The sequence below is a fragment of the Mirounga angustirostris genome, unplaced genomic scaffold (assembly GCF_029215605.1).
Source record: "Mirounga angustirostris isolate CCGP_5_RB_7025 unplaced genomic scaffold, mMirAng1.0.hap1 SCAF_3, whole genome shotgun sequence".
Lineage (NCBI taxonomy): Eukaryota > Metazoa > Chordata > Mammalia > Carnivora > Phocidae > Mirounga > Mirounga angustirostris.
Window position 1 is genome coordinate 94691285 of NW_026991711.1, and position 116265 is coordinate 94807549.

General features: G+C 45.5%; 2 protein-coding genes, 1 long non-coding RNA gene, 1 other non-coding gene and 1 pseudogene across 7 annotated transcripts; 1 reads left to right on the top strand and 4 right to left on the bottom strand.

Moving 5' to 3' along the window:
- Positions 1–1098: 1098 nt before the first annotated feature.
- Positions 1099–4026, bottom strand: TMEM177 (transmembrane protein 177). 3 transcript variants are annotated; one of them, XM_064586420.1, is made up of 2 exons: positions 3944–4026; positions 1099–2367 (listed from the first exon to the last, which is right to left on the bottom strand). In XM_064586420.1, the coding sequence occupies exon 2, from the start codon at positions 2343–2345 to the stop codon at positions 1410–1412; it is 936 nt and encodes a 311-aa protein (XP_064442490.1). In that variant the 5' UTR covers positions 2346–2367; positions 3944–4026; the 3' UTR covers positions 1099–1409. The 3 variants fall into 3 exon arrangements, with proteins under 3 accessions (XP_064442490.1, XP_064442489.1, XP_064442488.1); XM_064586419.1 differs by having other exon boundaries at positions 1099–2419; positions 3944–4020; XM_064586418.1 differs by having other exon boundaries at positions 1099–2443; positions 3944–4006.
- Positions 4027–4800: 774 nt separating this feature from the next.
- On the top strand, positions 4801–15920 carry LOC135363763 (uncharacterized). The gene is made up of 5 exons (XR_010409821.1): positions 4801–5242; positions 5754–5924; positions 7246–7404; positions 14792–14942; positions 15703–15920. It is a non-coding gene; the product is annotated as an uncharacterized LOC135363763 (long non-coding RNA).
- LOC123838562 (ran-specific GTPase-activating protein-like) lies at positions 9614–10385 on the bottom strand (annotated as a pseudogene). Its single transcript, XR_010409820.1, has one exon. The product of XR_010409820.1 is annotated as a ran-specific GTPase-activating protein-like (transcript).
- An 8398-nt stretch (positions 15921–24318) lies between the features above and the next one.
- CFAP221 (cilia and flagella associated protein 221) lies at positions 24319–110932 on the bottom strand. The gene is made up of 23 exons (XM_045868510.2): positions 110779–110932; positions 108035–108135; positions 100607–100693; positions 100386–100484; positions 98620–98720; positions 80205–80308; positions 65517–65676; positions 62223–62343; positions 62027–62138; positions 61474–61582; positions 58738–58825; positions 54350–54439; positions 53307–53405; positions 49713–49818; positions 47456–47589; positions 45002–45082; positions 44317–44424; positions 44096–44227; positions 36129–36287; positions 34729–34820; positions 28992–29084; positions 27541–27636; positions 24319–24427 (listed from the first exon to the last, which is right to left on the bottom strand). Exons 1-23 carry the CDS (start codon positions 110915–110917, stop codon positions 24319–24321), a joined length of 2520 nt encoding a protein of 839 aa, XP_045724466.2. The 5' UTR covers positions 110918–110932.
- Positions 40447–40552, bottom strand: LOC123839998 (U6 spliceosomal RNA). Its single transcript, XR_006789832.1, has one exon. It is a non-coding gene; the product is annotated as a U6 spliceosomal RNA (small nuclear RNA).
- Positions 110933–116265: the final 5333 nt, after the last annotated feature.

Sequence of the window (116265 nt, forward strand, 5' to 3'; positions counted from 1 at the left end):
GTAGCACTTGGGTGACAAGCCGAGGGGCCCCTTGAAGTGGCATTTCCCAGAGTGGAGACTTGTTTACCCACTCACTAACTCATCCATCCACCTCTGCCTTCAAGCATGTGCCCACTGCCATCCCGGGACCTGAGAGATGGGGTGTCTGCCCAGGCCTGACGCTGGGACCCATGGGCTGGTTGAATGGAGCCCGAACACTGATCTCCAGCCACGGCGACGGACCCAGCAGGAAGACCTGCCACCCCACCCCGCTCACTGTCCACTCAGTCTCCTGCAGGAACTGCCACTGCTGAGTGGGCTTCCTGGTCCTGCTCTGTGCCCTTCCCTGGGTGTGGCCCCGTCTCTTTGCCCTGAATTACACTGGCGCCAGGCCTGACTTCTTCCATTCTTCCAGGGAAAACATAATTGACAATAAAAATACATGAATGGCTGAGTGAGTCTGGCTCACTGGCCACAACTGCCCTCACCTTCCCTGGGAAGGGGTCTCCTGTCCAAGGATCAAAAGTGGGGTCTGCTCTACCTTCCACCAGAAGGCTCGAGGGAAACAAACAGGGCAAGGGTGCAGCATTCCCCTGGGCCCCGAGTGTGACACTAGGCCCAGTCCATCTCACCCACCTCCATCCTGCTTCCTCCCTGCCACCCCCAGTCCCTCTCCTCTCTAGGTTACGGACCATGCTCTGGACTACATCAGCAGGCGCCCTCCCTGCAGGGCCTCGGTTTTGCAATGGCTTGTTCCGTCTTCTTCCTTTGGCCAGAGCTCCTGCCAAGTCTCCCATGCCATAGGTCGCACCAGGTTCCAGCAACACCTTCTCTCCCCTTCAGACCCAGGGGCGCTGTCTGAGCATGTCATCTGTGCTGGATACACCACCCTTGAAACCCCACCTCAGGCTCCCACTTCCCAGCCTCTCAGGGCCACACCAGCTTCTCACCTGGGCCTCTAAAGCTCTTCTCTCTCCCGCAGTAGAAGGAAGTGAGATTAGACCACCAGCTGAACTACAGGGTGGTTCTTCACTCTGGGGAAGTGTTCACGTCCTGTAAGCACCTCTGGTGGGGAGAAGTGGCCTGACCCCCACAGCCTGCAGGAATTCAAAGACCAAGGAGGGACATCCCATTTATTTTCGGCCTGTCCTCTTGGCCAGGCCCTTTTATCCATAGCTCACACAACCCCCAATTCCTGCCAGGTAATTTACAACACCCCCATTTTACAGCTGAGGAACCCAAGGCTCAGATTCAAAAGGGACTTGCCCAAGGTCACTGGGATCATGGACCGGGGTAGAATCTAGGCCGTTCCATTCCAGAGTCTCTGATTTATCTGACACTGGGCTGTGGGTCCAGAGGCACCGAGAGCCCCCCGAGTCAACGGCAGGGTGGCGCCTGCGTGAGGTGCCTCTGTCCTTGCGAGGAGTCTCTCAGGAGCGGCTCGGGTTGAGTGTTGCCCTCCACATCTGCAGCACACGGTCCCGGCGGGCCGTGTAGGGTAGGTGTTTGATGCGGAACCAGTGTCTGGGGACGATGTTCCCGCTGGGCGTATACAGCTTCTCTCCACGACTGCCCAAGAGACTGCGCACGGCGACGTTGCCCGACAAAATCTTCTCATAGAACTCCACCCCGCCCCGGGCATAGGCTGCAGATAGGGCAGCTGCGCGGCGGTCCAGCCAGGCTTCCAGGGCATGAGTGAGCGAGTCCGCGGAGAAGGCGTAGGCCACAAAGCCCGCCACTGCCGCCAGCAGGTTGAAGGCAGCCCGCAAATTCATGGGGCCTCCGTAGAGCCCCAGGGCATGCTTGGCACCCACACCCAGGGCCCAGGTTCCCGCCAGGCAGGCTGGGGCCGGCAGGGCCTGGAGGGCAGCTGCACCGCTCTCCACGTACACCACTTCCTTGGCCAAGGCAAACTTCTGGGCGTCACGGGACAGCGTCAGGGCGTCTCTGAGCCGGGCGCCTGCTGGGCTCTGCCAGTTCACTCTGTGCCCGTGTACCACCACTGGGTGATCGGTGTTGATCAACGTGCCACCCAGGAAGGTGGCTGGGATGCCCACTACGGCCCCCGCGGGGAGTCGCGGGAAGCCAGCACTCACAGGCTGGAAGGTGAACGTGCTGAAAGCCTCACAGCGGTGGCCGGAGGGGACACCGATGTCCTGCAGCACCTCTTGGAAGAGCCCCCGCAGCTCTGGGGAGAGCGGGGCGGGCTGGCCCCGAGGCCAGTACTGGTACAGCCATCGCATCACGGGGTCCGGGACGAGGTGGTGGGAGATCTGGGCCCCGAACAGGACTGCACAGGAACCCACCAACAGGCCGGTCCTATGTCTGTGCGCAAGTGTGGCGGCCCGCCACAGCGGACCGGCCATGAGGGCTGCCGCCGCTGTCAGCCTGCGCCAGGAGAAAGTGAATCAGCCAACAGTCCCCTGGGTCGGCCTGCAGACTGAACACACCGCAGGGTCACGTCCTTTGAAACAGAGGCAATACAGCGAGGTGGTTAAGAGCATGAGCTCCAGAGCCAGAGTTCAGATCCAGCCCCCACCTCTGTGCATCACCCGCCCCATCTGCCAAACAGGCATCCGACAATGGCATCCCTAGGGTGGCTGTGATGAGTATATGAATGAACACACATAAGGCAATGAGTCCGGCAAGGTAGCAGACAGCCCCTGTGACACTGCCATGCCTATGACTTTTATTCCCGTGGCTAGGCTCAGCACGAAGTACCCAACTGCCTCACTCCACTCGTCATCCCACAGTAAGGCCCTATGATCACGAATTTATAGGTGACACCTATGTTCAACTTATCACTTCCTATATGCTAGACACAATTCTGAGACTTTATATTGTCCAACTACTGAATCCTCACAACTCCATGACCTAATTACTACTATTGCCCCTATTTTCGAACATTGGAAACTGAGGCAGAGATAGATTAATTGGTTGAAACCCCAAACTAGCAAAGTGGCAACGTTACAGGTTGTGTGTCCCCTCCAAATTCATATGCTGAAGTCTTAACCCCCAGCCTCTCAGAATGTAACTATTTACAGATGGGGTCTTTAAATGAGGTCATTAGGGTAGGTCCTAATCTAATCTCTTAGGTGTCCCTAAGAGAACAGATTAAGACACAGACACTTACAGAGGAAAGATTAGAGGGCACAAGCCTGAAGGTGACCATCTACAACCCACCCAGTGAGAGTGATCTCAGAAGAACCGTCATGCTGACACTGTAATCTTGGACTTTGAGCCTCCAGATCCTGAGAAAATAAATTTCTGCCACCCAGTACTTGTCCTAGCTAACACGGGCACAGTATTTGAACACAGGCTATCAGGGCCTCACAGCAAGCTTTTCATTTCAGAAAAAAATTTATTGCTAAATTACAAATATCTACAAAAGTAGACAAAATAGCACATTAGCCAATTTCAACCAACTCATGGCCAATCTTGTTTCCTCTCTTCTCCCACCCACATTCCTCCTCCAACTGGCTTATTTTGAAACACATCCCGGGCGTCCTCTTATTTCATCCGTAAATATTTCAGCAAGAGTTCATAATTGTTTTACTGTGGTTGAAGCTTACTGTCTTCCTGCCTGCCTGTGATAGCTGTTTAATTACCAAGTACGTTGCTGCAAACAAGAACGCGGGGTGCCGCCTGGCCTGTTTTAACGAAAATTCCTAAAGGGGCACATCACTTGGGCCTATATTCCCAACGAAGCAGCTAAGGCTAGAAAAGCAAGGGTCCTGGACAAAGTCCCAACGCCCCCGGGCCCACCAGCGCCAAGGCCGCGCTCCAGGCTGGGCGAGGAGGGCCTGCGGAACCCTTGCAGAGGGCTCCCCGCTGGGCGTCCATTCTGGGCGGGGGGGGCCTAATCTGTGCCCCACAGCTCCGCGGCTCGACCACTAGGGTGGAGGGGACCCTGGGGAGGGGGCCCGTCCCGGCTCCGCGAACCGCCCGCCCACCCGTGGCTCACCTCCTATGCCGCCGCCTGGGCTACCACGACACGTGCGCGGGGCGGGCCTGGCGCAGAGCACGCCGGCCGGCGCTCTGGGGGCGGGGACTACAGGGGGCGGGCCTGGCGCAGAGCACGCCGGCCGGCGCTCTGGGGGCGGGGACTACAGGGGGCGGGCCTGGCGCAGAGCACGCCGGCCGGCGCTCTGGGGGCGGGGACTACAGGGGGCGGGCCTGGCGCAGAGCACGCCGGCCGGCGCTCTGGGGGCGGGGACTACAGGGGGCGGGCCTGGCGCAGAGCACGCCGGCCGGGCTCTAGGGGCGGGGACTACAGGGGGCGGGCCTGGCGCAGAGCACACCGCCCGGGCTCTAGGGGCGGGGACTACAGGGGGCGGGCCGGGCGCAGAGCACACCGGCCGGGCTCTAGGGGCGGGGACTACAGGGGGCGGGCCGGGCGCAGAGCACGCCGGCCGGCGCTCTGGGGGCGGGGACTTACAGGGGGCGGGCCTGGCGCAGAGCACGCCGGCCGGCGCTCTGGGGGCGGGGACTACAGGGGGCGGGCCTGGCGCAGAGCACGCCGGCCGGCGCTCTGGGGGCGGGGACTACAGGGGGCGGGCCTGGCGCAGAGCACGCCGGCCGGGCTCTAGGGGCGGGGACTACAGGGGGCGGGCCTGGCGCAGAGCACACCGCCCGGGCTCTAGGGGCGGGGACTACAGGGGGCGGGCCGGGCGCAGAGCACACCGGCCGGGCTCTAGGGGCGGGGACTACAGGGGGCGGGCCGGGCGCAGAGCAGGCTCTGGGGGCGGGGACGGGGGGGAGGGGAGACTCCGCGGGGCGGGACTCCGGGGGGCGGGGCCGGGGCGCGGGTACTAACCTGCTGGCGGCTGGGGCCGGAGCGCCTTGGGGTGGGGGCAGCGACCTGCGACGTCCTCGCTTCCGGATGAGCGAAGCGAGCTGAGCAACCCGGGCTAGCGCTTCGTTCTCTGCACTCGGGAGGCAGCCTCGGTCGCCCGTTGAGCCGTCTGGGAAACAGCGGCCCTGCGTGGGTTAGGAGGTGGCCTACGGCTAAGCCCCCATCGGAGCCCATGCCCACCTGACTGCCGGGTCCGTGGCCTTTCCTGTCTGGAAGTGTTCGCCGCCCCTGAGCCGCTCTAGGCTTAATTTTATTACCATAGCAGCTGCCCCTCCAGTTCCTCTTAAATGATCCACGCGTTACAGCCCACAGAGCAGCGTCGCGCCTGTCACCTTATCTTCCCAGCAACGCTTAGGTCAAGGATCATCAGCCTGCGGATGGACCAAGTCCAGTTGGCCACCTGTTATTGTAAATAAAGTTTTATTGGAAGACAGCCATGCCCATTTCTTTAAAGTTGCCTATGGCTGCTTTCTCCCAGAAGGGCAGAGTTGAGTAGCCAGGACAGAGACAGTCTGATCCAGAAAGCCTAAAATTTTGACTATCTGGCCCTTACAGAAAAAGTCTGTGGGCACATAAAGTACATTATTCCTGCTTTACAGATGAAGAAATGGAGGCATTTAGCTTGAGCAGGGTACCCAGCTCATATGCACCTAGCATGCCCCTGAATGGCATAGGACCTCTGTCCCTGTACATTTCCCATTACATCTCCTGCCTCCATACGAATTTAACCTAGTGGGTCTTGCTAATTCTCCCAAGTGGGTCTGGCCTCTGTGTCTGACTCTCTTTTCCATCCAAGCCCTGGAGTAAAGAGGGAGGAGGACTTAGCTCCTGGGTGGAAAGGTGAGACTGTGAGGGAAGATGAGGATGAACTAAATAATAGTCTCCTTTCCATTGTTTTTTATGCCATTGATTTCTTTAGAGAAACCATATCATCTGCCCTGGAGACTGTTATAAAATAAGAGATGTGGAAGACTTAACAGTTAAATGCAATACGTGGCTTTTGTTGGGATCCTGAACCAATAGTGTACTGACTGTAAAAAAAGACACCTTTGAGACCACCAGGGAGATCTGAATATGGATTGAGTATCAGGTGATATTAATGAATTGCTTATTTTGCTAGGGGATGAAGCATGATATTTAGGTAGACCAAAAAGTCCTTATCAGTTAGAGATGCATATTGAAGTATTGATAGGTGCAACGAACATGATGTCCACTATTTAGTTCAAAATATTACAGCCAAAAAAACCCACCACCATAGCACCACAAAAACCAGGGGCATAGATGAAACAACATCAACAAAATGTTGGTAGTTTTTGAAGCTTCGTGATAAGTTTAGGGGAGAGCTCATTATACTGTGCTCTACTTTATGTATGTTTGGAAATTTCCATAATAAAATGTGGTTTTTTTAATGTGTATAAGGAGTTGGTGATTAAAAGGTGGGAGGCTGGAAATGGACGCTTCAGAGGTGGTGTCAATATTGGTGATGGCAAGGTCAAGAGTATGACTGTGGGAGTCAATGGCTGTGGTGGGGTGGAAGAGATTACTGAGAATGAGGCAGTGTATGAGTCACGTTTTTAAAATTTTCCTTATTTTATGATGTTTTACAATTTGGGGGCCTTGCTAATCCTAGAAAGGCTGCCCCTCCCGGGACTAGCTAATTCCTAGAGATAACAAATGACTCCCCCCACTTTCACCACAAGCATACCTTTCATATGACAAACCAACCAATCCAGAGCCCTTACCCCCTACCACCTCCTTCAGCTCTCACACACCAACCCAATATTTCCTCTGTTCTAAATGATCCCAGGGCCAGGTCCTGGACAACTAGAGCCCCTGTAAGCCCAGAGCCCACCAAAATTATTGAAACTATCCAGTCCTAAACTTCTTCAAACTTCCCACCCTGCCTCACCATTCCTTCCCATGGAAACCTCAGTAGAGGCTCTGGGCCATGCTTTCTACGTGCTCCTCTTGCTTCCTGACTGACCCTGGTACCTCCCATGTGGCCCCACATGGCATGGTGTGCTCCCTCCTCTCAGGAAATGTAAATAATAAGTACTTCTTTCAGTGGCATTGACCTTTTCATGTTGTCCCTCAGCCACCTCCAGAAATTATGTCTCAGGTACCATTAAAACCAGAGGCTCAGTTACAAGAGGCCAAGATGTTGGATGGATTGTCTCTGCCAATGTTGAAGTTGGCAAGAATGGTGAAAGGGAGAGTGGTAAAGAATGCGAGGGTCTGGGTGCTAAAGTAATTCAGAAAGGAGAGAGAGTGATTAAGGGGTGGGTGGATCATAGTAGCAAGGCTGGTGGTGTACTGGAATGGTCTGATGGCAGGCATTTCACAGGAACTGGGGTTTGTGAAGGAAATGGCCGTGGGGACAAAGAGGACACCAATTCTATCCTGATTTCCAGAGAGCATGGGGAAGAAGAAAGAAAAGAAGAAGAAAGAAAAGGAAGAAAAGAAAAGAAGAAAATGACTTCACTTGAAGGAGCTATGGTATCCTCACGGAAGAGAGCCAAGCTTTGGTGAAAGCGAGCAAGAGAAGCAAAAGTTCAGAGAAGGAAATGAAGGTATGTGGAATTTGCAGATGGTGGACCAAGCATCCTAAAGGTTGCAGTGAGGTTTGGGAGGCCTGCAAGGGGTGTGTGATTGGGACTCTATTAGGGTATAAACAGGAAATAAATATAGGGATAAGCACCCAGGGAATGACAGATTATGAGGCATCTGGTGGTTGGTTTTTTCCCATTGTGGTAAAACACATATTTATCATCCTATTTTTTTTTTAAAGATTTTATTTATTTATTTGAGAGAGAGAATGAGAGAGAGAGAGCACGAGACGGGGGAGGGTCAGAGGGAGAAGCAGGCTCCCTGCCGAGCAGGGAGCCCGATGCGGGACTTGATCCTGGGACTCCAGGATCATGACCTGAGCTGAAGGCAGTCGCTTAACCAACTGAGCCACCCAGGCACCCCATCCTGACTATTTTTAAGTGTACAGTTCAGTGGTCTTTGTACAATACATTCATAATGTTGTACGACCATCACTAGCAAGCATCTCTATAATTCTTTTCAAATTGTAAAACTGAGGCTCTATCCCTCACAACTCCCCATGTCCCCTGCCCTCTAGTCCCTGACAACCACCATTGTACTTTCTGTCTCTATAATTTTGACTAAGTATCTCATATAAGTGGAAACATACAGTATTTGTCTCTTTTTGAAGGGGTAATTTAACTTAGCATAAGGTCCTCAAGTTTTGTCCATGTTAAAGCATGTGACAGGATCTCCTTTCTTTTTAAGGCTAAAAAATATTCCATTGTATGTATGCACCACATTTTGTTTATCCATTCATTGGTTAATAGACATTGAGTTGCTTCTACCTTTTGGCTATTGTGAATAATGCTGTTATGAGTATGGGTGTACAAATATCTCTTCAAGATCCCACTTTCAAATCTTTTATATAGACCCAGAGGTGAATTGCTGAATGAAATGGCAATTCTATTTTTTTTTTTTTTTTTTTTTGAGGAACAGCCATACCGTTTCCCACAAAGCTATACCATTTACATTCCCATCAACAGTACACCAGGGCTCCAATTTCTCTACATCCTCACCAACACTTGCTGTTTTCAGAGAATTTTGATAGCATCCATCCTAATGGGTGTGAGATAGTATCTCATAGTTTTGATTTGTACTTTCCTAATGATTAGTGATATTGAGCATCTTTTCATGTGTTTATTGGTCATTCGTATATCTTCTTTGGAGAAATGTCTATTCAAGTGCTTTGCTCATGTTTTAATTGGGTTGCTGTTTTGTTATTGAGTTTTAGGAGTTCTCAGTAGACTCTGGGTATTGATCCCTTATCAGATACGTGATTTACAAATATTTTCTCTCATTCTGTTGGTTACCATTTTACTCTGTGGACATTGTCATTTGATGTTTTTTTGTGAAGTTTTAAAATTTTCACGAAGTCCAATTTGTCTACTTTCTCTTGTTGCCTCGCATTTGGTGTCATATCCAAAAAATCATTGCCAAATCCAGCATCATGAAGCCCTCTCACCATATGGCAACTATGTTTTCTTCTAAGAGTTTTATAGTTTTAGGTCTTACATTTAGGTCTTTGATCCATTTGAGTTAATTTTTTTTTTTTTTTTTTAAAGATTTTATTTATTTATTTGACAGAGAGAGACAGCGAGAGAGGGAACACAAGCAGGGGGAGTGGGAGAGGGAGAAGCAGGCTCCCCGCGGAGCAGGGAGCCCGATGCGGGGCTTGATCCCAGGACCCTGGGACCATGACCTGAGCCGAAGGCAGACACTTAACGACTGAGCCACCCAGGCGCCCCCATTTGAGTTAATTTTTTGTATATAGTGTTAGGTAAGAGTCCAACTTCATTCTTTGGCATGTGGATATCCAGTTTGCCCAGCACCATTTGTTGAAAAGACTGTCCTGTCCTCATTGAATGGTCTTGGCACACGTGTCCAAAATCATTTGACTGTATATATGAAGATTTACTTCTGGACTCTGTATTCTGTTCTATTCGTCTGTCATTATGCCAGTACCATACTGTTTTGAAAACTGTAGCTTTGCAGTAAGTTTTGAAATCAGGATGTCTGAGTCCTTCAACTTTGTTCTTTTCCACGATTGTTTTGGCCATTCAGGGTCTCTCGAGATTCCCTATGAATTTTAGGTTGGGTTTTTCTATTTCTGTAAAAAAATGTCATTGGGATTTTGATAGGGATTGCATTTAATCTGTAGATTGCTTTGGATAGTACTGACATCTTTTTTTTTTTTTTTTTTTTTGAATTCAGTTCTTTATATAAAGTCCCTTGTAAAAACAAAACAGAATAAAAACAAACTGAAAAGAAGGGGCAGGGCAAAATTTAAAAAAAGAAAAAGGAGGAAAAGAACGGAAGGAAGTCAAGGGGAGGTGGCTTATTGCTCCTCCTCCGCTCCAGCCTTGCTCTCGGTGTCTTCCAACTCCTTGCTCTCCTCCTTCACGGAGAGAGCTTCTAGCTTCTCAGTCACCTTCTCGGCATCGTCGTTTTTGCCCAACCCTTTCTTTTCTCTCTCCTCGATCTCTTTCCTGCATTCTTCAAACTTTGTTTTGAATTTCTGTGCATTTTCAGCATTTAGGAAGCGGATGGCCAGCAGCTCTGGCTTGGGGCACTCGTTGGCAAAGTCAGCATGGGTGTTCCAGACCCAGGCACGGTCACTGCCCGCGTTCGGCTTCAGTTCCATCATCGGCGTGATATAATAGTTGGCGCATATCTTCAGGGTCTTGTCCCTCCTCATGAGGAGGTGGATGGTCCCTTTCTCCTTATGCTTCAGAAGCTTGACGTCACCAGTGCCTCGTTCCTTCCATTCTGGGAGATCATTCTCTGAAGCGAATCAGAATAGCTTTGCCCGCATTTTAAAAAGTTCTTCTTCATCTTCTTCCAGCGTTTTAATTTCCTGCTCGGGAAGAGAAACTATAGGCTCAAACTGGGGATCGTGGTTGGACTCATCTGCATTCTCAGTGGAGGTGTCATGGTCCTCATGGGTGTCCTTAGCGGCCGCCATGGATAGTACTGACATCTTAACAATACGAAATCTTTCAATTCATGAACATGGGATGTGTTCCCATTTATTTATGTCTTCTTTAATTTCTTTCAGCAATATTTTGTAGTTTTCATTATATAAGTCTTTCACCTTTGTAGTTAATTCCTAAGTATTTTGTTCTTTTTGTTGCTATTGTAAATGGAAGTATTTTCATAATTTCCCTTTCAGATTGTTTATTGTTAGTGTATAGCAACTGAATTTTGTGTGTTGACTTTGTATTCTGCTACTTTGCTAAATTCATTTATTAACTCTGACAGTTTTTTTTTTGTGTGTGGAATCTTTAGGGTTTTCTACCTATAAGATCATATCATCTATGAGCAGAGATAATTTTACTTCTTCCTTTCCAGTTGGATGCCTTTTCTTTCTTTTCCTTTTGCCTGACTGAACTGCTCTGGCTAGAACTTCTAGTACGATGTTAAATAGAACCAGTGAAAGCAGGCATTCTTGTCTTTTTCCGGATCTTAGAGGAAAAGCTTTCAGTTTCTCACCATTGAGTATGATGTTTGCTATGGGTTTTTCATATGGCTTTTTATTATGTGGAGGCAGTTTACTTCTTTTTTTTTTTTTTTTTTAAGATTTTATTTATTTATTTGAGACAGAGAGAATGAGAGAGACAGAGAGCACATGAGAGGGGATAGGGTCAGAGGACGAAGCAGACTCCCTGCCGAGCAGGGAGCCTGATGCGGGACTCGATCCCGGGACTCCAGGATCATGACCTGAGCCAAAGGCAGTCGCTTAACCAACTGAGCCACCCAGGCGCCCAAGGCAGTTTACTTCTATTCCTAGTTTGTTTGAGTGTAGGAGTGCTGGCAACACTGACTCCATCTTTGGTCCTCCATCTTGGCACAGGTGACTTTAGATAACTGGTAGAGGGCCAGTCAGGCACACAGGTGGCACCACTTTAGATAACTACCCTGGGACCTCACCACCACGCCCCTTGCTTTATAAAAGCTGTGGGTTGCCGTCAGGGCCCGGCAGAGAATGGGTGCAGAATAAAAGCTTAGTACCACCTGGATTGGTCGCAGCGGCCAGCCCTCGGGATTGCCCCTGTTAGTAAGTTACTGGCAGAGTAGGTGGTATGGAGTGGCTTGCTTTGTGTTTCAGTATTAAAGTGCCTTCTCAGTCTGGAGGATACATTACTGACTCTCCTCCACCTTCTAAGAGTTGAGTGTTTTTTTCACGTAAGGGTGTTGAATCTTGCCAAATTTTGCATCGGTTGAGATGATCAATTGGCTTTTTTGCTTTATTTTGTTAATGTGGTGTATTTGTTGATCTATTTTCATATGTTGAGCCGTCCTTGCATTGCAGGAATTAATCCCACTCTGTCATGGTGTATAATCCTTTTAATGTGCTGCTGAGTTCAGTTTACTAGTATTTTGTTGAGGGCTTTTGCATCAGTGTTCATAAGGGAAATTTGCTGAATTTTCCTAGTATCTTTTTCTGGTTTTGGTAGTGGGGTAATGCTGACCCACAGAATGAGTTAAGAAGTGTTCCTCCTTTTCAATTTTTTGGCAGAATTTTGAGAAAGATTGGTATTATCTCTTTAAATATTTGGTAGAGGGGCGCCTGGGTGGCTCAGTCGTTAAGCGTCTGCCTTTGGCTCAGGTCATGATCCCAGGGTCCTGGGATCGAGCCCCACATCGGGCTCCCTGCTCCGAGGGAGGCCTGCTTCTCCCTCTCCCACTCCCCCTGCTTGTGTTCCCTCTCTTGCTGTCTCTCTCTCTGTCAAATAAATAAAATCTTTAAAAATAAATAAATAAGTAAGTAAGTAAATAAATAAATAAATATTTGGTAGAATTCACCAGTGAAACCATCAGCTCTGGAGCTTTTCTTTGTGGGGAGATTTTAAATTACTGATTCAGTCTCCTTACTTGGTACCGGTCTACTCAGCTTCTCTATTTCTTCATGAAAAAAATTTCTGAGGGGGCTTTTGGGCATGATAGGAATACTTAAAAGTGATTTGTGTTTTAATTATTATTTAGTTGATTAAAATAGTAAGCTTAGGGGCACCTAGGTGGCTCAGATGGTTAAGCGTCTGCCTTTGGCTCAGGTCATGATCCCAGAGTCCTGGGATTGAGCCCCGCATCGGGATTCCCTGCTCAGTGCAGAGCCTGCTTCTCCCTCTGCCCCTGCCATTTCCTCTGCTTGTGTTCTCTGGCTCTATCTCCCTGTCAAATGAATAAATAAAATCTTAAAAAAAAATAAAAAAAAAAATAAATAAAATAGTAAGCTTAAATATCCCATGTCTCCTAAGCCTAGAGCCTCAATTTTCAAATATTATCTTATTAATAAACCCAGTACTATTTTTTATATAAAATAAGAATTTTTTCTACTTGTTCTTTGATTAACTTTCAATTAACCATGGGCTTTACAGATTAAATCTTCCTTAATTATACCACACCACTCCTGTACTTAATTGATCAAATTCCCTTAGACATTTCAAATCACATTTTCAAATTTAATTTAGCTGATTCTTTCAAATGCACTACCCCCCAAATGTAGCTTTTATCTAATAAGCAAAATCTTTCTAAACCCTTAAGCAACTCTTGTAAATCTAATAAAAACAGTCACTAAATATAACAGATTCTCTGACGTGTTTTAAACCTCTTGAAGTACAAATGAAACTGTGGAATGAAACTTGTTATTACAGATAACCTAACCAGCACCAAAGTATCAATTCAGGTAGAATCTTTTATTCATCCCGACATGACAAATGCAGTCTTCCAAGCCAGGGGCACAGAACCATCCATCAAGGCACTCCATACTGCTGCGTTCTGGGTTGAACTTTTAGTGGTATATTCTTGCCAAGGTGGAGGTCCACCGTGATTTCCAGGAAGATTCATCATGAGTTTGTGTTTATTAGGTGGAGTCTCTGTGGGGATAATTGGACTTTCCAAACCTGTGTGCGTGTGTTTTCTTTTAAAGATTTATTTATTTAGAGGCGCCTGGGTGGCTTAGTAGATTAAGCATCTGCCTTCTGCTCAGGTCATGATCACAGGGTCCTGGGTCGAGTCTTGTGGCGTCAGGCTCCCTGTTCAGCGGGGAGTCTGCTTCTCCCTCTCCCTTTGCTCCTCCCCCCAACTCATGCTCTTTCTCTCTCTCTCAAATAAATAAATAAATAAATAAATAAAATCTTAAAAAAAGATTTTATTTATTTATTGAGAGCAAGAGAGAGGAGGGGCAGAGGCAGAGGGGGAGAGAGAATCTCAAGCAGACTCTGCACTGAGCTGGGAGACCAACATGGGGCCTGATCCCATGACCCTGAGATTATGACCTGAGCTGAAACCAAGAGTCAGACACCCAACTAATCAAGCTACCCAGGCTCCCCTGTGGTTTTTTTTTTTAATAGTAAATCTTCCATAATTTTTTATTTCTTGAGTAGAGTTGATGAGATTCTGCATCCCCTGCCAGGATTCCAATTACTCTTTTAGCTGTTTGATTTGCAATGATGAAATTTTGACATTGACCAAAACTTGAATATAATATACACATAGTTTGGCTCTGTCAATGTACTGTAAACATCATTAAAAAGTTGTACGTGCTTTTTTTTTTTCTTTTCCTTTTTTTTTTAGTATGCCTCATATGGTTGTGCAGAGAAGTTCTGCTTTCTATGGAGGACTTTATCTCGGGTCTCTGTCCAGACCTTACAGCCTTCCCTTTCCTACTCAGATCAGACGCCATTCTCCTCCACCCAGTAAATGGCATCATGGAGAGAGGTTCATTATGAAGGCAAGGAGAGCTACCTCTGAGCTGGGAGGTTGAATATAATTGGCACATTCAATTATGTGCCGTAATTGTCACAGTTTGCTCAGTGGGAGCCCTTTTAACCAGCTCCTTTATCCCTTAATTGCCCTGGATCATTTTGGAGGTAAACTTTCTGGCAACAAAGTGATGCTCCAGATCCATCTGAATTATCCTCGCTCCAAAATATAGAATCAGAAACTTTCCGAGGCTCCTCGGTTCTTGCTGGGGAATTGTATGAGACCAAAATCCAGGTGTTCTGGGCACATGTTGCCCTACTCTACTTGATATTGGGGGTGGGCTACAGCACCGCAGACTACTCTAGAAGCAGATCCAGAAAAAAATATCATGTATCATATAATTTTCAACTTAACTCCAACCTGAATACTTAAATATTTTTTTAAAAGATTTTTTATTTATTCATTAGAGTGAGAGAGAGCACATTAGAGTGAGAGAGGGGTAGGGGGAGAGGGAGAAGCAGGTTTCCCGCTGAGCAAGGAGCATGATGCAGGGCTCGATCCCAGGACCCTGAGATCATGACCTAAGCCGAAGGCAGACGCTTAACCAACTTGAGCCATGCAGGCACACCTTAAATATTGTTTTAATATAAAATATTTTCTTTTCAGAGGTACCAGCTTCCCCTATTGCCATACCACCACCACAAATTAAGCTAGATGAGCAGAGGGGCTAGCAGAAGGTGACAGGAACTTGGTGACTACCAGCATCAGCTGTTCACATCACCACCCACAAGTAGGAGGACCACCAATGAGTAGACATGTAAGCAAACATTTTTGTTTCTCTTTCCATCTTTCCTACTGAAAGAGTAAGCCCAAGGAAAAGAGCTTTGGGAGAGACGGCGGACCACCCTGCTCCAAGGCTCTAGCTTTGGGAGAGACAGTGGACCACCCCGCTCCAAGGCTCTAGCTTTTGCTGGTATCTAGTTGTGGAGATACTGGCAGTGGGACCGGGGGCAGGGTGTGTGCATGTGCTCATGTGCCTGTATGTAAGGGCTTGCACTATTGGTTACTGGGGGAGTAAGCATCATCTGACAGCCTTCTGTATACATCGCAAAGTCTTTGTTTTGCACTGCTTCCTCTAAAGTCTTCCCACGATGGCACTGACACACTTCCTGCCAACAGAGTATCTGAAATGCAACCTTTTTTTGAAGGCACTGCTGTTGGAAACCTCTGTGTCTGTGCCTTGGCCAAGTCTTGAGATCTGATTAGGCTCTTTGGTGTTAGGGAACAGGTTCTCTTCTTAAGTAAAAGAGGGGTTGTTATAAGGCGGGGACCCCACTACTAGGGCTGGCTGGGATTGGGGCAACTCAGGGAGAGGCATGCTTGGGTTCCATCCTGACTTGCCGCTTGTCTCTATTTTATTCTTATGTTTTCCAAACACTATAAACCTGTCTTCACTGCTTCCTAAGTTCAGTTGCTCAGGGCCTATCCCCCTGCTGCCCCATGCCCCATTCTCTGTTTCAAAACTATCCAGCTTCTCTCCCTGTTGCTAAGTTGTTCAATCTCTTTTTAACTTCCAGGTTCACATTCCTGAGAGAAGGGATCACATTAGCTCAATTAGCTCAGGACCCTGAGATCAAGACCTGAGCTGAGATCAAGAGTTGGACGCTTAACCGACTGAGTCATCCAGGTGCCCTAACTCAGCCTATCTTTTAATGACAGACTATTGGTCCCTGGTCTCCTGTTGACCTACAGCCTTTGGGTAAGGTGCTTGCTTGCTCTGATTGGATTCACTGTAAGGAGGAAGGAGAGGGAGGTGTGCTACAGGCTCTCCACCTTGGAAGTAAGCGGCTGCCCCCTGGATAAAGGGACCTTCTAGGGGCGCCTGGGTGGCTCAGTTGGTTAAGCGACTGCCTTCGGCTCAGGTCATGATCCTGGAGTCCCTGGATCGAGTCCCGCATTGGGCTCCCTGCTCAGCAGGGAGTCTGCTTCTCCCTCTGACCCTCCCCCCTCTCATGTGCTCTCTCTCTATCTCATTCTCTCTCAAATAAATAAATAAAATCTTAAAAAAAAAAATAAAGGGACCTTCTGGATGTCCTCTAGAAGAGGTAGCTCTCCTTGCCTTCATAATGAACCTCTCTCCATGATGCCATTTACTGGGTGGAGGAGAATGGTGTATGATCTGAGTAGGAAAGGGAAGGCTGTAAGGTCTGGACAGAGACCCGAGATAAAGTCCTCCATCTTTGGAAGGGACATGAGAGACCACTCCACCAATCAGTCCATTCCCCACTTTTAAGGAGGCCCACATTCCAACCATCTCCCACTTTAAACATTTACCCAAACCCATATTCCCAGACCCTGCTGGAAGAGAGAGACTTAGTGTTCTTTAGTGCAATGCTTCACCCCCCTCACCATCTAGAATGTTCTCTTCCACGTGCAGTTCTCAGCTTAGCTAGTGGAGCATGGGAGGTGGATGGTAGAGGGTGGCCAGAGGAATTGAGGAAGGTAGGGTGGCAGGTAAGGACTCAGCTTCACTCTCTCGACAAATACTGAGATGCTAACAATAGCTAATATTTATTGTGCACGGCACTGTCAGAATCATCTAACTCCACAACCACCCCATAAAGTTAATATTGTTATTTCCCCTGTTTAATAAAGGGCAAGGAGATTGCACGAACTTGCTATTTTGCAGAGATACACCCATATTTACCTGGGTGGGGCTACATGATGTTCCACATCCTTCCATCTCTGATGTTCTAGATTCGAAATTCATCTATTATCTTCAACTCCTATTTTTTTCTATAGGGAATGCACTCTATAAACACATGTCCCTGAGAATGTAAATGGATATTAGACCCATAGTTTTCATATTTCTTTCATTCAACAAACATTTATTGAGATCCTATGTTGTGCCAAACATCTTGTTGTGTGCTGGGGACACATAAATGTGGCCACTGCCCTTTGGGGTAAACATACTGTCTGATTTCTTTAGATCCAAACTGATTTTAGAGCTAGGAAATTTGCTAACTTGTGCTTTTTCCATATTATATATTTTAAAGAACAAATAATTAAGTAAAATATAAATATTTTAAAAAAGATTTTGTTTATATATTTGAGCAGGCAAGAGAGCACAAGCAGGGGAAGGGGCAGAGGGAGAGAGAGAAGCAGACTCCCCGCTGAGCGTGGAGCCCGATGCGGGGATCGATCCCAGGACCCCGGGATCATGACCTGAGCCAGAGGCAGACGATTCACTGGCTGCACCACCCAGGCGCCTCTAAATAACATTATGTGACACTTAGAAACCCCAAATCTGAACATTTAAATAAAAAGTAAAGAAATATAAAACTGTAAAATTTCTACTTCCATTGATTTTTTTTCATGTGGTAGCGAGAAGAGTGGATTTGGAATCAGGCAGCCCGGGTTCCGCCCAGACCTGGCTCTTCTGTTAATTGGGCAAGTCCATGAACCTCTCTGGGCCTCAGTTTCCCCATATATGTCACGATAATAACAGCCAGTCTGTGTGCCTCAGGACATTGAGGATCATTGAGAAAATGCTTCACAAACTTAAAGCCCTAAAAAAGGAAGCAATTATAATTACTTGTAAAATGGAGCAACGGTAGTGAATTATCCTCCGGTTCTATGGTTTTCTATTTCTCTGCTTTAGAGAGAGAGCTGAGATAATCTGAGTAAACACAAGAGAGAAGAAGCTGGCAGGTCTTGAGAGACCACTGTTTAACCCTGAGCTCCTCACTCATGCAGCCAACCTTCGACTATATCCACAATCCCTGGAGAACCGGGCTAACTAATCCCATAAGGAAGCCCCCAAACTTCATGGGGTCAGGGATTCCACTGAAGAAAATTTTCCTGTGGGATTGATCATGGAAGACAATGCATAGAAGGTTTCCTTGCCTTTTCCCATCTAAAGGTGGTCTGAAAAAAAGGAAGAAAAGCACAGACAGTATTCGACCTTTGAAGCTGGTTTGTTTCCTGGTGGAAATCGTCGGCCACAGTGTATTTGGGAAGCAGATGAGGCCTTTCTTGCGGCATCCACCAGGTGGCGCCACATCCCCAACACAGTCGCACAATACTCCCCAGGGCTGTAAAATGACCCTTGGAAGGCAGGGAGAGAAAACAAAAGAAATTGGCCCTCTTTTTAGGTGGGGAACCGGAGATGGATGTAAATACATGCACTGACAGGAGCCCAGCTTCAAAGCCGTGTAACAAGCCCTGAGCAGCAGTGCTGGGCACCCAGGAAGGAAGGGGGAAGGCGTAGGTGGGGTTAGCCAGGGGCTCACTAATGGCAGGCTGGACGTGCAGAACGAAGCAGTCGACAAAGTGGTGTTGAATCTGGGTGTTGAGGGCAGGGAGTGCCTGGAGCACCAAGGCTGGGCCCCTCCCTCCTCTGTAGTGGCAGAGACTAGGTGCCTAGATGAAAGACTTAACCCCTACCTTAGAGGGGGGTGCAGTGCCAGAGAACCGGCGGCCAACGGGGGCCAGGGAAAGTCTGAACTGGGATGGGAAGGCCAGAAGGTGTTGGAACAGCACCTTAGGAACAGCAAGGGCCAAGGCTCAGGGTGTGCCCGAGCGGGCTGTGTTTGGGGAACTTCTGAGAGGCGAGAGTGTGGAGGAGGAATGCAGAGAGGAGAGTGGGGTTCTCAGTTCCAGAGAGATGTACGAAAATTACCAATTCGGAGGATAAACCAGAAACTGAAGAGCCTGGTTACCTACAGGGTGGGGATGAACGGGGTGGTAAGATGAGGAGGGACAGACCCTTCCCCGAGCATCTTTTTGTGTGGCTCTGGCTCTCAGAACCATGGTAATGTTCCGCAAACCCTGCGCATACCCTAAATATAAACAGATAATTAAACCCAACTAGGATGTGGGGGAACCACGGATGGAATATAAACAGGAACAGACGAGCCTAACTCTATCCCAAATGCATGGCGTAACCACATGAACAAGAGTGGAGGAAAAAAAATAAAAGCCTTACCTTCGGAAAACTGTATTTTAATTGAACTCTAATGCTAAAGACAAGAAGAAGGCAAATACTGTAATCTAGTTAAAACACGTGTTTCTCACAGGGAGATAGGTGAGCAATTCGGACATTCCTTCACGGATGTGCTAAAAGTGAACAAATAAACACACTGTAGATAATGAGAGTGGGGTTAATCACTGTGGGAGGAAAAAAAAGTTACAAAGGAGTTAAAAGGAAAGCTGAAACAAACTGGTGATTAGAATCAGAAGGGGCGCCTGGGTGGCTCAGTCGGTTAAGCGGCTGCCTTCGGCTCAGGTCATGATCCCAGGGTCCTGGGATCGAGCCCCACATCAGCCTCCTTGCTCAGTGGGGAGCCCACTTCTCCCTCTCCCTCTGCTACTCCCCTTGCTTGGCTCACTCTGTGTCAAATAAATAAATAAAGTCTTTTAAAAAAATCAGAAGTATCAGTATCAATTTTATGTTCTTGATGTATACAGGGGGAGAGAGAGAGAGAGACAGAGATATGGATGTGTGTATATGTGTGGGTTGGTAAAAATACATCGATTTCCCAGCTCTGTCCACTGAGAGAGCCCAGAAGCAGAGACCCCAGGAGCAATGAGCACCCAGGTATTAGTTTCTAAGCATCCTTCATAATAACATCAACAAAAGGGTTTCTAGAGAAATAGTTGACTCCAGAGCTGAGGCAGAGAAAATACAAGATGAACCTGTAATATTTTTTTATTTTTTAAGATTTATTTATTTATTTTGAGAGAGAGGGAAAGAGAGAGAGGGGTAGGGGGGCAGGGGTAGAGGGAGAGGGAGAGAGAAACTTAAGCAGACTCCACACAGCATAGAACCCGATGCCGGACTGGATCATGGGACCCCGTGATCATGACCTGAGCCGAAGGCAGACGCTTCACCAACTGAGCCACTTAGGCGCCCCTGGAATATCTTTTAATAAAGTAAGGAAGTACTTTGGAAAGGATGGGGGCATGCTGACAGGGCACAGAGTGAAGCTGAAGGAGTTCCCATTGGCCAAAGCTGGAACAATTTGAGCAACAGAATAAAGGATAGTGTTGTATTATAGCACATATAATAAACATCCATTATTCCATTCTGATAGAAATAAACACTGAATACTAACTAAATAAATAAACAAGTGAGGGAGAAGGGCGCTCATGGAAATCATCGATAGAAGATTATCAACGGCGCTATGACAATTTTAATTTCCGGTTTGGGATAATTGTGCCATAGTAGATGTGAACGTCAGGGAAAGCTGGATAAAATATCCATGGGACTCTCTGTATGAAGTTTGCAAGGTTTCCTTAAGTCTAAAATGATTTCAAAATAATTTTAAAAAATTACCGATGCCTAGGTCCCACCCTGTGAGGTAAGGGGCTCTCCTATTTTTGAGCTCTTGTTAATGCCAGGTATACTTTTCACACTTCCTAATTTACACTTTTCACACTTCCTAATTTTCACACTTCCCCCCATTGTGGGGGACAGCCCATGGTGAAGGGCGTAGCAGAGACTGCGTACCAGGAAATGGAAGTTCGGACATGTTCAGAGAGCCCCACTGTCAGAGAGGAGCTGAGATTTGTCTGCAACCAATCAGCACCAAGGCCAGGCTCTCCCCGCTTCCCCGAAGGGAGAGAAGAGGTTGTCAAAGAAAACTAGAGATGGAACATGGAGAAGCAATGGCCTGGAGCCCCGTTGTAAGCAATGTGGACTTTATCCTAGAGGCCAGGACTTCTCAACTCTGGCTGCACAGCAGATCCATCCAGGGAGCTTGAAAAACTGTTATTACCCGAGTCCTACCCCGGCTGGTCTGAGCTGGGTCTGAACTAGGGCTCAGGCTTCGTGTGTTTATGGTCTCCAAGTGCTTCTGACGCACAGCCAGGTTGAGATCTCTCTATCCAAGAAGAGCAGCATCATTTCCCAGAATAAAGCCTGGCCCTGGACGCCTGGGTGGCTCAGTCGGGGAAGCGTCTGCCTTCAGCTCAGGTCATGAGCCCAGGGTCCTGGGATTGAGCCCCGCATCGCTGAGTGGGGAGACTGCCTCTCCCCCTCCCTCTGTGATCTCTCTTGCTCTCTCTCTCTCAGATGAATAAATAGAATAAAGCCTGGCCCACCGTCCACCCCATGTCCCAGCCGTAGAGCACAGCCCTTACCCTGCAGATGCCTGGCTTAGGGTGGCGGGCAGGGGAGCTGTGTCCCAGGGGAGCCCTGCTTTGCACCTTTCTTCCCTGATTCCAGCAGGAGCACCCACGTTTGTTGTCCTCTGCTGGTGTCACAAGATGCCTGACTCTGGGATGAGCCCGACCAGCCCACCCTCACAAAAGGCTCTGGTGCCAGACGGCAGGAGTTCCGATTGGGGCATTCTGGTGCCAGCTTTCTCTCATGGTCTTCATTCCACCCCTGCTCCTATGGCCAGTTCTCCACACGGGCCCTTAAAGTGTGTTTAAAACAGAAAATAGCTCCTGTTACTCCCCTGCTCAAAACTCTCCAAGGACTCCCTGACTTAGGATGAAATCCCAAATCCAAAGTCCTGGCGGCAAGATCCTGCATGGCCAGCCTCCTGGCCACCTCTGTGTTCCTTCCCTACCCCTTTCCCTGCAGCTCCCTCTGCTTTAGCTACCTGGGCCTTCTTCTCCCTAGTCCTCCCGCAGGCCACACGCACTTCCTCTGAGGGCCTCTGAACATGATGTCCCAGCTGCCTGGACGGCTCTGTCCCCAAATGACAGCCGGCTTGCTCCTTCCTGCGGTCAGGTCTCTCCTCAGGGACGCGTCCTCTGAATGGCTCTTGCAGCCAGTCCCTCTCCCCGTGCCATATGTTAGTCTTTCTCTGTAGCACTTCTCACACCCTGGTTTTCTATCACACATGTAAAGTCTGGTTTTTGTTGATGGTGTGTCCCCTTTGTCACAGGGCAGGCTTGGGGTAGTATCCCTTGCTGGACCTGGATCCAGGCCCAGCTCTTGGATGGCCCTCAGTAACTCTTTTGAATTTTGTGCATATGTGTGTACATCTTTGTGTGTGTGTGCGCCATACCCCAGGCCACTCTGCCCTCCTCCACCTGGAGAACCACTATGTATCCAGTCATGGTGGCGTGAGCCTCTGGCCCCACAGCAGATGGACGTCCATCCAACAGCAGCCTGCAGGACACCGAGCTGGGGCAGTCAAAGGTCTTGGCTCCTTAGCGCTCATCAGGACCAGTCTCTGGGGCTGAGGAGGACTCCCCAGGGGGCTTGGCCTTATCCTGGGAGGAAAAAGGAGCCCCTGGAAGGCGAGTGTGACATTCTTGTTATGGGTGGGATGGGAGATACAAATTGTGAACTTCGAAGAGTAAAAGTAATGTGACCTCCTTGTGTCCCTTAAGCAGACGAGGCAGGACAAATTGGTAGCGTAAGAAAGGAGGAGGAGGCGGTGGGTCTGTTGTGGGTCATTGTGGGTGACTCCAGAAAGAAGACTCTGGTGTCCCAGGCCGAGGCCGGCAGGGTCGCTGTCTCCCACTGCCCCTCCTGCCCAGCACAGCTGACCGAGCTGGAGTTCTGGGCGCCTGAAGAGTCCCTCCCTGATTCTGCCAGGCCTCGGGGTCGCACGGGCCTTGTGGGTTTTCACCAGCTTGAGGAACCCCCTGGCTTCTGGGATCCTTGGGATTCTCTGCCCAGGAGGATGTGAGGACTCAAAGAGCTGACCCATAACAGGGGGCCTGGCACGCGGCAGACTCCAGGGGAAAGGGACTGTCGTCCCCGTTCAGAAAGCCTGCCTCACACCTCGCACACGACTTCCACGTTAACCTCTGCCTCTCTGCCTCAGGCAGCCATCCCATCATTCATTCGCACAGCCTCTCTCACAAGACTGCTGGGCGTTGAACGCTGTTGGCAGATTCGGCAAATACAAATGTAGGATGCCCAGGTAAATATGAATTTCTGATAAACAATGAATTTTTTTTTTAGTGGAATATGTCCCAAATAGTGCATACATACCCTATTGGGATATATTTACAGTAAGTATTATTTGTTGGATATCCGAAATTCAGTTTCAGTTCAGATACAACACGGTTGTATCTGCCAACCCTAGTTTTGAGGGAAGCCATGGCATCCCCCTGGTGCTGTTGGTGTCTCCCTCCCTCTCTCTCCACAGCGCATTCCCCAGAGGGACCTGGCCTGTAACTGAGTGATGAAAACCTCTGTTCCGCACATGGCCTGGGCTGGTCTTTGAGAACACCGAAGAAATGACCCAGGCTTGCTTGTGTACCTATTATACTGACAACGAGGAAATGGTCATTAACAACATTTAATTGTCTAGTGCATGTGAATTGCCTCAAACACACCATAGCTAGGGTCCTGTCCCTGTCCCAAAAAAGAGTTTTGGTTTCATGATGGGAAACCAATCCCAGAAAAAAGACCAGAATCAATGAGTTAATGAAGAGCCCTTTCAAAACTGTGCAAATAGTCTGATATCAGCTGCTTAAATGTATGCACAGAAAAAGGGATGGAGGGAATACCTCCAAATATACTTGGATAATTATGGGTTGTTAGCCTATAACCCAAATGCCCTCAGTCTTCCCAGCTTGTGCAAATGAATGGGGTCCTGTTAACAAACACAATCAGAATGCCTGGTTTTCACTGCTGTGTTCAGAGAGACTCCTGACCCAATGGCAATGACCTTCTGCCTCAGGTGTTTCTGAGAGTTTCCAGAGGGATATTGTCCAGTTGCTTCCAAACCAGTCTGCAAGCTTGAGTCCCCCGTAGCATCCCCCTCCACTTCCAGTCCCTGCTCTCGAGTGTGGGCAGTCACCTAGATGCTTGGGGAGCCAGCGTCCTCATGAAGGCTGGGGTGCTCAGGGTCGAGGGGCTACTTCCATGCAGAGGTGAGAGAGCAGCCCCGCTCCGGACCCGCCTACCTCTGGCGCCCGCACTACACCACCCGCAGAAGGCCATCGGCACCAGCGCTGGGGCTCTCGGCGCGGTGCGTGGCTCGTAGCTTGCTCCAGAAATCTTGGTGCCAGCACCCAATCTTGCACCTAGGAGCTTCCAACACTGCCATCCTACGAGTGACATCTTATTTTTCAAAAGAAAAATGATCACTTACAAATGTATTCATCATCTACATTTCAATTTTATTCTCTAGAGAGTTTAATTCCAAAAACGACTGGAACGTCAATGGACACAGTGACTGGCAGAAAGCCAAAGAGAGGAACTGACCTCCTGGAGACTTTTATCCTAGAATCAGGTACGAGTTGAGAGCTTTGCCCCGCAGAATCTTCATCTCCTCCTGCACCTTTTCTCCTGACTTCTCCATTGGCTGTGCTTGTTCTTTGGCCTCTCTGCAGATCAGACACCCGACAGGGACACATTAGGGCACTTGGTGACAGCTCACCCACGTGCGCCGGATGCTGGCTCAGGATTGCAGGGATAGTGAAGCCTGGAGGACTTGTTTTATTTTATTTTTTTTAAGATTTTATTTATTTATCTGAGAGAGAGTGTGTTGAGCACAAGCAGGAGGAGGGGCAGAGGAAGAAGCAGATTCCCCACCGAGCAGGGAGCCCGACGCCGGGCTTGATCCCAGGACCCTGGGATCATGACCTGAGCTGAAGGCAGATGCTTAACCAACTGAGCCACCCAATGGCTCCTGGAGGACTTGTTTTATATGTTTTTATATAAGATTGATATCACATACATCTATTTTAAACTATACTTAGTGATAATTTAGTTACGAGTGAAAACACTTGGCTGGTAAGTGATTCAAACCTGGCTTCTGATGTCAGCTACACGAGTTTCTTAGCATGGCCAAGTCATCTCGGGGTCCTGGGATTGAGCCCCACATTGGGCTCCCTGCTCAGCCGGAATCTGCTTCTCCCTCTCTCTCTGCCTGCCGCTCTGCCTACTTGTGATCTCTCTCTCTGTGTCAAATAAATAAATAAAATCTTTAAAAAAAATAAAAAAATAAAATGTTCCCTGATACATGTCATAAAAATATTAATTGGCATCATTTAATGGAAGCAACTTTAAATATATATATAGGTGATGTCTCCCTTTAAAGATGCTAATGGTTGAGTGATACTATGGAAATTGAAGAAGTGTTGAATGATGTGTCAGCAACTGAAGTCACTCTCGCAGTTTCTTGGACATTTTATTCCCTTTAGTGGGTCTTGAGGGGGCTGAGATCACCACCAGGGCAGCAAAGGATCTCTTGGGTTAATTATACAGCTGTCGGGGGCATCTGGGTGGTTCAGTCGTTAAGCATCTCCCTTTGGCTCAGATCATGATCCCAGGGTCCTGGTATCGAGCCCCGCATTGGGCTCCCTGCTTGGCGGGAAGCCTGCTTCTCCCCTCCCTCTGTCTGCCGCTCCCCCTGCTTGTGTTCCCTCTCTCACTGTGTCTCTCTCTGTCAAATAAATAAATAAAACTTAAAAAAAAATTATACAGCTGTCGAGGGAGAACATATGATTCTTTGCATCCATGAAAACAGAATTTTCCAAAGGCCAAATAGATAGTCTTCGTGGGAAATGAAACACCACTGATGTGTTCTTTCTGTTCTGTCTAAGTTCTGTGTGTGTATGCGTGTGACAGTGAGGATGCTGGTAGCTCCTGGCTGAGGCTGAAGGAGGTGAGAAAGGGACCGAGCAGGGACGGAGAAGACAAGACTGAGCATTGGATGATGCTTGATACGAGCTGAAGAGAATTTCGGAACCAATGAACTTTCCAAAACCATCTAGGGGACATCAACCTGTTGGAATACTCCCCAGCCAAGAAAATGATAATTATGTTGATAATTTTGACATGTGAAAAAAATGTACATAAAATAATCTGAACCGAAAAATGGGTGAATTAAAAATGCCATGATATATCTATTGAAAGTGGGTCAAATGTATTTGTATTTTGAAAAAATTAGAAGTGAATTTTTTTTTAAAGATTTTATTTATTTGACAGAGAGAGAGATAGCGAAAGCAGGAACACAAGCAGGGGGAGTGGGAGAGGGAGAAGCAGGCTTCCCTCGGAGCAGGGAGCCCGATGTGCGGCTCAATCCCAGGACCCTGGGATCATGACCTGAGCCGAAGGCAGACGCTTAACGACTGAGCCACCCAGGCGCCCGGAAGTGAATTTGATGTGCAGGAAATGCTTAGAGTTCACTGTTAGCTTATCTTCTAACTTCTCTTTCATTTAATAATAATTTGATAATCAAGTGGCATTCACTTGATATTTCTCCATTCATATGGTAAGCCACTGTTTCTCCAGGGGTAGGTTTTGAAATAGAAAAAAAGGTTTTTATTTAAAAGTCTCAGTCTATTGTTTGAAAACTGAAACAAGATGCAATGCAAAGTGCATCTATTTGTTAAGGTATATGAGGGTTTATGTGTTATGGAGTATAACATATTTTATTGGTAATTACCTGAGCAAAACAGAGGCTCACTGAAATTCTATTTAACATTTTTATTTCCTAAATTTTCTTTTCCTAGAAACTGCTGATCAGTTTTCTGAGAAGTACTGGTTGCTGTAGGCTTCTGAAACCATCACAAACAAGCCAAAGGAACCCCACACTACTTTAAGACATGTGGGGGGGAATTCATTTCAGAAAAGGAAGGAGCTCCCAAAACCACTCCAGACAAAGTGACGAGACAAACTGAGATATTTATAACATATCTAAGAAAGGGTAATTAGGGGCGCCTGGTGGCTCAGTTGGTTAAGCGACTGCCTTCGGCTCAGGTCATGATCCTGGAGTCCCTGGATCGAGCCCTGCGTCGGGCTCCCTGCTCGGCAGAGAGCCTGCTTCTCCCTCTGCCCCTCACCCCACTCATGCTCTCTCTCCCACTCTCAAATAAACAAATAAAATTAAAAAAAAAAAGGAAACCAATTTTTTGAGGGATGATGACAATGTGTTTGCTTAGCTCTTTGGCCCCTGAGGGGAGAGGCGAAGGGAAGCATTCACGTTTGATGAGTACCCAGTTCACATCAAGCAACTGGCTCGATGTCCTTGCGCTGGTGTCTCATTTACCCCTCACACGGCCTGTGAGGGACACTGTATTTTCTGCATGGCATATATGAGGACACTGCGGCTCAGTTACTGAGGTGTAAGCAACTTGGCTGGAGACCTCACATGTCTTAAATGGTGGGGCTGAGACTCGGCCACAGGTCTCCTCTGGCTCCAGAGCCCGGGTTCCTGATACCGGACGAAACTCATTCAGTTATCAATAACAAACAGACACACCTCTGAAATTAGATGATAAGCAAATGGAAAAACTGGGTTCAGTTTTTAAATGTTTGCCTGCCAACCACACTTGAGAGAACGTAATCGTGCATAAAATAAGATAGATACACACCTCTCTCTTTTTTAAGCCTGAGATATTTAGATTTGGACGACAGGACAATTCTGTACTTCATGTAGGACAAATTCTATCAGAAGGCTGCCTCTTCCTAAGGCATTAAAGCATCCACTTACTTCTCCTTTTTGGTGTCCGTGTGGTCCAACATAGGGAATTCTGCTTCAATCATTTCTGGAGTCAGTATAACTTCTATATTCTGTTCGCAGAGCTCACTGAAAAGGAAGAAGAGGCTTAGCTGGAATGGGTTTTCCTTCCCAAAATAAAATGAGAACTATTGTGATGTTTAAGAATTATGCAATTCTTGTGGCTTTCAATGTTAGTTCTGCCCATTTTGTTGAGCCTATGCTAAGAGAAGCATAAGGCTGATAAACTGCTTTCCACAAACAATGGCAGGAATCACAATAACCAGAGAGTAAAAAGCAATTTTTAAAGTGGGGTTATAGAATTTATATTCTTTTCAGGTGCACATCGTGTATTTACCAATGCTGACCGTATCTTGGACTGTAAAGAAAGCCTTACCCTTGGAAGCCGCAAAAGCTGTTCCAGTGCCCAGCGATTGAAAACTAATGATTGTTAAGCAGCCGCATGCATGCTGGTGCTTTGCAAGCATCAATTTCCCGCAAGTAGTTTCCTGTCTCTAAGGTGCGGATAAGAGCAAGACCTCATCACGGGGGGTAAATGAGACTGCATGCAAAGCCCTGTGCCCGACACGCAAGTAGTGCCTTGGTAAATGTTTGTTACAATTACCACCCTCGTCATCAGCATCAGCATTATCTCCTGTAACTGACAGCTCGCAGGAAATAGGTTCTATTATTCTCATTTCGAAGATGGGGAAACTGGGTCACGATGGTCCCCACATCAGTGCTGAGTGGGGGAGGGGTCAGCTAGGCCTTGGGCTGCTGGGCATCTCCGCATGGCCCCGCCAGACAGGACCTGTTCCTCCGAACCTCACGCAGCCGGGTACCATTCCTCCCTGCCTCCAGCATCCTCACTGGTGTCCTCGGGCAGTGGTTTCGATAGAAGGCGCTCCAACCTTCCTGGGAGAGGGGGGTGGTTCGGAGCTTCAGATGCTCAGGTATTGCCAAGTGTTACTGCGTGTGGGCAAGTCTTAGAACTGGATAGACAGCTCAGATATTTAGGATTTCACTAACTGATTATTTATATGGAAAAATGTTGAAATGCGCACCGTGACAGGAGACTCAAGGCTGTTGGATGCTCACCAGTAAAATGAAACGTAAGCACCTTGGTTTGGGGCCTAGAGTTTTTATGCCTCTCCAAATCCCACCCTCTTTCAAGTACTAACCCAAGCCCCCTGAGCACCACCTCTGCTCTCCCCTCCCTCGAGCTCCCTGAGCACCTACCCATCAGCGAATGCGAGGCCGCAGAGACCATCTACTCCCCACCACGAATTTGGCCTGCTATCCCCTAGTTAGGGCTCTGGGAGGGTGTTAGCCTTAACTCATTTGGTTTGCAGACCCGGGCACCGTGTGCTCTTCTGAAATCTCTCGCAGCGCCTAGGGCATTTTTGTAGAACAGACCGCATTAGAAACCAAAGGTGAAAAAGTACCGTTCAGCTGTTTCCAATCTGTCTTCTTCTGGCAGGGCGTCGAGAAGGGCAGGGACATTTTTAGGAAGCATGACTAAGTTGAAGGAATCACAGCTGTGGAAGAATCACACAGGCAGCCGAGGATAAAGGTTCACATTCGCAGTCTTGGGATCTTTACCCAATTTGCTAAAGCCCTCATACTTCCCCACTGGGGAGGCCGTTACTCTTCTGTCCCTCACTCCTGAAAACCCACTCCTGTTTCCCTACGGACAAAGGCAGGCGGTGTGACAGGTACCAGTCAAATCCTAGAGGATGTGGCCAAATAAGCCATTTTCAGAACTTTCAAGCTGGTAGTGTCTGATGTTATTTCTTGGGGGGCACAAGGCAGTATTTGGATAGTTCACTTTTCTTAATATTTCCCCCCCATCTTTACAGTCTTTCTTAGTTGTTCTATTCAAATTCAAACCTTCCTCCCCACCCCCTGATATATTATTTGGTATTATATATTTAGAGCTTTATATAAAAATTCCTGGGAATCGAGCACATTAAAAGAATTAAAATAGGGAGAAAAAATATTATTAGTTTAGAAATTGGCAGCAGACTTCTGTTTCAAGATGGTAGAACAAAGACGAACCATGAGAGACTATGGACTCTGAGAAACAAACTGAGGGTTCTAGAGGGGAGGGGGGGATGGGTTAGCCTGGTGATGGGTATTAAAGAGGGCATGTTCTGCATGGAACACTGGGTGTTATACGCAAACAATGAATCATGGAACACTGTATCAAAAACTAATGATGTAATATATGGTGATTAACATAACATAATAAAATAAAATTTAAAAAAAAGATGGTAGAACAAGCATTTGCTTTTTTTTGTCTCAACTACTTAAAAACTTTTATTTTTTTATTTTTTTAAAGATTTTATTTATTTAACAGAGAGAGACATAGCGAGAGCAGGAACACAAGCAGGGGGAGTGGGAGAGGGAGAAGCAGGCTTCCCGCAGAGCGGGAAGCCCGATGTGGGACTCGATCCCAGGACTCTGGGATCATGACCTGAGCCGAAGGCAGACGCTTAACGACTGAGCCACCCAGGCGCCCAAAAACTTTTATTTTTTTAAATTTTTTATTTATTTATTTTTAATTTTTTAGAGAGAGGGAGAGCATGAGCTGGGAGGGGCAGAGGGAGAGCAAGAGAGAGAATCTTAAGCAAGCTCCATGCTCAGAGCAGAGCTCCATCTCATGACCCTGAGATCATGACTTGAGTCAAAATCAAGAGTCGGACACTAAACCAACTGAGCCACCCAGGCGCCCCTACTTATAAACCTTTTAAAGGAATAAAAATTGAACACACAACAAGGAAGAAGAGGAGATAAAACAGACATGGATAAAAGTTTTCAACAGTTTTCTGGAATAAATTTTGGAAGCTGGGAAGAGTGTTGTCTCATGAAAAAGAGTACACAGTGACAGAGTGTAGATCACACAGGAAGGAAACCGACCTCCCCCCAGATCCTAGAAAGATTGTGAGCTGAGGGTGAGGCAGGAGGCAGATGTGGAAAAATAGGGGGGTTAATTGAAGCCTCCTTGGCATGTGCACATATGTCTTTGATGGGGCGCCTGGGTGGCTGAGTTGGTTAAACACCGGCCTTCGGCTCAGGTCATGATCCCAGGGTCCTGGGATCGAGTCCCACGTCTGGCTCCCTGCTCAGTGGTGAGTCTGCTTGTCCCTTTTCCCTCTGCCCCTCCCCCCAGCTCGGGATCTCTCTCGCTTGCTCTCTCTCAAAAAAATAAATAAATTCTTGAAAAAAAGAAAGCATGTTATTGTTCTACCTATTCAAAAAAAAAAAAAAAAGATTAAATCAATAACAGAGGAGAGGTAAAAACCCCAAATTGAAAGCAAATTGAAGCAAATACTATTTCACATGGATTCCATAATCATAGAAGGAAAAAGAAAGAAGGAAAGGAAGGGAGAGAGGAAGGAAAGAAAGAAAAAGGAAAAGAAAGCACTAATCCAAGAAACTTATAAATACAGTATTTGACTATCTAGTCATAGTTTGGGTGGGATGTGGGTACGGGGGGCATTGTAAATGAGCCTGAACTCTATTTATCATGCTTGTTTATTAACACGGTTATAGGTAAAGCAATTGTGAAACTACTTTGGACATTCTATGAAACTGAGTAATGAGTAAATGTGTTAGGAGCCAGGGAACTCACAGTGGCAGAAGGAACATACAAATACGGAATGGGGTCAAGTAGGCAATAGCTTTATGGATGTGGGCTGGAATTATAAGCATTGGTGTGAATTCATCATTTCTGAAATGTGTGTGTGTGTGTGAGTCTGGCTTGTCTGCTGAGGAGGCCAAGAAATAATCCCCCCAGTAGCAATGTGTCCTCCTAGCACCCAGGTTTTGGTTTTAATACCATTCCTCACTAAAGGGGACCTGGGTGCCACCACTCTGGGACTAGTCCTATTTATTGACTTCCTGACAAAGCACGCAGGTCCTACCTGACAAGCCCACTGCCACTTCAGAGCGTGGTGGTCAGGGGGGATTCCTGCCAAGCAGGGGTACTGAGAGGTGGAGAGCCCGGACCACTCCCCAGAGAGCAGGCTGGTCTGGGAAGACAGCCAGGCAGCAACCAAGCATTCTTCACGAGACCAAACTTATCCAAGTTTTAAATTCTGAGACCATGTTCCTCTTACTTTTGCGTGTGTGTGTGTTAATTTGTTCTTCTGAAATTGAAATGATGGAGACGGTAGATGGTTGTTGGGCACTTTGTTTTGCTTTCCTTTGTTTTAATGCTTTTCTTGGCAAAGCAAAACCCTGAAGGTCCTAAAAAGGTTCCCAAAATTCTTCTGGATAACACTATATGTTAATTCACTGAATTTACATAAAATAAAATAAATTCTTCTGGACATTTTGCCCGTCTATAAAATCTGAAAGTCGGGGTGCTACTGGATTAGATAATTTCTTCTTCTGTCGCTGCTGATTTGCAAGATTTTTAGGGAAGTCCTAGAGAGACTCAAGTTCTCACTGAATTTATTAAAGAGCAAAGAAGCCAAGTGAGCTGTTTCGATTATCAGGAATACAAAAATGACTTGGAATAAATAAATAGTAAATAGCTATATCGCATGGTTTGACAACAAACACATAATTCTCAGGGGCAAAGGAAACATCTCATAAGTAATAGGTAATTTATTCAAACAAAATGACTGCAAAGAGGAAGTATCCATCATTAATGGATTTGTAGGAACTTAAGAAAAATTACCATTATTATTTTGTAACTGCTTTTAAAAATAAAAACAGGGTCTAGAATCTTACATCCTGGAAGTCCATGATATGGAAATGTAGAATCCTCTCTTGATTTTATCATCTGTTATGCAATTACGGTTTATTTTGAAACGAATTGGCCCAACAGAGCACTCAGGCACAGAAGTGGAAAGTAACAACTCACAGCTGGAGAGTTTTCTTTAATTCATGTAGAATTCATGTTTAATTCATGGTTAATTCAAGCCGAAGGTAACTGCATGCTGCCAGCTTTTTGAAAGAACAGCCTCAGGAGATTTTTCCAAGGACATTGCTTTGGAAAAAAAAAAAAAGGACTTGTCCCCCCTTAATTCTTGAGACCTGTGCATGTTACATGCTGACAGCTGGTGGCCACTTTTCGCCATTTATCCTTTTGTCATTTTGTTTATTCAGTCTCCGGACTGTACCCCACAGCCAGCTACGCCTGGTTTACCAAGTACGGGGGTGGGGGGGATGGGGTGGGGGGTGGGGAGTGAAGCACCCTCATCCCCCCAGCGAAGGCAGGCGGGTGGCAGACTATCGCCATCTGGTGGCAGCAGAATCACCCCAAGGTTTAGTGGCTGGGGGTTGGGGGGCAGAAGGGCAGGTAGTTATTAAGGATGGTGCGAGACGCCTCACATCATCATGTCCCTCTGATCCTCACAACAGCCCGGTGGGGACGCCATCGCTGTCCCTGCTTTGCAGACCAGAAAGGTATTGTTCAACAGGCTTCAGTAATAAGTAACTCGCCCAAGGACACGGAGCCGGTGTCTCAGTTCATGAGGAACAGGGGCGGTCTCCAAGGCCCCCCAAGATGTTCATTCTCTCTACAGTTCCACTGTCTCCCCTGATTCTGGAGCTTTCAGATTTTAGAAATACACTCAAGTGAAGAGCAAAGAGGCTGAGCTTCTTCTAGATGGCTCCAGGAGGGATGAAGCATGGATGAACCCACAGAAAAGGAACTCGTATTTTTTTGGAGCTCCTACCAGGTCCCAAACCCCAGGTTGGGGTGCTTTTTGCTTGTCTCCTGTTAAATGTCCAGGCAGAGGACAGCAGCTGGGAGGGCTAAGGAAATAGCCCGAAAGGGAGGGCCTGTGGCAACGCCTAGGGAAGGGAGGCTGAATGTTGCTTAATTCAGGAGGAGCTTTTCCTCTGGCAACGAAGGAAGAAGTACAATTCAGTGTTCTAAAGTCACAAACTGGCTTTCAGCGATCCCTTCAAATGTCTGGGGAGGGTGGGTAGATAGTGTAGACAGGGTCACGGCACATCCAGTGAGCTTTCTTACTCCTACTAAAGTGAAAATGTCCATCCCCTTGTTTTAATGGACAAGAGGACTGGGAGAAGAGGCGGAGGAGTGTGGCTGATGTCACACAGCTCCCGCAGGCCAGGGGGGCACTCTGGGGAGGGAGGGGCTTGAGTTCCTGCCTCAGAGGACCCAGGAGAAGCGGGGGGATGGTATAGAGCTCACCTACTGATCCCACATAGTGGCAGAGCTCAGGTTTCCTTGGGGGTGGGCCTCATTTTGGATCAAAGGACTTGAAGGAAAGGTGACTGCTGATGGCCATTGTTTTGGAAATGAGTCACATCCACTCGCCAATAACCTATTTAACGATGTTTGTAAGGACAACAGACTGACTAAAGAAGCAAATTCTGAGGCTTAGGAGTGGATTTCTGACCAGCCAGAGTCCTAAAGAAAAGGCATCAGACTCCTTGTTTGAGATCTTAGGGCTCTGAAGAGGTGCTAAATGAGCAAACTAGCAAAAATGTGTTTACTCTAGATTTCTTCTTTCTTTGGTCCAACAATATGCTCATCTGCCTGTTCTGTTTCTGCAGCTGAGCTCCGTCTGTGTAGGATGGTAGCCGTGGGGCCTTGCAGACAACGCTAGGCTGCCGCACAGAGAGAAGTAGCTCCACTGGAGTTGTATATGAAGGGCGCAGAAGGCTAATTTTGGCAATTCAAGAATGTTAAAAATTGACCATGAATATTTCAGCTGAATTATATGGATTGGTTGTCCACGTTTATTGAAATATGGACAATCAGCCACTTGTGATACTAATTTTTTTAAGAAGTATATCTCAAGATAATTCAAAATATGGGGCACCTGGGTGGCTCCGTTGGTTAAGCGTCTGCCTTCGGCTCAGGTCATGATCCCAGGGTCCTGGGATCGAGCCCCACATCAGGCTCCCTGCTCAGTGGGGAGTCTGCTTCTCCCTCTCCTGCTACCCCTCCCCCCCACTCATGTGTTCTCTCGCACATGTGCTCTCTCTCTCTCTCAAATAAATAAAAAATTAAAAAAAGGACAATTCAAAATATGTGAATCAGTGATACATCATCATACTTCTCTACCTAGCAAACTTCCCTAAAATCCTAAAAGTAGGATTTGACACAATATTGGCGGTCACCTTTGAGGGTCACAGCCTCTGTAATCTGTGGGGCAAACCTACCTCTGGGAGACGAATAGATGAGCTATGGCATACCTCTGTGTTGTCTCTGTCTTCGAGGTTTCGGGCAGGGATGAGAGAGTCAGGGGCTGGAACTTCTTCCAGTGCATTATCCCAGGAATAATGTCCTGCAGTGAAAGCCAGGTACGGGGTCCCACATGTAAGGGAACTGTTTGGTGAGGTCAAGTCTAGGAAGGACTTCCATTTCATTCAACTGGCTTTTTGGCAATCTTCAAAGTTTAGCTCCAAAGTGTATAATTCCATTAAGTTCGACTGAATTTTTCTGAGGCTAAAAGACAACTTCTCTAGCAGAAGACATCAAACAATTCCATAGGGAACTAAAGTAGGGACGAAGGAGAGATTTTCTTCCCCCTGATTCATCAGGCACACAAGAAACTAGGCCTGTGATGGAGGACAGATCGGGCCTTACAATCTGTTTTGTGAATGTGACGCTAAAGCGACATTCAAAGCGGCGTTCGCACATCAGATGGCATTCCTGGCAGAGCCGAGTGCCTGCAAATGCACAGACATGCGAGGGAGGGCGCTGTCAGGGGACACCAGCTGGGCTGAGTGTGGGGCCAGACAGGGACTGGTGGGAAGTGAGTCTGGACAGGCAGGCAGGGCACAAAGGTCCTGTGGGCCAAGCTGATGAGCTTGGAGCCTCTCCCTTGAGCCGCGGGAACCACTGAGGGTTTTTAAACTGGAAAACAATGAGACCCGATTTGTGCCGAGGGAAGGCTTTCAGGGAGGGCCCACTGCACAGTGGTGGCCCATGGGGTGAAGTCAAGATTCGCCTGCTGTGTGGGGCAGACTGGGGGATCCGGTGATGGGTAGAAATGGGGAAAGAAGGAGAGGGAGGGATCCCAGGGACATGGTCCCTGCACAAGAACATGTAGATCACAAAGGCAAGTGGGTAGCCCAGGAAGAGGAGGTGGTGTGAGGTGTGGTCGGCAGAAGCAGGGCAGAGATAATGATCCGTTAGGGACTTAGTGAGTTTTCAGGGCCTGAGGGCCACCTCCAAGAAATGACTCTGGCCATTCAGGTCAGGTCGGTTATCTCAGGGGAGAAGGAATTCTCTGGAACCTCTCCCGTACTGTGCACCTCGTCCATTCTGATATACACTTGTTGGAGTCGAACAAAGAGGAGGTGAGATCATGGGGTTTCGCCTGGCATGTGATCATTTTTGTCCATGGTGGAAATGGGACTAAAAGGAGTATTAGGCACAGCTTTCGAGTGCAAAAGAGAGTAAGAAGGTTGAAAGAAGGGCCACATGCAGCCTGCGTGGTGGGGTACGGACAAGACAAGGGCAGAGCCGAGGCCGGCGGTATGAGAAGGTACGATTCCCTCAACCCCAGCTGTGCCCCTCCATCCTTGTCCCCCTGCCCTTCCCCGCAGCCCCAGTGCCAGCTCCGCCGGCGAACCTGCGCTGCCATTACCGTGTGATGGAGAAATTGCTTTTGGGTGAGAGGAATGCTGGACCCCCTGTGGGACTCCCTGATGAACTTGTACTTGGGGTGAGGGCACAGATGGTAATCTATCAGGGTTTCTGCGTAGGTCAGAGGGTGCTTCACAGCAAATAGTCCTGGGTTGGGATTCTGCAGAAGAGAGAGAGAGAAGGAAAAAAAAATCCTCTTTTGTTTACTGGTTTGTAAGCCAGGCCAGGAGGGCGACAGCCAATGTCACCCATGGCTCCGGCTAGCACTAACACTCTGGGTCCCCGTCAGCTCGTCTGGGAAAGAGAAGCCGCTGAAGAGAGTGTTCTTCAAACTGGCAGTCACAGTCATTCATAAAAGTCACTCTTCTGGGGGCGCCTGGGTGGCTCAGTTGTTAAGCGTCTGCCTTCGGCTCAGGTCATGATCCCAGGGTCCTGGGATCGAGCCCCGCATCGGGCTCCCTGCTCCGCGGGAAGCCTGCTTCTCCCTCTCCCGCTCCCCCCGCTTGTGTTCCCTCTCTTGCTGTGTCTCTCTCTGTCAAATAAATAAAATCTTAAAAAAAAAAAAAAAAAGGTCACTCTTCTGGTTTAAGAGTTTCAGTACACGCCATGTGGATTTACTAAGTTCTCGTGGATAGAAGTACCACTGAAAGCAGGGCTTAAAACCTCTTCAAGTTCTGTATTTATGTCTACATTTGATGGATTAGGGGAATCTATTAAATAAGCAAACTAGTTTTAAAAAGCAAATAAGCGCCTGGTTTTGAAAACAAAAATAGCTTCTTAAAAACTACTTTACCGACAAGATGAAGAAAAGGGTGACATTTGATAGACAGGAAATGCCAACATTTAATATTGTTTTGGTAATGTTTTTAATTCAGGAAGGTCCATTTGGATGCAGTATCTGGTTTTAAGGGAGACTGTTTTTTCCTAACTTTCCAACAGAACTGATAGAGGCCCAGAGCTACTACATCAAAACACAAAAATAGAGAGCCTTTTAATGTCCCTTCTGGGGTTAGTCCAGCAAACCCCACTCTTGTCCCACACAACAACGGAGCTTCCGCCCCTCACCGCTGTTTCATATCAGATGTTTAAGAAGCACTAAGTTGGAGTTTTGTTCTTTTTGTTCATTCGTATGATTTTTTTTTTTTTACAAAACAACAAAACTCCACATGACTTATAGAAACCCCATCTCCCTGCCAAGAAACAAATGTCTCCCACAACGAAGAAAATGCAGCTCGATGTGGGGGGAGGAGCACTACAGCACCCAGATGCCGGGAGTGGGAGAGCCCCGAATCAAGTGTGGTCCCGTCAAGAACGCTGTGAGAGTGTCCGCTGTTGGTGCAGAGGCTGACCTGCGGCTAGAGCCAGGGAGCAAGATGGGGAGGGGGCCCTTGCCTGGACTTGAGGATACAAAGGAAGGCAGAGGGCAGGGAGAGGAGGATGCCCACTGACCAAGTCTGCATCGCCCACAGCAATGGAGAAACAAGCAAAGCCCTCAGGGAGCACTTGCAGTTGGAGGAAGAGTTAGGGTACACATCCACATATATATGTTTGACAGCAGCCGATTCTTTTCGGGTTCCTCAAAGCACTGCGTGGAGGTGGGGACAGAGACAGAAGAGAATGTAAACATTGCATTCTACCCCCTGGAGCTCAAGGGAAGACCCCTTGCTCAGATGGGGGCTGGAGGGTGGGAAGGGAACCAGGTGAAAGGTGGGGGCCCTAGGGGGACAAAGCAGGGGAGGTCTGAGAACATACAGGATGGTGGGTGAGGAGGAAGGAGGGCAAGGAGAGAGGTGGCGGGGGATGTAGGGGACATTTCCCATTCCAGTGTATTATGGAAGGAGAACCCAAGGACAGAAGACAGAGTGAGCACTCCCATCCTCCCTGGGGCGACCAGGTCCTCTGCATAATTACACCACAGAGATGCCCAGAAGTAGAGCAACGAGAATTTTGGCCACCCCCAGCCAGGAAGTGGGGGAGACTGGCAGGACTGAAGAAGTGAAAAAGGAGCACAACTCCACTTCCTGGGTAAGGGGAGTGACTGGAGTGTAACAATCTGATACCTGTTGACTCCCACTGCCAGGAGTCCCCCACTCCCCCAAGTGATGAAAGGCCAATCAGGAATGTGCCTGGGAAGGGACTCCAGAGGGAACGGGGGAGGAGTGACCTAGACTCCAGCTGGGCTGAGTCTCCCTGAGACTAAGAGACGGTGTGATGGGGGAGAGGCTGGCTGCACCCAAGTCTGGTGGTGATGGGGGCAAGATGCACAACACCGGAGAGGGGAAGTTAGTTGCGTGGCCTTCAGGAGTATCCCCTATACTGAGGGTGTGTGAAGTTGCTGTGTGGCCAACTCTCTCGATCTGCCTTGGGCCAAGCATACTGAATGAAATATTTTTGGAAATGTCAATATCACTGTCTTTAGTAGTTGTCATACTTCAGATTCCCCTGGGTAGCCATGGCTACCAGAGTACGTGGTCTGAGTGGTCATTCCATAATGATTTTAATTTTCCTCAAACTAATGCATGCATGTGGTAGCGACTCACTCAGGCTGGAAGGATATGATGAAAAGCAATGGGACTCCTGAAGACACTTCTTGTCCCCAGGCCCATATCCCAGAGGCTGTTTCTTTCCATTATTTCTGAGTTTTGTGTCTCTGATGGTCACTACTCTAGACGTTATGCTTATTCTTCCAATTCTCTATTGTCAACCTCAGACAGACAGTATCCATTGACTCATTCCTATGCAAGATAAGGATTTTGCTCATGTACACAAATGCTCCTTCCAAACTTCCTCCTTCCAATTTTGAAAATCACATTGTTATTTTTAGTTCTGCTGTGAGTTATCTTTGTGACTTGAAATGATGCACTATGCACTACTACCCCTATTTCTTATTTCATCATCTTTAGGTGTGTATTTCAACTCCCCACTCCTGTGAAATGAAAACATGACCATTCCTAGGCTTTCTTGTACCTTTCCTCCTCTCTTCCACAGTTTTGCTTTTATGTTATGGAGATTGTTAACATTTGCATTCTGGAACCACAACCAAGACCTCATGCTTTGTTCACAAGTTGTCTTTGAAAGTTGGAAACTAGTAAAGAGCTTTTATTTTATCTTAACTGTGTAAATATATGTCTTTCTCAGGCCAAGTAGAGGCTCAGATTAGTTTTCTGTAAAGGTTCAATATCGGGTCACTGATAGAGAAGAGTTTTAGTAGCAAGGCTAAATGGATTCTATTTTTTCTTTTATTTGCCATTAACTCTTTTTTGTTTGTTTGTTTGTTTGTTTAGAGGGGCAGAGGGAGAGGGAGAGAGAGCATCTTAGGCAGGCTCCATGCCCAGCATGGAGCACAGTGCGGGGCTCGATCTCACAACCCTGAGATTATGACCTAAGCCGAAATCAAGAGTTGGACACTTGACCAATAGAGCCACCCCAGGCCCCCCTGCGATTAACTCTTAAAAATCACATCAAATTTTAGTTTGGTTTAGTTAGTATTGATTTTTAGTTGATTCCCCTCCCCCAAGAGTTTATAATGGCCTTTCTTTTTTTGCTTGGATGATGTACCTTTATAAAATCCTTGAATGTGTCAAGGATTTATATTGTCTTCAATAAGCTATACTTCACAATGTTAAAAAAAAAAAAATCCTTGAATATTTCCATCCTCTCAACTGCACTGTTAGTGTGTGGAGTCTACCCTTCCCCTCTATATTTCTCTCCCAGAGCGCTTTACCTTTCCTCCTCCAGGCTGAATGCACGAATATCATTCCAAGACTTTGCTATAATGCTTCACCAGTTGTGACATGTATTTCTTTCCTTTTTTCTTTTTCTTTTCTTTTCTTAGGGTTTCCAAATTCCTCCTTTTCTATATAGACAATAATTTTGTTTGTGAATAAAGATAGTTTTGTTTCTTCTTTTCAAATCTGGATGCCTTTTATTTCTTTTTCTTGCCTTGTTACACTGTCTATAGTTACAATTTTAAAAGAATTAGTAAGGGCAGACATCTTTGCCTTATTCCTGATTTTAGGGGGAAAGCATTCAATCGATTACCATTCAGTATGATGTTAGCTCCAGGTTTGTTTGCTTGTTTGATGTTAAATACATTTATTGTGAACTAAAAATATGGAATGTGGGATGCCTGGGCGGCTCAGTCGGTTAAACAGCTGCCTTCGGCTCAGGTCATGATTGAGTCCTGCATCAGGTTCCCTGCTCAGCGGGGAGCCTGCTTCTCCCTTTGCCCCTCCCCCTGCTTGTGCACACACATTCTCTCTCCCTCTCTCTTTTTTCTATCTCTCTGGCAAATAAATAAATAAAATCTTTAAAAAAAATAAAATATGGAATGGTTCACAAATTTGTGTGTCATCCTTGTGCTGGAGCCATGCAATCATCTCTGTATCATTCCACTTTTAGTATATGTGCTGCTGAAGTGAGCACAGCTCCAGGTTTTTAATAGATGCTCTTTATCAGGTCAAGAAATTTCCCTTCTGTATCTCAATTGCTGAGAGCATTTATCAGGAATGACAGATTACTTCTCTGCACCTATTGAGATGATCATATGTTTTTTCTTTTAAGTCTGTTAATGTGGTAAAGTACACTGAATTTTGAATGTTAAACTAATCTTGTGTTCCTGGCATAAGTTCCTATATCCTCATGATACATTATTTTTGTATGATGAATATAATTTGTTAATATCTACCTATCTATCTATCTATATCTATCTATCTATCTATCTATCTATCTATCTATCTATCTATCTATCTCTATGCTCATAAATCATGAAGGATACTGGTCTATCCTTTTCTTTTCCTGTAATGTCTCCATCTGGCTTTGGCATCAGAGTAATACTGACTTCTAGAATGAGTTGGGAAGTAATGTCTTCCATCTTCTGGAAGAGTTTTTGTGGATTTGTTATTATTTCTTCCTTAAATGAATTACAGAATTCCGCAGTGAAGGCATCTGCAGCTGGAGTTTTCTTTGTGGGAAATTTTTTAACCACAAATTCAATTTTTTAAATAGATATGGAGCTAGTGGAGTTATCTATCTCTTCTTGAATAAGATTTAAAGTTTGTGCCTGTTAAGGAATTTGTCCATTTAACTTGTTGAACTTACTGGCATAAAGTTTTTCATAATATTAACTTATTATCTTTTTTAAAAAATTTATTTATTTATTTATTTAAGGGAGAGAGAGAGAGAGAGACAGCATGAGCCAGGGGAAGCAGCAGAGGGAGAGGGAGAAGCAGACTCCCTGCTGAGCAGGGAGCCTGACGGGGGGCTCGATCCCAGCACTATGGGATCATGACCTGAGCTGAAGGCAGACGCTTAACTGACTGAGCCACTCAGGTGCCCACTTATTATCTTTTTGATATCTGTAGAATCTGTAGTGATGGTACCTCTCTCAATACTGATATAGGTAATTCATGTCTTTTACCTCCCCCCCCCAATCAATTAGAGCAGGTTTATCCATTTTATTGATGTTTCTCAAAAAAACAGTTTTTCTCTATTGTTTTTCTTTTTTTTATTTTATTGGTTTTCAATCTAATCTTTATTATTTCTCTTCTCTGCTTAATTGGATTTATCTGCTCTTCTTTTTTGAGTTCAAAGGGGTAGCTGAGGACATTAAGTCCCACCCTTACTTTCTACTGTAGGTGTATAGCATTATAAATTTCCCACAAAATTTTTTGTGCTTTCATTTTCATTAAGTTAAAAACACTTTCCAATTTTTCTTTTGATTTCTTCCTTGGACTATAGGCTGTTTTAAAGTATTTAATTCAGCTTCCAAATTTGGCGGGGGGGGGGTATTTTCTAGATATCTTTATGCTATTCATTTCTGATTAAATTTCTTCAAAGTCAGAAAAAATACTTCATCTGATCTGAATATTTTCAATTTTATTGAGCCTTGTTTTATGGCCCCAAATATGGCCTATCTTGACAAACCTATATATACTTAAAGAGAATCTTCATTCTATTGTTTTTGATAGAGTGTTCTAGCAATGACAATTAGGTCAAGTTGATTGATAATGGTATTTAAATCTTTTATATCCTTACTGATTTTCTATTTATTTGTTCTATCAATTATTGAGAGGGAGGTGTTGAAGTCACCAACTATTATTGTGGATTTGCCTGGTGTTTTTTTTTTTCCTTTGCCATTCAATTAGTTTTTGTTTCATGTATTTTGAAACTATTAGGTGGATAAATATTTGGAATTGTTGTGTCCCTTGATGAACTGCCCCTAACCTTAGGTTCCTAACCTAAGGCATGCTCTAAGTGTTTGTGGAATTAATGAATTAATAAATAACTACTGATATTTTCCAAGGAGTTTGAGTGTGACTCTGGAAAATTCCTATAATTCCTCTAGACCAGTTTCCTCACTTTTAGAATGGGGAGGGGATAGTAATGGTGAATCTGGGGGCGTTAAGAGATTGAAGAGTGTTTTTCAAACCTTGCTGTGGGGTACCCCACAGTTTTGCAGGGACACCCTCCCCAGGAGAGCTCCCTACCCACTGCCATCCCAGCAAGTAAGTAAGACTCTAGGTATTTTACATATTGACTTTTTATGTCAAGTTTCAGCTGATTTGAGGGCTCTGGCACTAAATGAAGTTTGAAAAGCACTGAATTAAACATCCTGTGAGGTTATCCCAGCTCCAAGATTCTGAGTCTCCAAGGACCACTCCTCTCAGCCAAGGAGAATTATGAGAAAATGCCCCATAATGGTCAAAGCAAACGCCAAAGATCTCAGTAGGAAAGCAGCACAATTCAGAGGAAGAGTCCCTGAGGCAAACAACCAGGAAACAGGCAGCTACGAGCTCTAGCTCGTAGGTCGTAGCTCTCCCACTGACTGGCCGAGAGACCTTGGGTGTGACCATCAGCATCTCTGCTCATGGTAGAGATACAGATTCTCATTTGGAGATTCTCAAAAGGAGCCTTTCTCAACTAGTATCTAAGGTTCTTCTTAATTGTGTGTATGTGTGTGTCTGTCTTTAAAAATGTCAACCATAACTTGGGCAACTACTGTGGCATTTCACTGATGATCCCACTGTTACATAGAACCTCATCAGATGTCCTGTCTGGGTTTCATTCATCTAGGACTTGGGTAGCAGGAAATATAAGGGTAGGAGTGGGGACCCCACGAGGGCAGATTGGCATAAATGAAGGCCTGGGGAAGGAAGAAAGTGCACAAAGTTTGGCAGAGACTTATGCAGGGGTGCAGAGAAGGGGGCGGTTATGTTGTTGGCCTCACATACGCTTGGACTTAATTTGGAAGAAAATGGGGAGTCAGTGAAGAATGTGGAGCCGGACAGTGGCATGGTTAGGATGTGCTTCGGGGAAGTTAATTAAGTGTGGCTACAGGAACAAAGTGGAACAGAGAAATCTGGGAGGCAGAGGTATAAGTAGGGAAGGGATGCGCTGCCCAAGGATGGAATAAGGAATCAATAAAGCTCTGACTGATGAGGTTTGGGCTGCTTTACTTTCTCTTTCTGTTGTATTTTCTTTTTGTTTTTTTTTTCTTCTTTTTTTTTTAACACATTCTCTCTCTTTCTCCACACAAATTAAAATTAATATAATTATTATGTATTATATAAACATAAATATACAATATTATATATTGTATAAAATTATAATTAAATTAATATACATTAAAGTTTTGAATATATGTAGTTCAGATAGCTTCAGATGTATATACACACATATATGTATGTATATATATATACACACACATATATATCATATATATAATTATATGAAATTAGAAAGGACCATAAAGCTATTGTCATAAACATAAATAAATGCCAGAATTGTCAAAAAGACAGAAGCGCTGATATTCTCCAAATGATAAATGCTGGTAAGCACTTCCAAGCATATAATGCTTGTAACTCCAAAGACGGAAAAATATTCCTAACTAATGCTTCTGTTTTTTCATAAAGTAAGTCTTAAAATAGAGGCACATTGAACATGAGACTTCTGCCAGTTGTCACTTACAAAAATATAAAGCGGGTCATAATTTGGAGACACGGCTAAGGCCTCAGGTGGTTTCATGCCCAAGACTGAGGTCTTGCCAGGGAGCTGAGGTGTGGCGTCCTGCTTTGGCAGAGTTATGATGGTGGCTTCATCCTAGGAAGGGACCAAGAGGTGTGTTAGCCCTGATGCCAGGAAAAGGAGGGGAAACGCGAGAGCAGTTCTTAAAGGCGGGGATGTGCTACCTCAGCCCCTTGCTTCAGAGCTCGAGCAAGCTTTTGAGGTTTGTAGCTTGTTGACGACTTCTGGACACAGAATGGCTGATATCCTTTAATTTTGTACAGTTGAGGAACCTGAGGTCAAAGAAGACAACCGATTGAATGTTCTTAAACAGCCGTCACCAATTAATGGGATCTAATTCTCAAAAACCATACTTTTGAGTTGCCTGATGGTAAAAGTCCCAGACCTGCTCCGGGTCCCTGCCCTGGGTCCCTGTACACATGTTGGGCATCTGCAATTACTGTCCTCTACCACGGGGCCTACCTGTAGAAATACACTGAACACTGGTTTGTGGATTTGAAATATTTATATTTTCAAAACCAGGAGTGGCTATATACGTCAAGGAAGGCCAACTAACTTTTGCTTACTTCATCTTGTGTTTTCTCTTAAAGTTTCTAATATATGTAGTTCAGGTAGCTTCGTGTATGCATACTATATCGTATATCCACAGAGTAAAGGTCCTGGTCTCCAGAAACCACGTATGTTATACCTCGCACGTACCATAAAATAACAGCAGAAAAATATACACAGTATGCTATGATGTATAATGTTCAACAGAACAAAATTAATAAAATGGTACAATTCAAGTTCAAAAATATTTTGTTCACTTCACGAGAAACCCATTAATGAACACCGTATGATGGGTCTGACCTGCAGACTGAAGAAGGAAAAACTCTGCTTGATTTGAATTTCTGAAGGTTTAATTGGAACCAGTCCAAGGCCATCAGGAGCCTAAAATGTGGAAATTCAAAAACAGTGACACACGATCAACGCTGAGCAGAAGTCGCTGTGCTTCTGCTGTCACACATTCCGTAACCTTCCCGTGACCTCAGTTCTACCCGATGTGTGGGGCATGGAGGCCCTGGCCAACCTCTCCTCCTTGTCTCATAGTGTATGGGATCCTTTTTTATTTTCTACAGTTGTGGGTGCTGCCATGTGCCGCCCAGAATCCCCTGTGGGCTGAAAGGATTCAGTCTCCCTACCTCGAGGAGTCCTGTTGACAGAAACAGCTCTCAGGGGTCAGCCCTCTTCAGGAGCTGCCTCACTCCAGGTCATGTGCCCCTCCTAGGGCAGCGTGCCTCCACCCACGGTTGAAACAAAGATAGAAATGCTGGGTGCTCTCACCCCATCCCAGCTTCAGGGCTCCTCAGGAGTCCAACTGAGGCCTTTGGCCAGGATGGCTGTTCTCCTTCTCCCTGTCCACTCCAGCTCCCGCTGCCTCCCTTCCACAGGGGCTCATCCCCAAAGCACTGCTTTCCCACATGCCATCTGCTTCAGTCACCCAGATAACCTGGAACAGCGCCTGACATACTATGGACCCTCAATAAATACTGTATTTTGCCTAATCTAAGACACCCTCATTAAATTAATATGCTGCATTCTTAATACACCATTGCTTATATGACATGTACCGATTTTGAAGTTGCTAAATACAAAAAGAATTGATGAAATAAACTACCTATGGAATGAATTACAAAATTCTTTAGAGACAGGAGTGCTGGGCATTCTGTCTTTCATCAATCCCGAGCAGCAGAGAAGTCTTTGTAGAACTAAGTAAGGCACCAGATGAATGTGTAAGATGGGAACTACTTAAAAATAAAGAGATGGGCTGCACAGCACAGTGATCTATTCATCACTATCATCCTTTTCGACCCATTAGTAGTTACTAGTATTATTATCATTTAGAGAGAGGGGAGAGAGTGTGCTTGTGAGTGGGGGAGGGGACGGGCAGAGGGAGAGAATCTTTTTTTTAAAGATTTATTTATTTTAGAGAGAGAGCATGTGAGCGGTGGCTGGGCGGGGGAGAGGAGGAGTGGCAGAGGGAGAGGGAGAGGGAAAGAAGCAGACTCCCTGATGAGCACCAAACCCCATGCGGTGCTCAATCTCATGACCCTGAGATCATGACCTGAGCCAAAACCAAGAGTCGGGACGCTTAACCGACTGAGCTACCCAGGTGCCCCTCCACCCCATTGTGTTTATCAATGCTTGAAAATCACAGATTTATTATTCCCTAGGAACAACATAGTCTGATCTCTTAAGTCATTTGATGATCTAATGCAGAAAACACATGGAGTTTCTAAAGTTGGTCCTGTGATTCTTGAGTAGATTAACTTGCAATGTGTAACATATAATGTAGGATGTGCACGGCAAGTTTATTCTTTGAAACTAAAAAATTAATTTGCATGTGCGCTTTCAACATCAATTTAAACATGCTTTTTATTGCTAACTACATGAGCTTAGGCAACCTTTTATTACCAGCCATGTGACCTTGTGTCTCAGTTCCTTCCTCATCTATAAGATGATAAGCCTATCACATAGATTTGTTGAAGAGTAAATGCACTCATACAAGTGAAACACTTCAGGCACTGCCTAACTCATGGGAAGAGTTAGCTATTATTTTTATAGAGAAAGAGAGAGAAGTGAGTGTGAGCTGGGGGAGGGGGAAAGGGCAGAGAGAGAGGGAGAGAAGAATACTAAGCAGGCTCCACGCCCAGCGTGTAGCCCAACATGGAGCTCGATCTTACAAACCTGAGATCACGACCCAAACCAAAATCAGGAGTCAGACGCTGAACCGACTGAGCCACCCAGGTGCCCCTTATTTTTATTTTAATGCATCACTGTGCCCAGAAGGCAAGAAAATGAACTGTCATACCCCTTGCCAGAGAGAGAGAACTGTGAGTCTCATGGGTTAGAGTATTAGATCCTGGGGCCACCCTTCTCTGGCCTCTCCATTTGCCCATAAAGCAGAAGGGCCCAGCTGAGCAGAGCCCACCTCCCTAGGCCAGGCCCTCTCGGATTCTCCATCTGCCCCTTTGCTCTCAGGCCCTGTTCCTGGGCTGTCAGGAGGGGCTCTTGTTGGGTCCCAGGCTGGAAAGCACCCAGGCCAGGTTACCAGGGAGCTCGGCACAGGTGAATCAGGTGCCAGGTAGGTGGCAGTAGATGATTTCTGGTTTCCCATTGATCACAAGTCCCCGGGCACAGGTGTCCAGAGAGCCTCTCAGGAGGAAGCAAAGGAACAGAGACTGAGGTAGGTCTTGCCACGGATTCCACCTAACAACCATCTGATTGTGCCCAGTCCCCACCCCACAGCCTGACATCACCCACCAACTCGTTGGAGCTCTGAGGAGGACTGTAGGACGGGAAGGCGAAGGGCAGCACTTCCTTGGGCGATACAGAGAACTGGCTGGAATAATCGTCTTGACTGATCCGAGCCAGGAGGAATATGGAGGCATTCTTGTCTGTGGGAAAAAAGGAGCACTTTTGGGGAGTTCCTGGAGTATTTTTATGTGAAACCACCATCTTTAGTTTCATATTTGCCATACACCAATCAGTGGGCACTTGCCACACGCCATCTTGGAAGGAATATATATGTGTGTATGCATCCGGTCCCATTTCTAGTTTTCTTTTGTTCTTTATCCCACCCCTTCTCCAGTTTTTAAAGATTTATTTTTTACTTCCAAAAAACCTACAATTCATTAAGATGAAAGGATCTCTAATGAATATTCTTGGTCCTTGTCTGTAAAGAAAAAGATTACATTAAAAAAAAAGCACATGAAGACATTTTACAGGGGTCCATACATAATTCACAGATAAATTTTACAATATTTTAAACAAGCGTTTCTTCATTAGAAACATCAATACCGGACATAAGAATAACATAGGAGGGATTTTTTAAAAAGCATAATTAAAGAGCAGATAAAAAGGTTATGAAAAACAAAATACCCATCTGGATCTTGAAGGGGAGGAAGACAAGGAGCAGGTACTCAGGGCCTGAGCCTGGGACACCAGAGCTCCTTCTTCCCTCGGGGCCTTGTGGGTCTTGTGCCCCAGCCATAGTTTGGGGGCACGATCTGTGAGGAGGGACAGGGTCCTGCTGGACGCCATGCCCAGCGGCTGTTGGGTGTGTCCACAGAGAAGGGCTGCACAGGCTGCTTGTCCTCTGCGGGACTCCAAGCCTGCTGTCCGCCAGGCCACCCCTTTGGTACCCCTTTGGTACCCCTTTGGTACACCCTCCTTTGGTGAAGCCCAGCCCACCCCTTTTTGGGATGAATGGCAAGTCTTTCCTTGCCTCTGATGATGGACTCAGTAAACAGCACTGGATCAGGCCAAAAAGAAGGAAAAAAAGGATTAAAATGCAATAAAATGTTTTGAAAAACAAAACAAAACAAAACAAAACCACCCAACTAGATTTTGAAGGAGAGGAAGAATGAAGAGCCAGGCTTGGGGCTCAGGCTAGGGAGGGCAGGCAGGGTTTGGAAGGATTGGGACCTGCCTGTGGGTCTACATATGAGCCGTGGGGCAGAGAAGATGGGTGATGGGAGCCCAAAAGCCACTGAGGTGTGCCTCCAACAGCCCAGTCAACCCAGGCATCCGAGGACTGGAATTCCTTTAAGTAGCAAAGATCATATGAGATAAAAAGCTTTATGTGCGGGGCGCCTGGGTGGCTCAGTCCGTTGAGTGGCCAACTCTTGATCTCAGGGTCGTGAGTTCAAGCCCTGTGTTGGGCTCCATGCTGGGCAGGTAGTCTACTTAAAAAAAAAAAAAAAAAAGCTTTATGTGCAAATGCTAGATTGTGACAACACAAGATGTAGCCAGTGAGTCAATAAGTATGAATGTTGACCATCCTAGTCTCTCTGGTGACCAGAGAGAACCGAGGGCACAAAACAAGGGGTCAAACCACGGCCAAACTCCACAGCTGTCACAACTTGGCTGGGTCAGCAGGGCTGGCTAACTATCAGTTGGGCAGGCATTTCAGCCAAACCTGGCCTGGAGGTCTGATTTATGGTCTGGGTAGGCCTCCTGATGGTGCCCCCCCAAAGATGCCCACATTCTGTCCCTGATAGCTGTGATTCTGTCACCTTCCATGACCAAAGAAAGGGACTTTGCTGGTATGATTAAATTAAGGATCTGGAGATGGGGAGAGTGTCCTGCGTAGTCCAGGTGGGTGCAATGTTTTCACAGGATCCATGTGAGGAGGAGGCAGGAGGGCCAAAGTTAGAGGCAGCGATGTGACAACTCAAGCAGGGGGCAGAGTGATGTGAGGAAGGGACCTCTAGAAGCTGGAAAGGCCCGGAACAGACTTCTCCGCTGGGACCTCCAGAAGAAGCCAGCCCTGTTGACACCTTTGTTTTTAGACTTCTGACCTCCGGCAATGTGAGAAAACACATTTGTGTTGTTTAAAGCCTTTAAGTTTGTGGTGATTTGTTACAGTGGCCATAACAACAAACAAACAAACAAAAAACCTAATGGGTGTGATTTACGAAAATATTTTACCTCTACACAGCTAACCTCCTTATACAGGAAAGTCATGCTCAGAGGACTTAGGGTCGAAACTTTGCTGCACTTGGCAGATGTGCTCTACCTGTTATTACTGACTGTCTTCCTTGGCTCGGCTTTCTGCTTATGGTCTCCTTGTCCATGTTATGAATAGCAGTCAGCATACTGATTAACCTTCGATGAACCATGACCTGGAATTAGAAGGGATGATTTCCAAGTATTCATTGGTACATGCTCATTTTGGCATTCAACTTGATTCCCTTTCCCCAACCACGGCTAAGGGCTGAGGTCCCCGCTCTAAGTCAGAATGCACAGGGACCATGGCCCGCTGCCCTAGATGGAGGCCACGGGGACTTCAAGGTCTTGGCCATGTTGACTTGCCTGAATACAAAAAAAGACCAAGTTGTCATCTGGCCTTGTTCCACCCAATTTATGAGCCCTGTTTTTCTATTTCCAGAGTGGAAAAAATGACTAGTTCCACATTGCTTCTTTTCAGTGTATCTGAATAGCAATGCTCCCGCTGTGTTATTTTCAGAGTGGAGGGACCAAATAAACAGATGGTTCTGTAGGACTCGGGCTGTGGATTATGGGCAATGTTAGCTGTATACCACTGTGCTTTGCGTTCGGAGCGCGTGCTACTGGACGGGCCTGGAACCTGTGCTCAAAGCTGTGGCCGAAGGGACCATTTCGTCCACGATGAATACCCCTTTCCATCCCGTAATGGACTCTCATTTAACAAATAAATAGTATGAAGTGCCAATGCTGTGGCCTGTTCTGTCCTGCAGGCACCGAACCGACATTCTAAGTGTGTGTGTGTGCGTGTGTGTGTTGGGGGGGTGGTTACAATAAACATTTAAATGAATCAACAAGATAAATATCATGAAGAAAATAAAAGAGAGTAAATGCACGAGGGCATGACGGGGGTGGGGAGGCTGGGAAAGGGGGTGATCTGGCCACCGTTGCAAGGGTAATGATAGAAGACCTCACTGAGGAGGTGAGGTTTGATCTAAAACTGGAACGATGAGGAGAGAATGATCTGGGGAAGAGAATTCAGAGTAGAGGAACTAGCAACGATGAAGATCCCGCTTCAGGAACAGATGAGACATGTTTAAGGGACAGAGAGAAGTCCAGAGTGAAAAAAGTTGTGCATTTCATCCAATTGCAATGGGAAGCCTTTGGAGGGGCTTACCAGGGGAGGGGTATCATTGCCTTCCAGCTTTGGGAATACCACTCTGGCTGCCATGGGGGCCTGGAAGCAGGGAGGGCAGGGAGAGTTGCACTGGTCCAGGCGGGGTGGGGCGGGCGGTGACGGGGCTGTGGCTGAGCTGGGGAGATGACAGGAAGTCATCAGGCTGGGGATGCATCTGCACCTTGATCTGACAGTCTTGCTGGGAGTGAGGGAAAGACTGAGCCATCGCTCAGTGCAAAGCACATAGCAGCTGACAATGTTTTTTTCACACTGGAGGGCTCAGCCCAGAAAGGCCAGGTGGTCCCACTTGTGGGGAAAAAAGTGGCCAGTCTCGCTGCTGTTGGCCCATTGTCAATAGCTGTGCCCTCCTCCCTCGGAGCACAGCTTCGCGCTGCCTCTTTCCACCACTTTCTTCCCCACGCTGAGCATCTTGTGGCCACCTCTGTTCTGAACATAGCAGCCCACCCAGACAGAGCCTCAGCAGGGACAGGGTCCCCCAGGGCCCTGGAGGTTGGTCACAGGTCACCGATCAGCGAGTTCTGCCTCTCTCCCCCTGGACTGTCCCCCGTCCAGACTGAAAACACTGCTCGATGGATAACCTGCAACATAAACTTCTCGAGTCCCTTATACATATTCGCCCAGTTAATCTTCACAACAACTCTGAGACAGGTCTTAATGTGATCTTCAGTTACGGAGGAGGAAACTAACAGAGGTTATATAACTTGTCCAAGATCAGAAAGCTCATAAGTGGCATCAAGAATTAGGGGCAGAAGGGCGCCTGGGTGGCTCAGTTGGTTAAGCGACTGCCTTCGGCTCAGGTCATGATCCTGGAGTCCCGGGATCGAGTCCCGCATCGGGCTCCTTGCTCGGCAGGGAGCCTGCTTCTCCCTCTGACCCTCCCCCCTCTCATGTGCTCTCTCTCTCTCTCATTCTCTCTGTCTCAAATAAATAAATAAAACCTTTAAAAAAAAGAATTAAGGGCAGGGTTGCCTGGGTGGCTCAATCGGTGAAACGTCTGCCTTGGGCTCGGATCATGATCCCAGCGTCCTGGGATCAAGCCCCACATCGGGCTCCCTGCTCAGCGGGGAGTCTGCTTCTTTCTCTCCCTCTGTTCCTCCCCACTGCTCACACACCCATTTAAAAAAAAAAAAAAATTAGGGGCAGGCAGCCTGGCTCCAGAGTCCAGGTCTCAGCCACTGCTCTGCCCTGCTTGAGGTATGGCTCTCCTCCGCGAGGCGGCCACACTCCAGTGGCTGGGACGAGAGACCTACAGGCAGCATAAGATGCAAGAGGCACCACGGAGATGGCTCAGTGCTAATGCTTGGGCTAGTTCTTGAAGAAAAAATAGGCTTGCGTTGGCCCAAAGGACAAGTATGCACAGAGGGAGGGGAAATGGAATGTCTTCTCAGTTGAAGGGTGAGGAGGTTTGCAGTAGGGAATGGGTTGGTGTGTTTGGGAGATGAGGACTGGGACAATACAGAAGATGGAGCTGGGGAGTGGGGGGGAAGGTGGCACTAAGCTAGAGAGGTATGGCTGCCGTTAGAACAGGGAGTCACTTGACACCCTTTATTTTTTATCCTGATCATAGGAAGCCATTGGAGGCTCTAAGGAGCTGGGTGGAAAGCCAATGTGAGGGTGAAAAAGCCACAGGAGTGAGATGACACGTCTTGAATGGAAAGCCAGATGCCTGGATGAGATAAGATCCCACAGGAATTCTCAATTGTTCTCTCTAGAAGTAACTGATCAAAATCCAATTGTTCTAGAGTTACCACAGGACCCAGCAATTCTAGTCTTAGGTATATACCCAAGAGAATTGAAAACACATGTCCACAAACGTGTACACGAATGTTCATAACATTATTATGCATAATGGCCGAAAAGCGAGAACAACACAAATGTTCCAGCTGATGAATAGATACAATATGGCATATCTACACAATGGGATGATGGGATAGTATCCATCCATGAAAGGAAATGAAGTACTGGTACAGTACATGGATGAACCTTGAAAGCTAGCTGAGTGAAAGAGTGAAAGAGCCAGTTACAAAAGGCCATGTGCCCTATGATACCATGTTTATGAAATGTCCAGAAAGGGTGAATCCATAGAGACAGAAAGCCAATCAGTGGTTGCCAGGGACTGGGGTATGGAGAGAGGCCGTTAATGGGAACCAGGTTTCTCTTTGCAGTGATAAAAAATGTTCTAAAATTAATCATGGAATCGCTATGTCTTACGCCTGAAACTCCTATAACATTGTATGCTAACTACACTTCAATAAAATTTTTTTAAATGTTCTAAAGTTAGATCGCAGTGATGGTTGCAGAACTCTGTAAATACATTAAAAACCACCAAACTATATACTTTACAATAGTGAATTTTATGGTAAATGAATTATATCTCAATAAAACTGTTTATAAAAAAAACCTCATTGTTCGATTTTCTTGTGCTGAGGACTAAACAAATTAAAATTTCTGTTTGGTGCTGGGACTTACCTTGCGAGCGGCTTGTTGAAAGCGCTTTTGTGCCCTGAACCTGTTGACCCAGGTATTATTAATGAGTGGATCAAAATTAGGATGGAATTCCTTGATTTTCTGTGAAAATAGGACATAGGCACATCTTAGATTTAAATTTTAACTCCAGGTAGGAGCATTTAATAAAAATGTTTTTGAGTTTGATCCTAAATCAAGTGATGATTTGTCCTGCCATGGAATGAGTGTTTATTCCACACTTTTAGAGTACATAGCAGTATAGGGAATACTTCTTGGGTTGGGGGCTAAAAGTGGGATTTGAGATTTGGGTTTTAAGAAATTGACAGTGTAGGGGCGCCTGGGTGGCTCAGTCAGTTAAGTGTCTGCCTTCAGCTCAGGTCATGATCCCAGGGTCCTGGGATCGAGCCCCACATTGGGCTCCCCGCTCAGTGAGGAATCTGCTTCTCCCTCTGCCCCCTCCCCATTCTTGTGCTCTCTCTCACTCTCTCAAATTTTCTCATTGTCACGATTAAAAATTGGGGTTTTAGACACTATCACATGACAGAGGACGCTCAGCTGAGGGGGCCACTGTCCCCATTTTATGTTTGAGGAGACTGAGGCACAGAGGCTAAGAGGGCTTTTCCCAGGTCCCAAATCTGTGAGAGAGCTGGGACCAGGACTCTGGCTTCTGGCCTCCTGTCGTGTATCCTTCCCACCAAGGGCAGGGGGCAAGGAACAGAGGCCCAGGACCCTCTGCAGACAGAGGCTTGGAGAGCAAAGGGAAACAAAAAAAGGAGACTAGGAAGGAGAAAGTAGAGGGGCTTCCAGGAGCCAAAGAATTTAATGCTGTTGATTTCAAGGGAAACATTAATTATGATTTTTGATGTTTCACTTGCAAATATATAGTAAAAAAACACTCCAAAAATATAAATTAAAATGTAAATGTAAATTAAAACTTAGTAAATATCTCTTGGTAAAAGCATTTCTATAAAATTGTTTAGTGTTTTAAAAATAAAAATATAAAGGGCTGCTGATAATTAGCTCCCAAATAAAGGAAAGTTACCTACTTCTTCTAGATTGTGAACAACCCGTTTCTGGTTGACTTCTGTCTTGATGCGCTGAAATTCCTCATCCAAAACAGGATCTCCTCTATCTAGCTGGGTTTTTTAATCACCAAAAATATTAAAATTGAATACAAATACACACAACTGTATATCTCTTTAAAACTGACAGAAACCCATCAAAGGATCAGTAACACCGAGACGTGAGGTTTGGTTGGGAGTGGGTGACAGAGGGTTAAAGTGACCATTATAATTACACTCACTGTTCAAACACAGGGGGTTGTAACAGCTGAGCAGACGCAGAACTTTATTTTCATCACCAGGGGACATGGCTCTGGGAAATCATTTTCAAAGCATTTAAAACTCACAGAAAGGATTTTAAGAAACTGTGTAACCATGGGAGTGCAGAGATTTCGTTTAGAAAGAAACTTAAAGTTTCAAGCTCCTTGGAGCTGATTATCCCAGTATGGGGTTTAACAAAGGTGCATAATTCCTCCCCTCTCCTGGGTGGTGCAGGTGAATTGGGATCTGCCCCTTCCCTGGAGTAAGTGTCCTCCTCCAGGCTGCTCCCCATCCCCGGGGCCCTGAAGCTGTCTGTCCTATTCCCCAGGAGCCATGGGACACTCCCCCCGGAAGGCTGGCTGGCTGGGCTTGATTGGTGTCTGCATACACCTGACTCCATGGAAAAAGGAACTGTGTCCACTGCAAAAGCTTGTTAGTTTTTACCTATCTGTGGTTTTTATTACTTGTTAAATTACTTCCAAATCTAGCTTGGCTTGTATGTACGCTGTTTGCAATCATTTTTAAAGACTTAACTGGAAGCAATCTATTCGGATCACCACATTAACAAGAGACACAAGAGAGTTGTATGATTGTCACCAGGTGGTGAGCTGTCTAGCTCTGATTTGCACATATCAGGGAGCTGAGTCTGAGACTGTGGACCTTAACTCAAAAGACAGATTTTGTGGGGAGAGACCCAGACCTCCACCACTAAAAATAAAATAAAATGAAATAAAGCACCTTAAAGAAGGGATTGGCAAATAGCTTGTTAGCTGGAAGAGAGAGGAGGGCGAGGTCTTATATATTTATCAATACTCTATTTATGATGAATGTTTGGGAATTTACTATCAACGACCATCTCCCATCATCCTGCTATAACTCCCACTCCCTCTTCCGCTCCCCCCTCCCCAGCTCTTTTTTCTCAGCTTTCTGCCACATGGCCTGGGCCTCCGGGTGTTCCTTGCCACTGGGTCACCTGCCAGGATTCAGCTGCCTGATGAGATCTCGCAGACACACAGAATAGGGTCTCTACAACACTTGCGCTCCACCTGTACTGGGGCTCAGGGGCCCAGTGAGTGATGTTAAGGACGTGACCACTCCTTTTCTGCTGCCCTTGGGTACCCTTGTGACTGCTCGCTCCTCTCTGCAGTCCTCTCTCTAGTCCCTGCTCATGGCTCTCACTGCAGCTGGCCTGGCCTCCAGGGGCACCTAGAAGGACAAGGCCACCTGCAGCCTTCAACGGCCCCCTCTCTGCACGTGAGCCTGACGACACCATGGTCCTTCCTCCTGTTCAAGGTCAATCTTCTCTTCTGACCATGGTGTCTTCCCAAACTTTTTCAGGCCTTTCCTCTGCGACTGCCCTTTGCCTTTAGAATACAAGTGCTCTCGAGTTTTCCAACTTAGAAATCCCCTCCTTGAGGGGCGCCTGGGTGGCTCAGTTGGTTAAGCGGCTGCCTTCGGCTCAGGTCATGATCCTGGAGTCCTGGGATCGAGCCCCACGTCTGGCTCCCTGCTCAGCAGAGAGCCTGCCTCTCCCTCTCCCTCTGCCTGCCACTCTGCCTATTTGTGCTCTCTCTTTCTCTGTCAAATCCCCTTCTAATGGTCCATGCTCTGACTCTTACCCCCTGGTCATCTCAACTTCTCAAGAAACCAGCTACTCACTTCCCTGCATTCCTTGAGCCATTGGCCACTTGGCTTTTTACCTCCACCTCTCTCCTGGGGTTGCTATCGCTAAGGCAAACAAGGACTTCCAAGTGGCCAAACACACCCTGTACTTCTCAGGCCCAGCCAACCTGGATCCCTCCCCATCTGCTTTTTTAGTGTAGTCCAGTTCTCCTGACCTCCCTGACCATTTCCCTTCTGTCTCCTTCGCTATCTGCTGCTCTCCCCTCAAATCATGAGGTTCTCTGGCTTTCCCACCTTGAGCTACCGGCTTCTCGCGCCTTTCACTTTCCCCAGGTCACGGCGCTGTTCTGTGCTCTACTCTCTACCTCTCTGCTGAGGTACACTTGTTCCTGCAGCCGCCACCTGGATGCCCTCCAGCCCCCGCCCCCAGATGTAACATATCCCAAGTTGAACTTTTCATCTTCCCCTTTCTTTGGTATTTGGGATCTCATTTAAAATAACCAGCACAGGGGCGCCCGGGTGGGTCAGTCATTAAGCATCTGCCTTTGGCTCAGGTCATGATCCTGGGGTCCTGGGATCGAGCCCCACATCGGCTCCCTGCTCAGCGGGGAGTCTGCTTCTCCCTCTGCCTGCCGTTCCCCCTGCTTGTGCTCTTTCTCTCTGTCAGATAAATAAACAAACTCTTAAAAAATAAATAAATAAAATCGCCAGCGCACACCCCAGCTGGACCCCTAGGAGCCATTTTATCCTCCCTCTTTCTTTCCCCTCAGTCACTGCACTTGGCACATTTTGAATCCTCTCTTAATGTTTCTGTGCCCCGTCTGGACTGTGCCCTTCTTGAGGGCAGGGATGGTGGCTCATTCACTAGCACAGAGTCTTACAAAGAGCACTTGTTAAACACACTTGAGAAACAAATACACAGTTGGGTTTGCCTGGCGTCCAAATGCTGGCAATTCCAGACTTCGCTGTCACACTGACCTACCTGGTCATGCCATGTCTGTGTCACCTTCATCTTTAGAATAGTTAGAAAATATCATCCCATTGGGGGGTGGACAGAAAACTCAATATTTTGTTTTTAAAATCCAATGCAGAGAAACAGAACTACAATCAAACTAAATTTCAATGCCCATCTAATATGTGCCTTCCCTAAGTGCCAAGGTTTACTAATTCTTTCGTCTCTCTTATAACAAATAAAGAAAGGCAAGATAAATTTATCCAAATATCTGATTGGGCTCCAATCAGAAAGAAGATCTAGGAAGAAAAATGTATTCTATATGAGAAATATATTTATATCTGACAAGATACATGTTTTTCCCCAATCCTTCCTACCCAATGCTGCCACTGAGCATGGGAAGCTCATGCTCCTAAGCTTAAATATATGTGTTATGGTTGAACCATGTCCCTCCAAAATTCATATGTTGAAATCTTAACCCCTAGTTAGCTCAGAATGTGACTGTGTTTGAAGATACAGTTTTTGAAGGTGTAATCAAATTAAAATGAGGTGGGCTCTAGGCCAATGTGACTGGTGTCTTTTATAAGAGGAAGTCTGGACAGAGAAAAAAGAAGGTAAAGACACAGGGAAAAGATGGTCTAAAAGTCAAGAAGAGAGATCATTCCCTCATGTCCCTTAGAAGATCATGCACCTTGATCTTGGGCTGCCAGAACGGTGAGAAAATACATTTCTGTTGCTTACACCACCCAGTCTGGTACTTTTATAGCAGCCCAAGCAGACTAATATGACACGAGATGATTCTGCAAGTCCTACCAACCAAGTCCGAGCCCCTGAGACAGGAAGCCCAAGCCGAGCTCCTCTGGCTGACGTGTGTCCTGTGCTTCAGTGACTATGGGTCTGTCCCCAGTGTCCCCTGCACCTGCCCTCAGGGAACAAGGTCTCACATGCCATGGTGAGCCCGGGGGTGTGGCACAGTCCCACCACTCCCGTCTCTACCCCTCCCTGAATCCACAGGTGCTGCCTTGGCAACCCAGCTGTGGCCACCTCCCCTCAACCAGTTTGTCCCCCTCTCTGCTCAAACCCTTGAGTGTCTCTGACTTGGAACTTTTCTCTGGCTCTGGCATTGCTCCTGGTCTCTGTCTTTGGGTTCCTCTTACTCTCATGCTCCGCAGATCATGGGACAGGTGTACCTCACGCCCAGAACTCCAGCCTGAATTTGAGGCATTCCCCTCCCTCTGAATTGAATACCTTTGTCCTCTTTACTACCTTTCCCAAAATTATACCATGTCTTCCAAGAAGCTTTCCAATCAGATGAGCTCTCTCTCCTCTCTGGCCTTTGACTCCCCACAATATTTAGTAGAGGTTTCTTGTGACATCTACAGCTAGCCTTGATTTACGGTTAGCAATTAACTTGTCATCAGCCTCCTCCCCTCCCAACATAACTTTGTGTTCTTTCTTCTGATGTGGCATCTTGCATATAGCAGGAATTCAAACTATTTAGTGCAATCAACATCATCGAATTAGCATTGATTCTGACCTTATATTTGGTGTCTTCTCTTTGCCGCTCTTCAGTAAGGTCTTTTCTAAATTTAAAAGACATATGATCTCTACCAAGGTGCACCTGCCTGGGGAGAAAAAAAAACAGCTTCCAGAACGCATCGGAATACCATGGCCCGTTGGGGGACGGAGTGGCTTAGATTCTCCACAACTGAAGGGAGGTGCAGAGATACTGGAGGAGGGCCACGGGGGAGAGAAGTTGTAGAGACTACAGCAACATAACTGAGATGAAGACTGTGTTCTACAAAATGAAGCTTCTCTCCTAGCCACGCAGGCTGAATATTTATGAGTAAAAGAAAATCTGGATGCTCAACATCAGTAGTCATTAGGGAAATGCGAATCAAAACCACAATGACTGATGTACTACATTACACCCACTAGGATGATGATGATGATGATGATGATAAGAAGGAAGGAAAATAACAGGCATTGCCAAGGATGTGGACCAACTGGAACCCTTGTACATTGCTGATGGGAGCATAAAATGGTGCAGCCGCTGTGGAAAACAGTCTGGCCGTTTCTCAAAAAGTTAAACATAGAGTTACCATATGACCCAGCAATTCCCCTCCTAGGTATGTACCCAAGAGAACTAAAAAGATGTGTGCACACAGAAGCTCGCATATAAATGTTCACAGCAGCCTTCTTCACAATGGCCAAAAAGTGAAAACCACCCAAATGTCTGTCAACTGATAAATGGGTAAACAAAATGTAGTAGGCTGTACAATGGAATCTTATGCAGCCATAAAAAGGAATGAAGTCTTGATAGATGCTATGATGCAGATGAACCTTCAACCCGTGTTAAATGAAAGAAGCCAGTTACAAAAGGCCACATACGTATGTATGATTCCATTTATTTTAAATGTTCTATAGAGATATAAAGCAAATAGAGCAAATCTATAGAGATATAAAGTAGATTGGTGGTCGCCAAGGGCTGGGAAGGGACAGGGAATGGGGAGTGACTGCTAAATGGGTATGGGGTTTCCTTCTGGAGTGATGCAAACGTTTTGGAGTCGCATGGTGGTGACGGTTGCACCACCCTGTGAATACACTAAAAACTTCTGCATTGTCCACTTTAAAATGGTTAACATGGTGACTTTTGTGCTTTGTGAGCTTTAGCACAGTTTTGAAAACTCTGGTATGTAATATATTGATCACGGAGCCTGGCACGTGTTCCAAATAAACAGTAGCTATGATTTTAAAAGGGGAGAGGGTATCTGGAGAACTGTTTGACTGAAGGAGCCTGGAGAGACCTGGAAGCTAAATACAAATGGTCTGACCTTTGTTTGGATGCTGGATTCTTCTCTGAAAACAAAAAACAAAAAGCCCGGATAGAAAGGACATTATTGAGACAACCTGGTAAATCTGCAGATAGGCTAGTGATTCTAATAGTATGGTGTCAGTGCTAGATTTCTTGGAAGTGATGATGCTAATGTTGGAGAATGTCCTTAGGAGCTGCGTGCTAAGGTCTCTAAGAGCGAAGCTTCGTGATGCCTGCAACTTACCTTCAAATGCTTCAAAAGCAGGTGTGTGTGAAGTGTGCCTTTGTGTGTGTGTGTGTGTGTGTGTGTGTGTGTGTAGACAGGGGAAATCTACGTGGCATAATGTCAACAACTAGTGAATCGATGTCAAGTGTATATGGGTGTTGCTGGCAGGTTTAAAAATCTTTTGACACAAAAAGGCGGGAGAAAATATTCAGTGAACGACAGAATCTTCAAAACTGAATTGAGGTTGTGATTTCAGGCGTGCTACAAAGCACAGAAGTAAGGAAATACCCCAGTGTTGGCAGTGGTCATTGCATTATAGCGGATTTGTTTCCCTTTTCTCCACTTAAACAATATATATTTTTTTCGGGTTTTCTACAAAGACAGTGTGGCCATTTTTTACAATAGGGAAAAGAGTATTTTTAAAAAATGATCTGCAGTGACTTGGAGTACTTCCCATCTAACCAGGGCCAGACCAGGAACAGAGGCTGCTGTGGAAAGAGAGGTTGCTTCTGTGAGACATGAAGGACACTGCCCTGGGCAAGCAGGGTGGCGGGCTGGGGGACATCTGTGAAGGCCCGGGAGGTCGGCGCATGTTCTCTCTGTCCGGGAAGTGCGGCGTGGGGCACAGGCAAGGGGCCTCTCCAAGACTCTTTCTAAGAGTCTCTTTTTTAGCTCGGTTCAAGAGTTTCTAAAGTTTACTTTAGTGGAGTCTGTGCACACGGATACTTCTGGTATGACCGGTAAAAACCTGGGGACAGGGCTGCGTTTTGACTGCAGGAGCACAAGACAGAGGTCTCACAGCTGAGTTCTGGAACCTCCACCTGGAGCCTCTCCCACCCCAGCCTGCACTGCTGGGCTCCCCAGAGGCGCCTGGGGCAGACAGCCGGGGGCACAGGGGCTGAGGTGGGGGGGCGGGGGGAGGGTGTTGAGATTCAGGGCCCCTAGGGAGAGACGGGGTGCTGACAGCAGTGGCCAGCAGGGAGCAGTGTCCTGGCGTCTCCCACAGTTCACTCCAGTTCTGCCACTGTCTGGTCACACTTAGGAAAGAGCATGGTTTGGTCACAGTGATTTATGCCGAATGGAAACTTCTAAGGTCCAGGGGAGAAGAGGGATTAATCAAACTTTCCAAAGGGCACAAAAAACAATTATATTTCATTGTGTCTCATTGTATAAAAAGCCATTACTACAAACACTGTACTGTCCCTTGATATAAATAATTGTTCAATATTTACCACTTAAGGTGATTTTCGATCTCTTCGTCAGTGTCCTGTCTGACTTTCTGTTCAAAGAGTGCTTCCTTCATCTGTCTTGTTTTTGAAATCTCATTGCCTTGGTCCAAAACTGAGGGCAAGAGCAAACAATGATTATGCCAGTAATCAAATCAGAAGCATTTGCCAAGAGAAAACCACATTTCTTTTTTTTTTTTAAGATTTTATTTATTTATTTATTTATTTATTTATTTATTTATTTATTTATTTGACAGAGAGACACAGCGAGAGAGGGAACACAAGCCGGGGGAGTGGGAGAGGGAGAAGCAGGCTTCCCACTGAGCAGGTACCCCGATGTGGGGCTTGATCCCAGGACCCTGGGATCATGACCTGAGCCGAAGGCAGACGCTTAATGACTGAGCTACCTAAGTGCCTGGAGAAAACCACATTTCTAATGGTAAAACATAACAGCCATCTAACTGAGTTTTGCTGTTGTTGTTCATAAATAGTAAATGTGTCAAGCAATAATTCTTCACTATTCGGCCAGTGGCTGATTTACAATGGATCAACTAGTTACCTTCTCTTAATTCTTTAACCTTCAATTTTCCTGGTTCTTGGTTTAAAACAGTTGCCACAGCAAATGGATTCGATAAATCTACTGGAAATCTCAAGTTCTGATATTCAATTTCCTGAGAGCAAAATCAGGAGGGAAAATTCATTATTTTGTTTCTCTATCATTCTTTCTATCACGTTGAGCATAACGTCCAGGTTACCTTAATCTTCGGAGGCTTTCGTTTTGGTGGCGGTCGCTGGAAAGGTATGTGTGTCATTGCCTTTCCTGGAGGAACGTCTACTTTCTTAGAAAGAGCATTTAATCTTCCAAATTCTTCTAATCTATAGTTTAAAACAGATATTAAATTACTATATAATCCAACAACTCAAGGTTCCTACTTTTTTAAAAGATTTTATTTATTTATTTGACAGAGAGAGAGCACAAGCGGGGGAGCAGGAGAGGCAGAGGGAGCGGGAGAAGCAGGCTCCCCGTGGAGCACGGAGTCTGACACGAGGCTTGATCCCAGGACGCCGGGATCATGACTTGAGCTGAAGGCAGAAGTTTAACTGAGCCACCCAGGTGCCCCAAAGTTCCTATTTTTTAAAGACTTTTTAAGTAATCTCTACACCCAAGATGGGGCTCGAACTTACAACCTTGAGATCAACAGTCACGTGCTCTACTGACTAAGCCAACCAGGTGTCCCACAAGGTTCCTATTTTTATGTTCCTTCTGATAATATCATGACTTTCAGTCCATTTAATGACTATAACTATACTGAAAATAAATCTGTGTGCTAAAACAGTGGTCTACTAAAATAAATGTAATGTTAGTATACCAGACTATAATCATATATGCCAAAATCGTCTACCAATGGTGGCTCTTCCTTACCTTCTCAAAGAACATAACAAGTGGACCATATGACATGCTGAAAAATGCTCTCCTGGTCTAGTGTGATTCATTTCTCAGCTATTGGTTTTCAATAGCTAAATCTACTACATTTAAAAAAATTCCTCCACTGATGTATGTTCCTAGTAAAAGAATGATTATGCCCAAGTGACTCAGACTAATGTTCGAGATCTTTTCTGCAACTGAAAACTGTTTTTGGACATTTATGGACACACAGACAGGGCTACTACCCTGCCTCCAGAAGCTCCTGGAGTCGTTTATTATGGGATGTAGTAGAACTACGTCATGTTCAATGCTATGAAGCATTTCTTTAAGTGAGAATATGTGAACACTAGTTTTGCAGGATTACGTATGTCCATGATATTACAGAAATATGAATACACTAACATTCATTCATTCTAATGGTCACAAACCATTTGCTGAACACCTACTGAACGGACCCCACTGCACAACACAGGGGACATGCCAGCAATCTCAAACTTAACATCGTCTATGGAAGAGTCTCCTGAAAGGTCAACGACCTGAGAGAACGTGTCCTTTGGTGAGATACCCACTGACTGACAGACTGTAGTGTGCAGGGCGGAGGCACTGGGTTACGAAGCTAGAGGTGGTCCAGCACCCACATATCATCAGAACTTTGACATCACCTCTGCTATAAATATTGGGGAACAACAAAAAATTTTTGAAGGTGTTAAAAAAAAAACAAAACAGGCTCCTTAAGGGATCTAATGCTGACAACAGAAATGAAGGGGTCTAAGGAAGTGATACATTTTAATAAGGAGTTACTCGTGGAACTTCAGCAAGTTCCACCGTATTCTGGTGGAATACTGGCTGGCTCAGTCAGTAGAGCACTGTATTCTGAAATAACAACAAAAAGCTACCTGTGACACTTTCAGAGAACACCGTGGCCAGGGTAATTTTTTTCCTAGACGGTGGAACTCATATGTTCTAGTACTAGTCTGCAGTCTGGGGAGACATGCAGGTCTTGAGACGGAGTCCTTGAAAACATCAAAAGTGCACTAAATAAGATATTAAACTCTGGCTGGGTGATCCAAACATAATAGTTTAGAAAGAGCGGATGTCTGCATTTGCGTGGTGCTTCTTCCATACAACGCTCTTGTGTATTTAAGAACGTGTCTGTGGGAAGCAAAAATCCCACTCAGGTGATGTCTTTAAGAAAGTCATTTGTACACCACGCATATGATGTGACATGGCAAACTGCATTTTCTTGGCCAGAAAATACCAGAAAAATTACTACTGTCTTTTATTTATAGCCACTGCTACTTGTTTATTGCCAGGATGATTTTATTTCTCCTATGGTTACCTGCAGGATTTGAGTTCAGCAGGCCACACTAACATCCCATAGTTGATTTAGGCTGCTTTGAATTTTTAGGAAGATCATGATATAAATATATAATAAGTCATGGAGTTAGTTCATATTTTGATATACTCTACTTTTAATATGCCTAATGAGGTTAATATGTGATGTGTATCTATGTGTGAGGGGAGAAAAGGAATAGCCAGCTATTTCTTTATCATTTTCAAAAATTTGTAAGGATTTTTCAAGATTAGGATTGATACCGTGACAAGTTTTCCTTTAGCTTTTATAAGACTCATGCATATTGGGAAAAACTTATCACTTTAACCAGGTACATTGGGATATAAAAATACAAGCTCACATTCATATAGAAATTGGAGTTCGGAAAAAATTTGTTATGAAGTAAAACTTAATCCCATTTCACACCTTTACATGGACTTGAATGCTGGGGATTCTTAAAAAAGAAAAACCCAACAAAACCTCCCATGTGGCACATTCTCATTTTTGCCTTGCATCGAAGTCACTTGTGATCCATGACTGATTCAGGCTCCTCTGCTGTGAGCATCCTCAGAGTGCAGACTGTGTCCCATGGGGCTTTGCAATGGACATGGCATACAGCAGGCACTCAGTTAATTGTAACTAAGTAGAATGTTATATCGAAATTTTGAAAACAGTTATGCTATTCCTGTCCTATGACTTACATTTGAAAGAGTGGGGGCGCCTGGGTGGCGCAGTTGGTTAAGCATTTGACTCTTGATTTTGGCTCAGGTCGTGATCTCGGGGTCATGGGACAGAGCCCTGCATCGGGCTCTGTGCTCAGCGTGGAGTCTGCTTGAGATTGTCTCTCCCTCTCCCTCTGCCCCTCCCGCTTGTGCACATTCACTCTCTCTCTCTCTCAAATAAATCAATCTTAAAAAAAATAAATTTGAAAGAACGTAATACATATGGTCATATATATACATATATGTAATATACATATATATAATACATACATATGGTCAAAACTCAACCAGCACAGCAGCAGTAATCAGGGAAGGCAAGTATCCCTCCATCCACCTTTTCTTGGTCATCTCTTCCCCTCTTGGCAGGAACAACACACTGCTATAAGCCTAGAGCTATTCTATGCATTATTGTTATATTTTAAAGAGTATTTTCTGAAAGTTCATCATTTTAAGTATGGTTTGGAGGGCATTCTGTTACAAGAAAGAAAGACAGAATGGAAGACATGGAGGCTCGGATCTTTTTTACAAAGTTTTAGGAAGAAACAAAGACATTCCAAAGCAGCCATACGGTAAAGCCATGTTGGGATGGCACGTTCCGGTGAAGACACATTCATATGGCTGAGAGTTGAACTGTGAGATCCACAGCTGCATTTTTATCTGCGCAATCCCATACTGGAATGGTTTGAATTTGACAGTCACGTTCACCTTCCCATTAGCCGGGATTATTCCTGAGGGGAAGGAAATGAGACAACATGGTTCTTTTTCCTGCGAAGCCCCATCAAAGAGGTTGACACACACACAAACACATTCTTCCCCTGGTAAGCCCAAGTATTTCTATTATCTTTATATAGTCTTTTCATTAAATCCATGTGAATCAACTTCGTCATGTTTACATTGATCTTATTTGCCAACTGCTATGTTAATTCTTTAAAATAATTATTTGGCTCTCAGTTATATAAATATATACACATCCATCAGCGTTAGCGAGTCAGACACGAACTCCTAGAACTATAATCTTTAAGCCAATTACCAGATGTCAGTGTTAATGCTGGGAGCAACAAGAAAAGCTAGGAACACACATACGAGTTTCTGTCCAAATAATTCAGTTCCCTACATTTTGGTGTCATTTGAATCTCTCCTTCCAAATCTTTGGGATGGACCACTGCTCCCTCTGAAGTCAAATATCCCACCATGCTTTGTTCCTCTTTTGTATCTCTGGGGCCAACAGAGCTTGGAACATGGTCAAGTGCTCAACAAATGTGAAAAGAAAAATAAAAGGGAGAAAGGAAAGGAGGGCGAGAGGGAGGAAAAGAGAAAGGATCAATGTAGTAGGTACCTCTACTACAGGGCTAATGTTCTCTCTCATTTCCACTGAAGCTTCTTTGGTTTGCCTTCTAGATGATTTCTTATGCCCCTGTGCATTTTGTCTTTGCACGGTCCCTAAAGAGACCTTACACAATTCCCTCATAAATGCTTGGCGTATCCTCCTTCCCACCTATGCCCTCCTCTGAATCTTGTACCTCTGTCTCCCTTGTTCTCTATGCTCAACCACATGAACCTTTCACTCGGCCATCCAAGTATTCACTAAGTACTTACTCTGTGCCAGGCAATATTTTAGGCACCTGAGGAATAGGGATAAACAGAACAAAGTCCCAGATCTCACAGAGTTTACTTTCTAGCTGGGGACAGCAAGTAAGCAAACAAAAAATGAATATAAAATATAAAATCATGTCATGAATACCAACAAGAAAAGTAAAGCAGGGTATGGGGGAGGCAAGTGAAACGTAATGTGCTATTTGAGAGAGGATGAAGAGAAGGCTTCTCTGGTGAGATGTTGCAGCCGAGACCTGAAGGCAGAGAGGGGCCCTCGTGCCAACCCTCCCACATTGGGCTCCTGCTGCCTCAGGGCCTTGGCACTGGCTATTCCCTCAGCCTGGAAAACCCTTTCTCCAGATCTTCTTTTCGTCTTTTTTAATCCTACTTTCTGAAATCACCGTCTTGCCATCTGCCTTCCCCTAGACTCAAATGCAGTTTGACAAAAGCCCATTATGATGTTCCCAGCTCAATAAATACTTGTTGAACAAGTGAATGAAACTCCTCCTGACTCTCCAGCCCTAGGAGCCTTCACTCCCCTACAGTTCTGTAAGCCCTGCAGTACCCACGTGCCACCCGAACTGTTGCCTTCTCGAGTTTAGAGCTCTCCCACTCGACTGCAAGCCCCTAGAGCTGACACCGGGCCCCAAAGCTCGTTCACCTTCCCGGACCCCTAGTGCAGTGCTTCAGAAATAAGTATTTGTCAACTTCCTGAGAGCTGAAGTCCAAATCTTTTTTTTTTTTTAAAGATTTTATTTATTTGAGAAAGAGACAGTAATCCAGAGAGCACAAGCAGGGGGAGCAGAAGGAAGAGGGAGAAGCAGACTCCCCACTGAGCAGAGAGCCAGATGTGGGGCTCTATCCCGGGACCCTGGGATCAGGACCTAAGCAGAAGGCAGATGCTTAACCGACTGAGCCACCCAGGAGCCCCCAGAAGTCCAAATCTTTAAATGACACCCACTAGCGACCCAAGAGCTCACTGCGGGGGAGAGTGAATCAACAGAAGAGCTCGGTTCTATTGGCCAACCTAGGATCTGCGGGACAGAAACTCCAAGGTGTCCTGCATGCCGTTCGGTACCTCGACCACCCACTAGGTCAAAAAATACACCATCTGACCTGCAGCTCACTGGGGGCTTTAGAATACGAACATTCTATTGCTTCTGCTCCAGCTCATTAACTTAAAAAAAATAACAAGCTCTGGAGCAAGGATTAATGTTTGCCTTGACCTGGCTGATTTATTTTTAAGTGCTCCCAGCCCGCACCTAATACCTAAAGCACACTGGAGGGGTAGCCCGGGCAACCAGGGTACACTGCTTTTTCCATTAGCAGGGATAGCAGGCAGCACGGCTCTGTTAGCAGAACTTGGCTGAGGCTGATGCTTGGCAAAAGCTAATGGTGGGAGAAGGGAGAGCAAGTCTCATGTTTGAAAAGTGAGAAGGCTCCCCCACCCCCAAATTCTGACTTTGTTTTAAAAAAACCCAAACCACAATTTTATGGCTTCAGTCCAATTTCATCTGGGGCCCATTTCGGATCACCACCCTTAACATCAGCCGGGATCATGTGAAATCACAGGGCAGGGAGGCTAGTGAGGCAGAAGGAGAGAGGAGAGAAAAACTGAGAAATAAACTAAAGGCTTTCTAAGAAAATCCTAGTTTATCAATAAAATGGGCATAATGAAGAAAATGTAGCAACACTGAAAAATGCTACAATGATTAATGAAATGACCAGAAAATACCACTGAATCTTTGCCTTGATGATAATTATATAAAGTGTGCATAAATATGGCCAGTCACCAAAAGGAGATGGAAAAATAAAAGTACGTTATTTTTAGGGTGGTTAGGCTCAGGACGGGGATCATTTTTAAAACATTTCTTCTTTCATGTCCATACAGCATCATTACAATATTGTTATACTTTTAAAATAACTTTTTCTTCGAAATCCTCAGAAAGCACAGATCATCCTCCCTAAATTATCATAGAGCCATATAAGCCACATGCTTGAAGTGTTAGCAAGTATTGGTCTTAATCTTCCAGGATTTAGGGTTTTATGAGCTGTGTGATGTTGGGTAAATTTCTTAATCTCTCTAAGCTTCGGGTGGGAATTTAATAGCTGCATAATTTAAAAATTGTCCATGAACAAGCCGCTGATGAACTCAGTGTTTTGGATTCACTGGATTACAGAGGGGGTGCTTGAAGAGTGTTCCTCCCATCCAACTCACCACCATGAGTCATATGTCACCCACTGGGACACTCGCAGGCCACCACCACCGCCCAGGGTGTGCAGACAATGCAAACCCTGACTCGCTGGGCCCTGTATGAGCTCTGTGACTTGGCTTGTTACTTTACCTGAGGCTCAGTTTTCTCATCTGTAAAATGGGACAAGTTTAAAGGAGAAAAGAGTATACAAGGTCTGGGATAATGCTTACTTACTACAGAGCGTGTGTCCTATGAATGTGTCCTTCCCAATGTTTGTGCCAAATAATATGAGTAATAATCTACTGTGTATTAAATTATCATTAAGATGTCAGGAAGAGGGGGCTCCTGGCTGGCTCAGTTGGTGGAGTATGTGACTCTTGATCTTGGGGTTGTAAGTTGGAGCCCCACATTGGGCGTGGAGCCTATTTAAAGAAAAAAAGTTTAAAAAAATAAAATTTCAGGGGGTACCTGGGTGGCTCAGTTGGTTAAGCAGCCGGCTCTTGATTTCAGCTTGAGTTGTGATCTCAGGGTCCTGGGATTGAGCCCCACTTCAAGCCCCACATCGGGCTCTGCCTCAGCGGGGAGTCTGCTGGAGATTCTCTCCCTCTCCTTCTGCCCCTCCCCCCCACTCTCTCTCTCTCTAAAATAAGTCTTGAAAAAATAAACAAAATGTCAGGAAGAGGAAGTATTTCTTGGGAAAACTTATATAGTTGACTATGAAACAACATGAGGGTTAGGGGCACAGACCCCCTGTGAAGTTGAACACCCATATATAACTTTTGCCTCCCCCCAAATTTAACAACTAATAGCCTACTATTGATCTGAAGTCATACCAACAACAAACAATTAACACATATTTGCATGTACATTCTATGTATTATATGCTATATTCTTCCATAAAGCAAGTCAGAGAAAAGAAAATATAAAGAAAATCATAAGGAAGAGAAAATACATTTACAGTTGTGCTGTACTTATTGAAAAAAAAATCTGTGTAGAAGTGGACTCACATAGTTCAAACCTGTGTTGTCAAGGGTTAACTGTACCTGACCCATTTGAGTTTTAAAGAAGGAAGACACAATTGCCTCATGATGCCAAGCCACTGGGATGACTTCCTCAAATGCAGGCGATTCTACCAGTCATGAGACAAGGACTCGGCTGCCTCTGGGAAGGTCTACTTTAAAATTTAGGCCATGGGGGGCCTGGGTGGCTCAGTCAGTTAAGCCTCTCCTTCCATCCCCGTCCTCCCCAACTCCCCCAACCCCCTCCCCTAAACAACCCCCCCCCCACCTGGCTCATGAGTGCGCACATGCGTGCTCTCTCTCTCTCAAAAAAAAAAAAATTTTAGGCCTCGGACTTTCTGTAAAGGGGTGAAATATGAGCCCTGAGGCTTTCAGTTACCAGCTCATTTCTGTTTCCCCGGGAAGGACCAACTTGCTCAGCCGCAACAGAGATACTGACTGCTAATTACCCCAGCACTTACTTTATTTTTTACCTTATTTTTTTAAAGATTTTATTTATTTATTTATTTATTTATTTATTTATTTATTTATTTATTTATGTGACACAGAGAGAGAGAGACAGAGAGAGAGGGAACACAAGCAGGGGAAGTGGGAGAGGGAGAAGCAGGCTCCCCGCTGAGCCGGGAGCCCGATGTGGGGCTCGATCCCAGGACCCTGGGATCATGACCTGAGCCGAAGGCAGACGCTTAACGACTGAGCCCCCCAGGTGCCCCCCAGCACTTATTTTATTAAAGAATGTATTTATTTGAGAGAGAGAGAGTGCTTGTGCACACACAAGAGTGGGGGGAGGGGCAGAGAAGCCCCAGCAGACTCCTGCTGAGTGCAGAGCCAACAGGGAGCTCGATCTCAGGATCCTGAGATGGGGACCTGAGCTGAAACCAAGAGTCAGATGCTTAACGGACTGAGCCACCCAGGTGCTCCTCCCAGCACTTATTTTAATCTTTAATTCCCTTCTCCCTCCAGCAAGCCTTGGTGACTGAAGCCAGAAATAATCAGTAAAATGGAGTCTTCGGGAATCTTCCTTTTCCTCCTGGTCCACCAAATACCCCAAACAGCAGACACTGGGAGCAGGAGCAGAACAGCCTGGGGCCCTGCCTATGCTGATGGGAAGCTGAGTAGAAGCTGAGTAGAAGGATGCTGGGGAGGGCCAAGCCAGGCCAGCCGCTCATTTTCCGTCAAGCCTGTAACCTGCACACGGGTATCACATGCCCCTCTCCCGGGCGCTGTCCAGCACGGAAAGACCGCTCAGGGAGGCCAGAGAGACTGCACCGGAATGCTTATCCTGAATTCAAGAGCTGCAGGAAGCATCACACACAGCACCTGCATTCCCCCATGGCTCACAGGGACACCAGGAGCCGCCCCCTGACCATGCCCCCAGCCTCACCAACCCTTCAGCAAAGCCTGTCCACGCCACCATTTGCCATTTCCATGGCCGGCACCCATCCAGGCCAACCTGGGCTTCCTTCCTAAGGGGACAGTCTGCTCCCCGTCTGTGCTACTCCAACCCACTCTCCCCTCAGGAGCATAATGAGGCCGAGACACCATCCCCTGCTGAGAACCCTCTACTGGACTCCCTTCCAGCTCAGAACCAAACCCTAACTCCTACCCTCTTCAGATCCCTGAGGCCTCTCCAACTTGGTCTCCCTTTGGGCACACCCTCTTCCCCTTGGGTGCACCGTCCAGACACTCCGGGCTTTGGGACGTCCCTCAAACGTGACCCTGCCAAGCCTGTTCTAACCTGATGGCACTGGGGGCTTCCTCTGCTTGAAACCCTCTTCCCTAGCTCCTGACCACCAGATGAAAGCAGTCACCATGTCTACCCTGGGCAATGTCCTCTCTGGGTGCCTGTCTCTCTCCCCCATACTGGGACATCAGAGCAGGGAGCAGGTCTGTCTTGCTCCCTGGGGCAGCGCAGCACCTATCATAGCACCTGATGCACAGCAGGCACTGAGTGCTTAGTTCTAGAAGGAAAGCAAACGTGGGGCCACAGGGCAGGATTCAACCCAGCAGCAGGGCAAACAAGCCCAGCAGCATTTCTGGTAAAAGATGGTCACGTGAAGCTATTTGAACTTGACTACCCTCCTGTCAAACTCACCAAAACAAAACAAAAAAATGGAAGAGAAGGAAAATCTGTTAAACAAGGGAAATGACTCCATTTCCAAAGCCCGACAAAGCAGGATGCTTCCCAGATACTGTCCAGTAAGGCGTGGGAGTGAGCGGAGAGCCGGGAAGGCAACAGATTTCCCCAAAGGTAAGGGGAACGGCCCTGAAAAAATACATCTACCTACACTTTGATTAAAGTGACAAAACAGGGAATGCGGCTGGGCCCTGGAGAAGTGGGGATGAGGACAGAAGAGACCCGACCTCAGCATCCTGGAATAGCAGGTAGGCAGCTGAAGAAGTAACTATGTTGCCCTGACCTTTCTATTGCCTCAGACCCGGGACCCGGAGGCTGGAGGTGACTTGATGGGGACCGAGGGGAGCAGGTGACCCCGCAACGGCAGGCACATGGCACAGATGACTCACCTGGCCTTTGTGAGCCCGGGGCAGCAGTAGGAGATATTCTCTGAGGATGCGGGAGCCCACGGACTGTGGCCAGACCCTGGCTTCCAATCCCAGCTCTGCCCTTGGACAACTTCCCTCAACACTCCATGCCTTGGGTTCCTCATCTGCAAAGTGGACCTATTAAGAGCATCGCCTCACGAGCGTCGTCGGGAGTATGAAATGAGCGGTGTTGGTGTCTAGCACAGGTTAAGTGTCACGTAAGCATCAGCTACTATTCTAATTATTTTCACCATCATCATTCTTTTCCCACTTTATTCTTCTGCCGGCAGCAGGCCCTACTCAAAGCTGCGTAAAATGCTGAGTAGAACCAACAGAGGTATTATGCACGAAAACTGCAAATTCAAAGATTAATACACTTTGAAGGAGGAAAGGGACATAAGCAAAAGCAGGTGAAGAACACACATCACAAGAGGGATGACCTCAGAACTCGGGTGGTTCACCAGAGTCTTAAGAAATGACAGCCAGCCTGACCTTGCCACAGCGAGAGTTACCAGATTCAAGGAAGCAATGGTAGAACACACTAGAAGGAGACGAAGAGAGAGTCGGTGGGCTCGGGAGACACACAGAAAAAGGAAAAGGAAGCGTCACCGAAGTAGACACTGCATTAGAAGGAATGACAAAACACACACACATACACAACGCACATGCATGGACACATGCCTGTGGCAGGGAGGGATGAGGAATCCACACAAAATTAAATTATTTTAAGGAAGATAACAGATACCAAGGGCAAAGGATAGTTAACACATACACATAATTTATGTTCCTGAGCAAGAGAACAAAGCAAATAGAAGATTAAAATACTCAATTTTAATAGTTGAAAAATTTTCTAAAATAACAAAAGTCCTTTTTCTCCAGATCAAAAGGACATGCCACGTTCGAGGAAAACAAAGGATACAGAGCAACGCCAATACATAACCTGGCAAATTACTTAACCTCAGTACTGAAAAAAACAAAAACAAAGAGAATTCTAAGGGCATCCAGAATTCACCTTGGGCAAGTAAAGATTCCGACCAGGCTCGGAATTCCTAGCAAATTCAAAGCAAGGGGCAGTCGAGCAATGTCTACGAAGTTCTGAGGTGAACAGAGTTGTAAACCAAGACTCTTCGACCCAGTCACGTTGTCCTTCAAGATGACAGGCAGCAGAGACATGGTCAAACATGCAGGCATTCTCTGTGTGTAGCCTCCAGGAACCTTTGGTTAACAAGCTGTTGACTTACACATTCCAGACAAGCCAGGGAAAGAACGGACGTAAAGAACTTAGAATGGAGAAAATGTGGAGCAAAGAATGGAGGTGACACCCAGGTTCCACTGAAATAGAAACTAAGTAACTGTGTTATTTCTGGTCACAAGACAGAATGCAAATGCTATAAACCCAGATAAGGTAAGATAATATCACAGAAGGTGAAGCCATTAAGGAGGGAGGGAGAGACAGAGAATGGATGCTACCTCCCCGTCTGCACCGCCAAGTTTCTAGCTAAAGTTGAAGCGTGCAAGGCAGTGGCTCTGACCTCTTAAAGCTTTTATACTCTCCTTTCTTAATTGTAGCGGTAAATTTTAAAGAATATCACTTATATCAATGTAGTTCATCAATTCCTTGGGCTTCACCTGTTTTTTTTTTTTGTAAATCAGTATCAAGTAATGACATGTATTTGTATAATATACTTCGTTTTTATAAAGCCACTTCTTAAAGAAATATTTATGTTTGCTCAACCCACTATCTCCCACACTTATTTCAACCCAGAGATTTTCTTTTTTAACTCTGTTGTTGCTATTGCCTGGTTTGGGGCATATCACCTTTCCCGGACCAGCCCTGTGGGACCCACAGAAAGGCCTGCTCTCCTGCAAGCAAAGCTGGAGTTCCGTTTCAGTCTCCTGGAAGACAGGATTTTCCAGTAGGAGGAAGGTTTGGGTCAAGCCATCCCTGGCCCCTCCCTGGGCCTCACTAGGACTTGCACCTCTGGATGGGCAACAGAGGTACAGAGCTTGGTCAAGGTACAGGAATTGGTCTCTGGGTGAAGTTCACTGAACGCTGTTGGTCAACTGAGCTCAAACCAGCCCAGACTGACATGCCACCAGACGGTCATCTTGAACAGGAGATACCTAGGCATCCTGAAGGCAAGAAGAATACAGAAGGCCTGGTTGAGAGCTATTATTAATCTCCCTAGCTTTTCTCTCACAAAACAGAATTTTCCTGAACTCTTAGTCTGTGATACAATTCTATTTGTCCTCCTCTCTATTTCAAGGCGTCCTCGTACTGTTACTCTTCCAGCTTAGGGGAGGGGGTGAGAGCTCGAGTCTGGAGTCAGACAGACCCTGTTGCCTTCGGCACATCATCTGGCCTCCCTGAGTCTTGGTGGTGTTGGCTATAAAAAGGGGTGCTACTAGTTCCTTCCTCGTAGGGTTGTGGGATGCAGTGGGTGGTGCATGCAACGGGCTTAGCGCAGCGCCTGTCACGTGGCTAACAATTAGTAAATAGGAGCGATTATTAGCATTACACCAGCTACCTGTGTATAACCACTGCCACTCATCAAGGATACACTGACTGTCAGGCAAAATGTAGCATTGCTACCAACGTGAGAGAGCTGCTTCAGGAATTGCCACCTGCCTGTCTAGCTTTTCCTGCTTTCTTCAGTATGCTACTATTAATCAGTTACCCACGCCCTTACACAAGGGGCATAGGGAACTCATTTACATTTGATGTATTAACTGTTTTATTAAATTAAACCCTTTATTAAACCCTAATTGTTTTCACTTCCTCACTAGTAAGTTTGGTGCTTTAGAAAGTCATAAAAACATCCAATCTCTTGATTTTACTTCTCATAAGCATTCTCTTCCAACCTGGCATATGGCCTCTGGCTTTTCTCAAATTTGCTGAACCGGAAGGTGATCAGAAAGAAGCACTTTGCTGGTATAGCTCATTCATTTCTATCACTTGCCAAAGACATATCTGTATGTCTCCATTTCTCTATATGCCCATAAAATCAGCATTATTTTCTGGGTGAGCTACCCATGATGGTCCTAGCCAACAATAAGAAACATTTTATGGGGGCCTCTTCTGTGTGCCAAAGATCCAAAGGTCGTACCATCCTCTTGACAATCCTGATCTGTCCCCTGCACAGTTTGTGCTGGGGTCTGGGGTTCTTCTGTCTCACCTATCCACAGGTGTATAGTGAGGTGGGGAAGAGAAGCAGGGCAGCCTTCCCTATTCCTGTTCTTGCCTGTAAGGAATGGGTTTGCTTATGGATTCCCAAAGGCATCTGGACCCTGTTGGTGAGGATTATTATATGATAAAATACCTCAGTGGGGGGGAGGGGCTTTGAAGAAGAAAGAAACAAAAAAAAAATGGATTAACATTCACTTCCTTTTGAAACCAAAACAGGTAAATGTTGGGGTATGGGCAGGTGTTGCAGGAGTGTGAATGAATCCAACTGAGATCACATGATTGGACTAGGGGTCAAGTGCCTATCCCCCCCCCCGCCCGAGTAGGAGGTGTATGGAGGTGCCTTGGACTTTGACAGGTAGGGTGCAGTGTTCATGATGTCTCAGTGCTCATCTCAGGGGATAGGAAACTCTTCTTTGCCAGGAAGTGCTGCCTGGTGGGTTGGTGGACCTGGGCCTACAGGTAACACCTATTAACCAAAAAGTAGTCTGGGTCCAAAGCAATGGCAGAGGTTCTGGGATTACTCCCAAATCAATATAAAATTGTCATGAATTGGCATTTCATAAGAAAATGCAAAATACAAAATTATTTATAATGGCTGATATATTCCTCATAATTGGGGAAAAAGGAGAACAAAAGTATTAAAACTTTCTGTAATAACTCTGAGCAATAGTCCTCAGGAACTCTTAACTAGCCATTTTATGCTACAATTTGCTATTTTAGGCTCCAATTTGCATGCTAGAATGCATGCATTCTTTCTGGTGTACGTGACATCAAGCAAATGTGTCCATAATCTCAAAGTGGTCAAAAGTAAACACGTTTAACAATTTTTTGTGGCATTTGACTATTCTCCAACACTAATAAGATCTTGGCCAAAGTCATGTATTGCTGGCCCTTCCAAAATTATCAACAGTGTTCTTGATGTTTTAATTGTATATGATTTCTTGTCAGCAATATAAAGAAGGTCATAAAATCCTTTACTTCTTTTCCCCAGTATCAGGAAGGTCTTGGCACCATTCACTGATCCAGCTTCTGACAGCTCTAGAGCACACATGCATCCTAAGGATGCCCAGTGGGCAAATGGCCAGTTGAGTTAAAGTTGGGGGCCCTATGTCAGAGTCATATCTTGTAAGTGGAATTAGCTTTATTCAAATTTTTTCATTTGGCAAGCCTGAGCACAAAATGCCTGGAAGGCATGGATAAATGATGCTTCTAGTTCCTAGAGAAGACACTGCTTTATAACCCTGTGGACCAGGCATGTCTCCACAGTTACTAAGATTTGCCCCAAAGAGTGTCTATATTTATACATTCTAATTATGTAAAATTTGCCCATGGTTGTTAGCCTATCGGGGCCCAATTTGTAAAATGGGGGCAGTAAGGACTTACTGTCCAAAAAGCAATCCACGACTGTCCAACTGTATGAGACCTATGAGTCAAGTCAGATGCCTGGCAAGTCAGAAGAGCCCAGAGCCTGCCTGGGCTACGTGCCACCCGAACTGCATTCACTGTCCATGCAGCCAGAGCTTTTTACTGCAGGTGAATAAAAGTCTTCGTAAATTCCGCAGCCTCAAAGATGTATACCAGATGCATGGAGATATTGGCAAAGGGAAGCCAAAGCAAGGGAATGCCTGAGAGACCAGTGGACCGAGGACTGCACTAAGCCTCATAAAACGGCTCCTGAGGAGGCTGAAGAGTCCAGCCTAGGAGACCGGTTTGTAAAGCCGCATCAGCAAAGCCATCCACATGATGTAGAACATTTCAAATCATAAAGGTAGGGTCCCCAAAGCTCAAGAGCCCTGGCTTGTTCTCATTTGTTTGTTCATTCATTCACTCGCTCCCTCCCTCACTCATGCCTTCGCTTGCATCAGACTTTCCTGATTTTCCGCCTGGATCTCTGTCCTGGACATACTTCTCTTTGGTGTCCTCTGAGGGCCCGTGTGCTCAGGGCTCAGTGCTCCATCCACCTCTCTTGTCTAGCCACACCCACTCCCTGGGCCACCTCCTCTCTGTCCCACGGCTGTACATTCCATCAGTACCTAGGTAACGTTGAAATTTCTGTCCCTAGCTCACACCTCTCTCCTGTCTCCAAACTGGTATATTCAACTTAATTTCACTTAAAGGAGGAATTTAAAAGACAAGCAACAAACAAAGCACCGGAACAACCAGAAAGCTTATCAGATGGGTCAAAGTGCTCACGGATCACCCATTTGGCTGAATTATGTGGCTGTGCAATTTATAATCTGAGGGCTCAGAGACGTGCCTGCATAATTTTTAAGTGTTTCATGTATAGCTGTCATCCATCTATGCTCAACACTGCATTTGCCTATGTATGCAGTCCTCGGGGTTTGAATAGGCTGTGTTTCAAAAAACCCTTTTGGTAGATTAATAGTCTGTATCTTGGGACATAGGTCTTTGCAGAAGTACGCCTTGGCCATAAGAACCTCTCGCTTTCTTCCCAATTCCCCCTGCCTCTTCCTTGCCACTGACACCAGCTTAGTTCAGGCTTTCAAGGCCTACATGATTTCGTTCCCAACACAGTGATTTCCTGGTCTCCTGCCCTACCCGCCTCAGTCACCCCTGCACAGAGCAGCTGTACTGACCTTTCTAAAAAATAGCTCCTGTCACAATTGCTCAGAAATCTTGGTGGTTCCCTACTGCCTATGGAGGTTCACAGAATTATAAACCATCAAGTGGGGCAGAATCATATAGATGAGCCTAGTCTGGTGATTGCCGAACACCACTCTGAGGAATGTCCACATCAGGATCACTGGGAAGCGCCTGGTAACAGTACAGAAAACCAGGCCCTTCCCAGAGCAAATCACCAGGGATGGGTCCCTTGGCTTCATAGCTATCATAAGTGTTCAACGTCTTGGGGTATTCTGCACTACTCTAAGCCCCATCCGCTGACTCCCCTCTGCAACATTCCCACCAGTCTTCAGCGATGGTGAACTAGCTATTTGATAAGAGACCAATTTCATATTTGAGCATCTCTGGTGATGCACCAGGAGCTGCTGGGCCCAAGGCCATTCCTTTTCACACCATAGTGATTCTTTTTTTTTTGTAAACAATTTTTTTAAAGATTGTATTTATTTGAGGATGAGAGAGCAAGAGAGAGAGAGCATGAGCAGGGTGAGGGGCAGAGGGAGAAGCAGACTCCGCGCTGAGCAGGGAGCTCGAAGCGGGGCTCGATCTTGGGACTCCAGGATCATGACCTGAGCCGAAGGCAGACGCTTAACCGACTGAGCCACCCAGGTGCCCTTACACCATAGTGATTCTTGTTACTGACACAGCTGGCCTGCCTCCAGTGCCTTTCTCTTCTCCCCGTTCCTACACTGACCTGAAGCTCTTGCCCTGGGGTTTATCTGGATCTGTCTCAGTACCTGGTCTGATGGCCCAGGGCAGGACAGGAGTCCCTTCTCTGGCTTGCCATCATCTCTCACGTAGAGTCTAGACTAAGATCACAGGAGCTAGTTCACTTTACCAACTTACCTCGTAGGTCAAATTTTTATAACCTCTTCAGAGTTAAGGTGAAAATTCAATTTGTATTTTAGGAGGCAGGGCATAGACTTTGGAACCAGAATGACTGGTTTCAAATCCTACCTCTGCCACTTACTCCTGAGTGTCCTTGGTGCCTCATTTCTATGTCCATAAAATGGAAATAATAGTTATACTAACCTTACATGGTTGTGGTATAGATTAAGCATATATGTATTTATACATATATTAAATATATCTGTATCTATCACCTGGAATAGTGTCTGGCACAAAAGAGTCACTATGTAAGTGCTACTATTATTATTCTACCAAAAGGCCTACAGTGAGAACATCGACTATAATTAAAAGTAGAAATATAATCTTGTTTAGTATAATTTTGGTAACCACTTACTCTCTCTTCTCTTTAAAGCCTAAAAGTAATAAAGCTTCTCTCTGGAAAGAGAATCAAGTACTGTTTTTTGCAATATAAATAGTAAGCTCCATTGTATTTCAAAAATCTCAGAATGGCTCCTGGTTCTCTAGGAAATAATCCATATACATCTCATAATTTAGAAGTCATTCAAAATTTCTGCTTTGAGCACTCATATATGCACTCGAAATCAGGAGATTAATGGATACCTACCCAGACATTCAAAAACAAAACTATATTAGTGTTCACAGCAGAACACTGTGGATGGATATTTAAAGCCCAAACCCAAACAACAAGAGACAGAAACTGGGAAGCAGAAATCGCTTCAGATGGAGATCTCACTTTCAAAAGTTCTGAGCAGCATTAGGATCTATACCCTTTGGGGCAGGCAAAGACAGACTGTCCATACCACGTGTGTAGTAAATTCACGACAGCCTTCAATAACATCCCAAAAGCTTGGTAAGAGATACTATACCCATTTTATTTGAAATTGAGTGAAAAGGATACACCAAGAGCCAAAATTAGAAGAGGAATGGATTAACTTCCGATTTCATGTTTTGATCTTGGAAGAAATTTACCTGGACACTGTTACAAATTATCTGCATGATACAAATGATCTCAAAGTGTCCTCATTTTCAAGTGTCCAATCCCAATTTGCACTATGCCAGACACATCAAATTTGTTACTGTTACACATGTGAAAATACCATATTCAAATGTAGTTTATTCTCTTTTATAACTTGAGACCTACTCTCTGAATCCTCTCTGATCTGAGAACTCCAAGGAAATTGGAAACTTGAAATCTTGACTCTCCTTACCTGATATTGGGTCAACAGTAAAGGCTTCATGAGACTGAATCAAAGTGATATGAAACTCGAAATCTACAGGGCAGCTGCACTGCAAAGGGATAACGTATTTTTTGCTGCAAAAAAAAAAAGAAAAAAGGAAAAAAATTTTTCTTGATAATTAGTTCTTTTGATATCAAGGAATAGAGACTCAAGTCACATAATAAACCACCACAACAGTGACGATAGTCAACGCAGCTAGAGTAACTCCTGGGTGCCACCTGTCACACCCATGTCCCAGATATTAACTCTTCTAGTCCCATGTGGTGGTGCTGTGATCATCCCCACTTACAGACAAGGCAAACAAAGCACCAGAGAGGCTAAGTGTCCTGCCCAAGGTGACATGGCTAGTTAGTGGCAGAAGTGGGATTCAAGGCAGGTCAACTGGGCCCAGTTTCCGCACTCCAAATACCTCTGTCCACGCTGCTTCTCGAGCACTGTCAGGTTTATTCCGTGGACACTCACCGTCACAGGGAAAGGGCTTCTCTGCCACACAATGGGCCCCAGGGAACCGAGGGAACACTGCATGAGCAGGCTTTACACAGAGAAGCCTGGGAAGCCCCTGGCCTTTCCGCAGCTTTGACCTAGACGGTGTTGATGAAACCACACTGCCGGTTGCGTCTGACTGAAGTGTGCCGGAGACTCCTTGGTTGGTACGAAGGCCAACAAGCAGTAGAGGATCCGGAGAGCATCCGCTCCCTCGCCAAGACTAGCCCGACTTCTGAGTGTGCTTGAGGTTGTCCCTTACGGTACTCGGGAGTTGGTATGGCTGTGGCTCAGAGAGCCCTGAGCTTCTCCTCAGGTCCTCTCCTTCTATCAGGCCAAGCCCAGGTGGGCCAGAGTTTGCGGGCGGAATGAGGCATGGAGAAGCTGAGTTCTCTGGCTGTCACTTGGCATCCCCACAGACGCAGAGCTGGGGTGGTTATCTGGGTCCCTTCCAGCAACTGGACATTGAGCTCCTCCCCTATAAGACTCAGCCCTGCCCTCCATCCCTGCATTTCCTTCTGCCTGCATCTAACTCCTATGCCCTCACAGCCCATCTTGCCCTCCTGCCCAGCAGTTGGTCTCTACCTCTTAACCTTTCGGTGGGAGCCTTTCTGCCAACTGCCCTTCTCCCTCCCATTTCCCAGGCTGTGTGGGAGAATGTGACTGTAATCGGGTTGAGCAGAGCTGCCCGGCCGGCTAGCATGCTGCCTTCTGGGTGGTGCCCGTCCCGACCTCGTCTGCCTGGGGACTCTTCCCTCAGGACCCGCTTCCTTACCTGCCCAGCGCCTGTCTACCTGGGAGACTCTAAGTCCTATGAAAGCAGAACTGAGTCTACTTGCTTCTCCAGCATAACCTCAACAAAATTCCAGAGTCCCGCACAGGGGGACATTCAACAAATATTTGTTGGAACAAAGTAAAATAACTCTTTTTCCATAGTAGTTCTGGGGATACAGCACAGTTCAAATGTGGCTTTAAAAATTATGCCAAGAGCATTTTTATTTGGCTTTCTGGAATATTCTAAATGTAAAGAAAGATATAGAGAATACTAATAGAGATCGCTTTATCCACTACCAAGCTCTCAAATCTTCTGCTTTGGGTAAACCAAAAATGTCTAAATGTTTAAAAATGTTTAAAATGTTTAAAATAAATAAATAAAATAAAAATGTTAAAAATGTTTAAAAATAAGACATTGCAGAACACTTGAAACTCCCTGTACACCTCTCCCCTTCCTCCACTTTGTCCCTCCCTCCCCAGGGCTGACTCCTACCCTGTCTCCACTGTCCATCATTCCCATGCATTTTTATAATACCATGCATTTTTATAATGGTATTATTCCCATGCATTTTTATAATACCATTACAAATGGAGGGACTCACAAAATCTATAATATTGACTTACTTGTTTTCAACAATATCGTTCTAAAACTTGCTAATGTTGCTCAATGCTGTCTTTCTGAGATTTATTCATGATATGCGATTTTTTATCCATGATATATGAAGTACTGTTCATTCATTTCACTAGTGATGAGTATTCCATTCCATGACTACCTCTTGCCACTTACCTACTCTCTTGCTGAAGGGCATCTAGGTTGTTTGCACTTTTTCACTATTGCAACGTGGCAATGACAATCCTTGTGTGTGACTCCTTATACCAGAGCTACTCTAGGTATACCCGAGAAATGGAATTGCTGGGTAGTAGTAAAGTAAAATTGTCAACTTTACTAGATATGGCCAAAATGCTCTCCAAAGCCCTTTTACCAATGCATATCTCCATTAGCAGCCTATGAGAGCTTCTGTTGCTTACCAACACAGGGTTTTCAGACATTTTAACTTCTTCTGACCTGATGAGGGTGAAATGGTATCTCATTTTATTTTCATATTCATTTCTTTGAGGTTGAGCTTCTTCTATTCATATGTATCCATTTGGGTTCCATCTTCTATGAATTGCCTGTTTTTCTATGAAGTTGTTCTGTTCTCTTATTAATTTGTAAATTCTAGATATTAATTTTGTCAATTATATCCAGTGATATAAATTTAAGATAAGGATCATTATACAGAGTCATCTCTTCAGCTAACAGTGAGACCAGCCCTTCATAGGTTTTTTACCAAGCTCATCAATTCTGTCCTCACTCAGGCCCTCTGGAAGTACCCAGTCCATTTTAACTTTCTGAGATGCTTCCTAATTCTGAAACACAGGGCACATAAAGGCCATTACCTTTTCAAGGCAATTTAGCCTAATAGACACTCAGGCCCCCCTGAACATCAGCTATACCACAGCACTGGGGAGATAAAACTAACAGTACAAGTCACATATGCCCCTCAAGAAGTGAGCAGCTTTGGGTGATGGTCAATGTGAAGTCTAAACTGTCACAACGCGGTCTCTGAAGATCAGGCCAGTGACTCCCACCATCACATGAGCTGGATGGTGCTTGGGTTGGTAACCCCAGTGATCGACTCAGAGCTGCCCAGCAAGGTAAAGCCGGCTGCCCAAGAATGTTCTGCTAAGAGCTGCGTGTTTGCATTTTCCTGAACTAAAACCAAAAAAGGGCTGCTGGGGCTTTTTATATATGCCCAATTTTAAACTAATTTCAGAGCTCTGATAATTCCCATAGAAAAGGTGTCACGGTATTTGTTTAGCGATGATTTTGTGAAGCCAAGTTCCTGATGCAGTAACCAGTCTGGAAAAACAAACAATGCCTAAAGGGCACAGAATTCCAAGTAACCTGTTTCAGAAGGACACATAGCAGTGCAAGTAACGCAGATTTGCTTTCACTACTGCGGCTCATATTATGGATGCCGAATCAGCATGGGTAACCACCAGAACCATAAATCCAGCACAGTCTAGATGAATTTGGGTCACAAGGAATTTCGACAAATATAAAGGTTAGTTTATTTAGAAATTTTACATATTTGAAAAAACCAGAATCCCATTAGATTCTAAGGGGACTTAGAGATTCTAAACTAAACACCCATGCTAAATATCGTTAAAAGTGATCTACACTGAAGAAACATAAATATACATATCTTTTTTTTTAAGATTGTATTTATTTATTTATTTATTTGAGAGAGAGAGAATGAGAAAGAGCACATGAGGGGGGGAGGGTCAGAGGGAGAAGCAGACTCCCTGCAGAGCAGGGAGCCCGATGCGGGACTCGATCCAGGGACTCCAGGACCATGACCTGAGCCGAAGGCAGTCGCCCAACCAACTGAGCCACCCAGGCGCCCCATATCTTTTTTTTTTAAGATTATTTATTTATTTCCCGGAGAGAGAGTGTGAACAAGCAGGGGGAGTGGCAGAGGGAGGGAGAAGCAGTCTCCATGATGAGAGGGAGCCCGGATGCGGGACTTGATCCCAGGACTCTAGGATCCTGACCTGAGCCGAAGGCAGACGCTTAACCGACTGAGTCACCCAGGTGTCCCTGAATATACCTATCTTATGCCTATGGTTCCTGAGGCACAAACAGGTCCCTGAGTTCTTCTAACTTATAGGAAGCAGCCAGTTAAAATATCAAAGCAGATAGAAGCTGGTACTTTTGAAGTTAATCACAACTCTTATCCCTGTTACTTTATTATTTAAACATTTTATCACTTATGCTAAGGCTATGCATAAATATACTTTAAAATGATGTATAAAAATACACCAAGTACTTTAGAAGAATTATTCCCTATTTTGAATAAAATCCCACCCAAACCTTTTACTTATTTATTTTTTTACTATTTTTAAAATTTAAATTCAATTAATTAACATATAGTGTATTATTTTAGTTTCAGAGGTAGAGTTCAGTAAATGACTCATCAGTCTTATATAACACCCAGTGCTCTTTATATCACATTTTTTTAAAGATTTTTTTGTAAGTAATCTCTATACCCAACGTGGGGCTCAAACACACATCTTAAGATCAAGGGTTCTCATTCCACCGAATGAGCCAGCCAGGTGCCTCCCAACCCAAACCTTTTAAAAACTAGACTTATATCATGATTATGTACAAGTTGTGTGCCTATTAGAAGAGGAGAGTACAGGGGTGTCTGGGTGGCTCAGCTGGTTAAGCCTCTGTCTTCGGCTCAGGTCATGATCTCAGGGTCCTGAGATTGAGCCCCGCATCGGGCTCCCTGCTCAGCAGGGAGTCTGCTTCTCCCTCTGCCTCTCATTCATGCTCTCTCTCTCTCTCTCTCTCAAATAAATAAATAAATAAATATTTTAAAAAGAAAAAAGGAGAAGAGAGTACAAATTTGCCTTACGGAAATCAGATATTATAAAATAACAATATAAATTCAAATTTCCTCCTTTTCCCTTCTCTAAATAAATGCTAGTAGAGGGCCAAATATCTCATTGATTTCCAGTTTATTGTATAACATTTATTTTTACCTTAGTCTAATGTTATTTTTTATCATTTACCCTAAAATTTAACATTGTATTTGTCGAGGAAGGAAGTAATCAAGGCTTTTTTGAGAGAAGGAATGGTCTTGTGAATTTGTAGATAACATAAAATCAAATTTCCTCCCTAATTCCAAAATCTCAGTGTGCAGAGAGTGGAATAAGGCACCTTGCCAAACATAGGCTTTGACTCCTTTTGGGAGAATGAAGGTTAACTGACAACAGCAGGACAAACACTAACTTGTGACAGGATGCTGGACTCCTATGGCACAATAAATGCCTGCATAAAATCTGAGGGAAACACCCTCGAGATAAAGAGAGGCCTCCCCACAGAGAGACGTAGGGATAATTTAAACTATAACATTGACCATCACATGTCAACTTTGTGGGACTTTTCCTCTGTCAACGGCTCATTGATGAAGGCTCATGGATAGATCGAAAGATGTGGGCAGCAACGACGTATCCATGTCACAGTCTTTCCCTTGCAAATGTACAGGAGACTCACGACAAAATTGCATCTGGGCATGCTTTGGGATCACAGGTTGCAGCAGCTTTACAACAACTCTGTGAACTCTTTCCACACTCCTTCAGTTGACAACGGGAGTCTAGGTCTTCTTCCCTGAAATCTGGGCTCTAGGATGGCTTAATCACCAGAATGCCGTGGAAAGGATGCTGTACTGCTTTCCTGAGGCCAAGCCTAAGAAACAGGCACCTCGTGCTGCTCTTGAGATACTCACTCTGCAAACTACTGACCATGTTGTAAGAAAGCCCAGGCAGCCTGGGGAGAGGACCAAGGCTCCCAGCCCTCGGCCCGGCTGAGGACCCAGATAACAGCCCGCATCTGAGTGCAGCATCTTGGAAAGTGGATCTTTCAGCCCCCCACTGAGCACTCCCAACTGACTCCACATGGAGTGCTGACCTTCTCCACTGAGCCTTGCCCACGTGGTCCACCCACAAGCAAAACGAGGGATTGCTGTTCTTTGAAACCACTACTTCCAGGGTGGTTTGTTACAAAGCAACAGAAAAGGGACCCAAGCGGCATTCTCTCTTTCTTGCTTCTTCTTTAGTGAATGATCACCTCATCCTGCATTTCTGGTTGCACATCTTAATTTGGCAATTTTACAGTCTTTTTTTTTGGTGCTAGCCCTTCATACGTACCAGTCACTAGGCTTGTATTTTGGTTAACCCCCCTGACAACTTGATATGTACTATTACTATGTCCACTTTATGGATAAATGAGCTGACCTACAGGGTAGTTCAAGGGCACGCAGTTCATAAGAGATGATTGGAAATTAAAGGTAGGACCCAAGATCCTGAGCTGTTCACTGCTATACTTTATTACCTCTCTTTGGTCTCTAGTATCAAGGAATAGCTAATGACATCTCATTGTTTGCACTGTAGTCCTCTTCTCTATTGACATTCTCTTTGAAACTGACCCCTTTGTGCCTTATTTGTTGAGCTTTTTAGAAGGCATTTCCTTTAATTATCCCGTCAGCAAGAAAAGCCTAGAAAATCCCAAGACTTTTTCTCAAATATTACCAACCTCCTCTCAAGCACTGCTATGCACATAGAGACAAAGGGAGAAATCTGGAGAAAGCTGGCTAGTTATTTTCCTTTACGCTTTAGATGTAAATTGTTGTATTCAGAATGTGACCCCAAAACCAGAAAGAAATCAGACAAAATGATTAGTTGCCTGATAAGCCAGACCCCCAACCCCCCAAACAGGCAACGATTTGAAAAGATATAAAGAGTAATTATGCTTCAAATTTCAAAGTATGCCCTTTTATCTAAGGTAATTTATGTTCTTATGAACTTTCATGTGCTGCTTATCTTATTTTCAAAGACACAATTAATCTCACCGGGATTAGAGCCTCAAACGAGAAGCAGAGTGGACCCACGATCTTTAATGACATAGTCAAATAAAGACAAACACAGATTTACATAAAGAAATGTTCAAGGAACAGGCATTTAATTATTTTTTTACACCTAGAGAATTAAACACCACCCTCATTTTAGCCTAAGCTTAGACCAGTATTGGAGGCAAAGAGCAAGAAGTCAAAGATTCAGGGAGGGTCGAAGTCCTTCTCTTGCTGTCCTGGCCTTTGAGTTCTTTTCTTGCCTTTGGTTCAACTCTTTCCTCAACCTAAGTCCTCCCTGTTGGTAAAACCCCCCACTCCCCAACCTAAGTCCTCCCTATTGGTAAAATCCCCCACTCCCCATCACTCATGCCTCTGTAGTTTAGGAAAAGATGGAACCCTAGGGAACAACCAGAATTAAGTGAGGTCACCTCTGCATTCTTGGTAAAAGAAGCTAAGGCATTTCTCTAGGGGCTGGAATGGAACTGAATTCAGAAAAAGTTAGAGGTGACCATGACAAGCTATCTGCCATCTGCAGAGATAATACGTGCCCTATTCATATATTTTTTAAAAACACCTTAACAAAATATGGTAACACATACATAACATAAAATCTACCATTTTAACTATTTTCCAGTATACAGTTGAGTGGCATCAAACACAATCACACTGGTGTGCAACCATCACCATCATCCTTCTCCAGAGCTCTTTTCATCTTGCAAAACTGAGACTCTGTCCCCAGTAAACACGAACTCCCCCTTCCCTGACTCTCCCCCAGCCCCTGGCAACCCCCACGCCTTCTACTTTCTGTCTCTGAATTTGACTACTCCAAGTACTTCACATAAGTGGTTTCAAACAATATAAAATAGCTTTGAAAAATTAAACATTAACTTCACGTAAAAACGAAGTATTCACATAAATAATACATATTAGAGAGAACAGCACCTTACAACTTACTTGAGTTGCAGATAATGTGGGATAAGATGGGGTAAGGAGTGAAATCCCGGGGTGGCTCCTTCGAGTCAGAGCAGGGCCTGTGGCCGAGACCAGAGAACAGGGACATCTGGCATCAGGAAGAAAGTCACGTTCAAGGGAAAGGAAGCAACTGAACTGTGATGTGAAGGGAGATGAAAAGCCTCCTGCAGGCTGATTTCTTCTTTTATTGAGAAAAACATAGCATTTATTCAGAGAAGATAAGAGGATCCGCTAAAAACTACTGCTGGCTTTTTCTTCTTTTAGAATAGAGGGCACAAGGAACCACACGCTGACTGCATTCAAAACATACCTCCTCGGAGCTAAGGGACCCGTCATGTCCGGCCTGACACGGCCGGCAGGGCACCCAGCTGCCAGCTTCCGGTCTTGCGGCTTACCCACCAGCAGCTATTAGAACAAAAAGCTCACTCGGGAGAGGAGTAAGACATGAATTTTTAAAGCAAAGCAATTTACATTCAAATAATTTTGGTCGTGAAATGGTAGTAGATAAGGAATTTTCGGGAGAAATTTGGGGCATGTTGAAGAGAAAGCAACTAAAAAAAAAAGAGTCACAATTCGGTTGACTGGCTGCTAGTTACTTTGTTCTATGTATTCTTTTTTTTTAAAGGTTTTTTTTTTTTTAAGATTTTTATTTATTTATTTGACAGAGCAAGAGAGCACAAGCAGGGGGAGCGGCAGAGGCAGAGGGAGAAGCAGGCTCCCTGCTGAGCAGGAGCCCGATGCAGGGCTCGATCCCAGGACCCTGGGATCGTGACCTGAGCCGAAGGCAAACGCCCAACCATCTGAGCCACCCAGGCGCCCCTGTTCTACGTATTCTGACAGGCATTAAATAATCACATTCTAGAAACCATGTTTTGTTTTTTTTTAAAAAAAAGACTTATTTATTTATTTGAGAGAGAGAGAGAGAGAGAGAGCGGGGGCAGAGAGAGAATATCCAAGCAGACTCCCTGCTGAGCACGGAGCCCAACGCTGGGCTCAGTCTCATGACCCTGAGATCAGGACCTGAGCTGACACCTAGTTGAACACTTAACTGACTGAGCCACCCAGGAGCCCCTCTAGAAACCATGTGAAAAGTGCACATGTATGTGCCCACTATGTGTGTGCGTGGGTGCGTGTGCATGTGCGTGCGTGCATGTGTGCATGCACGCATGCAGATATCACAGACCTGGACGCTGAGCATGGAGAAGAGCAGCACAGGTGACCAGATGTGGCTGCTTGGACAGGGCTTGGTGTGAAATGTGACTGCTGCATAAACCAAGCAAGGAGGAGGAGTGCCCAGAAAACACTTTCCATTTAGGGGCGTCTCTCCAACACCGAAAACTAGCCACAGTGTTTGTCTCTGCTTCTTCCAGGAATGTGCTTTGGGTGGACCCAGAAACTCTTTGTGTTGTATTCTTAAATATCAGAATTGGGACTGACCAATGAATATTCTTTTGTAGAATTTAAAATGTGGAACATTTTAAAGTTCTTACTGCTGGGGTGCCTGGATGGCTCAGTCAGTTGGGCATCTGCTTTTGGTTTGGGTTGTGATCCCAGGGTCCTGGGATCACCGTGTGGGGCTCCCTGCTCAGCAGGGAGTCTGCTTCTCCCTCTCCCTCTGCCCCTGCTTGTGCTCTCTCAATCTCTCTCAAATAAATAAAATATTTTTTTAAAAAAAGTTCTTACTGCTTAGTTCATGATACCAGCTTGGTAGTTTCACATACGTCACAGAATGTATATGCTATGGAATTTAAGGAATCATTCCAAGAATGTATACAAATACTAGAGGACCCTAAGCGACAGAAATACCCCACCTTTCACTACTGCTCCTGATACGCACATTGATTTGCTCTAGGTGCTGGCCAAACATTGGTGCTGCTCTGTCCCTTAGCCCCATGCAAACCAAGCGAGCAATTTTCCAAATCAAATTTGTACAAAATCTAAGGGAGAAAAGTAGAGTATTACAATATTCAAGCCAGGCTTTAATAAGGTCAATAACGCTTTCCCCATTTTCAGTTTTCTAGCCTTTCCATCACTTTCTCCAGTAGTCAAAACTCTAGAACTCAACATTCTATAAGAAAAACTTACAAAAAAAATTATTTAGGGGCACCTGGGTGGCTCAGTCATTGGGCATCTGCCTTTGGCTCGGGTCATGGTCCCAGGGTCCTGGGATCGAGCCCTGCATCAGGCTCCCTGCTCAGCGGGGAGCCTGCTTCTCCCTCTCCCTCTCCCACTCACCCTACTTGTGTTCCCTCTCTTGCTGTGTGTCTCTCTGTCAAATAAGTAAATAAATAAAATCTTTAAAAAAATAAAAAAATAAATAATTTAGGCCTTCCACTGAAAGTTCCCTTCGTTGACTGTCTCAAGTTGGCACCCACTTCTGTTGAATGAAAGGGGGAAGCATTTATGCCCTCTCATTAATATAGATCCCTAAGGTTTAGGAGTGGGATGATTTTCTTTTCCTGCTAAAATTCATAAAAAGAGACTGGGTCAAGATATTAGGTCAGCAAAGGGATATTAAATCAAAGCAATTTTAATTATAAAATACGATAGAATTTTTCATATAGTAAAAATTCAGGCTGTTGTTCAGTGACAGTGACTTTTTTTCTCTGAATATCAATTTTGAAATACAAGTTCACTGCTGCTTGATAAACTCGAGTAGAGGCTGAAATAAAGCACAAGTGTGTCGATGAGCTCAAGTCACCCTTGTCAGAATAGTTCCCTAAAATGCTGCTGCTCCTTCAGATCAGCTTGGACTTTGGGACATAAAAAACGAGTCCCTGGTGTAAGGAGTGTGTTTCCCTGGATGAGCTGAACAATGTGAATTTATTCTCTTTGAGTAGGGAGGGCTTCAAAAAAATCCTTCCGAAGATCAATGTTGTAGTCATTCTGCCCCCTTCATTCTAACCCAGTTATAGCTGGTTCATGGGCCCCTCACACAGAGGCTCTTTTACTGGCACAATTCGAAGCAGGACCAGGTTGCCGTCTATGCTGGTCACCCTCACTGTTGATCTTTCCCTCCCAGTGCCACTCTGAGGATGCACATTCTCCTGTGGCCCATATACTTTCAACCATTGGGCATTGAGAGAACTAGGTTTCATTTGGACATCCTATTCTGACCTTGGCTATTCCCGCCCTTTCTGAAATGAGCCATGAGGTTCACTGCCTTAAAAAAAGCATCCTTTGGTAAATTCTCCAACTTATGATGTAAAAGTTCCAGAGACTAAAATATCCTGGCTTTGGGATGGGGTAGCCAGGGACCTGTTCTGCTGGTGGTGTTAATGTGACCCCGTGGTCTACACAGCATCTGTAGCCCTGAGATGAACTCACAGTTCCACTTGCTTTGGAGCAGCATGACTGACTTGCCCATGGCACCAACCAGGTCCAGAGTGGAAAATGGGGAAGTGACAGGGAATCCAGGAGAGGACCCAGGTGACTTTCATGTAAGCTTGTCTGGAGAACACTAATCAACTAGTCAATGGTCAGCTTGGTGCAAGGAAGATCAGTTGATGCCCATTGGAGAGAACTGGTCAACTGACTGGGTTTGTTAGAGATTTCGGCCAGTTATCTGGTACCAGGTAGACACTGCTAGAGAAACTACAGAGCTTGATGAATCTATACAAATCTTTTTAGAACCACAGGAATGGAAAGATACCAAATTTCAGCACCTAATAGAAGCATGTTCTTATTTACTTGCTTCTATAGGAAGGGGGAAATTGTATTTTTTTTTAAAGATTTTAATTATTTATTTGAGAGAAAGAGAGAGCACAAGCAGAGGGACAGAGGGAGACGGAGAAGTAGACTCCCCGCCAAGCAGGGAGCCCAAAGCAGGGCTCGATCCCAGGACCCTAGGATCATGACCTGAGCCAAAGGCAGACACTTAACCGATTGAGCCCCCAGTGCCCCAGTGGAAAGTTGTATTTTATCTATAGTACTCCCTAAGATATAAAGTGATTATGAAATTTAATCAGCCATGGTGGTTAGACTAGTTACAAAGCAGAATTTCAACCTACAAAAGGGAAAGAGAGCTGAAAGTCCTCTGCATCCCACAGTGTTTGGTTTAGAGATGTTGGACAGAAACTGGAATGAAACTTTTTGTTATTTACAGAAGCTGTCAAAATACATTTTACCAGATCTTAAGCCACCATGGTTGTTTAGAGGTAGATGGCAAATGTCCACGTGGAATTTTATTTCAGCAAGGAAAATTTACAACCATCAAATCCAGCCAATTGAAAATGTGGTTGATGAAGATATACAAGTCTACTTCATGATCTTGTGGGAAAGGTACCGAAGGCTAACCAGTCTTCTGAGAGGCACTACCCAGACCACAGTTGCTTCTCCCTGGAAGCAACCTCAAAGTAAGAAAGCAGACTTGGTGGTATTAAATGTAGATTCTATAACTTCTGGCAATTTTGTCTGAATGGATTCTACATGCAAAGAGAAAACACATTCTCTGAATCTACCTTCTGTTAGATTTGTGTTTTCCCATAACCTTTGTCTGTTTTAATTTTTCTTTCGGTATAGAAATGGTTGTTTTCCTCTGACATTTACAAATATAAGTGCCATTGGAACTCACACACTGCTGGTAGAAATTAAAAATGGTGCAGTCACTTTGTAAAGCAGTCTGGCAGTTCCTCAAAACATTACACATAGAGTTCCCATATAACCTAGCAGTTCCACTCCTAGGTATATACCCAACACAAATGAACACATATATCCGAATAAAAACACACACACAAATGTTCATAGCGGTATTATTCAAAGTAGCCAAAAAGTGGAAATAACCTGATGTCCATCAACTGATGGATAAATAAAACGTGGTATAGGGGCGCCTGGGTGGCTCAGTCGTTAAGCGTCTGCCTTGGGCTCAGGTCATGATTCCAGGTCCTGGGATCGAGCCCCACATCGGGCTCCCTGCTTCGGTGGGAAGCCTGCTTCTCCCTCTCCCACTCCCCCTGCTTGTGTTCCCTCTCTCGCTGTGTCTCTCTCTGTCAAATAAATAAATAAAATCTTTAAAAAAAAAAATGTGGTATATGCACACAAAGGAATATTAAATTGGTGGTAAAAAGGAACGAAGTACTGATACCTGGAAAACATTATGCTAAGTGAAAAAAGTCAGTCACAAAAGACCTCCTAACATATGCTTCCATTTATATGAATGTCCAGAATAGGCAAATTTATAGAGACAGAAAGTAAATTAGAGTTTGCTTGAGACTAGAAGTTTGAAGGAGAAATGAGAAATGGGGTAATGGGTTTCCTTTTGGAGTAATGAAACTGTTCAAAAATTGATTGTGGTGATGGCTGCCTATACTAAAAACAATCGACTGTATGTTTTAAATTAGTGAATTTTATGGTATGTGAATTATATTTCAGTAAAACTTTTTTTTTTTTTTTTAAGTATAATGGCCGAGAGAAAAGAGCTCCTTCTCCCTGCCCTGCCCGCTGCGGACCTGCCGGTGGGCCGTTTTCCCCAGCTGGGGCACAGTCGCTGACTGGTTCTTCTGGAGCTTCACACATGCCCCTCAGCTGTTAGCCCCATCACTCAGTGTTGGAAGCCCACCTTCAACCTGGCCGCCGGCCTTCCCATTCCAAGCTTCTCATCGCAATTTCTCCGTATGTTGTCTACCTTGGCTAAAGTGTGAGTCAACCTGTCTGGGTCTCACTTGTACATCACTTAGGTAAAAATCTCTTTGGTGATGATGATGATGATGATGGCAATAGCTAATTTAAATCAGTAGTTACATGCTAAGCACTGTTTTTACTACTATTATTAAAATATTCAAATATTGCTTCATTCAAATATTTAAATATTGTTAACTATTGGTAAGTTCTACTTTAACCTGTTTAATCCTCAGAACAATTCTATCAGGTAGGCATTCTTTTTTTTTTTTTTAAACATCTATTTATTTGAGAGAGAGTGCACGAGCGGGGAGGAAGGGCAGAGGGAGAGGAAGAGAAAGAGAATCTCAAGCAGAATCCATTGGGCTCGATCTCATGACCCTGAGATCATGACCTGAGGCAAAATCAAGAGTTGGACACTTAAGTGACTGAGCCACCCAGGCGCCCCTACCAGGTAGGTACTCTTATGAACTGCATTTTACAGATGAGGATCCTAGGAGGCACAGAGAGGCTGTCCTTTTTTCAGGGTCACACAGCCATCATGAAGCAGAGCCTGGACTGGAATCCAGACCGAACAGCTCCAGAGCCTCAGTGGTCTATGCTGTTAAACGCAACACTTCATTTGTCTTGTCTCCTTTTCAGTGTCTTTACTGAAAGTCCTCATGAGCCAGTCAGGTAACAGAAAGGAGAGAAGAGGGCTGCATGTGAGGTGATAGGGAGTGGTGGGCACTGCAGAGCACTGGCAAAGGCACTGCCCTCTAAAGAGGCATCTTGTGTTTCATCCCTACTGAACTGACGGCGGCCATGCAGGAATATGGGCCCCATAAGGCTGGATCTGCCTTTCCTTTTTTTTTTTTTAAGAAAAGTAAAACTCTAAATTTTCATGTGAAATCTTGCGGTTTTTAAATGTTGACAGCAAATCCAAGGTTAAAAATAAATAAATAAATGGTGTGGGCCATGACCACGATGAAACCAAACAGGCCAGCAGTTTCATTACATCAGAAGCCACAAATTGGGGGTCAGAGGGCAAATTCAGAGGGCATGAATAAATGAATGAAGGAAGCAATGAGTTAGGGACTAAAAACAGCCTTCGACAGATAAGATTTGGTGGACCACTTCGTTGTCTTCCAACAATCTAAAACTTCCTTAGAACACCATGCTGGCTACTGGGTATTTACCCCAAAGATACAGCCCACCTTCAGTGCGTGAGAATTCCCATTTTCCTACATCATTGCCAACAAGAGGAGCATGCTTATCTTTTGAAGGATTTTTAAAAATCTCACGCCATTATACACAATAACTCGGTTTCATAAACTATTTAGCTGAGATTTTCATTCTGATTATAAATAAAGGGAATTATATGCAAAATAGTTTGGGAGAAGTTTCTAGGGAAGTTGGTAGATTTGTGTATTAAGAACCGAGACTGATGTCTGCATTATAAGCCACATCGTTTCCACCTGTTTATTAAACCATTGTTCTCAACTCCTAAGCCTGGCTTATGATCCAAACAAAAAGTAATTTGAAATTTGTGGAGGGAAAAAAGAAAAGGAAGGAAGGAAGGAAGAAAGAAGGGAGGGAGGAAGGAGAAAGGAAGCAATCATGAACTAGGAAGTTAGTTGTTTCCTGCCACTTCAGTTTTTGTAAAAGTTGCTATCTTTACCCATTTAAAGGACATAGCTATGTTCGTCTTCAAAATGCATAGTGAGCAGGTTCTGCCAGGAGGGACTCACCTTTGCAGACCACTTACTACTGACAAGGCCTGGATGAAAACAGGAAGGTTGAGGAGGGGGAGGGAGGAGGCAACATAAATAGAGGGATGGGAGAGCAAGGGGCCAAAAATATATGTTAGTGAAAATGTCAAAGCCTGATAATACCCATTGTTGGCAGTGATGTAGGAAAATGGGAATTCTCACGCACTGAAGGTGGGTGTGTGAATGGGCACAACCATTCTGGAAAACAGTTTGGCACTATTCAGTAACACTGAACTTGTGCTAGACCTACAGTTCCACTTCTAGATGTCTACCCTGGAGAAACTCCAGGATACGTGCCCCAGACCATGAACAGGAATATACAATAGCAGTGCTGGTCACAGCCAAAAAAAAAAAAAAAAAAAGGGTTAACAACCCATAGGTCCATTAGCACTAAAGCAGAAAAAACAGTTGTGGTCCATCCATTCAGTGGACACCACAGTAGTGATGATTGAAACCACAAACCATAATGTTGAATTAAAAAAGCAAGTTACAAAAGAACTTAAATGCAGTGTGTTCCCATTTATATAAAGAGCACACATTGGCAAGAGGAAACAATTGTCATTTACAGGTGCGTAGGTATGTGTCAAAACTATTAAAATAAATCAAAGAAAAGATTATCATAAAATCCGAATAGTAGCTACAAAGTTACTGGTAATGTTTTATGTCTTAAAGCCAGTGTTCTTTATATTATTACTGTTTAAACCTTACAAATGATTAGATATCCTTTTGTATGTATTATTTATTTATAGTTCTTAAAGAGTTGTCAAAGAAAAAATAAGTAAAGAGAGATGAAGAGTCAGAAGATCATGGGAGGGGCGCCTGGGTGGCTCAGTTGGTTAAGCGACTGCCTTCGGCTCAGGTCATGATCCTGGAGTCCCTGGATTGAGTCCCGCATCGGGCTCCCTGCTCGGCGGGGAGCCTGCTTCTCCCTCTCCCGCTCCCCCTGCTTGTGTTCCCTCTCTCGCTGTGTCTTTCTCTGTCAAATAAATAAATAAAATCTTTAAAAAAAAAAAAAAAGAAGATCATGGGAAGGTATGTGTGTGGCGGAGGGGGAGGGTCACACATCAGCTGAACTAAGGCAATTGTTCCAGAATAGGGGGTTTCACTTTTTTTTTTTTTTAAGATTTTTATTTATTTATTTGCGAGAGAGAGAATGAGAGACAGAGAGCATGAGAGGGGGAGGGTCAGAGGGAGAAGCAGACTCCCCGCCGAGCAGGGAGCCCGATGCGGGACTCGATCCCGGGACTCCAGGATCATGACCTGAGCCGAAGGCAGTCGCTTAACCAACTGAGCCACCCAGGCGCCCTAGGGGGTTTCACTTTAGATAGAAAGTTGGAATAGATAGAACTAAAAAGGAAGGGCCCTAAAGCTCATACACCTAAGCCCATAGGCACCCCCCCCATCCCAAAGGGTTCAGCCGGCCCTCTCTCCATCTAACCCTGCTGTCTGGTCATTGGTAAATCATACCCCCCCCCAGCTCAGTGCTGCTGTGCGCACTTGAACTTGCCTTCACCCCCAAAGCATGCTGAAGCCTAGTCTTTGCTCACTATCTGGGCCTGTATCAAGAGACGCCTAGTATTTGCCAGCTCCTGGGTGGATTAAAATCCTCCGGTGGCTGTATCACCTACAGGATACGGTCCATGCTCATGCTCTCCGCTATTACTATGCCTTCATACTATTTCCCTGCCTCAAATATCATCCTCACATTCCAGCACTCCATGGAGTCCTCTTAGGATAACCGGATGTCACCCCCAGAGTAGTAAGGAGTGATCACCCCCGTCTCTCCAGTCCGCTCCATCTTCTGGGCCCAAACAGGACCTGGTGTGTGTCTCCAGCACATAGAGCACTTAGCGGTTGGTGTAATTAACTGAGGCCATGGTTCCATCCCCATTAGACTCTAAGACATTCAGAATGAGAATCTTTGTCTATTTATCTTTTTGCCATGGGTAACATTCAAAGTACCAATCAACTGGGACTTTTGGGCAATACTCAGAGTGGCTATAAGGCTGCGGCTGGGTCCTGCAGATGCCTCCCCCAACCCCCCGATCGCTAGGTATTAATAGTTGCTGAATCATTGAGAGGTGGCAGGGAGGGCAGGTCAGGGGCCAGGACAGCTGGGATGGAGGGAGGGGAGCCCAGGACAGTATGTATTTCCCAACCAGTACAGAAGTATTAACAACTGGCATGGCCATTATAGATCTCTATCTAACAGCTCAATATCCATCTTCTTCTATCTCTAGGGACAGGTGGTAGGTATTTAATAAATATTTACTGACAAAAAAACCAAGACATATCTTAAATTACAATTGGAATCTTGAACTAAAGACAGAGGTGAGGAATCTGAGATTTCGCTTGGGTAGTGACTTTCTTTTTTGGGGGGGGGGGGGTAGTGACTTTCTATTCTCTCTGCTTTCTAATCCAAAATGGAGATTGGTTAATGGATGGGCATGGGATCCAAGTTGGTCCAGTAAGACTCAATTCTGGGACTTTTGCTTGAACACCCCCAATCCCTCCAGGCCCTCCAACCCCTGTTGCCAATAGTATTTGAAGCTTCTGGCAGCTTTCTTACCCCCATGATGGGGGAGCCTTTTGTGAACGAAGCCTGCACAGAGAGAAGCAGAACCAAGAAATGGAGAGAGTCAGGTTCTTGCAAGCTGATTTAAACCCTTAGACCCAGGCATGCCTGAAGATCCACTTTGCACCTCTCAGTTAAATGGCCCAATAAATTCTCTTTCTTGCTCATGATATTTTGACATGGGCTTTTGTTTTTGTGTTGTCTTTCTAAAAAAAAAATTTTTTTTAAGATTTTTTATTTAATTGACAGAGAGAGAGAGACAGCGAGAAAGGGAACACAAGCAGGGGGAGTGAGAGAGGGAGAAGCAGGCTTCCCACTGAGCAGAGAGCCCGATGCGGGGCTCGATCCCAGGACCCTGAGACCATGACCTGAGCCAAAGGCAGTCGCTTAACCAACTGAGCTACCCAGGCGCCCCTTAAAAATTTTTTTTAAAGATTTTATTTATTTATTTGAGAGAGAGAGAGCACAAGCAGGGGGAGCAACAGAGGGAGAAGGAGAAGCAGACTCCCTGCTGAGCAGGGAGCCTGATGCAGGGCTCAACCCAGGACTCCGGGATCATGACCCGAGCCAAAGGCAGATGTTTAACCTACTGAGCCACCCAGGCGCCCCTTGTTTTGCCTTTTCAACTATAAGTCCAGGCTAACTCAGCTACAAGCATAACCTGCCATTAGGAAAAATACAAATCTAAGTTTCTATATGCATATCCCTCAACTTTTCACGATACGACATTTTGGTAATTCATCTTGGTAACTCACCTTTCACCAAGGAAAACGTTGGATAGATTTATAAATGAGGGAAAGTCCAATGTTTTCACAACAGGATAGGCATGGATGGGAATAAGCAAAGTGTTGTCTCCCTAAAATTAATGGCGGAAAAAAAAAGTCAAGTTTACCATACTGGAGGCTATAATTTTCAAAAATGAATTCCTAGATACTTTGTTTCTTATGTTGTTTTCTATCACTAAAAAACATTTCCTTAAGAAACCTGAATGCTTACATATAGCATTAGAAACATTGAGCTTTCCTAACTATAAACAAAGTGCAGGAAATTTTAAGTACATTTCCTTGAAGTGATATTCACTATTATCCAGGAAAGCTAAAGATAATGATGCCTTCATGTAGATACAAAGACAGAAATCTACCTGCTTCTGTCTGAGAAAATTATAAGCAAACACAATCTGTAGTAACCTGAGAGAAACAGAAACCATCACAGAGTCAGCTGATCCAGATAGCACTGAATAGTTAACCATGAACTGACATCGGGCACAGAGGGCTGCTGGCCATCTTGCTTAATGTTTGACCTCAAACAAGACCTCTCCAAGCCTTGTTTCTTCCTTTGCAAAATGCGAATACTTCTGCCTTCGTTTTAAAGGTATTTTTAAGGGGTGCTTGGGTGGCTCAGCCAGTTAAGCATCTGCCTTCAGCTCAGGTCATGACCCCGGGGTCCTAGGATCAAGTCTTGCATCAGGCTCCCTGCTCAGAGTGGAGTCTGCTTCTCCCTCTCCGTCTACCCCTCCCCCCTGCTCATGCTCTCTCTCTCTCAAATAGATAAAATCTTTTTCAAAAACTTAAAAAATTTAAAAATTAAAAAAAATAAAATAAAGGTATTTTTAAGAATTAAGGCAGATGATGGCCTGAAAGAGACAAGAGCACTGCATACGTGCTGGGTATTAGCATTACCACTGAGTAGCAGGAGATGTGTCCTGGCACTGGGTACCATGCCTGCCCTCAAGACTCATCTTCTTGGTGCAGATATTCCTTCTGAAAGCCATACTCTACTTTTGTTTTTAATTTAGCTTTCCAATTTTCTTTTTAAAGATTGAAACTCATTGGTTACCAAAGCATACTCTTCCATTCTAGTTCTGAAAAATTAAATTTAGTTCCCCTTAAGCCTTCTCGACTTGCAAGAGCCGGACCTAGGAGAGCAAAGGGAAGCATAGGGGGGACCGTTTGAAGAGAGGGATTGACAGCATGTGGAGCTGGCTGTGACTGGAGGCCACAGGATGAATTCAGTGACCTAGAAAAGCTCACAGGGACTTACACGGCCCAGCCATCTGGGGTCAGGCCACCCAGGCTCCTACCTCCCTGCAGACCCCCAGGGCTGCCTCTGAGGACATTCCCACATGACACCATCCAGTCCCTGGGGTTTGTAATCACAATTCAGGGGTCCTGCTAATTTGGTAGCCTAGCACTTAAAGGAGTTTGTTTAAGCTATTTGAAAAAGTCTTTATCAACTCTTAGCACTTCATGATAAGTAAGGTTTCCGGGCCAGGGCAGGCAGGAAACCTGCAGCAAATGATGTCTCATGGCTCTGCCCTGGTTCTTGATGGCTCTCACACCTGGGACCCACGTCATCGGACAAGGACCCTCCATGCCACTCACGCTGGCTGCCCAAGGAGCACACGTGCTGGGTGACAAATTTCACACTTAATGTTCCATTTCCCTTTGTTCTTCCCTCGGGATATAAGTTTTGACATCGTCCTGTCCCTTACCCCTAAAAAACCAATTTAAAAAAAACTTACCTTACAGTGAACCCGAATGCAGTCATAATAGTATCGCCACTCATCTGGAGAAAACGTAATGGTGACTGCGAGGGACAAGCCGGGGACAAGGCGGTGTTCCTAGAAGACAAGTGGGCTGAGGTGGCAGCACACTACACACCCGTCCCCAGCAGACCCACCACACGGAAAGCCACAACCCAACAGAGAGCACCACGGTGAACACACAACCAGGCCATGCTTACCTTTTTCACATACTTGATCTGAAAGTATTTGGTTTGAGGGGGTAAGATATGCACATGTACGTCTTCATTGGAAATATTGACCAGATGCTGTGAGAGAAAGAGAAGCACTCAGAAAAAACACTGTTTTAGCTATCTGCATATTCACCTCATTTATTTACCTCTCTTCTTGCACCTAAAGGGATTTGAGGAGATAGAATTTATTGTTTAACTTTTAGAAGATCTGAAATGCATCATATACCATTTAAAGAATAATAAAATAAACACAGCACCACTTAAAAATTTTTTTAAGTAGGTTCCATGCCCAATGTGGGGCTTGAACTCACAACCCTGAGATCAAGAGTCACATGGTCTACCAACTGAGCCAGCCAGGTACCCTGAAAACAACACCCTTTAAAGGATAATAAAGCATTCCCAAGTGCCTTCTGCCCAGATTAGGGACTTTACTAGAGCCTGCAGCCCCCAGACTGTATCTCATCTACACACCCCTCGTCCCCAGTCCTGACCAGTTACCACGTGTGCCTTTTCGAAAAAACAAAACAAAACAAAACAAAACTGCCAGTTATTCTGCCAGCAAAAAGTGGGTTTATTCAGCAACAGCAGAGAATTGCAAACTAGGACAAGCGGGCTGCTGCAAACCATAGACAAGCCCCAGACCAAGGGAGACACATGGGGGGAGGGGGTGGGAACTTTATAAACAAAAAGTCCATTGGAGTAAATTGGGAGTTTGAAGTATAGGGACTTCTCACTGGCTGAGCTACGACAGTCTCTCATTGGCTGGGCTGTTGCTAGGGAAGAAGGACAACCTTCCTTCTTCCTGCTGGGGTAATAAAGCAGTACCTAAAGTATGGACTTGCAAAGTACATCTCTTCTTATTGGGTCTGTAATCACAGAGGAGCGGTGGGGTGTGACAGCCTCCCGATTCCAGTATGAACCAGGTTTCCTTTCATTAATGAATTTTCACAACTCCATTTCATCCTGTGATTCAACTAAAAAGTCAGCCACCCACCAACTCCCACAATTTCTCAAATTATAAGCCACCTATCCTGAGGGCCCGGTGACACTAAGGTGGTCAAAAAATCAGGAAAAAGAGTGTGGCTAGGGCAGCCTGCAATCCATCCCTGGGGCAAATGGAAAAGAAGTGAGAAGTCAGGAGTTCTCCAATGGTGACAGAAGGCCACCCCTGTGAGGCAGGACAACCTGCTGCATAAATTAACTGTGTCTCTCAATAGAGGTGTTTTCCCCCTCTGCTTGCGATGGGACCAAGAACCTCGGGATCTGGGGATTTGGGCTTCATCTGGGCCAGGGGACAGTTAAGAGTCCTTTGGTTTCCAAAGTCCAGGTCAGAGGCTGGACCTGTCATGGGGCACATTGCCCAAGACCTCATGGTCATTGAAGCCCGAAATTAAAATTCAGATGTTATTTCCTGACGAGGTTACAGTGGTGTTTGCATTTGTTAAAAGTTCTTATTTGTCACCTGCAAACATTCCTAAAGTGACCCTCTTTTGGCATATCTTTTCTTTTTTTATATAAGCTAAAATCCTTAAAAAAAAAAAAGTTCTCCAGGTCGCTCTGGACCGCCAAAGGGGCAGTTTTGGTGAAGGTGTGCGCTCCTGGGGCTCTACCCACAAGATGGTCCTTCCAAGGAAGACTGGGGGGGACAGGTATGCTGGGACCCAGGATGCCTGGGGCCTGTGCCCATCACACCCAGAATCCTGGGGTGGTGGGACCTGCTAGGGATGGGGAGGTAGCCACGAAGCCAGGGCCTGGAAGCCCTGACAGAGAACTCTGTCCCCATGCTTGTCATCAAGAGGGACCTTCAAGTTGGAGGCCTCAAGTCAGAGTCCAGGAAGAACTGGGAGGAGAGGCAGTTATACTGGCTGTCACTTAAAAAAAAATCCAGTAAGGACAGGGCAACAAACAAGGGTGTCGGGACTGCTTTTAATATGTATCCCAAGGGTGCTTAACCTTAGAAGAAATCAATAATCTGCACTCCCGGAGCGCTCAGTAGTCACTGCAAGATCCTAATCCAGAGTCCATACTCTAGAGGTGGCTATTCAGAGCATTTCAATCCTCCTCATTGAACTGGTACTAGAAGGTCTACAATATTAGCGTACGGGATGTTCGGGATAGATGTACTAACTAGAACTTTCAAACAGGCATTCCGCTCTTAAACAAAAGGGATCTGAGAATCTGGGGAGCACAGAACCCAGTATCTACTATAGAGTGACCTTCAAAGACGCAGGGCTCCCTTAGGTCTTGCGTTTTGCACAGCACAAAAAAATTCTGTCAGCCGGATGGAAGGTTGGCCAATCCTACCAATGGATGCTACTACATCTGCTGCCAGCAAAGCTCCCTTGCAAGGAGCCATGGCTGCGCCTTCCTGGAGATGGCAAGTATGCTCATTCTTTTTTGCCTGCGTGCTAGCAAGTGTCATATGCACGGCAGAATTTCTTCTCGGGCCTGTTTTCATCGCCATAGATATACCTGGTAGCAAGGCTGCTGGGTGGGGACCTTTGGCTCCCACCTCCCATCAGGGTCAGATTCTCAATATCTACCTGACAGTGAGAAATAAGTTCGTGGGTTTAGGTCAATTTGCAACAAGCAGTGTCACGGGCTGAAGACAAGAGGTCTATGCTCAGCAAAGCCGCTGAGCTGGCTCAGCTGTTCCAGTATTCCTGAGTGGTCCCAAGGGAGGAGACAGGAGCTGGCTCTCCAGACTGGAGATGCAGCCAGCACCTGTGGGTGCTGTGTCATCAAGGGGGACCCTCGGTGCTGGCTGTGCCACATCCTGATTTAAAAAAAAAAAAAAAAAGGAAACCTGATGCTTCCTCCAACCTGAATGTGGCAGAGCAAATTCAAACATGCCCACTCATTTGTATGTGAAGGACGAGCACTGGAATTCAGTAGATAATATCTACATTGTCAAATGAATAAAAAATTACCAATAAGAAAATACAGAATTCATTTCTTAAAGAATTAAACAACATAGGGGCGCCCAGGTGGCTCAGTCAGTTAAGCATCCAACTCTTTGATTTCAGCTCAGGTCAGGATCTCGGGGTTGTGAGATCGAGAGCCTGGTGTTGGGCTCCACACTGGGCATGGAGCCTGCTTAAGATTCTCGCTCTCCCTCTCCCTCTCCCTCTGCTCCTCCCCACTACCCTCCCCCCACTGCTCTCTCTCTCTCTCAAAAAGAATAAATAAATAAATAAATAAAATAAAAATAAAAAAATTAAAGGGGCGCCTTGGGGGCTCAGTTGTTTGAGCCTCCGACTCTTGATTTTGGTTCAGGTCATGATCTTGGGGTCCTGGAATCAAGCCCCACATCCGGCTCCACACTTAGCAGAGTGTCGCTTGGGGGTTCTCTCTCTCCTCTCCTTCTGCCCCTCCCCCCAGCCGGCTTGTGCGAATACACTCTCTCTCTAAAACGGATAGATATATCATTAGAAAACATTTTTAAAAAGAATTAAACAACATAGATCCCATTCATGATAATAAAGGATGATATTATTTGGCTACATTTGGCGGGGGTTGTTAAAGGCTGCAATAGGGAATAGAAAACTAACACCATTATTTCAGAAAGCTTAAGGAAACTTAATTTATGTGGGCTAACAACTTTGTTTTGGGCTGGCAACATCAACACTGGTTGTCTCATGAGAAACCTGACTAATTATTTACTTAATATAGTTTTCCAGACAAACAAAATCTTTCTGCAGAGGGAAAAAAGAATTTAAGAGGTCATTGTTTTGAGAAACCTGGGAACCACTCTTTCAAATTTTAAAGTAAGTCAAAGCATTGATCTCACTATGAATCCAAGTAAAATGCTTTAAATCCTTTAACCAGATCTGGATGAATCTCAAATGTTAATGAACAATTTACTGTGGTTTTAAACCCACATTTAATCATTCCATTCTTGGGCAATTTGCATAGTTTCCTGTAGCAAAACCAAGATAAAAGCAGAGCTGGATTTTCCCCTTTGTTTGGCAAGAATCTCAAGGTAATTGCCTTAGGCTTCTGCTTAAATTTGCTGGTGGAAACAGGAGGCTGGCCCTCCCAAGATCTCCCAGAATGTTATTAAGATGAAATCATTTTGGACTTTTATCTATGCCTGCTTGTTATAATGCCTGATAGAAGCAGTATGATTATTTAGACTTTACACTGTATTTACTTGGAGTGAGTGAGTCTTCATCAAGTCACTGTCTTCCAATAAAGTGAACTCAGTGTCATTCACAAGTGTTTACTGAGTGCCTTCTATGTGTTAGGCATCGTGTTGTATCAAAGAGATGGTCTCTGTTCTTCAACAGAATGAAGCTTTTATCTCCCTCCCCAAACCCTACGATCCAGGTAAACCAGATTGTACACTAGTATCCAAATATGTAGCATGCACCTTGGACCTCTCTCAACGACTTCCTTTATGCCCTGAATATCTTCTTCCCACTTCTCTTTCCTTTTGGGCTATCTCAAGTGGCTTCTCCTCCAAACTTTTTTTTTTTTTTTTTTAAGATTTTATTTTTAAGTAATCTCTCCACCCAATGTGGGGCTTGAACCTATAACCCAGAGATCAAGAGTCACATGCTCTACTGACTGAGCCAGCCAGAAGCCTCCATAAGCTTTTTTTACATCATGACCAGTAAGCTCCTGGTCTAAAGATGTTCAACATCCTTATTTATTAGGGAAATGCAAATAAAACATGCAAATAAAAAAATACAAATAAAATAGTGAGTTGAGCAGACAGCTTCTCCTCTGGTGTCCTGCCTGCCCCTCCCTTGTGGTGTATTCAATAAGCTTCTCTCTCCTTTAAAAAAAAAAATAGTGAGGGGTGCCTCGTTAAGCACTGCCTTCAGCTCAGGTCATGATCCCAGGGTCCTGGGATCAAGCCCCACATTGGGCTCCCTGCTCAGCGGGAAGCCTGCTTCTCCCTCTCCCACTCCCCCTGCTTATGTTCCCTCTCTCGCTGTCTCTCTCTCTGTGTCAAATAAATAAATAAAATCTTTTTTAAAAAACCAGTGAGTTGAATGGTGGCCTCAAGAAGTTATGTTCACATCCTAATACCTGGAACCTGTGAATGTGACCTTATTTGGGAAAAGGATCATTGCAGATGTTATTAAGTTAAGGACCTTGAGATGAGATCATTCTGAATTAGCCAGGTAGCCTTAATCCAATGATGTATCCTTTTAAGAGAAGAGGAGAAGACACAGAGTCAGAGAAGGCCATGTGAAGGTAGAGGTAAAGAGTGGAGTTATGTGGCCATAAGCCAAGAAACACCGGCCAGAAGCTGCCAGAGGCAAAACAAGATTCTCCCCACGAGACTCTGGAGGGAACACAGCTCTGCTGACACCTTGATTTTGGACTCTGGCCTCCAGAATAAATTTCTGTTTTTTTTTTAAAGATTCTCAATTTGTAGTTATTTGTTATAGCAGCCATAGAAAACTAACACACCATACAACCCAACAATTCTACTCCTTGGTATATATCCAAGAGAACTGAAAATATGTCCACACAAAAATACATACATGAATGTTGATAATAGTGTTATTCATAATAGCATCAAAGTTGACACCCAAATGTCCATCAACTAATGAATGGATAAACAAAACGTGGTAGAGCCATACAATGGAATAGTATTCAATCCCGAAAAGGAATGAAGTACTGATAGATGATACAAGGTGCCTGGGAAACATTATGCTAAATGAAAGAAGCCAGTCACAAAAGACTACATGTTATAAGATTCCATTTACACGAACTGTCCAGAAGAGTTAAATCTATACCAACAAAAAGCCAATGAGTTGTTGCCTAGGGTAAGAGTAGACTGGGTGGGGGAATAAGGATAGCAAGGGAGCTGGGGGGTGGGGAGTGAACTGTTTATTCATTATATTCATTATTTATTATAAACAATGAGCAATTATGAAAGATAATTATTTTAGATCTACCCAATTACCATTGAGACAGCAAACCTAATACCAGGAAAAGTAAGCTCCAAAATCACTTATTAACCTTGGTCTTTCATGCTGTGTTCTAAGAAATGCATCTTGCAGGTTGATGGGTGGATTTCCTAATCACCATTTTAAATCCTAACCCTTTTCCTGAGGGGAAAAACTTGGCACCTAACAGGTTTCTCTCTGGGTTTATTCTCTCTACCCACTTCGATGCACTAAGATGCACGGAAACAGCATCCTTAGTTTGTTGGGGAGTGCCTGATAGAAACGTAACTTCACATCCTGACAGCATTAGCATTTCTCAGCTTCTTTCCCCTCTCCAAAAGTAGAGTCTTGTGGTGGTCGGTGACAGAGCCAGAGGGGGAACGCCGTGTACAAAGCCAGAGTCTCGGAGGGCTCTTGGGAAGGGAGCCTGCCTCTACCCCACTCCACCCATGCACAGAGGTCATTTTGCTCAGATCCAGAGCCCAATGGGAGTAGTTCTGAGATGTCCTGCTCAGTGTGACTTCAGGGGATTGATGTGAGGTCACCGAGCTTGTAGAGCTGATTTAAATGTTAAGGTCCCGGGGCGCCTGGGTGGCTCAGTCGGTTAAGTATCTGACTCTTGATTTCATCTCAGGTCATGATCTCAGGGCTGTGAGGTCGAGGCCCGTGTCAAGCTATGGGCTAGGCGTGGAGCCTGCTTAAGATTCTCTCTCTCCCTCTCCCTCTGTCCCTCCCCATTTCCTCTCTTAAAAAAAAAACCAAAAAACTGTTCAGGTCCTTATAAGCATAGCGTTAGGAATGCTGTAGCCACCTGAGCCCACCTGCAGGTCAATGAAGGGGACCCAGGAAGCTCCGTGTGGACTGCAGTCCATCCTTTCAACTGCCCCTCTGGAGCCTGTCCAGCGGAACTGACCCTTGCCACCCAGACCTGGCTAGAATCTCTCTGGTCAGAATGGCTGATTTAGGCATGGGCATCGGACCCAAGCAGGTGAAACAGAACACCCACGGAAGCCTCCTAGGAAAGGGATACCCCTTTTCCTGGTGGTGTAGGCTTGGAGCAAGCAGGCCCTGGTTTGGAAGAAGGCAACTTAAGAGTGAAAGTCAGTCTCTATCACTTACTAGCTATTGAACCTTCTGGAATCCTGGTTTCCTATCTATATAATGAGAATAATAGTACAACCTCCACAGAGCTAGGGTAAGGATGAAACCGAATCATGCGACACACAATCACTGTGAGACAGCAAGCACAGTTGCTAGCCCCTAAGAGTCAGTCGGCAATGATACCTGTTTGGAAAGAATGCCATGAGGAGCCTTTGGCAGGGGGCAAGTAGCTTGTCCAAGGACACTGGTGCGGCTTTAAAATTTCTCATCCTAGAATCACCTTTCTGGCCCAACTTACCTCTGCGCTTCTGCGGATGCTGCTGCGCTTTAAATGAATGAGTAATATAAATGCAGAACACTCATGTCATTTCATTACTATGATTAATTAACCCACTTAAAAAATACCTACCAGAATCTGTTGGTGTTGTTTTTCGACTTTGCAGCCTCCAAAATGCAGTATGCCAGGTTTTGCCTGTATGAGCTTATTGTTCAGAACTTTTGCATAAACCTCTATAAAAACAATGTAGATAAGTACACCATGAGATGAGACATAAAAGAAAATATTAAATAAATGAAGATCCTATTAATGTGGGCTCTCTTTAATTTAGGATATTTTAAGCCTATGAAAGCTTCAGACAGAGGGTACAGCTGTCAATAAGATTAATGATCTATGCCAAATGAACTGTACTGCCTCTCCCTCTATTTTTACACATCGTTTGGGAGATATTATCATCACAGTACAAATTCACATGTATTGTTTATTACCCACTAAAATACTCTGCTCTTCACATTTTGTACAAGTCTTCATCCTAAAACACGAGCTTGCAAGAATACGCACCCTAACTTTGCTGCCCTGTATAACACCGAGATGACTTGTGATGTAATGAATACGCAGTTCAAAGAATCCAAACACCAAGTGCTTCATTTCATTACCGGGTATTTACCTGTTATCATTGGATTTCCTCCAAATAGAATTACAATGTGATAGAATAATCGTAGAGCTCTGAATAATTATCGCTCTGGAGAGTAAAGTCTCCAACTGCTATTAGTGTAATGTGAATGTCTTTTTTTTTTTTTTTCTTCCAGTTCTGAGAAGAAGGTTAAAACAGCCGATCTCACAAAAGTGTCCAGGTCTACAAAACTTTTCCCAGCTCTTTACGAGGCAGGAGCTGAGATGTGTAGAGGAGGTACAGAGAACCCACGACACAATTTTCTCTGTGCCTTTGGTGCTTACGCCAGGCATTTGCTAGTAATCCTCACTCCAGGCCTACGCAGTGGTATTATTTCCATTGTGGGGCGCCTGGGTGGCTCAGATGGTTAAGCGTCTGCCTTCGGCTCAGGTCATGATCCCAGGGTCCTGGGATCGAGTCCCACATCGGGCTCCTGGCTCAGCGGGGAGCCTGCTTCTCCCTCTGACCCTCTCCCCTCTCATGCTGTTTCTCTCTCGCTCGCTCTCTAAAAAATAAAATCTTTAAAAAAAAAAAGAAAAAAAAAATTATTTCCATTGTGCAGGTGAAGGAGCTGAGACTCAACAAGATTAAACAACCTGCCCACAGCCGGTAGTTAAAAATCAAACTCAGGTCTGTCCGATTCCAACCACTGAACTGCCTTCCTCAATACGAGTGCACTGTTCAGTTTCCTAAAAACGATGACCTTTCACCTTTGGCTATCACCAAACCCCGTTAGCCACAGACACCTTCCCTCATTGCTTAGCCCACTGTGATTCTTGTAAATATCTGAAACAATTGGAGCTCTTGCTCCTCAACAAGTGACCTGACATGCTGACATTGTCATCAGCTTTGGGCCAAACCGAAGAGGGCTGGAATAGGGTCCGGATGGTTGTTTCTGGGGGATGGGCAATCTCTGTAGGTTATTAGATCATTTTTTAAGTATTGAAATGAACATTATTTGGTAAAGTTTTTAAGTGCTGGACATTTTGCTTTTGTTTTTAGGGCCGCAAAATAGACCTTAAAACAGGTATTTTTCTGTTAATGCCCCGAAAGAGTCGAGTATACTCATTTGCACTCAGTAAGTTCTACGGTGACGAAAGAGCCACACCCAAATACTACATTTCCAGCATCTGCGATAGGCCTTGAAAGATGAGTCAGGAGCAGCCTAATGTGATGGTAGAGATCTGGAGATTGGGCGACCATGACTGAACACCACCTCTCCACCCAGCTGTGCCACCTTGGGGAATTCCTTTGACCTCTCTGAATCTCAACTTCCCCACCAGTAAGATAAAAATAGAACGTTGATGTTGTGTGGATTAAGTGAGAATAACGTAGGCAAAATGATTAGCCTCTTACAGAATCACTACAGGATTTTACTAGGCTTTCCACGTGCACGGCAGGGAAGGGATGTGCATGGAAAAAGGCAAGAAGGTATAAAGTGCATGTGGTCTTGAAGGAGCAGGAGTAATGGTGTGATTGGAGCTGGGGATGAGCAGTGCACAGTGTGGGGATGGAGCTGGGTGGACAGGCTTGCATCCACAGCAGAGGGGGCGAAATGTCAAGTGAAGGAATTGCAACTCTCTTCCAAATGCAAGGGAACCACTGAGAGTATCTTAGCAGAATAGGGACAGGGCCAGCCATGATTGCACAAAGGAAATTGATGGGAGTGTGAAGGGTGGCCCCGAGGAGAGCACGAGGATATCCCAGTGACCTTGCTGAGGATGAGGAATAAGGCAGTATGGATAGATAGGTAAGATGTTTGAGGAAGTAGAAGCAGCAGAACTTGGTGACTCACTTACACCACAAGAATCTATCACGAGTGCATGGACCTAAATAGAACCATTGTTCTTTTTTTTTTTTTTTTTTTAAAGATTTTATTTATTTGACAGAGAGAGATACACAGCGAGAGAGAGAACACAAGCAGGGGGAGTGGGCGAGGGAGAAGCAGGCCTCCCGCAGACCAGGGAGCCTGATGCGGGGCTTGATCCCAGGACTCTGGGATCATGACCTGAGCCGAAGGCAGACGCTTAACGACTGAGCCACCCAGGCGCCACCAGAACCATTGTTCTTAATAATAAAAGCTATTGTGAGCCCATAAAACAATATAGAGAAATCAGCACCAAAAATCCCATTATGCTTTCTGGACTTTGGATCCTCTGGGAAGGTGTAAATTGTAAAGCAAATCTCTGTTCTACTCACTTACTTGATTCTAGAAGGTGATTAGGTACTTCTCTTCTTTTCTTAGGCTCCTCCACTAGGCTCTTCAAAAGGAGGGGGGATATGTTAGTAAATGGTTCTTCCGCATGGCTTAGCTCTCTGCTGGGGGTTTTTACCACTGCCATTTTATCATGAAAAATCGAGTCTTCTTTTTAGAGCCAAAGGTCATTTCCTGGGGGGGAAAAAAAAACAGCAGCAGTATGAGAAACCACACACTTTTTTTTTTTTTTTTCTCAATCTTTGACAAATGTACCTCTGTGACTGTGTGGACCAGGCCCTCCCTGCCTCCCTGCCTCTCCTGGCCATTCCATTCCCACACAGGGATGTCCCATTAATCTTGTGTCACACATCACAACCCAATATAGTGCCATTGCTCAAAACACTTCCGTGGTCCTTAATTCTCTCTCCTCAAGAGCTTTTCCCAAAATGTAGTCCTGAGATGTTCTTGAGCTATTAGAAGAGGCACCTGAAGGGAAAAATAAAGGTGCTCACGATCAAATAAAATTGGAAAAGGTTGAAGTAAATAGTTAAACAGGCCTCTTCTGAGATTTCTCCAAATCGGCTCTTAGCTGCATGTGACCATGAAACCCTTTAACATTTGGAGACACTGGCATTCTTGGACCACCTTCCTGGGCCCGTCTCTGGGGTGATGAGGAGGGAGAGTAGCCAAGGGACCTTCTCCAGCGCCACAAAGGCATTCCTAGGAGCTCTGTCGTAGGATCTAGGGTCCTGGTTCATGTCCGACTTGCTTTTCCTTAACAGTCACGTTAAGTTCCACCCTCTTCATAAAGTCCACACTGTCCCCAACACCCTTCACCATTCTTTAGCAATTACCGCCTCTACTACTCATTGGGTATTCATGATTTATTGCCTTGTACACGGCACTTTACAAAGCCTATACATCTTGCGATCTTCTACAGCTAAGTCTCTAAATTTGGGATCCTTGTACATGCTTTGGGGGCTGCTCTGCAATGCCTGAGATTCAATGTAAAATCATATGTGGATCTTTGTGTACTTTTTTTTTTTTCCTGGAGAAGGCTCATAGCTTTAGATTCTCCACAGTCCACAGCATCAAGCAAAATACACTGACTACACAGAAGAAAATGTTTAATAATCATTTTCTGAAAGTTTCTCCTTTCCCCTTACCACCTCCCCCGCCCCTTCCTAGCATCTCTGAGGATTCCCCACTCCTCAGCCGCCCGCTTCGTTCCCCTCCATCCCCTTCAACACCTGCCCCAAGTTCACTTTCAGGCTCCCTCTTCTTGGCTCCCTCAAGTTCTCTGCCTGTACTTCGGGCAGGAACAATGGCTAAACCATTTTCACGAGAGCTCCTATTCCAGCTCACTCCCTCCGGGGTGAACCCTGTCTCTTCTCACACACCCCCATCCTCTACCCGGCAGGCCTTCTCCCCCTAGCCAAACGCCTGCTCCCTCAGCGCCCCCTTACTCCATCTCCGGCTAGGAGTAGGGGGTCGACGCCAGACCCACGCAGCACCCCGATCCTCACGTAACCCTTTAGGCCCGACCTCTCCTCTGACCCCAGCCCAGTCTGACTGGCGGCGGGACACCCGCCCGGGGTTCGGGCTGCCTCAAGCCTGCTCAGCGGCGGCGCAGGGGGCCACGTCTGGCCCCAGGTCCCAGGCCGCTCACACAGGAGATGGTTCCGGGGCGGGATTCGGCCCGCGCCGCCGCCAGCTTCTGCTCCGAGCGTCGCCATGACGACGCGGACGCGCTCCCGGCGCCGGGCGGGGGGGGGTGTCTGCGGCCGGACGCGACCAAACTCCCCAGGGACGTGGGGCGGGGGGAGCCAAAGGTGACTTCTGGGGACTCGGAGCAGTCTGTGGGGCCTGGGGGAGACTCGAGAGCGACTTATGAGGTGCGAAGGCAATGGATTCCCGAGGGGAAGTGAGAAAGTCGGGAGATACTATAAACTGGAACCCTGCGAGAGCGGACGGCGGGAGAGGAACTGGCCCAAAGGGGCGGGGCCTCCCCAGCTCCGTGGGCGGAGCTTCCCGACAGACTTTCGTTCACGGATTCACTTAATACTTAAGTATAGTTTGTTTTACGTTTTCTGTTATGGTAAATTTCAAACATATACGAAGGTCGGCAGAATAGTATGATGAACCTTCAACACCTATCTGTAACAATGATCAAATCACGGTCAATCTTGTTTCGTCTATACATTTCCCCTACTCCCTGTACTATTTTGAAGAAAACCCCAGGCATCATTTCATCCATAAATATTTCAGAATATATCCCCAAAAGATAAAAACTCTTTAAAAACATAACCACAATGCCAGTGCCTTAAAAAATTAAAGTAATTTAACATCTTCAAATACCCAATACTCAACTGTCCCACAAATGTCATAAATGTCATGTTTAGGGGCGCCTGGGTGGCTCAGTTGGTTAAGCGACTGCCTTCGGCTCAGGTCATGATCCTGGAGTCCCGGGATCGAGTCCCGCATCGGGCTCCCTGCTCGGCGGGGAGTCTGCTTCTCCCTCTGACCCTCCTCCCTCTCATGCTCTCTGTCTCTCATTCTCTCTCTCTCAAATAAATAAATAAAATCTTTAAAAAAAAAGATTTTATTTATTTATTTGAGAAAGAATGAGATAGAAAAAGAGCATGAGAGGGGGGAGGGTCAGAGGGAGAAGCAGACTCCCTGCCGAGCGGGGAGCCCGATGCGGGACTCGATCCCGGGACTCCAGGATCATGACCTGAGCCGAAGGCAGTCGCTTAACCAACTGAGCCACCCAGGCGCCCTAGGGGGTTTCACTTTAGATAGAAAGTTGGAATAGATAGAACTAAAAAGGAAGGGCCCTAAAGCTCATACACCTAAGCCCATAGGCACCCCCCCCATCCCAAAGGGTTCAGCCGGCCCTCTCTCCATCTAACCCTGCTGTCGGACGCGCTCCCGGCGCCGGGCGGGGGGGGGTGTCTGCGGCCGGACGCGACCAAACTCCCCAGGGACGTGGGGCGGGGGGAGCCAAAGGTGACTTCTGGGGACTCGGAGCAGTCTGTGGGGCCTGGGGGAGACTCGAGAGCGACTTATGAGGTGCGAAGGCAATGGATTCCCGAGGGGAAGTGAGAAAGTCGGGAGATACTATAAACTGGAACCCTGCGAGAGCGGGACTCGATCCAGGGACTCCAGGATCATGACCTGAGCCGAAGGCAGTCGCTTAACCAACTGAGCCACCCAGGCGCCCAAATAAATAAAATCTTTAAAAAATAAAAAATAAAATAAAATAAATGTCATGTTTAGAGTTGAATGAATCAGAATTCAAATAAAACCCACACATTACAATAGACTAATATGTCCTTTAGGTGTCTTTTAATCGACAGATTCTCCCTCCATATCTTTTTGTTGTTGTTGCAATTTATTCACTGAAGAAACTGTTTCTGTTCTGATACTGATATTTAGGAGTTTTAAACCATAACTTGCTCCCCAGAATTCCTGTCCTGTCTACTCCACCCTGCTCACCCATGGACATTATTCCTTACACAGATGATTCAAGCTTTTCTCTTCCTTGGAGTTTTCATTGTATGCTTTGTTTGTTATATATGTTTCATTTTTTCATTGTATGCCTTGACACTTGCTTGATATTATTTATGGCTTCGTGTCGATAAGAAATTATAGTAGGAATCCAATAAGAATACCTGCCTTCCCCACACCCACGTCACTTGTGCTGTATGTGGATCCCCCCCACGCACACTGGGAATATTCATTTTCCCATCTTCCTATTCTCCAATCTGTCCCTGCTGCCAACAGCGCTGATTAAAAATCTCCCTTTCGGGCGCCTGGGTGGCTCAGTTGGTTAAGCGACTGCCTTCAGCTCAGGTCATGATCCTGGAGTCCCAGGATCGAGTCCCACATTGGGCTCCCCGCTCAGATCAAATAAATAAATAAAATCTTAAAAAAAAAAATCTCCCTTTCAAGGCTAGTCTGGAGATATCTTCTACCCTCCCCACAGCCCTCTGAGTCAAAAGGACTGTTTCCTTACTCTGAGTTCCATACACTTTGTTCTAGCATCTTTTTTGGCCCTTATCTTTTTATATGTTGCACCCATTATTACTTGTGTGTCTTAAACTGCGAAATTCTTATCAGGAGGGGACTGTGCCTTATCTTTGGATCTCCCACAGCCCTTGACACAGATCTTTGTTTATAGTGATTACCCAGTAACTGTTGGACAAGTGCGCGAAAAAAATCCATTTGCTTATATAGTAGTTTGTTTCAGTTCCTTCTGTTTTGTTCCCCCACAAGGTTGTAGATTTTAGAACAAATGCTTTGTTTCCCACAGTCCCAGACCTTTCCACTCCAGCTTAAATCATCAAATGCTTGTTTCCGTACACTTGTTAATGGGTATTGGGTAACACGTTTTAATTTGTCTTAAAATTTTTTTCTTAGAAAAAGTGCCTAATTCCCTGTTTTATATGTAAAGATAGACATACAAATAGATATATAGATATGGATATAGATATAATATGTAGGTCTCTGTACAATTCACCAAATTGCATATTATAGTGGAGTGGACACTGCTGGTTGTCCACTCCCACCTTCTAGCTTGGGATCCTCCCCAGTCCCAGTTCCCCAGATCCCCACTTCCAGCAATAGATGCTGATTAGTCTATGTCAGTCACAGAACTCCCCATCCTCTTGCCAACGACTGATTTACCGTTGAGTATGTAACCAGTTCTGGCGACAGAGACATTAGGGAAAGCCTTCCGGGGGAACCTCTGGAAAAGGCTTCCTCTGTCCTAAGACAGAGACACACATAAATATAGTACCTTTCTCTTTCTGGACATTGTAGTCTCCTAAAGTGAGTCCTTGGAAGTGCAGCAGCCATCAGAGGCCAGGGCAAGCCTGAGCCTGAAGGTGAAGCTGGTGAGCAGGATTAGCAGAACAAGGAGACAGGAAGAAGATTCTGGACCTGGATGACATCATCTCACCTCTGCTTGCCTGGTACCTGCATCCCATTTATCTCTTTTTTTCAACTGAAAACATACAATGATTTCTTTTTTTTTTATTTAAGATTTTACTTATTTATTTGAGAGAGAGTGAGAGAGCGAGCAGGGGGAGGGGGAGGGGCAGAGAGGGGACGGAGAGAGGGGAGGGGAGGGAGGGGGAGGGCAGAGGGAGAAGCAGGCTTCCCACTGAGCAGAGAGCCCAATGCGGGGCTCGATCCCAGGACCCCCGGATCATGACCTGAGCAGAAGGCAGACGCTCAACTGAGCCACCCAGCTGCCCCTGAGATATGATGATTTCTAAACACTCACTACTCAAAGTATGAAATGTAGTGCAGGAGCTTGTTAGAAATGCAGAATTTCAGGGCGCCTGGGTGGCTCAGTCGTTAAGTGTCTGCCTTCAGCTCAGGTCATGATCCCAGGCCCACCACACCAGGCCAAGGGGCTGTGGTCGGGTGGAGCACTCTGAGGCTCCTCTCATGGGGTCCCTGTGCCCTCCCCTTGAATGTGTGTGG

Excerpts from the sequence above, each read along its gene's own strand:
- TMEM177 (XM_064586420.1), bottom strand. The coding sequence starts at position 2,345 with ATGGCCGGTCCGCTGTGGCGGGCCGCCACACTTGCGCACAGACATAGG.
- CFAP221 (XM_045868510.2), bottom strand. The coding sequence starts at position 110,917 with ATGGCAGTGGTAAAAACCCCCAGCAGAGAGCTAAGCCATGCGGAAGAA. Across the intron at positions 98,721-100,385 it reads GCATTCGGGTTCACTGTAAG|GGAGACAACACTTTGCTTAT; the intron begins GTAAGTTTTTTT and ends CATTAATTTTAG. Across the intron at positions 62,344-65,516 it reads CATCCCAACATGGCTTTACC|ATTAGAAGAATTTGGAAGAT; the intron begins GTATGGCTGCTT and ends TTTAAACTATAG.